This window comes from Oncorhynchus gorbuscha, linkage group LG01 (assembly GCF_021184085.1).
Source record: "Oncorhynchus gorbuscha isolate QuinsamMale2020 ecotype Even-year linkage group LG01, OgorEven_v1.0, whole genome shotgun sequence".
Classification (NCBI taxonomy): Eukaryota; Metazoa; Chordata; class Actinopteri; order Salmoniformes; family Salmonidae; genus Oncorhynchus; species Oncorhynchus gorbuscha.
Window position 1 is genome coordinate 66,346,096 of NC_060173.1, and position 144,179 is coordinate 66,490,274.

General features: G+C 43.7%; 1 protein-coding gene across 11 annotated transcripts; it reads right to left on the minus strand.

Moving 5' to 3' along the window:
* Positions 1-9,433: 9,433 nt before the first annotated feature.
* Positions 9,434-97,053, minus strand: LOC124041178 (collagen alpha-3(VI) chain-like). Of its 11 annotated transcripts, XM_046358448.1 has the most exons (62): positions 59,451-60,071; positions 58,213-58,809; positions 56,802-57,401; positions 55,991-56,590; positions 55,226-55,825; positions 54,369-54,953; positions 53,563-54,174; positions 52,812-53,399; positions 52,062-52,673; positions 51,157-51,756; positions 50,424-51,020; positions 49,705-50,316; positions 48,803-49,402; positions 48,070-48,666; positions 47,351-47,962; positions 46,449-47,048; positions 45,701-46,312; positions 44,799-45,398; positions 44,051-44,662; positions 43,149-43,748; positions 42,435-43,013; positions 41,549-42,130; positions 39,272-39,829; positions 37,716-38,327; positions 35,130-35,747; positions 33,625-34,224; positions 32,839-33,456; positions 32,164-32,498; positions 31,882-31,960; positions 31,630-31,775; positions 31,224-31,316; positions 30,770-30,823; positions 30,372-30,443; positions 30,222-30,248; positions 30,047-30,091; positions 29,690-29,743; positions 29,504-29,566; positions 29,084-29,149; positions 28,790-28,843; positions 28,580-28,615; positions 27,461-27,523; positions 27,064-27,126; positions 26,193-26,255; positions 25,789-25,851; positions 24,638-24,688; positions 24,404-24,439; positions 24,058-24,120; positions 23,695-23,757; positions 23,141-23,173; positions 22,981-23,017; positions 22,251-22,756; positions 21,873-21,981; positions 20,848-21,549; positions 20,467-20,575; positions 18,562-18,617; positions 18,114-18,374; positions 17,609-17,692; positions 15,127-15,312; positions 14,651-14,701; positions 11,105-11,290; positions 10,141-10,257; positions 9,434-9,812 (listed from the first exon to the last, which is right to left on the minus strand). In XM_046358448.1, exons 1-62 carry the CDS (start codon positions 60,055-60,057, stop codon positions 9,772-9,774), a joined length of 20,277 nt encoding a protein of 6,758 aa, XP_046214404.1. In that variant the 5' UTR covers positions 60,058-60,071; the 3' UTR covers positions 9,434-9,771. The 11 variants fall into 11 exon arrangements, with proteins under 11 accessions (XP_046214404.1, XP_046214434.1, XP_046214419.1 ...); XM_046358478.1 differs by lacking the exon at positions 39,272-39,829; XM_046358463.1 differs by lacking the exon at positions 15,127-15,312.
* Positions 97,054-144,179: the final 47,126 nt, after the last annotated feature.

Consider the following 144,179-nt stretch of genomic DNA (forward strand, 5'->3'; position numbering starts at 1 on the left):
CCACATACTTTTGTGTATATATAGTGTATATCTCATAATACACATTGTACTATGAATATCCTATGAGCTAACATGGCTGTTTTTTTGTATTGTTATACTAACAACAATTCTTCCAATATTGTACTTCTGATGAGAGGAGATAATTTCTCAGATTATCTGTGTCTGGTTATGTCTTCAATTTGATTCAAATCAGGTCTGAGGATGCTTGTAAAGCCTTGGGTGACTCAGTCTGGAAGGAATGCTAAGTAGGTCTCGTTCCCTTACAGAACCTAGGGTTTGGGGTAAAAACACAGACCTATGCTGTGGGTTTATAGCTTTGGGATGAGCCTGGATCAGCATTTCTGATTATTAGGGTCAGAACATGTACGTGGAATGGATTCAGCTGACAATAAGCATTGTATATGGGTTGAAAGGACCCGACACCCCCTTTATTAACAAATTATTCAACACCAGCCAAAATCAATTGTCATTAAATCTTCTGTCAACTAATATTCATAGGCTGTACCGTTTGTGAATCTTTTCAAAATAAACAAAGGCTCTAAAATAATTCCACGTTTTAGGTAATATTTCAGGTGGTCTGGTGATAAGAATAACATTTGAGTGGAAACATTTGAGCTTCTCTCAGAAGACACTGCAGAATGTAATGAGTAATGATTTCCTCCTATCAGAATGTGTTTTTAAACTCTTTCCCTGGCTCTAGAGATTCAGCAGGATTCTTCCCTAGATGACAAGATATGATACCTTAGTTGAGGCTCAAGGTTCTTCCATGATAAAACTTGCTATGGTTGATACAATTCCCTCTCTTTCTCTCTCTCGCTGAGCTCTACTCAACAGGTGAATGAATACGTGTAATTTAGCTCACTCCCGATTTTGGAGAAGTACACTGTTTCAAAAACCTAAGTGAATCCTTAACCTGCTATGGTGAAACTCTCAGGGTGAATAAAATGAAGAACAGACAAAACATCTGTTCTTCATTTTATTCAGCCTGAGATTAAGTTTTTGAAACAGTGTACTGCCCCAAAATCGGGGGTGAGCAAAATTACAAAAATGTTACCTTATTTTGACACAATTGCAAAAAGTGTCACGGTTGCATATCATTCCAGGTGTATGGTTGCATTGTGTTTATGCATATATTATTACTATTACAAAGTTGTACGTTCACAAAGGAATATAGCATTCATTTTCTCTGTATGAAGCTTCTAGTCAGAATCTTCTTTCACTTCACTTTTAACAGTACAGTGGCCCTCACTGCCTCGTTTGCCTCAGATCTCCAAGCCCTCCCCACATCTTACTGTTTTACTTGGCAGAGTTATGGCAGTGGCCAGTCCTGGGAGATTTGCCGACTTGCACACTCAGCATCGGGGAAGTCCAGGAGGAGAATGGCGGCCGACTGACTGTTTTTGGTTGTGCCACAGGATGCCTGCCCTCAAGGGGATCGATGAGAGAAAGAAACAGTTTGGAGTCTAGAGAGAGTTTCCACTGTGACTCAGCCCTGCAGATAAATTAAGTGTATTTACAGCTAGGCTGCTCAATGTGAAACCCATTAAGGGTCCAGGCTTTTATGGCTCCTTTGGAAAGACGGCGAGCCAGAGGAATGAATCACCACCGACCGTTGTAGCTTTGGCATGTGTGGTGCTGCTGAGCATAGTGGTGGAGAGCTATCTCCTCCTTTCTTTATTTCTCTCTTTCCCACTCCCACTCAACCACAGACATTACCACCAAGGCAGAATATCTCTTCCCACACTCTCAGTTTAACCTCGACACATTCATCATCTGGAGCACGGACTGACACTGACATACCACAAGTGCACGAGGACTTTTACCTTGATGCTGCACGGTATTGCTTAATGGCCTGACGCAATTTCCTTCAGTGCAAAGACATTGCTTCTTTCCACTTCTGCACCCTAGAGGAGTGTTATGTGGATGCTCCTGCCTCAATCAAAAAGTTGAGGAAAGACCTTAGGTTTGCACAAGACACGCAACCTTAGAGATCTGCTTCAGTACGGTAAGTTCTTGGCCTATAACTGAAATATCATTGACCCTCCCTCTAACAATGTCTACACAGTCTCATGACACTCTATGACTCATCAAGCTGAGCAGAGGGGAACAGACCACTGTGTTGGCATAGCCAGCATACTGCAAAGCCAACAGAGTCAGTTTGATGAGATCTCTCTTATACTCAGTCTAAATGGTTTCAATAAGGAACACATCTGTCACGGTGAACAAAGGGAAAACGACACATGCAGACAGAACTTGAGCACTGAGCATACTTATATTTAGGTGCCATAATTTTTCCTGGTCAGGTCACATGGTCAGGAAAAACTTGGAACCATACTTATACATAAAATAATTCCCTTGCTTCAACTGAATGACCAATGTTATTTCTTTGGTTCAGTTTGTGAGAAAGCCCTGTCCTTTCCTAATCTCAGTCATGTGACATCACACGCTGAGCCACAAGCCTTCAAACACAACATAGTAATGAGGCAAATACAAGTGGTTCACGAACCCAGAAATGTTGTTCCACTGATCAGCGCTCTCTTTACTTGACTTGAGTCTGTTCATGCCAGGTTTGTATCATTACAGGACTTGCCTAGCTACGGCCTCTGTTGATTAACCAATAGGTTGGTAACTACTTAGTAGCCTAGTGTAATTTGTCCCCTACCAACGTTAATCACAGCCTTTACCAAATTACCAAAATATGGAGCTCTGTGACAGCATGGATACACACCTACCTTTCAAAATAAGGTTAACAGTAGTATAACATGGTTTTAGACATACTTTTTTAAACTAAATGTATGGTTTTAGACAGGGTTCTTTGTGACCCCTGTCACTTGTATTGTTAAATGGAAACCAATACCATGATTTGTGTGGTAAATGGAGTTAATTAATTCGGCAGATGGTGGTATCATAGTGGCAAGGAAAGGGACGTTTTCTTTGGCCCATGCTGAATGCCCTGCAGTACGCCACTTAGTCACTCTTCCTGCCCAAAGGAAACTCTGACACAGTTGGTGCCAGTCTGGCCTGGCCCTCGTTTCTGTTGTACATGGATGGCTGACAACTTGGAAGTTTGCACTGCCAGAGTTCTTCTCTCCCAGGATGAACCACACCTCTTGGAGAATCATGGAGAAGCTACCTAACTCGGCTGTGGCAGCAGAAGAGAAGGTGTTAAAATCCACATGCCGCTTATCAAGTTCACATAACCGCACTGGGAGCAATGTTAATGTTAAGCTGTGTGAGCCCCTCTGAGATATGTGATACGAGGTGACACTTGGAATGTGTGCTGGTTATTTATCACAGCTTAAAGTGTTAATCAATGCAAACAGTGGATTGCAGGTTAATGGGTTGTAATTGTGACGGGGATGGATATGTTGTGATCGTTTTACAAACAAAGAGCATGCCGAGCAAGCACGAAAAACAGAATGGAGCTTGTATCCAGTATGTGTATATGTGTCAGAGTGCATAACGGTTTTTGTGAGTGTTTGTGTATTTGTGCAAGTCTGATTCCATGCCATTAGAATTACACACGTACAGCCAAATACATTTAAACTCAGTTTTTCACAATTCCTGACATTTAATCCAAGTAAATATTCCCTGTCTTAAGTCAGTTAGGATCGCTACTTTATTTTAAGAATTGGAAATGTCAGAATAATAGTAGATAGAATGATTTATTTCAGCTTTAATTTCAATTAGTATTTGGTAGCATTACCTTTAAATTACCTTTAAATTGTTTAACTTGGGTCAAATGTTTTGGGTAGCCTTCCACAAGCTTCCCACAATAAGTTTGGTTGAATTTTGGCCCATTCCTCCTGAGCCGGTGTAACTGTGTCAGGATTGTGGGACTCCTTGCTCACACAAGCTTTTTCAGTTCTGCCCACAAATTGTCTATGGGATTGAGGTCAGGGCTTTGTGATGGCCACTCCAAAACTTTGACTTTGTTGTCCTTAAGCCATTTTGCCACAACTTTGGAAGTATGTGAGAGGTCATTGTCCATTTGGAAGACCCATTTGCGAACAATCTTTAACTCCCTGACTACTGTCTTGAGATGTTGCTTCAATATATCCACATACTTTTCCTCCTCATGATGCTATCTATTTTTTAAAGTCCACCAGTCCCTCCTTCAGCAAAGCACCCCCACAACATGATGCTGCCACCCCCGTGCTTCACGGTTGGGATGGTGTTCTTCGGCTTGCAAGCATCCCCGTTTTTCCTCCAAACAAAAATAATTGTCATTATGGCCCAACAGTTCTATTTTACTTGTGTCGTGCACAAAGTAGAAGTCATAACCGACTTGCAAAACTATAGCTTGTTAACAAACAATCTGTGGAGTGGTTGAAAAACAAGTTTTAATGACTCAGGGCACCGGCGCAGAGGAAGGCTCCGGCCTTGGAGCTGGACTGGACGCCTGGAAGCTCCGGACCGCTGACCCTCGCTGGAGGTTCCAGACCGTGATCCGTCGCTGGAGGTTCAGGACCGAGGATGGTCGCTGAAGGTTCCGAACCGTGGAACGTCGCAGGAGTTTCCGGACTGTGAACCGTCATAGGAGGTTCCGGACTGTGAACCGTCGCCGGAAGCTCTGGACTGCGGACCATCGCTGGAAGCGCTGGACTGGGAACCGTCGCCGGAAGCTCTGGGCTGGGGACCGTCGCCAGAAGCTCTGGACTGGGGACCGTCACCGGAAGCTCTGGGCTGGGGACCGTCACCGGAAGCTCTGAACTGTGAATCGTCGCTGGAAGCCTGGTGCGTGGAACCGGCACAGTTGGCACCGGACTGATGACACGCACTTCAGGTCGAGTGCGAGGAGCAGGCACAGGATGTACAGGACTGGGAAGGTGCACTGGAGGCCTGGTGCTTGGAACCGGCACAGGTGGCACCGGACTGGTGATACGCACTTCAGGGCGGGTGCGAGGAGCAGGCACAGGACGTACCAGGCTGGGGAGGTGCACTGGAGGCCTAGTGCGTGGAGCCGGCACAGGTGGTGCCAGACTGGTGACACACACTTCAGGGCAAGTGCGTGGAGCTGGCACAGGTGGAACTGGACTGGTGAAACACACCTCAAGGCGAGTGCGCAGAGCTGGCCCAGGACACACAGGGCTGGGGAAGCTTACTGGAGACCTGGTGTGGAGCCGGCACAGATTTTACCAGACTGAGAGCTCGCTCCTCAGGATGAGTACAGAGAGCTGACCATCAGACTGATAACACGCTCCTTATTGCGAATGTCGTGCCTCAGACACCAACACAACAACTCTCTCATTTCTCTCCCCCCCCAATTTCTCCATCAACGCACTGACGGTCTCTGACTCTCTCCGTTCACTCTCCTCCAATTTCTCCATCTTCTCCCAGATTGGCTCCGGTTCACTCCTCGTCTCCTCCGACCACCCCGTATGCCCCCTCCAAAAACCTTTTGGGCTTTCGTTGTGGCCGCGAACCACGGTGTCGTCGGTGTCCTCCCTTCTCTCCTTGCGTCTGCTGCCAGGATTTCCTCCCAAGTCCAGGATCCCTTCCCATCCAAGATCTCATCCCAAGTCCAGGATACCTTCTCCTCCTGGGCATGCAGGTTGGTCCTGGTGTGGTGGGATCTTCTGTCACGATCGTCGTAAGAACATTCGAACCAAAGCACAGCGTGAAATCGGTTCAACATTTTTTATTAGAAGTGAACCGCACAACAAAACAATAAAGAGCAATGGACACGTGAAGCTATGGAGTGCTCACAGGCAACTACACATAAACAAGATCCCAAAAAAACACAGTGGGCTGCCTAAATATGATCCCCAATCAGAGACAACGATAAACAGCTGCCTCTGATTGGGAACCATACCTGGCCAACATAGAAATAAAACAACCTAGATTACCCACCCTAGCCACACCCCGACCTAACCAAAATAGAGAATAAAAAGACTCTATATGTTCAGGGCGTGACAATATCTCTCGGGGATGTGCTTATTGGGGCAGTATAGTTAGGCCCTGTCCAGAAGAAACCCTAACCCCTCATCCCTCATCACTTATGTATGTATAACTACGTGAGAGGTGTAAGGAGTAGAGTGAATGCACTTTGAAGTAAATCTCTGCTCTGATAAAAGTACACTGAAGAAAAGCTATTTTATTGATCATAGTGAATTAGGAGTATAATTAAAACAGGTTACAATTTCCCACCAACATTAGACAACTATACAGACAGCCCTTAAATTGCTGAAATAAATAAATCAAATCAATTATGAGAATAATCAGATGAACCAATACCTGACACAGACATTGTGGTGTAGTGGGAAGATCGGAATACCTTGAACCGGGTGGTTTTGATGTTCAAATCCCAGGTGAGGATGTTGAATAATAATACTGTATAAATGCACAATGTAAACATGTACATCAAAGTGTGTCAAATATATAGTGTGTGAGGGCATCCCTAACCTTGTCAACAGACAAAGAGATGTCACTGGTTCACCAATCAGGGTCTTGATTGGCTTAGCAACAGTTACAATGTGTAATGAACCACTTCTTGGGGGGGGGGGGGGGGGGTCTTTGGGACCATTAGGCGATGTCCTGACAACTGATACACAGAAATGTTCCCATAAAATGTGTGAACATTTGTATTTGATCTTCTGTGTATGTTCTCCTAACCCTCAGAAGACTGGACACTTGAATGTTCTTGCAGCGTTCCCATGAAATGTGTCTAGAACATTAATATCGACAATATGTTCTGAGAACATGGCAACTATGTCCTGTGTATGTTTGGTGGGGTGTAAATGGAATATTCTCCCAACCCACAGAAAACTGGACACATGACTGTTCTTGCAACGTTCCCATTCACAATATCGTTCTAGAACATTAATATCTTAAATTCTGAGAACATGGTAACCGTGTTCTGGATAAGAAGTATTTGACATTAAGGGGATGATCTCTCCTTGCACATCTTGGAAACATTCCAAAGATAGCGTTATTAAATGACCTACTGTAAGGAAATTCGCTCTTAAGGGAATGTTCTCTAAAGTTATGGGAATGCTTCCCAAAAAATGTATTCACTCATTGTCCCACAAAATCATCCTGTTGTCCCATATTCGGGTAGTCTAAATGTGGTCATCCTAGTCAAAAATCGTAATCAAACATGGGCTTGTCTTGAGAGTCTTGCATGGCCCAATCAAAAAAGCGGTTATCTATTGATACAGCAAATACTCCCAAAGGGGGTTCAAGGAACGTTCAGTCAAAAAGTTGGGACGCTGTTGCTTGTTGATTCGAGTTAGCATGGCGATCAACATAAAAAAGATTGGGGTAGTTAAATGCTTTTCCCTCCCTCCCTGATCCAAATGTCTCATTTGCATATGACTTTAGGAACGTAGTTGTGAAGGGTACAGTCCTGTCTTGGCCATCAAAACTACTGCAGAGGCAGGACATCTGGAGATACTGTGCTGGAGTTGGAGAAGGGGGCCAGTGACCCCCTAACAGTACTAAGTGCAAATCCATAGTTCACCTCTTCCTCCACAGTCCACAGTTTGAGCTCCTTGGACGTGACTTGTGAATGTTCAGGATATTCTTTGTAGCCAGCATGAAAGTGCAAGACAAAATATGCAGACTTAGTGTTTCAAAGGTGAGAGACTCACTGTAAATTATTTGGACAAGGCCACCATTATCCCTGCCTATGACATGAAAGGGTCAGTGTCGCTTTCATACACACAAAGGGATACTTCGGGATTTTGGCAGTTTTTATCTACTTTCCAGGAGTCAGATGAAGTCGTGGATACCACATTTATGTCTCTGCGTGAGAATTACTAACTAGCATTTGCGCAGTGACTGGAAGTCTATGGGTATCTGCTCATTGCGCTAATACTAGTTAGCATTAGCTTGCGAAACTACCTCTAACTTCCTTCATACTGGACACAGAGACATAAAAAGTATGGTGTACCAGTCCTACTTGGCGAGACAGGTCAAGACAAGTTTAATGTTGTAATGAAGAACAATAATAGACCACAGATAAATACTTTCTCGTCACAATGAACGTGAACTTGATCACTTAGAAGATGAATGCATCAACTTAATGAGTACAGTAGTAAGCCAATCATACTACGGCAATTCTATTTTCAACAGTGGAATATAATACTTAAATGGTGCTAGTAGTCCCATCTCAACTTCTTTACTGGTTAGATGATCAATCCCTAAACTCAAGTGACTTCTGTAAGTGCTTTGCTGGACCTTTACCTACTCCTCTCACAAATGATACAAAATTACCCTATGTTGTGTCAGTATCAGATGCACACACACACTCTGTTAAAGATGCACTCACAAACTTTTGTATAATTTCAGACAGTCGTTTTGAAAGTGGTGCTCACGAGCCAAAACTAGCCCCCTTTATTTGTTTACTAAGTCATCCAATTGTGTACTACACCATTCATTTGGTGTGATGTGAATGTAACAATTTGTATGATATCATACACATTTTGCAATTTGTGTGATATGTTACAAATCCAATTCATGCAATATGGTAGAATTTGTTGTGCTTAAGATCTTCCTTTTTCCCTTTTGGCCTTTGTCTCTTTCTTGGTCACTCTGACATTTCACAGGCCCCAAGGAACAGTCAGTACTTTACAAGGGCTTTGCTCTCAAACTGAGTCATGTACCAGATTTCCTTCAGCCTTACAGCCCAGACCCTGAACTTCCTCTTTTACACAGTCCTGTCCATTTGATTCCCATGTTCAAAAATAGAGTTTCATTGGTTTAATTCCTTCCCTCTGCATTTTCTCCAGTCTTTTGCTCTTTGATTCTATGTTTTGATGTTAGATACACAGCGTGTTGCATAGTTGGTGATTCAAGAGATCAAAAAGAAGAAATTCAATGCTCGAGTTTATTAGAAAGTCTAATTCATTTTTATTTCCCCCGTTCCCAGATGAAACACAAAGTTTAGTAAAACAAAACAAAAAACAGCTTGACAATTACATTCCATATTCAAAAACCGAAACATGTGTTTGAGGCAGTGGTTCCAGAAGTGCATTGACGTTACATGATGAATTCCTTTAGACGCTGAGAAATTGGTTTAACTCATTATATACACACTGCCAGGTAGGACTTGTGTTAGCATCAGCGTGAACTCTGCAACTAGGAGAGTATTTGGCATGGTGAGGGAAAGTAAATTGGGGGATATATCAAATCAAATGTTATTCATCACATGCTTTGTAAACAACATGTGTAGATTAACAGTGAAATGCTTACTTACTTATATAGTGAAGTAAAATAAACCTATGATGACCCTTTCAAAGTCATTGTGGACCTGTGTGTGTGTGTGTGTGTGTGTGTGTGTGTGTGTGTGTGTGTGTGTGTGTGTGTGTGTGTGTGTGTGTGTGTGTGTGTGTGTGTGTGTGTGTGTGTGTGTGTGTGTGTGTGTGTGTGTGTGTGTGTGTAAATAACGATTTATTGATCATCTCTGTCCCAAGATGGTCATACACATACATTTTAATTATAAAACCTTATTCTCATGAGTTTATTATTTTATGTTAAACATATGGTGTAACTGTTGCAGAATGTTTTACATTACAAACACTGGATGTACTCTGCAACTCCATCAGAGAACTAAAAAACACTATGTAGCACCAGTAGGAGAAATCATGCAGCAAATTGTGTTGCTTTCATTTTGTGAAAAAGACTACTTCAAGATTGTTTTTGATCAAATCCTGTTCATGGAATCCAGTGCAGCCACCTTTCCTTTGGTATAGCTTTTCTTTTGCCATTTGAATTGGTTTTCTTCCGAATCTCAGAAGAGGAATATGTTGACAATGAATCAATGTCCTCCTATGTTCGTATTGCGGCAATGACTCCTTGGTTGACAGGTGCTGTCGGTGAAAAGCAGGAAAGAAGACAAACATGATTTTAACACAACACCAATTCTCCCTGCATTTTGGAGTTTCCCTGATCTGGTCTTGTTCTGAGGGCAGGTCTACCTCAAGGGCAGAATCAAATGTGATTGGTTAACGTTAGTCATGAAATGTGACTGGTTAAGTTTAGACCCGTAATCCCAATTGGCTAAGGTTAGGGTTAGGTGTTGGGTTAAGTTTATAAAATAAATGTTATTGGTAAAGGTTAGGGGTTGTGGTAAGATTCGAAAGAGTAACTTTGCATATAGAAACCTTTGTTTACGCCCCCATTCTACCCCCAACCTACCACCTAGCGAGCCTTTTCTTCTCTTTCCTTTCATTCTCACTCGTCGCTGTGAGTGCCGCTCGGGGTTTGCGCGGCTTTCATCCAACCAATCCCATGCCTTTTGCCCTCCAGGCAGAGCTGCCCTCAGGACAAGATTGAAGGAAAACTCCACTGAGCATTTATTTACACATACAAAATATTTGCAATAGCATGTCTGTCCCTGAGAAATTAATTTTAGGTGGATTGACAGATGGAACATGGAACAGGTTTTCAGTAAGGCTATTCAACTGCCAATGTTTGTCTATGGAGATTACATGGCTATGTGCTCGATTTTATACACCTGTCAGCAACGGATATGGCTGAAATAGCCAAATCTACTCATTTGAAGTGGTGTCCACATATTTTTTTATATATATAGTGTATATCTAACTACAAGGAGGTGAGTTGACAGCCGACGGTTAAATTACTAGATAAATACACAGAGTATACGAAACATTACGAACACTTTCCAAAAAAATGAAGTTGCATTTTGGGTGGTGGAACAGTCTTGATACACACGTGAAACTGTTGAGTGTAAAAAACCCAGCAGCGTTGCAGTTCTTGACACAAACAGTTGCACCTGGCACCTACTACCACACCCGGTTCAACGGGACTTATAAATATTTTGTCTTGCCCATTCACCCTCTGAATGGCACACACACACAATCCATTTCTCACTTGTTTCAAGGCTTAAAAATCCTTTTTTAACCTGTCTCCTTCCCTTCATCCATACTGATTGAAGTGGATTTAACAAGTTCTTAATGTTTTTTATACTCAGTGTATACAGACCGATGACTAAATAGATGGACATCTCGACAGTTCGACAGACACCAGCAACTAAATATAATTATTGTACAAATAGATGAATGAATGGAAAAATAGATGGACAGGCAATAGCAGAGACAGACAAAGACACACACAGATATATAAGACTAGCTAGACCCACCTGCTTTTCCACAGGCCTTCTCACACTCCTCTTGAGTTTCGAAGCGATTCTGGTTGCCGCCACAGCCTCCGTACCAGAAGCGTGTGCAGCTCTTGCTGAGTGCTTCGTAGTGCCACTTGAGAACAAACTTTGCGCATGCGCCTTCCTCTTTGGGGAGCTGACAGATTTCCACTCCTGTCAAGGCCGCTGTGAGGGAGGTGAGAATAGGCAGGCCAATGAATATGTGTCTGACATGGTTCGAAAACCAGGGTTAAGCCGTTTAGCCAAAGCCTATGCATTGTGCACGTAGGCAAGCAAGGACACCGCAGAACACTCTGCTCTGAAAAGGTACACTGTTAGGATATAATACAATGGTGTAGCTCAGGACATGTTTTTGCAGGTGTAGTGTGTACAGAACATGCTTCATGCAGTGGGAATGAACATCGAATGACATCCAACGTCAATAAACATGTTGTCAGTTTTTTGTTTGTGGAGACATGTTGTAATTCATTTCCGGATAACACAAAACAGGGACATCTGTTATCCATTGACATGACATCTGTTTATGTTGAATATTTGTCCACGTGTTTTTGGGGATGCCTGTATGATCCAATAGTTGGTCCAAATCGATATTAATTGTAACATAATAGAGGTGAAAAATGATATACAACTTGAGAGAAAGCACTCCCCACCACAAGCCATTCCTTCTTCAAACTCAAGATCTCAAATATAGTTTACAGTACTACAGATCATAATAAGAACTCTCTGCTGCCCATTTAGGCCAAGACCTCGGAAAACTAAATCTGACAGTGAACCACTTAATCAGGCTCATTTTTGCAAAGTTCACTAGTCCAAAACACAATCTACCATGCAAAGAATAGCCCTCTTCATTAATTTGCTCCACACTTATGACTTGGCCCGGTCTCAGCGAAGACTAAAGTATAACTTTCCCTTTCTCCATGATTGGCTTTTCACTCATTCCATACTTCATTCAGAGGCATTGGAGGGTTTATAGCCAGACACAAAGGGAATCTTTGTTTCCAAAGTGAACACAGACCGAGGAAATTGTGTTACGTAATGTATATAACCTGCTACAGTAGAGATTATATATCACTGTTTTCAACGGATCTGGGCAAGAGGACTGAATTTAAATCATGTTTCAGTTGAGAGTCAGAGTTGCCTGCCTGAAACCTAGACATGTTGGTTAGGAGGAAATGCTTTCATGTTTATGTCAGCTGAACCGCAAAGCATTTGGATGACGCACTCAACAGCGATCAAAGCCGGTCATATGTTCTACAGAGGTAGTTGGAATGGATCCGGCTGTAATGTATTAAGATGAGAGACCACAACTAAATGTGAGGCATGTTTTTTCCACCATAGTCTGAGAATAGTGGTCGTTTGTAGCTCAGTTGGTAGAGCACGGTGCTTGTAATGCCAGGGTAGTGGGTTTGATTCCTGGGACTACCCATGTGTAAATTGTATGCCATAACGACTAAGTTGCATTTGATAAAAGTATCTACTAAATGGCATATATGTACAACACATTAGGAATATTTAGTTGTACCCACTTTTGGGCTCAGAACAGCCTCAATTCATCGGGGCATGGACTCTACAAGGTGTCAAAAGCATTCCAAAGGGATGCTGCCCCATGTTGACTCCAATGCTTCCCACAGTTGTGTCAAGTTGGCTGGTTGTGGATCTCTACTCCGAATAGCTCGTTCCATCTGATTCCACAGATGCTCAATTGGATTGAGATCTGGTGACTGGGAAGGCCACTGCAGTAATCTGAAGTCACTGTCATTTTCGTGGACACATTCCTAGACAATCCTAGCGTTGTGGAATGGGGCATTATCCTGCAAAAAAAAAAATCTATTTGTAGATGGATACACTGCTGCCATGAAAGGATGCACCTGGCAATGATGTTCAGATATCCTATGGTATTCAACCGTTGCTCCACTTTTATCAAGGGGCCCAATGTGTGCCATGGAAACATACCCAACACCCTCACACCACCAGCCTGCAATGTTGACATGCGGAATGATGGATGCATGTACTCATGTGGTTTTCTCCATAGCCTAGTCCTCCCATCAGCATGAAACAGCAGGAACTGGGATTCTTCAGACCAGGCAATGTTTTTACAAACCTCCATGTCCAGTGTTTTCGATCCACTGCAACTGCAATTCCTTGTTTTTTGCTGAAAAAAGTGGAACTTATGTAAGGTCGTGGGCTGCCATACCGCTTTTGTGTAAAGATATTATTTTATGGGTCTTTGGGCACCAATGTTGTACTGGACTGTCAGTTGACTGACTGTAGCCGGTCTGTTGCTTTGTCAGCCTATTTTTTCCTCTTTCATCAATGACCCTCTTTGACTACTGGCCTGCCATTAGCTGGGTGTCCTTTGGGTGGAGGACCATTCTTGATAGCAGATGGGAAACTGTTGAGCGTGAAAATTGGCAACTCAAAAATGTCCACCAGAGCTGTTGCCAGGTAATGTGTATTTTTAATTTCTCTACTATAAGCCACCTCCAACATCATTTTAGAGAATTTGGCAGTACGTCCAACTGGCCTCACAACCGCAGACCATGTGTAACCACGCCAGTCCAGGACCTCCACATCCAGCTTTTTCACCTGTAGAATGTTTGAGACCAGCCACCTGGACAGCTGATGAAACTGTGGCTTTGCACAGCCAAAGAATCTCTGCACAAATTGTCAGAAACCATCATCTGCATGCTCATAGTCCTCACTAGGGTCTTGACCTGACTGCAGTTCGGCGTTGTAACCATCTTCAGTGGGCATATGCTCATCTTCGATGGCTACTGGCATGCTGGAGAAGTGTGCTCTTCACAGATGAATCCCGGTTTCAACTGTACCGAGCAGATGGCAGATGTGGGCGAGTGATGTGGGCGAGTGATTTGTGCCCCATGGTGGTGATGGCGTTATGGTAATGGCAGTCATAAGCTACGGACAATGAACACAATTGCATTTTTTTTCAATTGCAATTTGAATGCACAGAGATACCGTGACGAGATCCTGAGAACCATTGTCGTACCATTCATCCACTGCCATCGCATTATGTTTCAGCATGATAATGCACAGCCCCATGTCGCAAGGATCTGTACATAAGTCCTGGAAGCTGAAAATCTCCCAGTTCTTCCATGGCCTACATACTCACCAGACATGTCACCCATTGAGCATGTGTGGGATGCTCTGGATCGACGTTTATGACAGTGTGTTCCAGTTCCCGCCATTATCCAGTTCGCACAGCCATTTAATAGGAGTGGGACAACATTCCACAGACCACACTTAACAGCTTGATCAACTTTATGCAAAGAAGATGTGTTGTGTGCTGCATGTTTTTCTGATCCAAGCCCCTACCTGTTTTTTTAAGGTATCTGTGACCAACAGAAGCACATCTGTATTCCCAGTCATGTGAAATCCATAGATTAGGGCCTAATTCATTTTTTTTTAATTGACTGATTTCCATATATGACCTCTAACTCAGTCAAATCTATGGAATTGTTGCATTTATATATATTGTTTTCAGTGTATATCAATGGCTTTACTTACCGGGAGCTGAAAGGATCTCAGTCTGAAGCTGTTCCACTTGTTGCTCAGGTTCTGGTGATGTAGAATAAGAAAAAAAAAGAGTTTCTGAAGTCAACCTTTTACCAACTGATCTACAACAACCCATAACACTTTAATTGAACTATATGTCATAGAGCTGTTTTTACAGTGTGATAGCATGATATAATAGATGTTGTGTACAGTCATGATAGGTGACTTTGGTGTATGTCACATGAAATAACACTCAAGTAACAATATACAAAAGTACCATGGTTAGTTTATCAGCTAGCTAACCAGGTAACATAATATGCATTTGCTTTCAAAAGCATGACATGAGCTATCAGGACTGCTTAAAACAGCTGTTATTAAGCAAAAGACAGTCAACAATTGGCTACTTAGTTAGTTTTGTCAAAGTAGACCAGTCAGGTGCAAAGAGCCTCTATAAGCTTTCAGAAAACCTGGCAACAAGGACCACTCACCTGACCTCATGCAGCGTTTCAAGCACTGGGCTTCAGTCTCGAACCTATTGCCATTGCCTTCACAACCACCATACCAGAACTGGGTACAGATCCCATTCTTTCTGTCAAAGAACCACTTAGCCTGATGGTTTTTGCACGCCAATCCAGGGTCAAAGTCAAGAGAGCATGGGTCTGTGAGCTCGTTAGCTAGAACATGCAAAAACAAGACCAGTCACAAGAGGGGTAAGAGAGAGGAGAGAGGTATTAGTATGGTTATGATGAACATCACCCATCTAAAAGCATATTTGAGTTACTGTGAGCCAGTTGTCAGCCATCACAAAACAGTAAGTCATTAATATGTAATGAAATTGTTAATGGCTAGAAGTGTTTGAAAAGTGAAAGCAGAACATTTGTTAGGAAATTAAATTTATCTCATTGCTGGTAAATGAAACTCGTGAAAATCAATTAGTAGGACTATTGCACATTATAGTGGTTAATCTGTAATCTCTAATCTGCAATTAATATTGTGAGTAGTTTTGAACAGTAAATTGTTAATTGTGAGTCGAGTGGAAAAGGTAGAAGTTGTACAGGAGCATAGGTTTCTATTAATGAATTGTTGAGATGAAGGAATAATAGCCATATTCAATAAACTGCTCTTCCATTAACGATGTTGCTATCAGAGTTAATACATATTAATGTTAGTACATTTTAGTAATGTATTAGGTCTGTGGCTGTGTGATCTCTGTGATATGCAGCGAAACCACCATCTGTACCTAATCCTGTTGAGCCAAATCCACAAGTACCTCTCGGGTAATGCTGAGAAAGTACATGAATTGATCCACAGTCTTGGACTCAAGCGAACCTGTCAAAACCACGCTACGATAAAGTCCTTTCTGCTTTGCACGTTACATAGTGCTAGTATAGCATGTTCCTATTGTCAATCAACACAACAGTTTTCAGCTGTGCTAACATAATTGCAAAGGGGTTTTCTAATGATCAATTAGCCTTTTAAAATTATAAACTTGGATTAGCTAACATAACGTGCCATTGGAACACAGGAGTGATGGTTGCTGATAATGGGTCTCCCTACCCCAATGTAGATATTACATAAATAATCATCAGTTTCCAGCTACAATAGTCATTTACAACATTAACAATGTCTACACTGTATTTCTGATCAGTTTGATGTTATTTTAATGGACAATTTATTTTCTTTCAAAAACAAGGACATTTCTAAGTGACCCCAAACTTTTGAATGGTAGTGTATTTATATAATATATACAGTATATATCATATGACATGTACATAGATCATGAATATATACAGTATGTCTATAAATAAAACATCAGCAGTCACTATGACAACTATTGTAGATGACCTCACCTCTTAACTATTACTACCTTATATTTCTACCATAAGGGAGCGCTTGCAGTGGCCTCACTCCAAGGCTCAACATGTGAGCAATAAATCTTCATCAATGAAGTTATTTTCCACAAGACATGTTAGACTTTGTAAGTTTTGCACTGACAAATAGACTGCAGATATTGCAAGTTTACAGCTCTGATGGTCCTGCAACCTACTTATTTTAAGACCATTTTCGGTCTCTCACTATAAAAGTTAAAGGCACTAAAATAATACTGAAGATATTGTCTGTGAACAGTTCTGTTGTTTATTAAGTAATATTCTCCTCTGGACTTCTTGGCTCCACACTGAGTATACAAAATATAAGGAAAGGAACACCTGCTCTTTCCATGATATAGACTGACCAGGTGAAATCTATGATCCCTTATCGATGTCACCTGTCAAGACCTACAACGCTCCTAGGTTTTTCATGCTCAACAGTTTTCCATGTGTATCGAGAATGGTCCACTACCCAAAGGACATCCAACCAACTTGGCATAACTGTGGAAAACATTGGAATCAACATGGGCCAGCATCCCTGTGGAATGCTTTCGACACCTTGTAGAGTCCATGCCCCGACGAATGGAGGCTGTTCGGAAGGCAAAGGGGGGTGCAACTCAATATTAGGAATGTGTTCCTAATGTTTTGTACATTCCGTGTATATTAAAAACCCATTTGTTATTTTCTTTAAGGCCCACTCTGTGATATTTACAGACATATTTCATATTTTAAACTAATTATATATGAGTGGGCTTTTAACTTGAAAATAATGGAGCATCATGTGTGATAAAGCTTAATGAAGAGTGATGCTGCTCCATACATTTGGATTCATTGTAGTAACAACAATGCTGCCAATGAAAATCCAAACACAATGAATTCTCATTTAGAGACCATTTGATAGAAACAAAGGGGAAAGCTTCTCAAATGTAGAGGCTGGCTATTTTAGAGTTTGAATTGCAAGTTCCCATGGGACAAATCAATTATCCTCAATGCCTCATAAATCAGCTAACTGTTTAAAGAAATCCTGGTTTAAATTACGCCAACCATCTTTCTCGCTCGCTCGCTCACACACACAAATACACACACGACAAGTGTCACTCACCAATCTCTGGTTTGTCCAGTGGTGTAGTGGCTATGATACCAGTCACCTCCATGGGAGCAGCGATCTTATGCTCTGCTGCTGCTTCTGTCCAATCAGGCATTACATAATAATGGTCAGTGGATTCAGTTAAAACAATATTTATGGATGTTGTGTGGCTTTGTCTGCCAACAGGTGACTTGTTTTGTCTTACATTACAAAAAGGTACAAATTCTAATGAAATATATGAACGCCAAAAAGATATTGACGAAACAGGAAAAGTCCCTTTAACCATTTCTTGGATGTTCCACAACAATAAACCAATAGTCATTTAATTATCATAACAATCATTTTGAAATCTTACTTTTCAGAATAATAAAGGCCTACTGAAAAGTATACACATAACAATCAATCGCTCTGGCGAAACTGTGATCATTGACTATGGATTTCAGGTTGACATCACCATTGCAGAGTAAAACAGGTAACCTAAGCACACCAGACAATCACTGTGGTGTGTTCATGGACTTACTGGTGGTAATAATGCCTTTGTGTGTGGCCGCAACGTGGCCCTGGGCGGTGCGTGTGGTCACCACGGCGTGGTAGGTCTGGGCGCTCTCCAGGCCGCCTACAGTGAGCTCCGTGCCTGTCACATTCCTCCTCAGCACCAGTGTGTGGTCGCGCAGGCGCGTCACCACCACCTCGAAGTAGGCTATGAGCTTGGGGTCTGGGCTGGCCCAGTGCAGGGTCAGGCCACTGGAAGTGGTGTTGGTTACGTGCAACTCCTCTTGGTCTAGTGGTCAAACCGTGTGGTATTAACACACACGCAAAAATAACACACAAGCAGACAATAAAATCACAGTCAATAAACAAAAGAGACATTGACAATTGATTAGTCTTTGAACCACCACAGGAAATGGGTATTGATTTATTGAACTGGATGTAAACCCTGTTATTTCATTTTATATTTCATGTCTTACCTTTGTGCTTTCTTGGATGGACTGCCTGGTGATTTTCATGGTGTTTTTGATGTTTCCTACACAGAGAGTGGATAATTGACACAGAATATATAGCATTCTACCAGTGGAGGCTCCTCAGAGGAGGAAGGGGAGGACCATCCTACTCAGTGAATTTCTGAAAAATTTAATATAATGAAACCTTAAAAAAGTTATCCTTTTAAGATAAAACTATATGAAATATATGTTGCCAAATACCTGATTAAAAGACACTGTTTTGAAATGAATGTCTACAGTAGTCCTCTAGGTTTCTTCCGAGGTTTTGGCCTTTCTAGGGAGTTTTTCCTAGCCACCGTGCTTCTACACCTGCATTGCTTGCTGTTTGGGGTTTTAGGCTGGGTTTCTGCACAGCACTTTGAGATATCAGCTGATGTACAAAGGGCTATATAAATACATTTGATTTGCTTTGATTTGAGTAGTCTCAACAGCACCCTCTAGGGTAGCACCATGTTGTACCCGGAGGACAGCTATTTTCCATCCTCTTCTGGCTACATTGACTTCAATACAAAACATATATTGCTCATGCTGCTCACCCCCTTCCACAGACCTATGGTAATTAGGACGACTTCCAGACGACGTCCTCCAACCAATCAAAGCCTTTGCAGTATGAACTGACATGTTGTCCATCAAAGAGTGAACTTAGTACTATGTATGTGTGGTTTAGAAGCTTGGTGAGCTGGTGACATTGTTGGACAGATTGAGATTGAGAGTTGACTTTTGGGGGGATATTATTCAATTCAAATTAGGAGATGGAGGAGGTAGATTATATATTGTTTTCTTGGTTTTAAAACTTAATTTTTTAAAACTTTAGTAGCAAGCAGGTAGTTAGCTAGCTAGCTACCAGAGTGCAGGTTTCTCTGCCAGAATGGCTAGCTAACACTAATGACAATGAAGTGGATTTCTTATTGAAGAACCCCTTTCGTGCCCAGATCAGTTTCAAGCTTCTAGAATAAACCTGCATCGATCATGTAATGGATGGTTTGCAATTAATCTTCTATTTGTATTTACTTCTAAGTTCCTCCTGTTCCCTGGTTAAGAGGGCATGACCACTCCACTACCAGTGTCAACTCTTTGTTATGAACAGAAGTCATGTCTCATATTCCCTCTCATCCACTAGCACATTGAATGTGTCCTTTCCAAGCCCTGTGAGTAGCCCTGTCATTTTTCTCTCATTACTGTACGTAGAGTCAATCACATAGACAAACACATTCACATTATTACACATCAATGCGAGACACTTCGGAGGATCATGTCTGTCTCTTGGTGCACCTGTCTGTCTGTATGTTTGTCTAATAAACATTTTAAAATATAGAATTTGTTCACCTAAACCTTGTAACCAGCATTTCCACACCTTGGGCAAATTCATGATTCCTGACATCATACACATCAATGATTTTACTCCTTGCTTGGGCAAACTCATTCTTAGCTCTTTTGTCTAACTGTGTTGTGTTGTTGTTTTGTCTTCTCAGTCAAATCCTGTCCTGCCCTCAGTGGAAGAGTTGAGCTCTTCTCCAACACCATCCATCCATGATGAGCCTGTCCTGCACTGAAGCCTCAACACCTCAACCCCTGTACTGCACTGACGTCATGCCTCTGAACACCAACTCATGCCTCATACCCTCATTAAATCACCTCTGTGATCCCTTCCCAACACTGTAAGGAGCCTTCTCATTCCCTTTCCCCATTATATTTTACTTAAAAATGTCTTTATTAAATTAGAGGATTTTTGAAACACGCTTCGTTGTCTCCGTGGGTCTCCAGCCTCTGAATTCTACCAATACATAAACTATAGTGATTTACATGACAATCATGATGAGCAATGTCATAATATGATACAAATGTATTATGTAACATGATCTGAATACTCACTCTTGGCTGTGGTGTGATTTGGGGAAGGGGAACTTGGGGAATGGCTGGTCACTCTGGTACCAATGACAGTTTTTGGAGACTTCGGGGGACATGTAGAAAGCGTTCTCAACTGCAGACACAAGAGGAAAAGGACAATCTTCACCTACAGTGTCAACCTGACTCAAAGGCCCTCACAACGCGTTTGTAAGTGGTTTCCACAATGTCAACCTGAACGACTGTCAATGTGTTAACAAGTATGTGCATTCAAACTAATTATTGAATTCGTCAGTGAATAAAAGGTGGACATAAAAGGTGAATAAAAGGTGGACATATAAGGTGAATAAAAGGTGGACATCTAACAGGTACTCAAAATACGGCAACAGTGTGAAATAAAGCACTTACTGCTGAGATACTTGGGCAGCAGTCGGCCAAAGTTCTGAATGTGCTTGTCGTAGAAGTGTGAGGTGCTGGTCAGCCTCTTGAAGAAGACGTCGGAGGGCTCACTGGCCATGCGCATCATCACGCGGGCGTCCCCAGCACTAAGTTTCTCGCCAACGCCCAGGATGACCAAGAAATAGCCCTTGCACTTGGCATCGGTGGCCACGGCAACCAGCCGCTCCTCATCCTCCTCCACTGGGCCTGTCACGAACAATGTCAGCATCTTGAGGTCACGCTGGTGGGGCGCCCTTTCAAACACCTGCTCCACCGTGTGCTCGATGGCTGCCGCCAGCGCCCGCCCACCCTCCAGTTGGGGCGTTTTGTCCAGGAGGAAGTTGCGGATGTCTTGGGCCGAGCGGTGGTCGGTCAGACCCACGTCCACGCGGATCGGCGAGCCGCTGCTGTTGCGCAGGAACTCGTAGGGTGCCTGCTGGATCACAGCCACACGGGCGTGGTGGATGGATGCCATAGGGTCTGACGAGACTTCAAGTTGCTCTACAATGTGAGCAACATAGCGTTTAATCTCGGTGAAGACAGTGGGGTAGGTGGTCTCGGAGCTGTCCATGACGAAGGCCATGTCAATGTCCACGTCGGTGGTGGAGGACCTCCTGTCTCTCGACTGCTGAGGGGGGACGTAGTCACACATTTGGTCTGGAGCACAGGAGTCTGGAGAATAAATGAACACAGAAATTGTCTCAAGCATTTTGGCTTGTTATGGTTTTCATTATGTCTTACTGCATTTGTTTGGAAAGCTATTTTCGTTTCGTATGTAACTGTCAATGGCACCAAGAGGCAATGTGCATCCAATAAGCTTACAATAGAATAACTATGATCAGAAAGAAAGTTTGGACTAATCAGTTCCACCATCATAAATAAATAAAAAATGTAGAACATAAGAACGCACAATGTCTTGGGTGTTGAATATAAATAACAATTCAATGCAGCATTTGTGTGAAGTCAATCTCTGAAGATATGAGAAAAGCTCTTACCTAGGCAGATGTGGCAGCTCATGACCTTTTGGATAGCCGAGTTGTACTGTGCACTTCCGGGATTAGGCAGTACGATCACCTGACCCAGTGCTGACCCCGTGTTGTTCATCTGACACACAGGGAGGAAGCAATGACAATTCAAAAACATGGCCAGGTCAGCTGACAATAAGACAGCTCTGTAAATTCATTTTTAAGTGTTGTACAATAGCTACATTCCAATATCTATACTTCCACATTGCATGCCAACACTTTCTTCTAAATACTATGGTAGTGTAGATAATGGAGCAAAGCCAAAATTATTCCCTACTTTGTGTTATGGTATCAGAGCAAAACTTTACCCTATGGAAGAGGGGTCTATTTCGGCATCCTTTACATTACCTTCAGGGCTCTGGTAAGCTGGCCATCCTCTTTGTTGACCAGAAACACTGAGGCGATGCCAGAGTCATAGAGACGGAGGGCCGCGGCGCTGACTGCCCGCTGATCCTTCACTGGCCCGTTGACAAAGAATATGGCGACCTTCCTCATGAGGAAGCCGCTGCGCACCCTCTTGAAGGTGTTCTGTGCCAGGAAGTTCATGGCTGTCTCCAGGCTGCGCTGTTTGCGCGTCTGTAATGCCTGCAAGCCTTCCACACGCTGCACCAGGGAGCGGCGCTTCAGTGCATCGGCAAAGCGGATCTCGGTGGTCACCTCGTTGTTGTAGAGGGTGAGGGCCACGCGGGCACCGCGTGGGCAATTGCTCTCGGAGATGGTGATGTTGCCGACCAGGCGGAGCACAGCGTCACGCATGTTGTTGAAGGCGGGCCGACCCACTCCGTCTGAGGCGTCCAGGGCGAAGGCTAGCTCAGTGGGGTAGAGAGGGCACTCCTGTTGACCATAGCAGCAAGCTGAGGATAAAATGAAAAAGAAAAACAAGTTTAGGGGTATTCGTACTCATGTCAATAAATATTGACATTTTGGGGCTAGGGAGGGAGGTCGGTTATGCAGTGTGTATCTGAGGTGGTTTTACACGACATACGGTTGTGGGTGCCCCTACCGCCCCTTCTAGTGCCAATTAATACGTTAAATATGGTATATTACATGGTGATCAGTGTAAGCATTTTGTACTTACGACAGTTGTCTCTGATTTTCTTCACAAGGTCACATTGCTAAGGAGAAAACAGACAATTTCAAACCGATGTTAAGACATTGTACAGTACATATTCCACACATGTAAACTTTGGTCAATTTTCCTATACAAAATGACTTCTGTATGATAAATGGATTCCTACCACAACGCCAGGTCCTCTCGGTCCTTTCTGGCCCTGTGGGAAGACAAACAGCAGAGTTGAACAGATGGACACAGCTGGAAGGAGACAAAGCACTAGGCTACTTTCTCAGGCCTGGCACCACTCCAGATAACAACATCATTATTTGTGTCCATTATATAAACAGTGAACAGTTTGTAATGACGTTATATACAATACATATACTACTTCGCAAACCTCCAAAGACTGTGAATGTTACAAAAGGTCAAGATATTTCATTTTATGAGTAAATATTGATAGCCTCTTCCTAGAGCTGAATTAAACTGCTAACAATGTCTTAGACTATAAAGTCATGACTATGAATATCTATACAGTTATGGATTATTATGCAGGGCCAAGGAGAGAATATAAGGTTTATAAAGTGTTGTGAACACATGCGGCTGGTTTCCTGTATCCAGATTAAGCTGGGACTAAAACGCATTATAAGTGGAGAATCTCAATTGGACGTGCTTTTTAGTCCAGGACCATGATTAAATATGGGTCTGAGAAAGGGACCCACTGTAAAAGTCAGTACTTACATAAGGCCCGGGGTATCCAACCTCTCCCTTTTGACCCGGAGTACCGATTTCACCTGAAACACCCTAGAAAAAGCAATACAACAGCATTACAAGTCAGATTTAAAAAGTCGTATGATTTCATTCCAAATGTATGCATCAATTTACCCATACTGTATGGTACACTCTACCTTGATATTTTTACATTTCTATTTGGCAATTTAGCAGACACTCTTAGCCAGAGTTACTTACAGTCAGTGCAGTCAACTCAGTTAGGTAAAACAAACACATACCACAGTGCTTGTTTTAGTTATATTATCAGTTAAGAAACACCCATTGCACACAGCACCCCTCATCCCAGTCTCCCACCCCAGCTAAAGCACTCACCCTCTGGCCACGGTTTCCTATGGGTCCTGGTCCGCCATTGTTTCCTCCATCACCTGCCGCCCCCTGCATGGTGACAGAAACATCAGTGTGGGAACTGTCACGTGGAACAATAAGACAGACACCTGTCTGAATTTGACCAATATGAAATTGGTGATTTTGAAAATTGGTGATTTTGAAAATGACAAATTTTTCATTTTTGTTGCAAAACAAATTGGAGAGGCTACTCTCTACAGACATTACATTTCCATCTGAGATCCTTTGAATGAAACAGTGCGCTTTTCTTCATTTCAGCAATCCTTGAATTGAACTGAGTAAGCTGTGACGGTGATGATGTACTTGACATTACCTTTGGTCCTGGGAATCCCGGGAAGCCCTCATCACCCTGTAAAGGAAGACATTTGTCAGTTCATTTGAGCATGGGTTGATAATGGCAATTTAACATCATGCAAGCTCATTATAACATCAGACATTGATGTATTGGTTGAATTTGTTGGATATTAGTGATTGCATTAATTATGTAGGTGCAGATTGGACTAGTACATATGAATATGAGGGACAAACAGACATATTGATTATTTACCTTTCTTCCTTTGGGCCCTGCGATACCAAATCCATCTCGACCATCTTCGCCCTGTAAGAAGAGAATACTGAGCTTAGCGCAAAGCGAATGACCCAATCTTAGTTAACAGTACCATGTGTGATAAACAATGAACAATATCACTATGTACAGCTGACCGGGGTTCAAATAGTATTAAAAATCGTTCAAATACTTTAGCTGTGCTTGATTGAGCTTGCCTGGCACAAAGGAACGGTCCAATTGTATGGTTCCAAACCCCACCCATCTGGCACTCCAGGCAGACACAAGCAAACACTCAATCTATTTGAACGCTGTGAAATACTATTTGAACCCAAGTCTAATGTACAGACTGAGATAATAGTTGAGTAGTACTGTATGCACTGATCTAAACTGATCATTCCAGTACCAGGACACTATGCACTAGTACCGTGTACGAAGTCACTGCATTGGGACAGATCATGTATGAGGCTAATGAAATGAGACAGAACGTACGAGCACTTCAGCAAAATTATACCAGTTAAGAGATTAAAGACACATGCTCCAGGTTCTAAGAAGTGAGAGGAGTTCAGAGACAGACATAAATCTTGCTGCTCTTTGAACTGGCCGTGATGATGATGTCCAGATTGCCATCAGAAAGCCCAAGAGACTGGAGCATGTCTAAAGTTGACTACTTGCACATTCCCTTTCATGGATTTAACACTGGACCGTGACCAGGTTAACAAAACCAAAGCATGGATTTCTGTCCATAGACTGCTTACAGGGTAAATAAACCAATATATACATTTGTCATTTGGGTGAACTATCCCTTGAACATTGATGGACACTCCCTACAACCAATGTTTATTCCTTACTTACACTATGCTCAAATCTGTAGTGGGGAGTGTGCAAGTGCACACTTCAGGAGAAGAGCAGAGAATCTGTGTCTCACACTGTCACAAGCCTGGGCTCATATGAGCAGAATGTCATAGGGCTACAATAGAAACAATTAATGTCAGAAATGTATCCACTAAATAGGATAAGAATGGGAAAAGATGATTCGAACTCCAATAACATACTGTAGATTATGATGTATTGCACGTGTGTAGTCTACGATCTGTTAATCTTCCCTAGGTGTCAATTGCGTTTAGCTGACAGAATGTGATGTAATGACTTACAGGCTCACCACGAGGTCCCAGAGGTCCCACGATGCCTTTTGGTCCGGGCTCTCCTGGCTCACCCTATAATGCAGATATACAAGGAATGAGAAGCAGAGAGAGGGAAAGAGAGAGAAAGAGAGAGAGAGCACACTTCGAAAAAAACATTCCTTCTGAGTCGCGCAGACATTTCCTCCAGATTTAATTGCATTCACCCCCGTTACTTGAAGTAAATGTGACACAGGGCCTGGAAGTTTTGTTAGGGATCATTCTGTGTTGACTCTAATAGGCCGTGTATGTGTGTCCAGTAACGGGAGAGTGGGAGGCTTAAGGCCATTGTGAATATACTGTAACCTAAACAAGGCTGGGATGACTGTGAGGCATAGGCTAGACTAGAGCGTTGCCAATGATGATCAGTTCTGTACCTTGCGACCCAGAGCTCCTCTCCTGCCCTTGTCTCCGGGGGTTCCCTGGGCTCCTCCTGGACCCTGGAATAAAACAAACAAATCAGAGAAAACCTTCTCACCATTGACACCATGGCACTGTCAGGTTACAGAGATGCTGAAGCAACGCGTGTTGTCGTATGTCATGATTACAAAGCAGATTCACTCCTACAGACCCTACATGTGAAATGTGCTCTTATAACAGTGTCAGCATTTTTTTCCTGTATGTCAGCTGGGAGGCACATGCATTCATTTTGTCTGCGTTTCCGACAGAACATGTGTTACTTCTTTCCAACCGCACATTGCTTGTGTTTACTGTGATTCCCAATTAGATGCCTTTTCATCAAGTTATATGGCGCCGTGCAGTACATCTCAAAGTCCAAACTCAAATGTCAACAAACAAAAAAAAACATCTAATATCAAAGAGGACACGAAAACCCTTTTGTAATTCATCACTCTGTGGCACAAACAATTAGGTTAAAATCAATGATTAGATAGATCTACTATAACTAGGAACAACGTTTTTAGGGGTTAATATTGGCACTGTTCCTTTGAGAAGCCTACATATGTCCAATCTTTTGTTGTTGAGAATTTTAACATTCGTAATTTCCACTTTAAAATGTCAGACTTAATTTGTCCTAACGACAACCCCCTACAAAAAATGTCCATTAATTATAATCCACATAATAATTCACATTTCCTGTTGCAAAAGGATTTTTTTTCTGACTCAACTTAAGATCCTACATCTATCTGTATGTCTTGATACAAAGAAGAGACTGAGGTCTTAACATGCTGCAGAAGCTTCAATATCAGAAGTGTGCCACATTTAAAATGGAGCTGGTAGTTCACTTACCCTTGGTCCAGGGTTTCCGTCCTCACCTCTGGTTCCAGGTGCACCGATTGGTCCAGCTTGGCCCTGAATAGGACAAAAAGCATCACAAACACACGTCTACATCAGAGACGGGTCTCCTGTAGAATCAAAGTGTCCAATAGATTTGGTGGATAAAAAATTGTGTTTAGTTACAGAGTGAGTGTGATTTGAATCTGAAGTTGAACTGCCTGTTGGACTTAGTTCAGCCCCTTAGCTTCAGTATAAACATGGCTACTATGAAAGCCCATGTAATGACTGATACCAATAAAAGTGTAATGACAGTAATGGATTTTTTGGCAAGGGACGATAAACATGCACACCGCAAACTACACAATGTTCTGTCAACAAGTCTAGAAACACAGTGTATGGAGGCACTTACTCTGGATCCTCCAATACCAGGCTCTCCCTGCACACCATCGCCTCCGGGTTTGCCAGGGGTTCCCTATCACACAGGAGAAACCCATGTCTCGGTTAAATACGACATGTGATTAGACCTCAGTAAACATGATCAGTTTATTGAGATTAGATGAAGTGAGTTTACTGTAGATAATTGAGTAGCGTATTTAAAGGACAGTCGCTAGCTAGATATGCTAAGTTTGATCACAGAAAGTAAGGGGGATGCTATGTCTGCTAATTATGGTGGCCCCACACTATAGTACATGTATGTGTATTAGGGTGGTGTCGGGTTCACCTAGGGGTCATGATAAGGGTTGTACCAAAATGTTTGATGTATTAGAATAATTGATTATACTTATGTTGTATTAAGGGTTATAAAACCCCTCTCTCCTTACATTTATAGGGTCCTAGACAGATTAACAATACATATACATTGAGGGTTTTAATATTTTTCCACAGTTGGTTTCTAATTCTCTCTCTCTGCCTCATTATAAAGAGGTCCCTCTGAGAAATGTGTGACTGTGAAGAAGGAGCTCTGCAGGGGAGTGAAGGAGATAAGTCCAGTCAAACATTTCACAATAAATCAACTTTGGGGAGTGGATGTTTACTGCTAAGTTTTTAGATGGCACTAAAAGCCATTGTTTATATAGCCTGGTAGGCAGGGTTTTGTTCTTAGGAGTAAAAAGGTAGTGACCACCAGGCTAGACTGAGGGTTTAATAAAACAACTGGAGACCTTATGTTTGATGCAGCACTTACTCTTAAACATGCGTGCTATGTTCCTTATTGTCCATTTCTGTCCGCAATTGCATTAATAAAGGTTTTTGAATGATTTAATTAAAGCTCTTGTCATGATGCTAATTTCACCAATGAGCCAATAATGATTGACAAGAACGAAAGGAACGAACCCTAACAGTGGCCATGATTTAAGTCTCGATGACTGCATGGGAAGTGCTGTCAATGTGCAGATGGCAATGGGTAATTGGGTGTGGAAGGACTGGTTACCCTGATATCAGGCACAGTAATGGTTATGCAACATTTGGCCTGCTAATGTAAGGCATCAAGACTGGGTATGTTCAGAGGTAAGGTTCAGGGTTCACTTACAGCTTGTCCAGGTGGGCCTCTTCTACCATCAGAACCCTAATACAACCCAAACAGGGAATAAATACATTATACAGACACAGTTATTACTGAGTTACCTCGTAATGTGGTGGTGCATAGATAAGTGAACTATTCGGTATAAAGAAATATTCAGCCAAATATCAGATAACACCGTTTTTAGCAATAGAGAAGAAGAGAGAGAGGAATCATTACCGTCCTGCCTGGTTCACCGGGGCCTCCCTTCTTACCATCCTCCCCTGGCTCTCCCTAGGATTCAAGACAAAGTACATCAATGACAATAACAGGAAGTGACACCAGTGAAAGAAACAGAGTGACGGCTTAAACAGGAAAGGAGGTGTGAAGATGCTCACTCCTACTCACTGTGCAATTGCAAATCAGCACACAAAACATTAAGAATAGAAGGATAGTTTATGGTTCATTTCCTATACAAACACTGTAATCCCCACAGACAGTTAACACACTAGCTTGGTGAGAGGAAGACATTACCACTGGGCCGACATCGCCTGGGTCTCCTTTAGGTCCAGCCACATTGTTATCTTGACCTGTGGTTCCCTAGCAAACAGAAAGCAAATGGAATCAGATTCAGAATCAGTATGGCTGTTAATGATGTAGTACAAAATACTTTGTCGACAAATTTGGTTGGTTTCTCTGTTATATCTACCATATGAATCCCAATGATTGGGATTCCTGCTATCATTATAATATAAACACCAACTGAAGACTGAACCAGTATCAGTTTTCCCATCCCTGGCCCTGAACTAAATCATTCTGTAATGAAAACAAGCACTGATCTGTTGAGCAAGGCACTTAAACCTAATTGCTCCTGTAAATCGCTTAAATGACTGAAATGTAAAATGTAATCTGGAATAAGGCTGTACTGTATTTCAGATGTTAATATATACTTACAGGATCTCCTCTGATTCCTGTATCCCCGATGTCTCCTGCATGTCCTTTAGTTCCTTTGGGTCCCTGAACACAGAAACAAACATTTGTGAGTGGTAAGCACATCAGAATAATTCAAATGAATGAATGCATGGACAATTAGCCAGAATTTGATGTTTATGAGGTTGCAATGACCACATGAGGACTCACCCTTCTCCCAGAGTGCCCTCTGTCTCCTGGGGGTCCAGCGACTCCACTCTTGCCCTGGTGGAAAGCAATACATCAGTCAGCCACACATTCAAAAGTGGTCTAAAAGTCAATCATAAGTCATTATATTCACCTTTACTACTGTCTTGTAAGCGTAAGCATAGATTTACTGTACATTTTGCTTTGTAAAGTCGTGGATTAAAGGGAGGGTTTCAAAATAACTTCTGACATGAGGCCAATATGTCAAAAGCTGTAACTGTTCACGTAAAGTTCTGTATGACCTTCTAACTTTAGGATACATTTTCAGCAAATGCCATAGAAAAACAAATCTTATTGTAAAATAAATTGTGTTTTTCTTACCTCTTCTCCGTTTATGCCATCCAGGCCGATCTCTCCATATTCCCCCTGACAGAAGACAAGGGTTATTGAGGGTATTGCTCATCACTAACATTTAAACAAGCTATTATGTGATCAATATATTATCTATTATCAGGTGAAGTAAAGTATTGATTTTTATATTTGTTTTGAAACTCACCTTTTCTCCAGAGTATCCACGACCACCCTGATCAATTGAGAAAAAGGAGATACATTCTTACATATTTTATGCAAAAAAATATTACATTCTGTTTTGATTTCACATCAGCTAACCTTTTGATTGATACAGTAGTGTTAAATGGGTACTTACCTTGATGCCCCTCTGTCCAGGACAGCCCTGGAAACCTTGCGTTCCATTGACACCAGGAGGACCTCTGTCTCCCTGTCACAGGATGAGAAGAGAGAGAGATAGATGTCCTGTTACACAACATTTACACTATATTGAATAGCATTGAGGTTGATGATGGTTGCCGTTCATCACTCTAAGGTGCTACACATTGGTGGTGCAATGTGTAGCAATGTGTTACAGCACTTTGAGCACCGGAAAGGCTCTATTTACTGTAAATCCAACTATTATTATTTTTAAACTTCAGAGCAGGTGCATAGTGTGGCATGAGGGTACAGTCTTACTAAAGAAGACAGGAAGAAAGCTGAACAGATATTTGCGAGCTTAAAGCTGTTTCAGATATGAACAGAAATCTGACTTACGGGTCCTCCCTCATCTCCGGGATGTCCTGCTCCGCCTGCTCCACCTGGGCTGCCCTGCAAGATAAGAAGCGTATTATGCATAAATCTGCACTGTATAACTAACTCATCACAATAGTCTTTCAAAAGGCATTTATATTTCCCAAGACATTTTTACACACTTAAGTACACTCTTAGAAAAAAAAGTACATTTAAAACCAATAAGGGTTCTTCTGCTGTCCCCATTGGAGAACCCTTTGAAGAACTATTTTTGGTTCCAGGTAGAACCCTTTTGGGTTGAATGTAGAACCCTTTCCACAGAGGGTTCTACATGGAACTCAAAAGAGTTCAACCTGGAACCAAAAATAGTTATCCTATGGGGTCAGCTGAAGAACCCTTTTGTAACCCTTTTTTCTAAGATTGTGTATTAGTATACCGTAGTTAAGTTCAAGTAATAATAACAAAACACATTAGTAACCTTGGATCCTCCAAGCCCGACTGCTCCTCGGTCTCCCCTTGTGCCGGTGCATTTACATGGCACTGCACAGCACTCCCTCTCAGCAATGTTGTCCTGTAAATTGGAATGAATATAAAGTTGGAATTTAAGATGGGACAAAACATTTTCTGTGTACAGCCAAAATTGGTTGATTATCCACTCAATCCAAAACTGCATATCTGTGACTTTACTACGACGTCAAGTATCTTCCTAATGTTCAACGTGGCCATACTGTACAGTAGATTAGTCCTTAGACTTTCTCCAGGTTCTTTCCGAAAAGCATGTGTGTGGCACAGTTGGGTTACATGGCTGAGTTGGACTGTATGGTACAGGTACAAGTACGAGAACATGTACCGTTTCTGTAGTGAGTGACAGTGACAGCACTCACCAGTTCCTCCAGAAGCTCGTAGTCCAGGTCCATGACATTGACTCGGAGGGGTCTGGTGTACCTGAAGCCTCGGCCAAACTCCAGCAGCACAGCCTCCTCAAACCTGGGTACCCGCTCCAGACCCACCAGGATGAAGCTGTTCACACCTAGCATGGCACAAAACACATATTTAATGATCTTTGTCCAGGATCTTTGTCAGTAGTTTCAACAGCCATAGCAATCCAATAATCCAGACATAAGACGTATCCTCACCTGAAATCTTAAGTTCTTCAACTCCTCTCTTCATTTCGTTATACTGGCCATCCAGACCGTCAGTCAGATGGATCACAACCTGTGCGTGGTTGGGGGGGGGGCAATCATGTCATTTAATTTTACTAATAATGAATGGCATTTATTTCAATAAGTTTGCTTCACTCTCAAGTCGAACTTAACCAAAAAAGATAAATTACAGACTTCAATCTACTCTACTCACACCGTTCCCTGTGTGTGAAGATATTAATTACATTTATTTAAAAAAGAGACATGCAGACACACCTTGACTGCGTCTGTGGCTCGGCTTTTGAACATCGAACCGTATGCGGAAATGGTCTTGGCATTGAGGACATAGGGGCCGCGATTGCGCAGGGCCCGGAATGCCTCAAACAGCATGTCGGCGTTGTCCGTGAACTCCAAGTGGACAGGTTCCGAGGCGCTATCCATGGCCAGGATGCCCACCTGGATCGAGGGGATCTGTCCCGATGAGCAACTGATGCCCGTCATCTTGGTGATCCTCTGGAGGATGGCACCCATCTTGGACTCCAGGATCCTCTGGGCCTGGAAGATGTTCTGCGAGGACACGTCGAAGCCCACCAACACCTCCAGACTGCAGGCTGAAAGAGAGAGAGAGAGAGAGAGAGAGAGAGAGAGAGAGAGAGAGAGAGAGAGAGAGAGAGAGAGAGAAGATACGGGGAGTTTGATTGGTGATTGGTGTTTGGAGCTTCACTGTACTATGTCTTGTAATGTAGATGTTTACCAGATGTTTACAATCCATATGCGGTCTGCTATTACCTGAGTCATTCTGAAGCATAGCCATTTTTTAAATCAATGTTCTATATGAAAGTAAAGGATGTAAGTAAAACAAGCATGAGGAATTGACATAGATCTGCCAAGATATGTCCTCCTAACACCAGCACTAGGGGAAAGATAGGGTCAAATATCTGTGATCCTCACCTTTTGAGGGTTCCTGGCTCACGCCAGTGCACAGCTTGATGCCCTTCACCTCGTCGTCCAATGTTTCCAAGATCTGCTCGTTGAGCTCAGAGAGCTCCATGAACGTGCTCGCCCTGGCCACCGTGGAGGCCTCGCTTGCCAGGTTGTTCAACTCGTCCTCAATGTCGCCCACGCCAACGGCGTAGATACGGACACCGGTGGCCTTCAACCCCAGAGCGGCAGTCTTGCCATCGTCGGATGACTTTCCGCCAGTGACGATCATCAGGATCTGGGGGATGCCCTCATCCTTCCTGCTGCCTTTATCTTTGATGAAGTGGTTCTCCTGCACGTGGCGAATGGCAGCACCCGTGTTGATCCTGCGGCCACCCTTGTACTCTGTGCGACTAAGGGCGTTGATGATGTCATCCTTGGTCTTGTAGGTGTTGAGGTAGAAGACGTCGGTGACGTCAGTGGCATAGTGGGCCAGGCCAATCTGCAGGTTGTCACGCTCGGTGAAGAAGAGGTCTACAAGGTTCAGGATAAACTCCATCACTTCCTTGAAGTTGTCCTTGCCAAGGTTGATGGAGCCATCCACCAAGAACACGATGTCAGCAGCCTTGGCTTTCGGGAGTCCTGAAGCTGAGAGAAAACAGAGAGAGAGAGAGAGAGTGACGGAGAGGGATGGAGTGAAAGAGAGGTGCCATGTTGAATCCTATTCACAGTATTTATTTGGCTATTATTCAATATTTTTCAGTACATTTCTTATACAGAATAAGGCAAGAATGCATTCTTTGTGGTTTCACTTACTTGGGTCATCAATTTCTGTAGGGGCCTCCTCTGGGATTGTCCCATTGAGCCTGGCAATGAACCTCTCCTTAATGGTAGGCAAGCCGGGGAAAGTAGGTACCTGAAGAACATCGGCAGAGCTGGTGGCAATCTGGTTGAGCTGCCTGGAGTCTGCTCCGCCAGCCCCAATGCCAATGCAGTTGACCCGAGAGCCTTTGAGCAGAGGGCCATACACAGACACGTCAGTGGGGGACCTCCCGCCGGTGAGGACCACTAGATGCTGGGAGGCCTCCGCAAGCCGGACACCCGCTGAGGATTTCAGCTCGTTCCTGATCACATACTCGATGGCTTTGGCTAGATCGGACGATCTGCCACCCTGCTGGCGTAGTCTTTTGATGGCAGAGAGCACAGCTGGCTTGTTGTTGTGGGAATTGAGAGAGAAATCCGTCTTGACCTTGTCAGAGTATTGGACAACAGCGACCCGAACCTGGTCAGGTTGCACATCCAGCTGCTGAACGATGTTGAGGATGAAGTCACGGATGTGGGCGATGCCACTGGACCCTGTGGTGTCCGAGCCGTCTATGAGGAAGATGATGTCCTTCCTCCCCATGTTGAGGTTAGCTGAGAAGTAGAACAGAAAAAAAGATCAAGCAAGTGGGGTTTTACTTTTTATGTTGGCAAAAAAGTATTTAAAAATGTAAACAAAGGGGATTGTAACAGTTGAGGCGATACCATACAAAACATAAAAAACAGGTTTCCACCCAACCTTTTTATTCAGGGAAAAGTACATGTTGGATAAAACATGTCACAATCGGCCTGATGGAAACAGCTATTTTGTCGGTAGACTTTCCAAATGTTGACAAAACAAAATACGCTAGTCAGGGTGGGATCTTTCTGTGTCTGTAAAATGAATTATTTGAGAAAAGGAGGTGGAAGTTGACCTTTACGCGCAAGTATTGATATAACCATCATACCAAAAGTAAACTTGGGAGTCACGCGATTATATGTTGTGTAGTCCTTCCACTACGACTCGGGAAAGCATGTAGTTTATTAAGCTACAGATTAAATAAATTATGATGAACTCCACATGGTGGTGAAAGTACACAGTGATGAGCTTGATGCTCCTTTCCAATAAATATTGAGAGTCTTATTCTGGTGACATGATGATCGAAGCTTTGCTGCCATTTGAAAAATATACCCGCACTGTATCTGGGAGCTGTTGGCTAGAGCGTACGTGCCAAGAACAAAGTGGGCACATTCACTATATAATGCATTTTGTTTTTTTACGAAAACATACAGCCTAGGATCGAACCAGGGTCTGTAGTGACGCCTCTAGCACTGAGATGCAGTGCCTTAGACTGCTGCGCCACACTCGGGTGTGAACATTTTCATATTGTTTTATGCAGATTTTAGAAAATTCAAATCTGTCACCAATTGGATGGAAACTTAGCTACAGTCAAAAATATATTTGATGGGTCAGCACTATTTAGAAACTGCATTGGGTTAAATAATGTAGAATCTCTTACCAATATCCAAAACAGGAGGGACAAAACTACTGGAGATGTCAGTGGTGGTCATGGTGTTGACTGAAGCAATAAGCTGCTGCTCCACTGTTGGAAGCTGGCCAAAGTTGTTAATGGAGTAGGCGAATTCTGGCTTCAGGGAGATCTGCCTCAGTTCGTTGGGGTCGGCATTCTTTGCCCCGATGGCAAGAGGGGCAACCAGGTTGGTCTTCAGCTGGTTGGCTGGTCCAGAGACGTCGTCGTTGGACTTTCCCCCCGTGACTAGAATGAGGAACTGAGGCACACCCTCCTCAATGCGGCTACCGGCTGATCTCTGATAGATGTTCTTGGAGACCCAATCGAGGGCACGGCCAGTGTTTAGACGGTTTCCACCCCTGCTCTGAATCTTCCTCGTGGCTTGTCGGACCTCGTCTTTGGTGGAGTGCTCGTTCAAGAGGAACTCCGTTCTGGCATCGTCGCTGTACTGCACCACTGACACCCTCACCCGATCCAGACCCACGTCCAGCTTTTCCACGACTCTCCCGATCATGTCACGGATGGCGGGGAACTCGCTGCGCACAGCTGTTGTGCCGTCAATGAGGAACACCACATCCCTCTTTTCTCCGCCAGTGGGTACTATGACTGTGGGAGAAGACAAGCACATCAAATGTGTTTGTTAGCAACACAAATTGAGCTGCATTAGGGCATAGATATAAACCAAATTCGTTATGATGATATTTGATGTTCTAATTGTACTTCATAATAACTATGTTTTCACCTTGCGCCTTTTGACTACTGATCTGTTTGTATGAGTCAAAAGATATAATCGAGTTTTAATCTATCATTATTGTTAATAATACATTACTAGTGGTAACATTTGAGAAACAGTTTTAATTGATATTCAACTAGACTACAGTATCACAGGTGGTGATGCCGATGACTGAAACACATTAACAGTGAATCCGAATGAAAAACAGCTAGCTCTGTAGTGCTGTTTTGACAAACTCCCCAGTAAAATAACCTGTTGTTTTCCATTTTAACCCACTGGTAGCTAACATCAATCAAAGCTGTAAACACTCTACTACATGAGCACATTTAGCAGAATTGTTGTGTTCGGTCTCTGGAGACTGTATTTCCTTCAAGAAATAGTATTGTACCAGCACTTTGTTTGGTTGAACTTGTGTGTTAGCTAAGAGATAATTATTTTTGTGCCCCTGCCGATACTTCATGAGCCCGTTCTAAACAGATAGTTATCCTGTTCAGAACAAAGTGGCGCCACGTGCAGTAATTAGTGGATTAGGGTTTCCCATGCAAAAATGTAAAATCTCCTCAGCTGACCACCTTGAAGCAATTATTCACCTATATTTGCTACACCGGGACAGAAATCAATAGGATGTATTATGAAGTTACGAGTGGTGGTAAAAAAAAAAGAATCACCAAATGATGCAATTTCTGTACTACTCCATGCATGAATTTCACAGTGGCGTTGGCCTCCTCTGTCCGACATGGATAAACAATACAGCAAAAGACATAAGTAATGCAAAAGTAATTGTAGGTTCATTTAAACCAGTTAAAATGTAGCATGGATGGTGACATCATTTTGGGGTGTAGTACCACTACTATCCCCTGGAGGGCAGCTAAATTGTATTCATTCGAAGCACAAGACCCAGGCATTTCCAATAATACCTTATACACTCAGATGTAAAGTGTTTGTTTAATTGCTAAAAAATCTAATATACAATATATATATAATTGGGCACTCGTCAATTCAGTCAAATCAAATTGTATTGGTCACATGCACCGAACACAACCCAAATACAACACCTGTGGACTTTACAGTGATATGCTTACTCATGAGGTGTTAAATAGGCCACTTCTCAAGAAAGTTTGAAAACTTGGCATAAAACATGTTTGATTATGTACAATCCATCTAGCCTATTCATAGAAGCTAACTCCCTTTAGCGATTATTCATGAAGACATCTTCTGACCGCATCGCTTCTTCTTTCATATCATTGAGAAATAATCTTTAAAAAACAAAATACTAAATTACACTTTTATAGGTTTTAGTGTTCCCACACTGCCATGGTACAGCGTTTGTTTACGGAAGGCAGATGGAAGACAGAGACAACCACCTGTGCTAATTAGTAATCTAACATTCTCAAACACCGGTGTGTAAGTCTAACTGGGGAGGAAGTGTAGCGGAAGTGTAGTTTTTCGGATGGAGAGAGACAGCCGTATGGATCTGTGCAAAGCTGCTAAAGTAAGTGTATCTTTTTATTTTAAAGATTATTTCTCACTGATGTGAATGATACATATGTTTTAAAAACTATCGCAAGTGATGATTATTGATGTTTCTAAATGAGAGTCAGGATTGTTGCTCACATGGCCGAGAACCCTTGGGATAAGGCAGATTGCTTTGAGAGCAACAATCAATCATGATGCTTTTCTGACAATTTGACACACACGCGACCTGGTAATTAGCCAACCACTGGCCACTACTGTGAAGTGTTGTCCAAATATTCCATAAAATGTGCAAAAATATTGTGAATGAAATTCAAACAGACATTAATCCTATAAAACACATTAATGACAGCAAGAGAGGGCATTACCATCCGGAGTTGGGAAAACAGGACGTAGCCTGGCAATGTCGTCATCGGACATCTCTGTGAGCGTGGAGATCAGTTTGTCCTGGACTGTGTACAGGCCAGGGAGGTCATCCACAGTGTATGCAAAGTTGGGAACATAGGAAACAACCTGAAGCTCCTGAGAGTTTACATCTCTGGTCCCGATGCTGAAGGGCAAAACGCCTGACTTCTTCAGTGAGGTCGCAGGTCGACGGATATCATCTGTGGACCTTCCACCAGAAACGACAATCAGGAACTGTGGAACACCCTCCTCCTTCCTGCCGCCACGTCGAACATTCAGCACTTCACTGCTGACAAACTCCACTGCCTGACCCAGGTTACGTTCCCGGCCGCCTCGCTGCCTCAGTCCCTTGACAGCATTCATAACACCCTCCTTGGTTGTGTGGGAGTTTAGGTAGATATCTGCATTGGGGGAGTCGCCATACTGCACCACACCAATCCTGATCTTGTTCTCTCCCACGTTGAGGTCCTTCACGATTGAGCTGATGAACTCCTGGATGATGGGGAACTCCCTTCCGACGCCATCTGAGCCATCAACAAGGAAGACGATATCCTTCTTGGGACCCTGAGACTCAGCTAAAAGGAAGGGAGAACAAACATTTTTAATAAACCACTGCTCCGTTTGTAGTAGGTGGGCTAATACATTTCAAAAGTATTTTTTTTTAAATGTTCAATATCCTTTTGCAAACAATGATTGAACACTTCAGCTGAAGGACTTTGCTTCTAAGTGTCTTACCTCCCGAGCTAATGAATATGGTAGGATCGGGATACCTGGCTTTGACAAGTCTTGACAAAGCAGAAAAGAGCTCTGTCTGGATGTTTTGGAGGTTCCGCATGTCACGGACAGAAAATGTTTCGTTAGGGGAATTTGAGATTGACTGCATCTCCCTGTAGTCAGCATTTCTAAGGCCAATACTGACAGGGACCACACCAATACGCTTTAGCGCGATCGCTGAGAGTTCAACACTATCACTAGATTTCCCACCACTAATCAAAATGAGTATTTGTGGAACACCCTCCATGTGCCTGCTGCCAGAGGAAGAGGTAAAGACATTGTCCCTGACATACTGAAGAGCTGCTCCAGTGTTAAGGGGTCTCCCTCCTTTAAGTGTGATGCCTCTGATTGCATGTATAACCTTGTTTTTGGATGCATAAGTGTTGAAATAGAAATTGACCATGGCATCCTTGCTGTACTGGACCACAGAAATTCGGTCTTTGTTCTCATTCACATTGAGCTTCTCAACAGCTCTCAGTATAAAGTCTTGTATAACTGGGAACTCATTTATAATGTCATCAGATCCATCAAACAAGAAGACAACATCCTTCTTGGTGGTTTCTTCAGGTTGAGCTAGAAATTACAATAAATATAGGCTGTGTTTTGCACAACGACTCATGTTTTATTTTCAAATTAACTCATTGACTAACTTTCGATTATTCCATAGTTCTTTGGATGTCACCAAATTGTCTTTCCAATATGAAGAGAATAGACAAGTGACACTTAGAAAAATAAGGTTACTTACCAATACGAGTGGTATGCTTTAAAGTGAACAGTACATCTAATAAGATGTCTGGAAGCTCTCCAAAGTCAGTGATTGGAAAAACAAAATTATGAGCAGTGGTGGGAAGACCAACTGAGTCTGTGCCAATACTTAAGCTCAAAATGCCAAGATCTTTAAGTGTTGAAGCCGGCTGCCTAGCACTATCACTGGAGGGTCCTCCTGTGAGCAGTATCAGTACTTGTGGAACACCTTCAAGATGTCGGCTTCCAGAGATGGTGCTAAAGACATTGTCCTTAACATACTGTAGAGCTGTCTCAGTGTTGCGTGATTTTCCTCCCTTATGTCTTAATGATCGTATCTTGCTGATGACAGTGTCCTTGGATGAAAAGGAACTCAAGTAGAAGTACACTACAGCGTCACTGCTGAACTGGCTCACTGCTACTCTGTCTCTGTCTTCGGCAACGTCAAGGTTTTCCACAACTCTTCGTACAAAGTCTCGCATAGCAGGAAACCCACTCCGACTCCTATCTGAGCCGTCGATGAGGAACACAACATCACGTCGTCCAATCCGCGATTGCACTAGGGAGAATAGTACATGTGGATTTAACAAGATGCAACTCGTCATATCAGTACTAAAGGGGGACAGGGGGTTGACATGCTATAACCATTTGGCATAGCAAAAAAAGAACCAGTGAAACAAATGAAGAAAAGTTTTTTTTTCCAGCATAGAGTGGTGAGAGTCAAGCGAGGATTGACACTTTAAAAGATGTGATGCACGAATCTTAAAATACGCAGCATTTTGTTTTAAAATGCAGCAAAAAGTCAAGCAAATAAGAAAGCAGCATAGATGTATTACCATCACATGCTATATATTGCAGGCGAACAGAGCACATTGTCCTCTGTGTTGAGGACAGTGGCAAATTAAGTCTCTAAATACACCACCAAGATTCTACAATCTTGTCTTGTCTTAGGGAAAAGTGATATCATCAAAAGAAAATAAACAATTTGAGCCTGCTTTTCCAAAGGAGAAGAAAATTACACATTGTTCTTACATTGGAGAACAATGCCAATCAACGGCGGGGCAATTACATTATTCACATGGGATTCACGAGTTTCAATAAGTTATTTTCTGAAAAGTGTTTCTGACATCCCTTACCCAAAATGCCAGAACATTTCAAAGTTGTGATTCTCATTGAGGATAAAAGCTGATTCTCCAATCTATATAGATCAAAGTATTCTGAAAATGTAAATGCCAAAAAAGGATTGAAAGAAAGAGTTTGCAGCTTTTCGATTTCTGTAGCTGTTTGAACCGATGGTGATGACCATGATACCCTGTTGTTTCAGAGCATGAGCAGCATTGCTAATTGGGTCTCTGGATCTTGCTCCACTTAAAATGAATAAAACCTGTGGAACACCAAGCAAGCGTCTAATTCCAGCTGAAGCAGTGAAAACATTGTCCTTGATGTACTGTTGTATAAGTGTTCAGATAGAAGTGGACCTCTAGATCTCTGCTGTACTGGACCACCAAAACTTGATCTTTGGTTTCCTCCACATTGAGTTTGTCCACAACTTTTTGTACAAAATCACGCATCTCTAGGAATACCCTCCTGGTGCCATCAGAACCATCCAGAAGGAATACAATGCCTCTTTTTGGTACTTTACTTCAAGTGGGGAACAGATATTCAATGAATGTAAATAGAACTTACGAAGGAATAATGATTTTATAAGATAATACATGAATATACTATATCGCTGGTAAGCAACTGCAGCTGATTGAAGCGAATGCATTCCAGAGAGTTGAAGTAAATTCAATTGCTGCAAAAAAGAGACCTTTAGTAAGACTATGCTGAAAGAATTTGAAGAGAACAATTAAATAAAGAATGAAAAAGTTTTATAGAAAAAAAGGTGGTAATAATACCAAGCATAAGCATGAATGCAAAGTGGAAGGATTCACTCTGAATATTCAAGAAAAATCTTTGAAAGAAAAATGTAGAAGCAAAAATAAATGAGAGAGCAATATGAAAGAAGGGTTAATCAAGATGTTGTAGGATTTGACAAATGAGGTGAGGATGCTATTAAACAATCCATGGTCACCCATTTTCATTGATGACACTTTAATGAATGAGCAGCTTCAATACTTCTAAAACTGTTAAAATATTTCAACACATTATTTTGTATAATGTAGCAAGCATCTTGCTAGGAAAGAGTAGATGACTATACCAGTAGATCTAACAGATTTTAACATCACAGAGCAATCAACTGCTTAAATAGACTGAGAGAACAAAAAAAAAGTTTTACCTATCAAACCAGGACTGGAAACCTGAGCAATTGATGATAAAAGCTCCAGATGCATTGCTGGCAGATCTGAAAAGTTTCGTGCCACAAGGATGAGCTGTGGATCAGACGTAATTGACTGCATTTCTCTAGTGTCGGCCTGTCTGATGGCAATGCCAACACTCTGAATTCCTTGACCTTTCATATCAAAGGCAGCTTGGCTAACAGCGTCATTTGACTGTCCACCACTCAGCAAAATCAATATCTGAGGGACACCTTCATAACGTCTGCCTCCAGAGGTGTCTTTAAAGATGTGGTCTTTAACGAACTGGAGTGCTGCCCCTGTGTTGAGGGGTCTACCACCTTTGTGCCTCAGATGTCTTATGCTGTCAATAATGTCCTCCTTTTTGGTGTATGTGTTCAGATAGAAATGTACCTCTTGATTTCTACTATACTGAACCACGGAAATGCGGTCTTTCTTTCCTCCCACATTGAGATTCTCCACTACTTTGAGTACAAAATCACGCATTGCTGGGAATCCATTCCTTGTGCCATCAGAACCATCCAGAAGAAATACAACATCTCTATGTCCCATCATAGTTTCTCCTAGTAAAACATGAATAAAGAAGTTATTTCTAAGGATTACATTTATGCCTAATGAAACAAACCTTGATATACGAGATAATAAAATATGTATGAATAGCAATTATGATCTTAAACTAAAGATTTTAAAAACAAAATAGCAGTGTAAGGTATTAATAGTTTAATATATGCAGCAAGTTAATTTGGACCATTTTAAACAGATTCCCTAGATTAATATTTCAGAAAAAGACATTTGGTATATTTTCCAGAATTATTAATATTGCAATTATGAATTTGGCTTCATGTTCATTCATTTAATGAATCTTACCCATAAGACTAATATTGAAAGTTTCAACTCTTGTGAGTAGCTGCTCTTGGATGTTTGGAAGATCACTGAACTCAGACACTGAAAGAACATAACTTGGATCAAAGGATATGCGTTGTAACTCATTAATGTCTGAGGCTCGAGATCCAACACTGAATATCATAACTCCTATTTTTTTCAGAGCAGAGGCTGGTGTATCAACATTATCATTGGACCTCCCGCCACTCAGCAGTATCAGCATTTGAGGGACACCTTCTTGGTTTCTGCTTCCTGAGGAGGCAGTAAAGACGTTGTCCCTTACATACTGGAGGGCTGCCCCAGTGTTGAGGGGTCTACCTCCTCTGTGCCTCAGACCTCTGACGATGTCAAGAATGTCACCCTTCGTGGTGTATGTGTTCAGATAGAAATGAACTTCTTGATCTCTACCGTACTGGACCACAGAAACGCGGTCTTTGTCTCCTCCCACATTAATTTTCTCTACTACTCTCTGAACAAAATCACGCATTGCTGGGAATCCATTCCTTGTGCCATCAGAACCATCCAGAAGGAATACCACATCCTTTCTGGCGGGGTCATGATCAACTGAGAAAATAAATAGATTATGTCAATCAAACTGATCAAATGTGGTGTTTTGGCCAAATTATATAGTAGATTCTAAGACTCAGTGGCCATTTTGCTAACACATCCTGAATCTTAATTCACAGTGATAACACATACCTAAAACTGTTGGTGATTCTGGAGTAACACCAATAACCACTGCCTCCACCGAGGACAGAAGTTGCTGCTGGATGCTCGGAAGGTCAGTAAAGTCTGAGACAGACAGAGCGTAACTGGGTTCATGTGATATCCTCTGCAATTCTCTGCTATCAGAGCTCCTTGTTCCAATTCCAAAGACCAAAACCCCAAGCTCCTTCAGAGCAGAGGCAGGCGTGTCAACATTGTCAACGGACCTTCCACCACTCAACAGAATCAGTAGCTGTGGAACGCCTTCCAAGCGCCTGCTTCCGGAGGAGGCAGTAAAGACATTGTCCCTCACGTACTGGAGAGCTGCTCCAGTGTTGAGAGGTCTCCCGCCTTTGTGTCTCAGACCTCTTACAGTGTTGAGAATCTCTCCCTTTGTTGTGTATGTGTTCAGATAGAATTGGGCGGCTGGATCTCTACTGTACTGGACCACCGCAACGCGATCTTTGTTCTCATCCACACTGAGAGTCTCCACCACTCTTTGAACAAAGTCACGCATGGATGGGAATCCACTCCTAGTGCCATCAGATCCATCCAGCAAGAACACAACATCCCTCCTGGGAGCCTGACTCTCAACTAGGGAATGTGAAGGTTCAGATAAAGAGTCATATTACATGTGGCATAGGTAAGGGAAAACAGGACAAAGCTGCTTCTGTCACATGAAAGTCATCCCTTTCACTTATCACAAACAACTATTCAAAGAAAGTGACCATTTGTGCATTGCCCTGAGTTATATCATAGGGAACATTGGTACAGAGGTATGAAAAGAAACCACATGAAAGGCCGCAGGGGAATCTACACAAGTGTTCTAAGCTATCGACTACTCTATCCTAATGTAAAAGAGGAGATGGAACAGATCAACACCATATTTTTCTTACCTAGTATTGTTGGTATTAGTGTTGGTGTCATGGTTGTGTCCTGTATAACGGCAGTGTTCATGGCAGAAATAAGCTGCTGTTGGATGTTGGGGAGGTCAGTGAATTCAGACACGGAGAGGTCATAACTGGGGTCATAGGATATCTTCTGTAACTCTCTGCTATCAGAGCTCCTTGTTCCAATTCCAAACACCAAGACACCAAGCTCCTTGAGAGCAGAAGCGGGTTTATCTACATTGTCAAAGGACCTTCCACCATTTAGCAGTATCAGAATCTGTGGAACACCTTCAAGGCGCCTACATCCAGAGGAGGCTGCAAAGACGTAGTCCCTGACATACTGGAGAGCTGCTCCAGTGTTGAGGGTTCTCCCTCCTTTGTGCTTCAGCCCTTTTACGGTGTCAACAACCTCTTCTTTTCTTGTGTAAGTGTTCAGATAGAAGTGGACCTCTGGTTCTCTGCTATACTGTACCACAGAGACTCGATCTCTGTTCTCCCCTACAGTGAGTTTCTCCACTACTCTTTGAACAAAGTCACGCATTTCTGGGAATCCATTCCTTGTGCCATCAGAACCATCCAGAAGGAATACCACATCCTTTCTGGCGGTGTCATGATCAACTGAGAAAATAAATAGATTATGTCAATCAAACTGATCAAATGTGGTGTTTTTGGCCAAATTATATAGTCGATTCTAAGACTCTGCGGCCATTTTGCTAACACATCCTGACTCTTAATTCACAGTGATAACACATACCTAAAACTGTTGGTGATTCTGGAGTAACATCAATAACCACTGCCTCCACCGAGGACAGAAGTTGCTGCTGGATGCTCGGAAGGTCAGTAAAGTCTGAGACAGACAGAGCGTAACTGGGATCATGTGATATCCTCTGCAATTCTCTGCTATCAGAGCTCCTTGTTCCAATTCCAAAGACCAAAACCCCAAGCTCCTTCAGAGCAGAGGCAGGCGTGTCAACATTGTCAACGGACCTTCCACCACTCAACAGAATCAGTAGCTGTGGAACGCCTTCCAATCGCCTGCTTCCGGAGGAGGCAGTAAAGACATTGTCCCTCACGTACTGGAGAGCTGCTCCAGTGTTGAGAGGTCTCCCGCCTTTGTGTCTCAGACCTCTTACAGTGTTGAGAATCTCTCCCTTTGTTGTGTATGTGTTCAGATAGAATTGGGCGGCTGGATCTCTACTGTACTGGACCACCGCAACGCGATCTTTGTTCTCATCCACACTGAGAGTCTCCACCACTCTTTGAACAAAGTCACGCATGGATGGGAATCCACGCCTAGTGCCATCAGATCCATCCAGCAAGAACACAACATCCCTCCTGGGAGCCTGACTCTCAACTAGGGAATGTGAAGGTTCAGATAAAGAGTCATATTACATGTGGCATAGGTAAGGGAAAACAGGACAAAGCTGCTTCTGTCACATGAAAGTCATCCCTTTCACTTATCACAAACAACTATTCAAAGAAAGTGACCATTTGTGCATTGCCCTGAGTTATATCATAGGGAACATTGGTACAGAGGTATGAAAAGAAACCACATGAAAGGCCGCAGGGGAATCTACACAAGTGTTCTAAGCTATCGACTACTGTATCCTAATGTAAAATAGGAGTTGGAACAGATCAACACCATATTTTTCTTACCTAGTATTGTTGGTATTAGTGTTGGTGTCATGGTTGTGTCCTGTATAACGGCAGTGTTCATGGCAGAAATAAGCTGCTGTTGGATGTTGGGGAGGTCAGTGAATTCAGACACGGAGAGGTCATAACTGGGGTCATAGGATATCTTCTGTAACTCTCTGCTATCAGAGCTCCTTGTTCCAATTCCAAACACCAAGACACCAAGCTCCTTGAGAGCAGAAGCGGGTTTATCTACATTGTCAAAGGACCTTCCACCATTTAGCAGTATCAGAATCTGTGGAACACTTTCAAGGCGCCTACTTCCAGAGGAGGCTGCAAAGACGTAGTCCCTGACATACTGGAGAGCTGCTCCAGTGTTGAGGGTTCTCCCTCCTTTGTGCTTCAGCCCTTTTACGGTGTCAACAACCTCTTCTTTTCTTGTGTAAGTGTTCAGATAGAAGTGGACCTCTGGTTCTCTGCTATACTGTACCACAGAGACTCGATCTCTGTTCTCCCCTACAGTGAGTTTCTCCACTACTCTTTGAACAAAGTCACGCATTTCTGGGAATCCATTCCTTGTGCCATCAGAACCATCCAGAAGGAATACCACATCATTTCTGGCGGTGTCATGATCAACTGAGAAAATAAATAGATTATGTCAATCAAACTGATCAAATGTGGTGTTTTTGGCCAAATTATATAGTCGTTTCTAAGACTCTGCGGCCATTTTGCTAACACATCCTGACTCTTAATTGACAGTGATAACACATACCTAAAACTGTTGGTGATTCTGGAGTAACATCAATAACCACTGCCTCCACCGAGGACAGAAGTTGCTGCTGGATGCTCGGAAGGTCAGTAAAGTCTGAGACAGACAGAGCGTAACTGGGATCATGTGATATCCTCTGCAATTCTCTGCGATCAGAGCTCCTTGTTCCAATTCCAAAGACCAAAACCCCAAGCTCCTTCAGAGCAGAGGCTGGCGTGTCAACATTGTCCACGGACCTTCCACCACTCAACAGAATCAGTAGCTGTGGAACGCCTTCCAAGCGCCTGCTTCCGGAGGAGGCAGTAAAGACATTGTCCCTCACGTACTGGAGAGCTGCTCCAGTGTTGAGAGGTCTCCCGCCTTTGTGTCTCAGACCTCTTACAGTGTTGAGAATCTCTCCCTTTGTTGTGTATGTGTTCAGATAGAATTGGGCGGCTGGATCTCTACTGTACTGGACCACCGCAACGCGATCTTTGTTCTCATCCACACTGAGAGTCTCCACCACTCTTTGAACAAAGTCACGCATGGATGGGAATCCACTCCTAGTGCCATCAGATCCATCCAGCAAGAACACAACATCCCTCCTGGGAGCCTGACTCTCAACTAGGGAATGTGAAGGTTCAGATAAAGAGTCATATTACATGTGGCATAGGTAAGGGAAAACAGGACAAAGCTGCTTCTGTCACATGAAAGTCATCCCTTTCACTTATCACAAACAACTATTCAAAGAAAGTGACCATTTGTGCATTGCCCTGAGTTATATCATAGGGAACATTGGTACAGAGGTATGAAAAGAAACCACATGAAAGGCCGCAGGGGAATCTACACAAGTGTTCTAAGCTATCGACTACTCTATCCTAATGTAAAAGAGGAAATGGAACAGATCAAAACCATATTTTTCTTACCTAGTATTGTTGGTATTAGTGTTGGTGTCATGGTTGTGTCCTGTATAACGGCAGTGTTCATGGCAGAAAGAAGCTGCTGTTGGATGTTGGGGAGGTCAGTGAATTCAGACATGGAGAGAGCATAACTGGGGTCATAGGATATCTTCTGTAACTCTCTGCTATCAGAGCTCCTTGTTCCAATTCCAAACACCAAGACACCAAGCTCCTTGAGAGCAGAAGCGGGTTTATCTACATTGTCAAAGGACCTTCCACCATTTAGCAGTATAAGAATCTGTGGAACACTTTCAAGGTGCCTACTTCCAGAGGACGCAGAAAAGACGTAGTCCCTGACATACTGGAGAGCTGCTCCAGTGTTGAGGGTTCTCCCTCCTTTGTGCTTCAGCCCTTTTACGGTGTCAACAACCTCTTCTTTTCTTGTGTAAGTGTTCAGATAGAAGTGGACCTCTGGTTCTCTGCTATACTGTACCACAGAGACTCGATCTCTGTTCTCCCCTACAGTGAGTTTCTCCACTACTCTTTGAACAAAGTCACGCATTTCTGGGAAGCCATTCCTAGTGCCATCAGAACCATCCAGCAAGAATACTACATCCTTTCTGGCGACGCTTAGGTCCACTAAGTGTATCAGAAACAAAACAGAAAACGTATGTCAACATTGCTTCATCAAACCTGAAATATGTGTTTGTTGCTTTAGTTTTCCAAGATAATGCATCCGGTCTTACCTATGACTGTTGTGGAAATGGGTGTTGCGCCAACATGTACAGTAATGAGTGAGGATAAAAACTTATCCTGGATGCTGGGGAGATTTGAGAATTCAGAAACAGACTGGGAATAACTGGGCTCAGAGGCAATCCTTTGAACCTCTTTGCTAGAATTTCTGTTTCCAATGCCAAAGATCAAGACCCCACTCTCTTTGAGGGCAGAAACTGGTATATCAACATTATCATTGGACCTCCCGCCACTCAGCAGTATCAGCATCTGAGGGACACCTTCTTGGCTTCTGCTTCCTGAGGAGGCAGTAAAGACGTTGTCCCTTACATACTGGAGGGCTGCCCCAGTGTTGAGGAGTCTACCTCCTCTGTGCCTCAGACCTCTGACGATGTCAAGAATGTCGCCCTTCGTGGTGTATGTGTTCAGATAGAAATTAACTTCTTGATCTCTACCGTACTGGACAACAGAAACGCGGTCTTTGTCTCCTCCCACATTGAGTTTCTCTACTACTCTCTGAACAAAATCACGCATTGCTGGGAATCCATTCCTTGTGCCATCAGAACCATCCAGAAGGAATACCACATCCTTTCTGGCGGGGTCATGATCAACTGAGAAAATAAATAGATTATGTCAATCAAACTGATCAAATGTGATGTTTTTGGCCAAATTATATAGTTGTTTCTAAGACTCTGCGGCCATTTTGCTAACACATCCTGACTCTTAATTCACAGTGATAACACATACCTAAAACTGTTGGTGATTCTGGAGTAACATCAATAACCACTGCCTCCACCGAGGACAGAAGTTGCTGCTGGATGCTCGGAAGGTCAGTAAAGTCTGAGACAGACAGAGCGTAACTGGGATCATGTGATATCCTCTGCAATTCTCTGCGATCAGAGCTCCTTGTTCCAATTCCAAAGACCAAAACCCCAAGCTCCTTCAGAGCAGAGGCTGGCGTGTCAACATTGTCAACGGACCTTCCACCACTCAACAGAATCAGTAGCTGTGGAACGCCTTCCAAGCGCCTGCTTCCGGAGGAGGCAGTAAAGACATTGTCCCTCACGTACTGGAGAGCTGCTCCAGTGTTGAGAGGTCTCCCGCCTTTGTGTCTCAGACCTCTTACAGTGTTGAGAATCTCTCCCTTTGTTGTGTATGTGTTCAGATAGAATTGGGCGGCTGGATCTCTACTGTACTGGACCACCGCAACGCGATCTTTGTTCTCATCCACACTGAGAGTCTCCACCACTCTTTGAACAAAGTCACGCATGGATGGGAATCCACGCCTAGTGCCATCAGATCCATCCAGCAAGAACACAACATCCCTCCTCGGAGCCTGACTCTCAACTAGGAAATGTGAAGGTTCAGATAAAGAGTCATATTACATGTGGCATAGGTAAGGGAAAACAGGACAAAGCTGCTTCTGTCACATGAAAGTCATCCCTTTCACTTATCACAAACAACTATTCAAAGAAAGTGACCATTTGTGCATTGCCCTGAGTTATATCATAGGGAACATTGGTACAGAGGTATGAAAAGAAATCACATGAAAGGCCGCAGGGGAATCTACACAAGTGTTCTAAGCTATCGGCTACTCTATCCTAATGTAAAAGAGGAGATGGAACAGATCAAAACCATATTTTTCTTACCTAGTATTGTTGGTATTAGTGTTGGTGTCATGGTTGTGTCCTGTATAACGGCAGTGTTCATGGCAGAAATAAGCTGCTGTTGGATGTTGGGGAGGTCAGTGAATTCAGACACGGAGAGGGCATAACTGGGGTCATAGGATATCTTCTGTAACTCTCTGCTATCAGAGCTCCTTGTTCCAATTCCAAACACCAAGACACCAAGCTCCTTGAGAGCAGAAGCGGGTTTATCTACATTGTCAAAGGACCTTCCACCATTTAGCAGTATCAGAATCTGTGGAACACTTTCAAGGCGCCTACTTCCAGAGGAGGCTGCAAAGACGTAGTCCCTGACATACTGGAGAGCTGCTCCAGTGTTGAGGGTTCTCCCTCCTTTGTGCTTCAGCCCTTTTACGGTGTCAACAACCTCTTCTTTTCTTGTGTAAGTGTTCAGATAGAAGTGGACCTCTGGTTCTCTGCTATACTGTACCACAGAGACTCGATCTCTGTTCTCCCCTACAGTGAGTTTCTCCACTACTCTTTGAACAAAGTCACGCATTTCTGGGAATCCATTCCTTGTGCCATCAGAACCATCCAGCAAGAATACTACATCCTTTCTGGCGACGCTTAGGTCCACTAAGAGTATCAGAAACAAAACAGAAAACGTATGTCAACATTGCTTCATCAAACCTGAAATATGTGTTTGTTGCTTTAGTTTTCCAAGATAATGCATCCGGTCTTACCTATGACTGTTGGGGAAATGGGTGTTGCGCCATCGTGTACAGTAATGAGTGAGGAGAAAAACTTATCCTGGACGCTGGGGAGATCAGAGAATTCAGAAACAGACTGGGAATAACTGGGGTCAGAGGCAATCCTTTGAACCTCTTTGCTAGAATTTCTGTTTCCAATGCCAAAGATCAAGACCCCACTCTCTTTGAGGGCAGAAACTGGTATATCAACATTATCATTGGACCTCCCGCCACTCAGCAGTATCAGCATCTGAGGGACACCTTCTTGGCTTCTGCTTCCTGAGGAAGCAGTAAAGACGTTGTCCCTTACATACTGGAGGGCTGCCCCAGTGTTGAGGAGTCTACCTCCTCTGTGCCTCAGACCTCTGACGATGTCAAGAATGTCGCCCTTCGTGGTGTATGTGTTCAGATAGAAATTAACTTCTTGATCTCTACCGTACTGGACCACAGAAACGCGGTCTTTGTCTCCTCCCACATTGAGTTTCTCTACTACTCTCTGAACAAAATCACGCATTGCTGGGAATCCATTCCTTGTGCCATCAGAACCATCCAGAAGGAATACCACATCCTTTCTGGCGGGGTCATGATCAACTGAGAAAATAAATAGATTATGTCAATCAAACTGATCAAATGTGGTGTTTTTGGCCAAATTATATAGTCGTTTCTAAGACTCTGCAGCCATTTTGCTAACACATCCTGAATCTTAATTCACAGTGATAACACATACCTAAAACTGTTGGTGATTCTGGAGTAACATCAATAACCACTGCCTCCACCGAGGACAGAAGTTGCTGCTGGATGTTCGGAAGGTCAGTAAAGTCTGAGACAGACAGAGCGTAACTGGGATCATGTGATATCCTCTGCAATTCTCTGCTATCAGAGCTCCTTGTTCCAATTCCAAAGACCAGTACCCCAAGCTCCTTCAGAGCAGAGGCTGGCGCGTCAACATTGTCAACGGACCTTCCACCACTCAACAGAATCAGTAGCTGTGGAACGCCTTCCAAGCGCCTGCTTCCGGAGGAGGCAGTAAAGACATTGTCCCTCACGTACTGGAGAGCTGCTCCAGTGTTGAGAGGTCTCCCGCCTTTGTGTCTCAGACCTCTTACAGTGTTGAGAATCTCTCCCTTTGTTGTGTATGTGTTCAGATAGAATTGGGCGGCTGGATCTCTACTGTACTGGACCACCGCAACGCGATCTTTGTTCTCATCCACACTGAGTGTCTCCACCACTCTTTGAACAAGGTCACGCATGGATGGGAATCCACTCCTAGTGCCATCAGATCCATCCAGCAAGAACACAACATCCCTCCTGGGAGCCTGACTCTCAACTAGGGAATGTGAAGGTTCAGATAAAGAGTCATATTACATGTGGCATAGGTAAGGGAAAACAGGACAAAACTGCTTCTGTCACATGAAAGTCATCCCTTTCACTTATTACAAACAACTATTCAAAGAAAGTGTCCATTTGTTCATTGCCCTGAGTTATATCATAGGGAACATTGGTACAGAGGTATGAAAAGAAACTACGTGAAAGACCTCACACAAGTGTTCTACACAAGTGTTCTAAGCTATCAACTACTCTATCCTAATGTAAAAGAGGAAATGGAACAGATCAAAACCATATTTTTCTTACCTACTATTGTCGGTATTAGTGTTGGTGTCATGGTTGTGTCCTGTATAACGGCAGTGTTCATGGCAGAAAGAAGCTGCTGTTGGATGTTGGGGAGGTCAGTAAATTCCGACACGGAGAGGGCATAACTGGGGTCATAGGATATCTTCTGTAATTCTCTGCTGTCAGAGCTCCTTGTTCCAATTACAAAAACTAACACCCCGAGCTCCTTGAGAGCAGAGGCTGGTGCATCCACATTGTCTCTTGACCGTCCACTACTGAGGAGAATGAGCATTTGTTTCACACCGTCCAATTGTCTACTCCCAGAGGATCTTGTGAATACATTTTCTTTCACAAACTTAAGAGCTGCTCCAGTATTAAGGGCTCTTCCCCCTTTGTGTGAGACGCCCCTCACAGAGTTCAACATGTCATTCTTTCTCAGAAATGAATTCAAATAAAAGTTTGCCACTGCACCGTCACTAAACTGAACCACAGCCACTCTGTCATTCTTTTGTTCCACATTGAGATTTTCAATGATTTTGTGGAGGAACTCCTGAATAGCTGGGAATCCTGTTCTGGTGTTATCTGATCCATCCAGAAGAAACACAATATCTCTCCTACTTCCATCACTTTCCACTGTCCAATACACAATAAAAAAAAAATAATATATGTGAAAACATATGACCTGTTATGTCAATAAACTAATCTGGTTCTTTATTAATAATTCTAGTCGGAAATCAACATTTCCAGTATAAAAGTTTAATATTTTCTTACCAACTCTAGGTACCTCCTGTGGTCGTACTTGAGCAAGATTTGTCTCCAAACTTTGCTGGATGTTTTGAAGGTTTGCAAAATCATGGACTGAATAAGTATAATTTGGAAGAGATGATATTGATTGCATTTCTTCCAAATCGGTCATCATTGATCCAATAGCAAATGTTACAACCCCCAAAGTCTTGAGGGCCCTGGAAGGACCTCGAGGAGAATCTCTAGATCTGCCACCAGTCAGAAGCACTAGGATCTGTTCAGCACCTTCATGACGTCGACTTGCAGCATTATTAGTAAAGACATTGTCCTTCACAAACTGGAGGGCCGTGCCAGTATATAGTGGCCTCCCACCCTTTGGCCTCAGATTTCTGACTGCTGAAAGCACATCATCTCTTGTCTTGTACGCATTCAGGTTAAAGTTCACTGCTGCACTGTTGCTGTACTGCAGAACAGCAACTTGATCTTTTCCCTTGTCGACATCAAACTTTTCCACCACTTTCGCAACAAACTCTCGTATATCTGTAAATCTACTCCTTACATCATCAGATCCATCAAGGAGGAAAACTATGTCTCTTTTCACACTGGAGCCTTGAACTAGGATGAAAATTGAACTAAATCAGCTAATTGTGCATGGTACATTATACACATTTCAAGCTACAGTATAAGCTACATATTTTGAAAATGATTGAAAAATATAACTTCTCTTTTATACACATTTTCAATTCAATTGTTTATTATTGTACTCTTTTTCACTCACCTAAGCCCGGTCTTACTGTATCTTTATGAGAGACAACTGCTGAGAGCAACTGTTGTCTAACAAGAGAAAGGTCAGAAAACTCTCTTAGCAAATATGCCTTATTAGGACTGTATGCAATGCTCTGCATCTCCGCTCCATCTGCATATTTTACCGCAACAGTCAAAAGCACTATTCCATCTGCCTTCAGACTCTCAGATGGAACCAGAACATCATCTTGTGATTTTCCCCCACTTATCAGTATCAGTATCTGAGGGATGCCCTCTTGGCGTCTACTTCCTGAGAAGGTATTAAAGACATTGTTTTTTACATAATCAAGAGCTTCCCCAGTGTTGCGGGACCTTCCTCCTTCAAGATTGATATTGCGTACTTCTGCCATGATATCAATCTTCGATGAGTACGTGTTCAATAGGAAATGAGTGGTAGGTTTGTTACTGTACTGGATCATAGCAACTTGTGCTTTGTCTGGCCCGATGTCAAGATGTTCAACAAATTGACCAAGGAAATCACAGATTGATTGGACACCTTTTTGCATCTCATCAGATCCATCAAGTAGAAATACAACATCAACCCCATCCACCCTCTGGATATCTGATGTCAACAAAGTGGAATTGTCTGAAATGAGCAAAAAAAAATTTGCACAACCAACAGGTCCATATATACTGCACATCTGTACTGAAATCACAATTTTTTTTATGACAACGCTGCCCTCTAATAGTAAGATTTGGAATAGATTCTCAGTGAATGACTGTGAATTTGTGATTTTAAAAGGCCTTAAGTGATGTAAACTTTTATCTTAATAATCTTACCAATGACAGTTGACATTTCAGGTGTTTCCCGAACACCATTTATTAAAGCTGTCACTGAAGAGTGTATGCTGTCAAGGTTGTTAAAATTGGAAACAGAAAAAGAGTCTCCTGGTTTAAAAGATATCATTTGTAACTCCAACGTATCAGCATTCCTTGTTCCAATGGTAAATGTTCTTACTCCATCCCCTCTCAATGACTGTGCTGGTCCCATTATATCATCACTAGATCTCCCTCCACTGAAGACAAATAGATATTGAGGCACACCCTCAGCACGTCTGCCTCCAGCTGAAGCTGTAAATACGGTGTCTCTCACAAACTGCAGGGCTGTGCCAGTGTTGAGAGGTCTTCCAACTGTGTGCCTCATTGATCTTATTGAATTAAGCACGTCATTTTTAGAAGAGTATGAATTCAGATAGAAATTGGGTGTGGCGTTCCCACTGTACTGAACAAGGGCCACCCGGTCGCCATTTTCCTCCACATTAAGAATCTCCACTACTTTCTCTGCAAAGCGACGAATCCCCTCAAAACCAGTGTTAGAGTTGTCAGATCCATCAATGAGAAATACAACATCCTTTTTGTCAGATTCTGAAATGAAGGTAAAGAGAAGTTGCAAAGGGAAAGAAAAGGCACTTTTTTTCAGAGAGGGCACAGAAAGCAACTGCGGTGATATCAAGGTCGTTGCTAGCATAAAACCATTGTCCAACTGAAATTTCAATAATCTTATTCTCTAAAGATGAAATATCTTGGACGCAAGTATATGGTTTCTTCAAAAGACATGCAATAACATAGATAAGATAATTTACCAAAATGCAGAAAACACGTGACACTACAACAAAATACAAATGGCCACAGCTTACCAAAATGAATGGTAGGAGCAGCTGGCTCTGGTTGATGGGATGCTTCTGTTAACAATGACAGCAATTCTTTCTGAATTGTGGGGTCTTCAAAATCAGTAATGGAAAGAGCATAATTGGGTTCATGAGATATTGTTTGCAATTCAAGTGTGTCTGCATCTCCTGTGCCAATACCGATTGAAATGACTCCCATTTCTTTGAGCTTTGTGACAGGAGTTCTGATATCATCAGTAGATCTTCCACCGCTCAGCAGTATTAGTATCTGTGGAACACCTTGCAGGCTTCTACTTCCACTGGATGCAGTAAAGACATTATCCCTCACATACTGGAGAGCTGCTCCAGTATTTAGAGGGCTTCCTCCTTTGTGCCTCAGACCTCGAACAGCATCAAGAACATCATCTTTTGTTGAATGCATACCCAAGTTGAAATTCATCTCTGCTGTGTCACTGTACTGAACCACAGACACATGATCTTTGTTCCCATCTACATTGAGTTTCTCCACAACTCTCTGCATAAAGTCTTGAATATCTGGGAATATTCTTCCGGAATCATCGGAACCATCAAGTAAAAATACAATGTCCCTCCTGTCGTCCGTTGTTGCATCTATAACCATTCATAAAATGGGTTAATGGTAAAGAATAACTTTTAAAATATACATATAAAGATTTCAACAAACACCTCTGTGTTTTGGGGAAATGAAATACATCAATAAAGTGCTAACTCAAATGACCAACTACAGCATAGCTGTTGCCATGATTGCATTCTTACCTATTAGTGTTGTTGGCAAGTCAGGAGTAGTTATTGCAACTCTCTGAACAGCCGAGAACACTTGCTGTTGAATGTTTGGGAGATCATTGTAATTTGGAGCATAGAAAGCATAGCTGGGTTCATCTGAAATAGTTTGAAGCTCAAGCGTATCAGCATTCCTCATCCCCACCACTATTGCCATCACATCAATTGCTTTCAAGTTTTTCACTGCATTTCTGACATCATCATTGGACCTTCCCCCACTCAATAAAACCAGAATCTGAGGGATGCCCTCTTGGCGTCTACTTCCGGAGGAGGCAGTAAAGATGTTATCCCTGACATACTGGAGAGCTACCCCAGTGTTGAGGGTGATCCCTCCTTTGTGCCTCAGTTGTCTTACAGCGTCAACAATGTCTTGCTTTGTTGTGTAAGTGTTCAGATAGAAGTGGGCCTCTGGTTCTTTGCTATACTGCACCACAGAGACTTGATCTCTAGTCTCCTGCACTGTGAGTTTCTCCACTACTCTTTGAACAAAGTCACGCATTGCCTCAAATCCATTTAGAGTTTCATCAGAGCCATCCAGTAAAAATACAACATCAAGTTGTTTGGATTCAGTGTTATCTAGAAATGCACATGAATTAAATGAAATTCTCAGGTAAAATGATCAAGAAAGATCATGTATATTTGTGACTAGCAAATGATACCAACATATTTCAAAAGGCATGCATAAAGCAGTATCATGAATGTGCTGAATTTTCAGCAAGAATGTAGTAACCTGAAATGTAACAGATTAAAGTGCATAATGAAGAGAGGTAGAAATATTACTCCTTACCTACTACAGTTGGTTGATACACTCTTGGCTGACGAGGGACCCTTTTAACAAATGACAAAAGCTGCTGTTGAACGCTTTCAAGGTCATCAAACCGAGGGACAGAAAGGGCATAGGAGGGAATATGTGCGATCATTTGGAGCTCTAGAATGTCTGAATTCCTCGTACCAATACTGAATGGTACAATTCTGCCCTGTTTCAAAGCAGCAGCAGCACTTCCAACATCATCTTGAGATTTGCCACCACTTAGTAGTATCAGTATCTGAGGGATGCCTTCTTGGCTTCTGCTTCCCGAGGAGGCAGTAAAGACATTGTCCTTTACGTACTGGAGGGCTGCCCCGGTGTTGAGGGGTCTACCCCCTTTGTGCTGTAGGCTTCGAATAGAACCTAGAACACTTTGTTTTTCTGGATATGTGTTCAGTAAGAAATGGGCCTCTGGAGTTCTGCTGTACTGAACCACAGAAACTCGATCTTTGTTCTCTCCAACATTGAGGTTCTCCACCAATCTTTGAACAAATCCGCACATGGCTGGAAATCCACTCCTACTATCATCAGACCCATCCAATAGGAACACTATGTCTCTCTGTGCAGCATCTAATTCAACTAAGAAAACATTGAAGGACCTATTTAATAATAAAACCACTAAATATATGCATTAATGCATTCACAAGGGCAGCATGTCAATAGAATGTTGTAAAGTAGACCAAAACATTGCAAAATGGTCTGAAATATTCTCCATAATATATTTTAACTACGATGACTATCACGTCATAACATAGCTCTATGCAACATGCAAAGAAATAGTAAGTGAAAGTAAAGTGAGTTCAAATGGTCTCAAATGTCAAAACATTTAAGAAAGTTTGTAGATAAAGAGCTTGAGTTTTAAGAAAAAAAATGTAGATGTGAAATCAAACACTCGTTCCATGAAGAAAGGGGAAGATTGTATGCTGAGATGAGAATCTAAACTAGCTTAAAATAACTAGACAATGATGTACTGTATCATTGGCTCAAAAAAGAGCTTAAGCTGAAAGGACCAGAAAAGCATAGTTTCCTGATTTTAAACAATCAAGAATATAATTACTTTTCTGGAATGTGGAACAAGAAAGAGAAGATTTGGCATTGTTATGCCAATAGAAATGTATTTGATGCAAGTAGAACAGTAACCATTCCAGCACCAGCTCTGGTGTTTTGTTCATAAAAGTAGGATTATATAGCGTAACCATTCAAAGATGCTGGCCTCTATTCAAAGCAGGAAATTTGAGGGAATGTAAAACTGATCCATATACTTTCTTCAAAGAATGGCGCAGTTACATAAGTAATCAAACCAGTCAAGACCAATATTTGATAGAAGAAAAATGAATGACATCTGGGAAAGTCAACTTAATTGTTGATGCAGAGTCATGGTGGTTCTTACCGACAATAGTGGGGGGCTCAATTCCCATTTTTGACTGGACAAAGGCAAGGATCTCTGGCTGTATGGACAAAAGTTCACCAAAGACTGGTAGGTTGAAAATAAATCTGGAAGAGTAGGCAATGCTCTGCAGCTCCTCTTGCCTGACATTTTTCATCCCAATGGCAAACGAAAGAACCCCAAGGCGTTTGAGATCAGATGCAGCAGCTGTGACGTCATCACTGGACTCTCCACCAATTAACAAAAACAAAATCTGAGGAACCCCTTCCAGATGTCGACTCCCGGACGAAGCAGTGAAAACATTGTCCCTAACATACTGAAGAGCTGCCCCGGTGTTGCGGGGTCTTCCTCCTTTATGCCTTAGGCTTCTAACAGCGTAGATGACAGCCCTTTTTGTTTTGTGAGCTTTCAGGTGGAAGTACTCCGCAGCGTCGTCACTGTATTGCACAACAGCAACTCGAACATTGTCCCCATCGATGTCAAGTTCATTTGCCATTCTTCGTATAAACTCTCTGATGGCAGGCAATCCATTTCTGGAGTCGTCTGAACCATCAAGGAGAAACACTATGTCCCTTTTGCTGCTCACTGTATCCGTATCCACTAGGTGATGAAGATAGATAAAAATGGGATACATTGACTAACAATTATATAATAGAAAATGAATGTAAGATGTAAAAAACAACCAAACATTGTTAAGAATGTTTGAAGCTGAATATTTACACAAGACAGTGAAAAAATATCAATGACAGAATAAATTAATCCAAGATTATGGTTGGTTGTCTGTATTAATACATATTTGCATGCATATCTGCAAGGGTGAATGAGAAGCTGGAACACTGTAGGCAGGTTTTGGGAGTGCCGTTCTGAGATAGTATCATCACAAGCAGAACAACATGGAACCATCTTTTCAACACAAATATGTGAAGTTTAGTTTATCCATACATGGTTGAGGTAAGAAAGGAATAGAGTGAATAGAGTGAAATAGGGGGAAATTATTTTGTTTTAAGAGAATAAAAAGCCAATAAATGCTCTGAATCAAAGGTTTTCTCAACCATGCAACTAAAGACGAGAACGTTTCTATCAAAATGCACAATGTATCGACATTGTAGGAAATACTATGTTGACCAAAGTCTTAGGCATCCATGTATTTATCATGCTTCAATTTCAGCATTGTTCCAAAGAAAAAGAATACGGTATGTTTCTTGTATTTAGCATACTCATATCCAAGTTGGAGTTCTTACCTACTAAATCAGGAATTCCATGAGTCACAGGAGCCACAGCTTCTTCTGTGTCTTTTGACATTCTTTTAAGAAGAGCAACAAACTGTGGATGGATTGAGGGCAACTCAGACAACTCAGAGACCTGGAATGTGAAACCGGGTTGGAAGGAAATTATTTCCAACTCACGGAAATTGGCGTCCCCAACTCCGACCCCTATTGACACAATTTCCAGATCTTTAAGAGCTACAGCAGGGCCCGTAACATCATCTCTGGATTTCTTGCTAGTCAAAAGGATCAGGACCTGGGGTACACCTTCCAGTCGTCTACTGCCAGAGGAGGCAGTAAAGATGTTATGTCTCACAAACTGGAGAGCTGCCCCAGTGTTTAGGCTCCTTCCACCCTTGTGCCTCATATTACTTATGGCGTGAATAACGGCATCCTTTGTTTTGTGCGAGTTCAGATAGAAATGGGCCTCTGGTTTGTCAGAGTACTGAACCAGAGAAACTCTTTCTCTGTTTTCCTCCACAGAGAGTTTATCCACTACACTTTGAACAAAGTCTCGCAATGCTGGGAATCCACTCCTTGTGCCATCAGAACCATCCAGCAGGAATACAATATCTCTTTTCATAGCATCAGCATGAACTGAGGCTGAGACACAACAATAAGGCACATTTAGAAGAAACAAACAGCACAGCACAAAGAGCATCATCAAGAGCAAAGACAATGACAGGCGTGTCACACAACATAGAATATGAGAAAAGCTTTTGCTTACCTTCCTCCAAGACGACCTTCAGATTTTCCTTGGAAAGGCTCACATAGCTATTGAGCTTTTGTTGGACCGTACTGAGCTGGCTGAATTCCTTCACGTTGAAAGCAAAGGATGGGTTGTGAGAAATAGCCTCAATTTGCTTAGGGTCTGCATCCTTGACACCAACGCCAAATGGTACCACTCCATCGGTCTTTAAAGCACCAGCAGACTCCTTCACGCTATCCTTAGACTTGCCTCCGGTCAAAACAATCAAAAACTGGGGTACATTTTGAGCCGCCCGACTACCATGAACTGGGGACAGGATGGTGTCCTTCATGAATTTCAAAGCCATTCCGGTGTTCAGACTCCGTCCACCAGACAGTCTTAGATCATTAACAGCCCTTAAAACTTCAGCCTTATCCTTATATGTATTCAGGTAGAAATTGGGAGCTGGCCTCTCACTATGCTGGACAACTGAAATCCGCACTCTATCTTGTCCAATATCAAGAGGCTCAATGACTTTGATGATAAAGTCCCGGATGTAGGGGAAATCTGCTCGGACATTATCAGAGCCGTCAATCAGGAACGCAACATCCCTCTCGCCTCCAACGACTGCTGCAGGAAAAGAGGAAAGGTAACACCACCTTCAGTTCTCTCAGTCAATAGCATTATAATGCAGTTTGTTCTATTTAATATGCACTGTTTAACCCAACATGTAGCAAGAAAGCTAAAATACAACATAAAGCTCACCAGGTTCCTCGGTTATTTCTGTTTCTGTGATATCTGTATCTCCAACCACAGTAGTCAAAGGAGTCATGATCTGTTCAACAACACTTGGCAGGTCAGCAAATCGGCTTTCATGGTAAGCCAAGTTTGGAACAAAAGCGACCGTCTTCAAGTAGTCCTCATCTGCCTGGCCAGCACTGACTGTGAAGGTCAGTACACCCGCCACGGCCACTTTGTCTGCTATCCTTTTAACCTCATCCTGGGATGGGCCTCCAGTGATCAGGAGAAGCACCTGTTGGACACCTTGCCTCTTACGTGACCCAGTCGAGGCCTGGAACATGTTGGTAAGTGCGTAATCCATTGCCGCTCCCGTGTTCAAAGCAGACCCTCCCATTAGCCTGAGCTCACCCAGGCTAGCCAGCACATCTTGCTTTGTGTTGTACGTGTTCAGATAGAATTCAATTTTTGGGTTCTCTGCGAATTGCATGAGACCGATGCGCACCCTGTCGGGCCGCACGTCCAGCTGGTTTACCACACTGGCAATGAAATCCCGCACGTACGGAAGGTTGGCACCCCCAATGTAGCTAGAGCCATCCACCATAAAGATGATGTCTCTGACTACTCGCTGGGTCTGCACTGTTGTGATTTCAACCACTGAGGAAAACAGGGGAGGGAAAAAACATCATTACATCTATTCTAATGTTCAAGTCACAAATATTAGATGTCAATGATTTTTAAATGCCTTATGGAGTCTTGGGATAAGAAAATATCACCTTACATGTTAGGGGTAAATTACATTTAAGTAGCTAGTATCAAGCATAGTGACGATAGGATAGGAGCATTACCTGGCTCTGTCGGTCCCTCAATCACCACAACCCCCGATAGAGTGGAGAGGGGAGAGACAATCAACTTGGGGTTGCGGATCAATGCGCGGAAGTCCTTCAGCATGAACACCAAGCTCTCATCAAAGGCAATCTGCTTCAGCTCCTGCTCATCGGCCGTCTTAGAGCCGGCAGCCAGGGTCAGAACCCCCATGCGCTGCAGTGCCTCTGCAGCCTGCCCCACACTGTCGCTGGACTTCTTACTGGTCAACAACAGAACCAGCTGGGGCACGCCCTGCTTAATACGACTCCCCTTGTCAGCCCTCAGCGTACTGGTCCTCACAAAGTCCAGGGCCGCCCCGATGTTCACCACTTGTCCTGGTCTTGGCTTGAGTCTGCCCAGGGCTGCACTCAGGTCTTCCTTGGATCCATATGCGTTCAGCTCAATCTCATCCCTGGCAGTGTTGCTGAACTGGGTCACACCCACTTGCACTTGATCCGGTCCGATCGGCATGGTGTCAACAAACCTTTTGATAAACTCACGAAGAGAGTTGATCAATGTGGCACCCATAGTGCTGTCAACGAGAAAAATGATATCCCTTTTTCCCACTTCCAAGGCTGAAAGAGAAAATACAGTAACGTGTTAGAATAATCTATGTAAAAGCTAGCTATTATTAGCTAAATAAAGCTACTAAAGCTGTGATACTCTCTTGATGATCGGATTAATTGCATCTGTGCTTAGCCTCTTACAAATGTACTTAATTAATAATTAATGCCCTATTTAACATGACTGAATGCATTCACAAAGCATTCCATGTTTAATAAAGGCACTAACAAATTACTTCTTTTTCAGACATTTATTCATATTAGTAAAGTTGTAACATCTGAAGAAGTATGAAATGGCATCTGAATTGCTGCAAATTATACAAATACAACTGTGTGACATTCTGGGAATTAGAGAATGGTGCCAATTTGGAGGTGTTGAAGATTAATTGCATTTTATAATACTTGTTTAGGAGAAGGGGGTAACTGTAATTTACTTAAAAAAATGAATAGCTTCTACTTTACAATAGGGCCCACCAATGAAATGAAAACCTGATGCAATAAAATTACGTTCCTGCTTCACAGGAAGAGATGAAAAGATTAATAGGAAATCTAGAAAACCGTATACACAGATATCTACATATAAGTAAGACAGCAAGATAACAAAACTATACCAAACCTACTATATCAGGTTGCTTTTTTGTATGTCAGCAAATTTCATTTCAGCAAATTTAATAAACTATTTTCAGTATTCAGTTCATTTTGTTAGTTTTGTAATGCTTGTGCATTTGTTAGGTATGTTAACAAGCTGGTTAATGTTAGAAATCAGGTCAAGATGCTATCTTGTCTTTCTATTGTTATAACTGTCCTCACAATGCATAGTCCTCACAACATATTTGTGAAATGTTAACCATTTCAATACTAATACAGTATTATATTGAACTATTAGATTGAGATCAACACTCAACCCCCAAATTTCAAGCATGTGCTGTCTTACAATTAGATTAAGTACAATGATTTATTAACGCCTTACTTGAAGAGGGTATACACCTGTATTCATAACGACCAAAACATTCATAACACATCTATGCAAGATGTGTTTTTGAAAGAAAAGTCCATTTCCATTACAGTACAAAAATATTTTTCCATCTAAATAGATAAATATATAATGAGAACCAAAGTGTGTCAGGTAGCCTAAAACCAGTAAGTAGAATGTTGATGGTTCAAATACAATGGCTAATAGGTGATCTTGTGGAAGTGAGCCAGATGTGTGTAGATGTTCTATGTGTGCCTCATTTGGGACTATTCTCTTGGTTCCATTTTGCCAGGATACATTTAAAGATCCATTATTCAACTTTATGTAGGACCTGACAGACTTCAGATAGAAATGTGAGTTAATCTGTCATTCTCATTGAAAGCAAGTCTAATAAGCAGTAGATCCGTTCCATGTGCAATATTTTAAACTATTTTTGTCTTTTTACTGTCGGTTTTATACACCAGCTTCAAACAGCTGAAAATATATTTCACAGCGGTTAAGATATGACAATGATTCCCTACACTATATACACTATACTATATTGCTTGTTTTGGCACAAACTGAAATCAAGCTAATTTTAGCAACTAGGAAATGACAGGGCTATGTCTACATATTACACCTTTAAATTACTATTTGTTGTGTTGCCATTTGTGGCCTTGAGCAAAGCAATATCAATGGGCAGCCTAATGCTCTGAGGCTGACACTGTGCTGCTCTCAGCCTGTTGTGTGTGTTTTGCCAGGGGGTTGGGCACTGCGTCGGTCATTTTGAAAATGTCTCTTGAACAATGATGAATGTGTAATTAAGGTGTTATAAAAGTATCACATATACCCGCTTCAAATTAGGTGTCAGCGATGTATTATTCTTACCTCGAGCATGAAATCAGCTAGAAGACACACTTAATCATTTTTTTTCATGAATCCCCCACCCAATCCTACCTTGCATTGAAGTTACCTACCTTCTGTGAATTCATTCTGAATGACAATGGTGCGCTGGGCCACTGCATTAACATATGGTAGCAACTGGTCACCCAAGCTTGCCACTGCCCTGAAATCGGGGGCTGACAGAACAAAGCTCTTGTCTGTGGCGATAGTCTCCAGCTCGGCTGTAGCCTCGCCGCCGACCACCACGCCAAACGTGATAATGCTCGCTGCCTTAAGAGCCCTGTCACCCGCACTGAAATCGTCATTGGACGGCCCGGCACTGATCACCACCAGAGCTTGGGGCACCCCCTCCTCTGCCCTGCCCCCTGATGCCGGAGTCAACAGGCTCCCAGCGACATTCTCCAAGGCGGCTCCAAGGTTAGCCTCATCGCCGCCTGTGAACTGAAGGGCCTTCACAGCGTCCAGGACAGCGGCTTTGGTGTCATAGCTATTTAGAAAGAACTGAATCTCTAGGTCCGCGCTGTACAGAGCCACAGCCACCCGAATTGTGTCCCTGCCCACATCGAGGCCCTCAATGACTTTCATAGCCAAATCGCGCACGCGGGGGAAGTTGGCCGCTCCAACGTTCTCAGATCCGTCAATTAAGAGTACAAGGTCAGCTGACTCTTGTGCTTAAAAGGGAGAGAGAGAGAGAGAGAGAGAGAGAGAAACAAAACAGAAACAAAATGCAACGTGAAAGCGTTAAAACAGAGAAAGAGAGAGAAAGAGAAAGTGCTGGCGCATCATTGCATGTGACATTCATGATGAACACAATCAATCATTAAAAAAACATCACAAAAGCACATTATACTGCATGTAGGCTGAACCAAGGAGTGATTAGATCTGGAGCTCAAAGGATGATGTGTGCAAATTAATCTGAGCATGACCCTGTAGCTTGCTAAAATACCCCACAAATGTATTATTCTGCTAAATGTGTTATTTATGATTATCTAAAAAAAAACTGAAGAGCGGTGTGAAAATGAACTACACCAACAGAACATTACCAATTTAGCACTGTACTCATAATATACTCATAGTGTTTTTTTAACATATGTATAAGACAATGTATAATGTGTATTGTAAAAATGTTTCTCCTTTTATCTGTCTTATATCAGTTTGGGTTCTATGATAATGCACCTAAACATAACCTCCTGCCAACTCCATTGAGTTCAGCCACCCCATGCAGACTCATGTTACAGACCTCAGAGATAATAAGTACCAGTCATGACCCTGTGGCCCATCCTTGATGCTTAAGAGCCCTTACCACTAATCAAGAGAATAAATAACTATTCTATAACATTTGTTTCATACATTGTGCTAAGCTGTTATCTTTTAAATCTCTCGATCTAGGCTCTGCTGCAAGTCAAGGATGAGTCCAGGGCAGGTTCATCACTGTTTCAGTTGTAGAATAGTAAGCACATATTTGAGTTACTGATAAAACATAGCCTAAACACAAACAAACATTAACAAGACACACAAGCAGTGGGTGGGTGGTTAGCCATTGTTAAAAGTTGCGCCGTGTTTCGGGAGGCCGTAATGGAACAGCTTGTCACCGCTATTGATTCACTGCTGATACTTGGAGATTTGTTTAAAATCAGACAAAAGCATTTGTGATTTTTGTAGGGCAAATATAATGGACTGAAGGTGTTTTGCATATCTGTCTTTATTTTATTATAGAGAATAAAAGAGATTATATAATTGAATATCCTGTTACTGTGTCATGTAAATAGATGATAATCCTTCTGTAGCAGTCTGTCACAAACGTTAAATTGTTTGAATATCCTGCTTGTAACGGTTACATAGTCAATGTTGGTTGTAACAAACTAAACTGGCAAATGAAGAGCGATATGTCTTTACCATATCAAATAAGCAATGGATATTCCCATTGACTGAGATGGCATGTTCTCAGTTCATGCGCAAGCTTTATAAATTTGGTCAATCTGGCTTGGAAGAGACATAGCAGCCATCAGAAGCCCTCTTCTGAGAAGCATTTAGTGTCAATCACATGCAAACCTGGGTGGTGTTCTGAAAGTGTTACGGGCAAATAAAATATGATGAGAAACAGTGATGTTAATGGGTGCCGGACAGTGGATGATAAATGAGGGTTATCGTGTAAAATACCCCTTAATTGTGTTAATAGAGGACTCGATCCAGACATGGCCACACATGTGTAGCTACTTTCTTCTCTTATGATGATGTGGTCATTAGTATGGTAGTGACTCAGGCCCCCTGTTATTACCTGTCACGTCTCGAGGCACTTCTTTGGCTTCGACAGCCATCGGGGTGCCCCCGGCCTGAGTGACTGCGCCGCACAAGCCCACCACTAAGTCCTGGATAATACCCTTCAGGGCCTGGAAAGAGTCTACACTGAATATGTGTATGTCCTGTGGCACACTAGCCATCTCCCTGAGCTCCCAGTCCACGGCGTCCTGCACCCCCACCGCAAACATGCTCACCCCTGCTAGCCGCAGCACCTGCGCCGGCTCAGCCACGTCATCCTGGGAGCGCCCATCTGTCAGGATCACCACCGCCTGCGCCACACCCACACCAGCGCGGCTACCAGCCGCTGCGTTCAGGTGGGCCCGGATGAGAAAGTCCAAGCCCAGACCCGTCCGGGTGCCACCCCCCCGGTATGCCATGGCCCGGATATGGGCCAGGGCCCCCAGCGGAGATGGGTATGTGTTCAATTGGAACTCAGTTTTGGGCGAGCCGCTGTACTGGACGAGGGCGAACTGAAATCTGCCACCGCCACCCTCATGCAGTGCTTTAACCACGCTGTACAGAAACTGTCGGACATGCTCAAAGTTCTCTTGTCCCATGCTCCAGGACGAATCCACAAGAAAGTATATATCGGCAGCCAGGCCTTGTGCGCAATCTTCAAAAGAAGAAACTTGGTTTTGAGGACTCTCACCGTGCCGAGACAGAGGCAAGTCCAGTGGTATGGCTGTAACCTGTTAATGTACCGAACAACAGTACCGCTGGAAACTAGGCCAATTAACTTGTGCTAAAATATTACACCTTAGTTCACCTCACCTGCCAAAATGCTACCATAAACTAGGCAGAACTGTGAGGCCAGGGTACCAACATGACACTGGACTTGCATTCTAAGGCAACAGTGATTCCTGAGTAGACCCCTTTTTTCATTCATGCCATGACAATCCCTCTGAGTTCCTGCAGGGAACTAGACACTTTGACTTGTTCCCAAACGTTTATTGTTTCAAGGAAGGCGGAAACTCAACCCATAAATATCAATACAACTCCACCTTAACAGCAATATTAGCATTGTCATTCCTACTTTTCGTTAAATGTCTGAAATGTTTTGATCATTTAATTATTTGTGCTGAAACCAACAAGGATGATCCGGTAAAAAGTACCCCCCCAAAATACAAAAAATAAGTAGGCCTTCCAGGTGCTACTAAGATTAATGGATATCTGAAGTGTGAAACGATACTGAGCATGGCTAAGAAAACTTCATTTTTGAATAGGGCTTAAGAGAGGGCACCACATGGGCCTGCAAGTTGAATTGAAGACAAAAACAGTGAGTCAAGCTTACCTTCCTGACCCTGGGCATCAAGTTTGGGCAGAAGTCCTGCGAACAGGACACCCAGAAGAGCGCACAGCGGTAACAGCCGGTGTTTCCTCATCTTCTACCTAGCACCAAAAAGAACACCTGCAAATGAAATAGAACAGAAAATGTTTATGCTCTTTTCAGCATTACAACAGGTAACAGTATCTATGGCAGGTATAATTCTGAAAATAATTTATATGACATCACAGTAGGGAAAGCAATGAAAGACTTGAATGTTGCAATTTTGCGAAGTAGTGCTAAATGTGTCCATTTCCCTTTAACATTTCCATCATCAAAACTTTATAACATCAGTATTAATTCATGAAATACAATGCAACATAATAATCCATCATAATTTTGAAATGGGCATATATTTCAAAATGAAAGGACTTATAAAGGCAAATGACTGAGTTATTTTAATTCTGACAGGGACATTATAAAGCTCCTTGAATACTCTAAATTAAGTTGTGACCTTTAGGTCTGGCATAGACCACTAACTCACACACAAACTCTGACACGCACATACCATCCCAAATCAGTTTGAGCAAAGAATTAAGGCTTGTCTGCACTGTCCTTGCCATATTAACTTTTGGAAGAAGAACTCAGGGCAATTGAAGCAAACTAAGTGTAAAGTAGTATTTCAGTTGAAATCCATTTCACCAGCAAATCCAATCTTCCAGAATTCTGGAGCTGCTCCAAATATCCATTTTCCTTCTTGTTTTCGTTCTCCACCCTTTCCCACTGTCATCACATGGTTTGAAGTTAAATTCCTAATGTCAACAGCATGTTTAGAGTTATTTTTACTCTTTAACACACCATTGGAGAAAAAAATACCTCATACTACCATCACATGGAGCTATATGCAGAAATATGTGATCCACTGCTACCACAATGTCAGCTAGGGCTTGCCAAGACTCTAACATTGGCGTTTTCAATGGCTTTTTCCCTTAACCACATCAACAACAGGCACTTGCCAGCAAATACCTCCAGTTCAGGGTTCAAATCAACAGCCACAGCTTTATGTCTCTGTCAGAGTGCTGTCATTGGTGTTTAATTTCTCCACCTGTTCAAAAAGCCAATCCACATTAGTATTGATCTACTGTTGTGTTCATAGGAGAGTTGTTGGACTGGAAAGACCAGTTTCACTTAGGGGTTTGTGTTTTATATTTAGTCAGCTTTCCCCCTTATTGTGATGTTAACGGAATTGGTGTCCCTAAACCTGGACGTTTTTTGCTAACCTGAGCTAATGTGACTAGAATGACGTTTTAAACAACAGCCAACTTTCTGAGACAGACATTTCTTATACAGGCAGAAATCTTACATTCTTGTTAATCTAACTGCAGTGTCCAATTTACAGTAGGTATTACAGTGAAAAATATCACGCTATTGTTTGAGGAGAGTGCACAACAACAAAACACTTTAATCATGGAAACTGGTTTGATACATTCACCTCTGAAATTAAATAATGTACTAACATTCAGTAATCTTGCTCTGATTTGTCAACCTAAGGCTCCCAGAGATAAAATATAGCATAGCTACATAAAACCAATTTTATATTCAAATGTAGGAACTGGGTTCTACAGTTTGAACCCCTGCTGTCTCTGGCCACACACCCACCCTGCCCGGCCAATAAGACATGTGAAGGTCAGTGTCTTTTCTGTAGGGAAGCTAATTATCCATCATGTATGACATTCCTGTGAGTGTGTAAACTTAACATTTTATTACCATAGCATTTTTGCATGTTCTCTATAGTTATGTACTTGCAAATGTATCAATTGACTGATCAGAGATGCAGCCAAGAGGCCCATGATCACTCTGGATGAACTGCAGAGATCTACAGCTGAGGTGGGAGACTCTGTCCATAGGACAACAATCAGTCATATATTGCACAAATCTGGCCTTTATGGAAGAGTGGCAAGAAGAAAGATAAAAGATATCCATAAAAAGTGTTGTTTAAAGTTTGCCACAGGCCACCTGGGAGACACACCAAACATGTGGAAGAAGGTGCTCTGGTCAGATGAAACCAAAATTGAACTTTTTGGCAACAATGCAAAACGTTATGTTTGGCGTAAAAGCAACACAGCTCATCACCCTGAACACACCATCCCCACTGTCAAACATGGTGGTGGCAGCATCATGGTTTGGGCCTGCTTTTCTTCAGCTGGGACAGGGAAGATGGTTAAAATTGATGGGAAGGTGGATGGAGCCAAATACAGGACCATTCTGGAAGAAAACCTGATGGAGTCTGCAAAAGACCTGAGACTGGGACGGGGATTTGTCTTCCAACAAGACAATGATCCAAAACATAAAGCAAAATCTACAATGGAATGGTTCAAAAATAAACATATCCAGGTGTTAGAATGGCCAAGTCAAAGTCCAGACCTGAATCCAATCGAGAATCTGTGGAAAGAACTGAAAACTGCTGTTCACAAATGCTCTCCATCCAACCTCACTGAGCTCGAGCTGTTTTGCAAGGAGGAATGGGAAAAAAATTCAGTCTCTCGATGTGCAAAACTGATAGAGACATACCCCAAGCGACTTACAGCTGTAATCGCAACAAAAGGTGGCACTACAAAGTATTAACTTAAGGGGGCTGAATAATTTTGCACGCCCAATTTTTCAGTTTTTGATTTGTTAAAAAAGTTTGAAATATCCAATAAATGTCGTTCCACTTCATGATTGTGTCCCACTTGTTGTTGATTCTTCACAAAAAAAATCAGTTTTATATCTTTATGTTTGAAGCCTGAAATGTGGCAAAAGGTCGCAAAGTTCAAGGGGGCCGAATACTTTCACAAGGCACTGTATGCTGCTGCCAAAATCTAAATCACACCAAGACTCATGTCTGAATGTATTGTGAGCCATAACCAATCAGATCTGCAATAGGCCTATATGCAAATAGAACATTTCCATATATGGATCTGTGCCGTTCACGTTGAATTTGACTGTGTTTACAGCATGAGCGGTCGTGAGTAGATACACATATTTTGAGATCAAAGCGAGAGCTACATGTAGCGACGTGTGCACATTTGTTCATATCCTTTGCTACAGTGCCTTGCAAAAGTATTCATCCCCCTTGGAGTTCCTATTTTGTTACATTACAACCTGTAATTTAAATGTATTTTTATTTAGATTTCATGTAATGGACATATACAAAATAGTCCAAATCGGTGAAGTGAAATGATTTTTTTTATTGTTTCAAGAAATTCTACAAAATTAAAAACGGAAAAGTGGTGCGTGCATATGAATTCACCCACTTTGCTATGAAGCCCCTAAATAAGATCTGGTGCAACCAATTATCTTCAGAAGTCATATAATTTGCCAATGTCCAGCTGTGTGCAATCCAAGTGTCACATTTAAAAACCTGTTCTTAAAGACCCCAGAGTCTGCAACACCACTAAGCAAGGGGCACCACTAAGAAAGCCGCACCATGAAGACCAAGGAGCTCTCCAAACAGATCAGGGACAAAGTTGTGGAGAGTAAAGATCAGGGTTGGGTTATAAAAAAATATCCAAAACTTTCTACATCCCACGGAGCACCATTAAAAAGACCAAAGATGAACCTGAAGGAGCTCAAAGTTCCACAAGTTTAAGCAGTACACTTCTCAGAGCTAGGATTTACCGGAAGAGTGGCCAGAAAAAAAGTCATTGCCTAAAGAAAGAAATTAGCAAACACATTTGGTGTTTGCTAAAAGGCATGTGGGAGACTCCCCAAACATATGGAAGAAGGTACTCAGGTCAGATGACACTAAAATTAAGCGTTTTGGCATGGTGGTGGCAGCATCATGCTGTGGGGATGTTTTTCCATCGGCAGGGACTGGGAAACTGATCAGAATTTAAGAAATGATGGATGACGCTAAATACAGGGAAATTCTTGAGGGAAACCTGTTTCAGTCTTCAAAGAGATTTTAGACTGGGACAAAGGTTCACCTTCCAGCAGGACAATAAGCATACTGCTAAAGCAACACTTGAGTGGTTAAGGGGTCAAATCCCAGGCCTCAATCCAATTATTTATATATTGCTGTACACAAGAGGAACCCATCCAACTTGAAAGAGTTGGAGCAGTTTTGCCTTGAAGATTGGGCAAAAATCCCAGTGGCTAGATGTGCCAAGCTTATAGAGACATAACCCAAGATACTAGCAGCTGTAATTGCTGCAATAGGTGGCTCTACGACATATTGACTTTGGGGGGGAGGTGAATAGTTATGCAGGTTTTGTTGTCTTATTTCTTGTTTGTTTCACCCCAAAAATATATTTTGCATCTTCAAAGTGGTAGGTATGTTAAGCAACTCAAATTATACAAAACCCCCAAAAATCTATTTTAATTCAGGGTTGCAAGGCAACAAAATAGGAAAATTCCAAGGGGGGTGAATACTTTCGCAAGCCACTGTAGTTAGTGAGTTATTAGCCCTGTTATAGATCATTTGTAGTTAGCAATGGGGGAGTGATTATTTCCTGCAACAGCACAGGTAAAGAGTTTTTTGTCTTAAAGGGGCAGTGTGGTATTTTGAGACTGGCAGTGAATAAGCTAAGTAGCCAATATACAGAGGGTAGCATCATTTGTCTGGCTTTCTGTAATAATGACATGGTAATAATGATGCCTTTTATTTAGAAAAGTACTTTCTTTTATCAAACAACATATTCATTCACCTCCTGGGTGGATAAACAGGCTAACAGGACTTTCGAAAGTATCATGGAATGTAGGCCAACATTGAACATTGGCTGCTACTGTAGGCTGAATGATAGAACAGCTATTCCATTGTTAAAACATTATGGGATGACCCTCCTGAGTGGCGCAGTGGTCAAGGCATTGCTACTAGAGATTCTGGGTTTGAGTCCAGGTTATGTCGCAGCCAGCCGTGACAGGGAGGCCCATGGGGCAGTGCACAATTGGCCCAGCATCGTCCGGGTTAGGGAGGGTTTGGTCGGCAGGGATATCCTTGTCTCATCGTGCACTAGCGACTCCTGTGGCGGGCCGGGCGCAGTGCACGCTGACACGGTCGCCAGGTGTATGGTGTTTCCTCCCACACATTGGTATGGCTGGCTTCCGGGTTGGATGGGCATTGTGTCAAGAAGTAGTGTGGCTTGGTTGGGTTGTGTTTCGGAGGACGCATGCCTCTCGACCTTCGCCTCTCCCGAGTCCGTACGGGAGTTGCAGCGAAGAGACAAGACTGTAACTACTACCAATTGGATACCATGAAATTGGGGAGAAAAAAGGGGTAAAAAATAAATAAAATCATGGGATGAACTTTCTCCATTGTTTTTGATGCTACGCCACTCTGGTAGGCTTACTGTACATTATGATCACATAGCCACAGTAGCCTACTTGACCCCTGTTAAAACTGCAACTTTAACTGGTACAGCCTCAGTGTTCACAGTAAGACTAGCCTAGTTAAGTAAAGGATAAATATAAAATAAATAAAATAAAGAAATTTGGTTCCAGGTAGAACTCTTTTGGGTTCCATGTCGAACCCTCTATGAAAAGGGTTCTACATGGAACTCAACAGGGTTCTACCTGGAACCAAAAATGGTAATCAAAGGTTATTCTATGGGGACAGCAGAAGAACGCTTTAAGGTTCTAGATAGCACCTTTTTTCTGAGTGTATGCGTCTCTAGGCTAGGTCATTATGAAGAGAAGCTGTGACTACTGTTGTCTCTGTATCGCAGGGCTTAGAAGATTCATGCACACTTGGCTTTTCCTTGTGTTTGCCAGTGATAAGTCATCCAGTCACCATTCTGGCAGACCTGGGTTGAAATACTATTTGACATCTTTCAAATACTTTGAGCATTTGCTCTAGCCTGTCTACAGTGCCAGATGGGCGGTGTTTACCATTTTGTAACTATTATATTGGTCCCTTAAGCCAAACAAGTTCAATCAAGCACAGACAGAGTATCTGAAATGATTTCAAACAGTATTTGAACTCAGTTCTGCATTCTAGTAGCCCATCATGGAAATGCCATGGCTGAAGGACATATGCCAAATTGGCTGAGCTCAGGAATTTATTGGATCTCTGAGAATGTGTTTACAAACACAGTAATCTTATGCCTTGTAGGCTGCTGACCAACCCGAGATTCACACACACGCACACATCCCCCAAGCAGTGGATAACTTGTCAGAGCACAACCATTCACACCAAGGGTCTCATTTTTGCACCATTCACACAGAGCTGGTGTTGTCGACCCATTACTGTCCATTACTGGCGGCAGGGTAGCCTAGTGCTTAGAGTGTTGGAGTAGTAACCGGAAGGTTGCAAGTTCAAATCCCCTGAGCTGACAAGGTACAAATCTGTCGTTCTGCCCCTGAACAAGCAGTTAACCCACTGTTCCTAGGCTGTCATGCTGCGGCTATTTAGGGACAGAAAGAGCTATATAAAAGGTTGTCACCAAAAAAAAGGGCCCCAAAAAAGCTATCGCTTCGGGCTGGCATAGATGGCCCATGATTGGAAAGGTATCCAACATTAACATAATGATGAAGGTGAATGCAGTCATATGCCCTTAGTTGAGTTCTTTTTACAGTCCTAAGTGCCCTCAGACAGTGCACTGGCAGCAACTGCAGCCAATTCACATCGGACGGCAGCTGAATGATCCACAGATTACAGATTACAGAAGGAAAAGTGTGCGTGAGGATATTAAGAACAATTGAAATGTATTGGTATATAGGGTGGTTACACAATAATGGGGCAAAATTCAGGAGTTGGGGAATTCATACTTTTCTTGAAGTGTAAAAATTAAGACATTTAAGGAAATAATCATATATTTTAGAAGGTCAAACACTCTCACCCCAATCAGATGTGATTTCTGTTTAAGTCTGAGCAAGTCATTACAATTCCCACTAATCATGGACTGACGCCATCCTGACCAGCTGCCATTTTCCCCCTTTTCTTTTTTGGTGTGGTCAGAAACAGCTTTGATTTCAATGTCCACAGACGTTGATATTTGGTCCTGACCTAATCAAATCTGAACCAATCATAGATTACATTTGACGTATTATGGACGGTTAATTTTTGACGCCATTAATTCTGCGTGGTTAGAGGGTTAAAAAAGAAATGACACAAAGGGTTACGCTTAGGTATTAATTCCAAGTGGTTAAGTCCAAACTACCATCAGGTATTGTCAGTATTCTCGCAGGTTACTAGAGCATCGAGGACTACTGTAGCACAGCGGTCTCAGCAGTGCTCTCTGGCTCTGAGCATCACAAGTTCACTCCCAGTGATGGACAGTTGCTTTTCCTTTTTGTGGTGAGCGCAGAGAAAGGCATATCACAGTTCTCGGGACCACAGAGTACATCACAGTACTGTACATTACGGTGATGAAAAATGTATTGCATTACAATACAATAGAATAATATACTGTATTGATCCCTACTTTACTCTACTCCAGGCTTTCTCAAACTTGTTTTGTGCCAGGGACCAGCAAGGCATGACCTTCATCCTCTATGGACCGCTTTGGTAAAAAATAACTGACAATCAGGTTTTCTTAAAAAATACAAATAAATTTACTCCGACATTCTACTTTATGTATTAGACTGTCTATCTATCTGTCGGTCTGTCTGTTGAACTCATGGTCGGTCTGTCAGTGTAACAAAAACTATAACAACAACTGAATCTTTATGAACAAATAATCTTTAATTCTTTCAATATATATATTATTTAAAAAAATGGAATAGTACATGATTGACTCACACAATCAATGAGATGGGTGTGCCTGTCTCTTGGACACCATCAGGTCAAATCTCGGAGAGGAGGAGAGAGACACTCTCAAGGTGTTTTCAGCAGCCAGTCTGCTGCAATATTTAGATTATGTTGCAGCAAGAAAGGAGAAGCTGGTCTCACATAGAGTAAGTAGGTAGATTGAAAAGATATTAACAATATCTCCGATGCTGAACAGCCAGAATGTGGAAAGCTTGTCTCATTAAAACATGGTCACAGACCATGGTCATAGTTCATTCTCAAGAACCAGCCTGGTCTCATAGACTAAACGTAACATAGTAAATATAAATCGGCATCACTCAAATTAGTATGATACAGTATGTTACATTTGGTATGGTTACATAAGACAGATGGTTACTTAAGGCAAAAACAAAAGTAGGGTGGTTGGTCAAAGTGGAGGGGTTGGATTAAAACAAACGTCTAGCAACCCAAAGGTTGCAAATTTGAATCTCATCACCGACATCTTTATCATATTAGCTAATTAGCAACCTTAACTACTTTGTAGCTATTTTGCAACAACTAAGAATGTTAGCTAACCCTCCCCATAACCATAACCATTTCAGCAAACCTTTCCTCTAACCCTAACACTTTTAGATAACCCTTATCTTAACCCTTTAACCTAAATTCTAAACTAAACCCTAACCCCTAGTCTAGCTTATATTAGCCAACTAGCTGACGTTCACTACCTAGCTAGAATTCGTAACATATCATACATTTTGTAATTATGGAAAGTATTTTATGTTTTTCAAATCCGTAACACATAATATGAATTGTAATTTATAACATATCACACGGAATGGGTAATCCACAAATTAAATTAATACATTTACATTACATTTAAGTCATTTAGCAGACGCTCTTATCCAGAGCGACTTACAAATTGGTGCATTCATATCATATGAAACATAACATATCACACTAAATGGTTGTCTCAGATTAACATACAAAATAATGAAAAATGCACTGAGACCAGGTTGCAAGAACAAGATGAAAGTCTCTTCTGTGCTAGTTAATTACAGTTGAAGTCGGAAGTTTACATACACTTAGGTTGGAGTCATTGAAACTTGATTGTCAATAACTCCACAAATTTCTTGTCAACAAACAAAGTTCGGCAAATCGGATAGGACATCTACTTTGTGCATGACACAAGTCATTTTTTCCAACAATTGTTTACAGACAGATTATTTCACTTAATTCACTGTATCACAATTCCAGTGGATCAGAAGTTTACATACACTAAGTTGACTGTGCCTTTAAACAGCTTGGAAGATTCCAGAAAATTATGTCATGGCTTTAGAAACTTCTGATAGGCTAATTGACATAATTCAAGTCATTTGTAGGTTTACCTGTGGATGTATTTCAAGACCTACCTTCAAACTCAGTGCATCTTTGCTTGACATCACAGGAAAATCTAAAGAAATCAGCCAAGACCTCAGAGAAATAGGTAGCAATTTCCAAACACCTGAAGGTACCACGTTCATCAGTACAAACAATAGTCCACAAGTAGAGACACCATGGGACCACACATCCGTCATACCGCTCAGGAAGGAGACTACGGTTTGCAACTGCACATGGGTACAAAGACTGTACTTTTTGGAGGAATTTCCTCTGGTCTGTTGAAACAAAAATAGAACTGTTTGTCCATAATGACCATCATTATGTTTGGAGGAAAAAGGGGGAGGCTTGCAAGCCGAAGAACACCATCCCAACTGTGAAGCACGGGGATGGCAGCATCATGTTGTGAGGGTGCTTTGCTGCAGGTGCACTTCACAAAATAGATTGCATCATGACAAAGGAAAATTACATGGATATATTGAAGCAACATCTCAACACATCAGTTAAAGCTTGGTTGCAAATGGGTCTTCCAAATGGACAATGACCCCAAGCATATTTCCAAAGTTGTGGGAAAATGGCTTAAGGACAAGACAGTCAAGGTATTGTGGGAGGAACTGAAAAAGTGTATGTGAACAAGGAGGCCTACAAACCTGACTCAGTTACACCAGCTCTGTCAGGAGGAATGGGCCAAAATCCACCCAATTTATTGTGGGAAGCTTGTGGAAGGCTACCCAAAATGTTTGACCCAAATTAAACAATTTAAAGGCAATGCTACCAAATACTAATTGAGTATATGTAAACTTCTGACCCATTGGGAATACGATGAAAAAAATAAAACCTGAAATAAATCCTTCTCTCTACTATTATTCTGACATGTCACATTCTTAAAATAAAGTGGTGATCCTAACTGACTTAAGACAGGGAATTTTTACTAGGATTAGGAATTGTGTCAGGAATTGTGAAACTGAGTTTAAATGTATTTGGCGAAGGTGTATGTAATCTTCCGACTTCAACTGTACACATCCACTGCTTTCCTCAGGTGTGGGGCAGATTGTGATAGAAAGTAATCCTCAAATTTGAGGAAAAGTTTGTCTCAGATGTGACCCAATCAATTTACGCATGTGATCCATGTCCACATCACCCTCGTCAGCCAGAGTTGAGAATAGGGGGAACATGCCTCTATCTACTAGGTCTCTCCAGGCGCCACAATTTATGCTTGAAATTGCCAATTTGATAGTTTTTGGGGAAAATGTCATTTGCATGTCCCTGCATAGTTAGGTTGAGTTGGTTGAAATGGTCGAAATTTTCAAGTATATCAGAGAAGTATGCCAGTTTCAGAAATCATTCATCATCTTGCATGCAGGTGCAGAGCTAGATCTTATTTCTTTTGGGTTAGAAATGCCTGGATTTCACGCCTCAGTACATAAACCCTGTTGATCAATTTCCACCTGGAAAACCTGTGCACATCTGCATGTAAAAGCAGGTGACAGTGGTCTAATCAAATGTATTAGTCACATGCGCCCGAATACAACAGGTGGAATGTGGACTGCTTACTTACGATGCAGTCAACAGTCAACAATGCAGTTTAAAAAAATACAGATAAAAATAAGAAATAAAGCAACAAGTAATTAAAGAGTAGAAGTAAAATAACAGCGAGACTATATACAGGGGGGTACCGGTACAGAGTCAATGTGTGGGGACACCAGAAACTAGTGTCATGCCTACTCCAATTCCCTTTCTCCAGCTTTCGAGGCAGCTGGTCTACTAACCTCCGGTCCTGGCAAGCCACATAACAATACACCTGGCAACCATCATTACGCACACCTGCTACCCATTGTTATGCACACCTGGACTTCATCATTACCTTGATTACTCTCCCTTTATTGAGAAATCAGTAGCCTCTGTTTTCAGGCAGTATTGGTTTTGTTCACATTCAGTACTCTTCTCCTGTTTTGTTTAGCTGCTTATTTTCTGTATTAAACAGCATGCTACCAGGAACAAAAGCGCGTCCATCAGATAATGTGTGTGCAGAACCTGAATGACTAAATAGAACGCCATACTAAATCAGAGGGATTAATATAAATGGTGCAATATCAGCTGATGCCAATACTCAGGTTTCCTGTCTTGATTTAATTAAGCATTTCATTGCTGAAGCATGGAAGAATTTATACCTACAAGCATGAAGCTAAAGAGGAGGAAATTCTGAAGAGAGAAAATAAAGTACCTGAAACTCAAAGTAGGTAATGTGAAGACATACTTACAGTGGAGTTTCTTTTGTTACACAGGAATTTTTATCCTCTAGTTTAGCACGTATCTCTTTCAAAAGGTTAAAATCAGGGTGAGCTAAAGGCTGAAATGCACTTTAAAGAAACACAAAGTAAATCTGGGCCAAAGTCCTGGAAAACACAGTTTCCATTCTGGCTCTCACTGTTCATGGAAAAAAGTTGCCGTCTTAATTTCTGGACCCAGTTTCCATCCAATCCCACAAAATCTGATCCACAATTCCATTTAAATGAATTGTAATTGTAAAATAGGCTAAAAGACTCCCTTTCACAGAGACCTAAAACCTAGGTCAGCAGAGTTTTGAATCTAAGCCATCCACAATACCCGGCAATAAGGAAAGCATAAACACTACCTCTCTTTAAAAAATGCAACACTGAGCGTTGAGGGCAGTATCTGGACGACTTGTTTACACTCAACTTTGCATACTGTTTATCCAGACCCCACTGCATAGTTGACAGTGTTGTCTAACACTCAGTGTTGATCATGTCAATGCTGGTGAACTGGTCAGGTCCTCAAATTAAATCCCATTTTGTGGTTGCATAAACATATTTAGCAGATGTTATTGTGGGTGTAGTGAAAAACTTGTGTTCCTAGCTCCGACAGTGCAGTAATATCTAACAATGCACAATAAATATGAATCTAAAAAAGTAAACAAATGGAATTAAGAAATATTAGGATGACCAATGTCGGAGTCCGGAGTATGTGTGTGTGTATATATATATACACTGCTCAAAAAAAATTAAGGGAACACTTAAACAACACAATGTAACTCCAAGTCAATCACACTTCTGTGAAATCAAACTGTCCACTTAGGAAGCAACACTGATTGACAATAAATTTCACATGCTGTTGTGCAAATGGAATAGACAACAGGTGGAAATTATAGGCAGTTAGCAAGACACCCCAATAAAGGAGTGGTTATGCAGGTGGTGACCAGACCACTTCTCAGTTCCTATGCTTCCTGGCTGATGCTTTGGTCACTTTTGAATGCTGGCGGTGCTTTCACTCTAGTTGTAGCATGAGACGAAGTCTACAACACAAACAAGTGGCTCAGGTAGTGCAGCTCATCCAGGATGGCACATCAATGCGAGCTGTGGCAAGAAGGTTTGCTCTGTCTGTCAGCATAGTGTCCAGAGCATGGAGGCGCTACCGAGAGACAGGCCAGTACATCAGGAGACGTGGATGAGGCCGTAGGAGGGCAACAACCCAGCAGCAGGACCGCTACCTCCACCTTTGTGCAAGGAGGATCAGGAGGAGCACTGCCAGAGCCCTGCAAAATGACCTCCAGCAGCCCACAAATGTACATGTGTCTGCTCAAACGGTCAGAAACAGACTCCATGAGGGTGGTATGAGGGCCTGACGTCCACAGGTGGGGATTGTACTTACAGAGAACACCAAGATTGGACAATTCGCCACTGGCGCCCTGTGCTCTTCACAGAGGAAAGCAGGTTCACACTGAGCACGTGACAGACGTGACAGAGTCTGGAGACGCCGTGGAGAACATTCTGCTGCCTGCAACATCCTCCAGCTTGACTGGTTTGGCGGTGGGTCAGTCATGGTGTGGGGTGGCATTTCTTTGGGGGGCCGCACAGCCCTCCATGTGCTCGCCAGATGTAGCCTGACTGCAATTAGGTACCGGGATGAGATCCTCAGACCCCTTGTGAGACCAAATGCTGGTGCGGTTGGCCCTGGGTTCCTCCTAATGCAAGACAATGCTAGACCTCATGTGGCTGGATTGTGTCAGCAGTTCCTGCAAGAGGAAGGCATTGATGCTATGGACTGGCTCGCCCGTTCCCCAGACCTGAATCCAATTGAGCACATCTGGGACATCATGTCTTGCTCCATCCACCAACATCACGTTGCACCACAGACTGTCCAGGAGTGATTTCCATTGATAATTTTTGTGTGATTTTGTTGTCAGCACATTGAACTATGTAAAGAAAAGTATTTAATAAGAATATTTCATTCATTCAGATCTAGGATGTGTTATTTTAGTGTTCCCTTTATTTTCTTGGAGCAGTGTATATATATATATATATATATATATATATATATATATATATATATATATATATATATATATATATATATACAGTACCAGTAAAAAACTTGGACACACCTACTCATTCAAGGGTTTTTAAAGAATAATCAAAACTATGAAATAACACATAGAATCATCTAGTAAACAAAAAAGTGTAAAACAAATAAAAAAATATTTAATATTTTAGATATTTCAAAGTAGTGTCATGACGTGGCCCTTTTTGGGTATAGCTCGTGGCTTCCCCCCCTCTCTCTCTCTCCTACACCCAGGTTCTGTTATCTCAGGTCATACATTTATTTCTGGAGAAGACTCTCTCCCCCTGGCCATGCAGAAAGAGACACATAGAGAGAACAAAGGATTTGACATGGTGAACTCCTAAATCCACAAAATAGGGATTTGATACAAAATGACCACTTGTGAGAAGGTGGGAACCTTCTCTAACCACCCAAGACTTCAGGGAAGCAGAGAGAGAGACGCAATGAAGAACGGACTCTCCGCAGACTGACGATTCCAACAGAGATCACAACGACACACTGGGCGTAAATATATATTGATAGCAAATATTCCAGAATGAGTGAGCGTTCATGTGCAAAGGATTAGCATTTCAATTAATATACAGTTGAAGTCGGAAAATTACATACACCTTACCCAAATACATTTAAATCCGTTTTTCACATTCCCAGTGGGTCAGAAGTTTACATACACTCAATTAGTATTTGGTAGCATTGCCTTTAAATTGTTTAACTTGGGTCAAACGTTTCGGGTAGCATTCCACAAGCTTACCACAAGTTGGGTGAATTTTGGCCCATTCCTCCTGACAGAGCTGGTGTAACTGAATCATGTCTGTAGGCCTACTTGCTCACACACACTTCTTCAGTTCTGCCCACAAATGTTCTATAGGATAGAGGTCAGGGCTTTGTGATGACCACTCCAATACCTTGACTTTGTTGTCCTTAAGCCATTTTGCCAAAACTTTGGAAGTATGCTTGGGGTCATTGACCATTTGGAAGACCCATTTGCGACCAAGCTTTAACTTCCTGACTGAATTCTTGAGATGTTGAATCAATATATCCACGTAATTTTACTTCCTCGTCTATTTTGTGAAGTGCAGCAAAGAACCCCCACAACATGATGCTGCCATCCCCGTGCTTCATGGTTGGGATGGTGTTCTTCGGCTTGCAAGCCTCCCCCTTTTCCTCCAAACATAACGATGGTCATCATGGCCTAACAGTTATATTTTTGTTTCATCAGACCAGAGAACATTTCTACAAAAAGCACGATCTTTGTCCCCATTGTGCAGTTGCAAACCATAGACTGGCTTTTTATACCGGTTTTGGAGCAGTGGCTTCTTCCTTGCTGAGCGGACTTTCAGGTTATGTAGATATAGGACTTGTTTTACTCTGAATATAGATACTTTTGTACCTGTTTCCTCCAGCATCTTCACAAGGTCCTTTATGGTTGTTCTGGGATTGATTTGCAATTTTCGCACCAAAGTACATTCATCTCTAGGAGACTGAATCAAATCAAATCAAATGTATTTATATAGCCCTTCTTATTTTACGGCTTGCGTCAGTTATTTGATGTGGAATAGTGTCATGTTTTGTCATTGGTTATCATGTCTTGTCTCTGTGCTTCCCTTCTATTTGTTTCCCTCTGCTGGTCGTATTAGGTTCTTTCCCTCTTTCTATCCCTCTCTTCCCCTCCCTCTCTCCCTCTCTCGCTCTCTCTCCCTATCGTTCCGTTCCTGCTCCCAGCTGTTCCTCATTCTCCTAACTACCTCATTTACTCTTTTCACACCTGTCCCCTATTTTGCCCTCTGATTAGAGCCCCTATTTCTCCCTCTGTTTTCCGCTTCTGTCCTTGTCGGATCCTTGTATGATGTTCGCTGTTCTGTGTCCTTGTCTCGCCCTGTCGTGTTTTACCTTCTTCAGATGCTGCGTGTGAGCAGGTGTCTAGGTCTGCTACGGCCGGTGCCTTCCCGAAGCAACCTGCAGTCTATGGTCGAGTCTCCAGTCTGTCCTCTCTACTGACGAGTGGATTTCAGTTTTCCTGTTTTGTTTTCACCTTGATATTATCCAGGATTATCACTTTTGTCAAATACTGGAATAAAGACTCAGTTTTCGTTAAGTCGCTTTTGGGTCCTCATTCACCAGCATAACAGAAGGATCCGACCAAGAATGGACCCAGCGACTACGGATTCTCGCAACACTGCCGTCGAGATCCAGGGAGCAATGCTCGGCAGACACGAGCAGGAATTGTCTGCTGCTCGTCATGCCGTTGAGACCCTGGCCGCTCAGGTTTCCGACCTCTCAGGACAGTTTCAGAGTCTTCGTCTCGTGCCACCAGCTACTTCCTGGTCTTCCGAGTCTCCGGAACCTAGGGTTAATAACCCACCATGTTACTCTGGGCAGCCCACTGAGTGCCGCTCCTTTCTCACCCAGTGTGATATTGTGTTCTCTCTCCAACCCAACACATACTCAAGAGAGAGAGCTCGGATTGCTTACGTCATTTCACTCCTTACTGGTCGGGCTCGAGAGTGGGGCACAGCTATCTGGGAGGCAAGGGCTGAGTGTTCTAACAATTATCTGAACTTTAAAGAGGAGATGATACGGGTTTTTGATCGTTCAGTTTTTGGTAGGGAGGCTTCTAGGGCCCTGGCTTCCCTATGTCAAGGTGATCGATCCATAACGGATTACTCTATAGAGTTTCGCACTCTTGCTGCCTCTAGTGACTGGAACGAGCCGGCGTTGCTCGCTCGTTTTCTGGAGGGACTCCACGCTGAGGTTAAGGATGAGATTCTCTCCCGGGAGGTTCCTTCCTGCGTGGACTCTTTGATTGCACTCGCCATCCGCATAGAACGACGGGTAGATCTTCATCACCGAGCTCGTGGAAGAGAGCTCGCGTTAACGGTGTTCCCCCTCTCCGCATCTCAACCATCGCCTCCCTCCGGCTCAGAGACTGAGCCCATGCAGCTGGGAGGTATTCGCATCTCGACTAAGGAGAGGGAACGGAGGATCACCAACCGCCTTTGCCTCTATTGCGGTTCTGCTGGACATTTTGTCATTTCATGTCCAGTAAAAGCCAGAGCTCATCAGTAAGCGGAGGGCTACTGGTGAGTGCTACTACTCAGGTCTCTCCATCAAGATCCTGTACTACCTTGTCGGTCCATCTACGCTGGACCGGTTCGGCTGCTTCCTGCAGTGCCTTGATAGACTCTGGGGCTGAGGGTTGTTTTATGGACGAAGCATGGGCTCGGAAACATGACATTCCTCTCAGACAGTTAGGGAAGCCCACGCCCATGTTCGCCTTAGATGGTAGTCTTCTCCCCAGTATCAGATGTGAGACACTACCTTTAACCCTCACAGTATCTGGTAACCACAGTGAGACCATTTCTTTTTTGATTTTTCGTTCACCTTTTACACCTGTTGTTTTGGGTCATCCCTGGCTAGTATGTCATAATCCTTCTATTAATTGGTCTAGTAATTCTATCCTATCCTGGAACGTTTCTTGTCATGTGAAATGTTTAATGTCTGCTATCCCTCCTGTTTCTTCTGTCCCCTCTTCTCAGGAGGAACCTGGTGATTTGACAGGAGTGCCGGAGGAATATCATGATCTGCGCACGGTCTTCAGTCGGTCCAGAGCCAACTCCCTTCCTCCTCACCGGTCGTATGATTGTTGTATTGATCTCCTTCCGGGGACCACTCCCCCTCGGGGTAGACTATACTCTCTGTCGGCTCCCGAACTTAAGGCTCTCGAGGATTATTTGTCTGTTTCTCTCGACACCGGTACCGTGGTGCCTTCTTCCTCTCCCGCCGGAGCGGGGTTTTTTTTTGTTAAGAAGAAGGACGGTACTCTGCGCCCCTGCGTGGATTATCGAGGGCTGAATGACATAACGGTTAAGAATCGTTATCCGCTTCCCCTTATGCCGTCAGCCTTCGAGATTCTGCAGGGAGCCAGGTTCTTTACTAAGTTGGACCTTCGTAACGCTTACCATCTCGTGCGCATCAGAGAGGGGGACGAGTGGAAAACGGCGTTTAACACTCCGTTAGGGCATTTTGAATACCGGGTTCTGCCGTTCCGTCTCGCTAATGCTCCAGCTGTCTTTCAGGCATTAGTTAATGATGTACTGAGAGACATGCTGAACATCTTTGTTTTCGTCTACCTTGACGATATCCTGATTTTTTCACCGTCACTCGAGATTCATGTTCAGCACATTCGACGTGTACTCCAGCGCCTTTTAGAGAATTGTCTCTACGTGAAGGCTGAGAAGTGCGCCTTTCATGTCACCTCTGTCACATTTCTCGGTTCTGTTATTTCCGCTGAAGGCATTCAGATGGATCCCGCTAAGGTCCAGGCTGTCAGTGATTGGCCCGTTCCTAAGTCACGTGTCGAGTTGCAGCGCTTTCTAGGTTTCGCTAATTTCTATCGGCGTTTCATTCGTAATTTCGGTCAAGTTGCTGCCCCTCTCACAGCTCTTACTTCTGTCAAGACGTGCTTTAAGTGGTCCGGTTCCGCCCAGGGAGCTTTTGATCTCCTCAAGAAGCGTTTTACATCCGCTCCTATCCTTGTTACTCCTGACGTCACTAAACAATTCATTGTCGAGGTTGACGCTTCAGAGGTGGGCGTGGGAGCCATTCTATCCCAGCACTTCCATTCTGACGATAAGGTCCATCCTTGCGCTTATTTTTCTCATCGCCTGTCGCCATCGGAACGCAACTATGATGTGGGTTTTTGCGAACTGCTCGCCATCCGCTTAGCCCTAGGCGAATGGCGACAGTCGGGTTGGAGGGGGCGACCGTTCCTTTTGTCGTTTGGACTGACCATAAGAACCTTGAGTACATCCGTTCTGCCAAACGACTTAATGCACGTCAAGCTCGTTGGGCGTTGTTTTTCGCTCGTTTCGAGTTCGTGATTTCTTATCGCCCGGGTAATAAGAACACCAAGCCTGATGCCTTATCCCGTCTCTTTAGTTCTTCTGTGGCTTCTACCGACCCCGAGGGGATTCTCCCTGAAGGACGTGTTGTCGGGTTGACTGTCTGGGGAATTGAGAGACAGGTAAAGCAAGCACTCACTCACACTGCGTCGCCGCGCGCTTGTCCTAGTAACCTTCTTTTCGTTCCTGTCTCTACTCGTCTGGCTGTTCTTCAGTGGGCTCACTCTGCCAAGTTAGCTGGCCACCCCGGCGTTCGGGGTACGCTTGCTTCTATTCGCCAGCGGTTTTGGTGGCCTACTCAGGAGCGTGACACGCGCCGTTTCGTGGCTGCTTGTTCGGACTGCGCGCAGACTAAGTCAGGTAACTCTCCTCCTGCCGGTCGTCTCAGACCGCTTCCCATTCCTTCTCGACCATGGTCTCACATCGCCTTAGACTTTATTACCGGTCTGCCTTCGTCTGCGGGGAAGACTGTGATTCTTACGGTTGTCGATAGGTACTCTAAGGCGGCACATTTCATTCCCCTCGCTAAGCTTCCTTCCGCTAAGGAGACGGCACAAATCATCATTGAGAATGTATTCAGAATTCATGGCCTCCCGTTAGACGCCGTTTCAGACAGAGGTCCGCAATTCACGTCACAGTTTTGGAGGGAGTTCTGTCGTTTGATTGGTGCTTCCGTCAGTCTCTCTTCCGGTTTTCATCCCCAGTCTAACGGTCAAGCAGAAAGGGCCAATCAGACGATTGGTCGCATATTACGCAGTCTTTCTTTTCGAAACCCTGCGTCTTGGGCAGAACAGCTCCCCTGGGCAGAATACGCTCACAACTCGCTTCCTTCGTCTGCTACCGGGCTATCTCCGTTTCAGAGTAGTCTGGGGTACCAGCCTCCTCTGTTCTCATCCCAGCTCGCCGAGTCCAGCGTTCCCTCCGCTCAGGCTTTTGTCCAACGTTGTGAGCGCACCTGGAGGAGGGTCAGGTCTGCACTTTGCCGTTACAGGGCGCAGACTGTGAGAGCCACCAATAAACGTAGGATTAAGAGTCCTAGGTATTGTCGCGGTCAGAGAGTGTGGCTTTCCACTCGTAACCTTCCCCTTACGACAGCTTCTCGCAAGTTGACTCCGCGGTTCATTGGTCCGTTCCGTGTCTCTCAGGTCGTCAATCCTGTCGCTGTGCGACTGCTTCTTCCGCGACATCTTCATCGCGTCCACCCTGTCTTCCATGTCTCCTGTGTCAAACCTTTTCTTCGCGCCCCCGTTCGTCCCCCCGTCCTTGTCGAGGGCGCACCTATTTACAAGGTACGGAGGATCATGGACATGCGTTCTCGGGGACGTGGTCACCAGTACTTAGTGGATTGGGAGGGTTACGGTCCTGAGGAGAGGAGTTGGGTTCCATCTCGGGACGTGCTGGACCGTTCGTTGATACTGTCATGTTTTGTCATTTATTATCATGTCTTGTCTCTGTGCTTCCCTTCTATTCGTTTCCCTCTGCTGGTCTTATTAGTTTCTTTCCCTCTTTCTATCCCTCTCTCTCCCCCTCCCTCTCTCCCTCTCTCGCTCTCTCTCTCTATCGTTCCGTTCCTGCTCCCAGCTGTTCCTCATTTTCCTAACTACCTCATTTACTCTTTTCACACCTGTCCCCTATTTTGCCCTCTGATTAGAGTCCCTATTTCTCCCTCTGTTTTCCACTTCTGTCCTTGTCGGATCCTTGTATGATGTTCGCTGTTCTGTGTCCTTGTTCCGCCCTGTCGTGTTTTGCCTTCTTCAGATGCTGCGTGTGAGCAGGTGTCATTGTCAGCTACGGCCGATGCCTTCCCGAGGCGACCTGCAGTCTGTGGTCGCGTCTCCAGTCATTCCTCTCTACTGACGAGTGGATTTCAGTTTTCCTGTGTTTGCTTTCACCTAGATAATATCCAGGATTATTGCTTTTGTCTATACTGGAATAAAGACTCTGTTTTCGTTAAGTCGCTTTTGGGTCCTCATTCATCTGCATAACAATTATATTCTAAAATATATATATATTTAATCCTTCATCAGCCTACACACAATACCCAGTAATGAAAAAGTGAAAACAGGTTTAGACATTTTTGTTAATTTATTACAATAAAAAAAACTGAAATTTCACATTTACATAAGTATTCAGAGCCTTTATGCAGTACTTTATTGAAGCACCTACTTAATACATTTTAGTATAAGGCTGTAAAGTAACAAAGAATGGAATTAAGGGTTAAGGGGTCTCAATACTTTCCGAATGCACTGTACATAGTCAGCAGCCTCTAAGGTGCAAGGTTGAGTACCGGGTAGTAGCCAGTGAGTAACAGTGAGTAAATTTTAGGGCTGGGTACTGTGCGGAGGCCGGTTAGTGGTGAGTATTTAACAGTCTGATGGCCTTGAGATAGAGGCTTTTTCATTTCGATCTAAACAGGATCTAGGAATTCACTGTACTGATGGGTAACAGAAAAGATGAGTGCTTTGTGATTGATGCCTTTTGCTATACATGCGATCTCACAGAAGTCTAATTTGTTATTGTCCGGTACTAGTGATCAGTCAGTACAGTATTCAACTACAATACATACTACAACTACAGTGTGTTCTGAGGCCTTCAGTCAAAGCAGACAAAGTTGTCTAGACAAGGTCAAACACTTCCAACTGTCTATCCTACTCATCTACTACCTATCTACTACCTATCCACTTCAAATAAAAATACTGAGAAAAAGGCTTATAAGCTGATAGATGGCTGTGCTCTCCATTCATGTGCTGAAGTCTTTTCAGGGTCACTCGAAAGCCACTTCTGTGCCGAGAAGTATCTCTGCCGAGAAGTGTCTCGGCCGAGGCAACTAAGCTGACCAACATGTCATCACTATGGCTTTCACTCTGCCTAGCTGCACAAAGAAAAACATGGAGCACACTCATTTCCATATTGCACAGGTCATCATGAGCCAGAAACACAACAAGCTAAATATAGAGATAAACAGTGTGGGATAGAGAAAAAGCAGAATTATTGCCTTCATTCACAAACCAGTTTCCAAACATGTTTCTGATTCATTCTGCCATGAAACCCATTTTTAGTTCAAAACTGATGTTTAGGGCCTCTACAACTTCTGGCTCATACTTTATCTTCATATCCACTTAACTGACATAATCAGATTGCTCAAATTAGCTTGCAATTTGAGATAAGTGCACCGTATTGTGGAGAGCAAAAAGTGATCTTTCATGTTTTTCAGGATGAGTCAAACACACCTATTTTTCAGTGGCAATTGACTAGACTATAACTGACTAAATAGAAAAAACTATAACTAAACAAAAATGGTTTTATTTCATTTTATTAAAAAAGAGTTGAGACTAAATTATCTCTGTGACTAAAATCTGACCATTATATGAACTGGACAGTAATTTTTGGAGAGATTGAGAGCTTTACAGTGATAAGCACAATTAATATTAGCAGCTCAGATGCGCTGTGCAGTTCTGTTCAACAGAGGGAAGGATCCGACACAGCCTAGCCTACATCAGCTGGTGAACTGTAGGGGAGCAAGCGATGAGTGTGGGCAGACAGGCTCCGTTTCAGCTCTGCCTCTGATTATACACATCGTGCACGCAACTCTCTTGCTTCCCCATAGCTATCCAGTCACCACCAGTCTTCTAGTAAGATTTGCCTGCTTATTAAGAAACACAAGCTGCTTTACAAAATAAAAAAACATTAAAGATGCACCATGCAGAAATCACTCCAACATTTCCTTGTTGATAAAATTCTAATAGTTTGCCTAATTTCAGTTTATGTGACAAAACAAGCAGTCATTGTACCATCTAATCCGCTGTGGAATATATTTACCACAAGCACAAATATTGTCTATTCAACCGTTTGAAGCTGGTGTACAAAATCGAAAGTAAAAGACGCAAAAACTAAACTTCTGATCGGGAAGAATAAAAATCGCACACACAGATCTACTGCTTCATAGACTTGCTTTCAACATGAATGAAAGATCAATAACTCACATCTCTATGGGAATCTGGCCTGGTCACCCAAAAAGTTACATACAGTAATGTAGCTTTAATTTTAATAGTAAAACAACCGTCTAGCTATGTTTTTCTCCCCTTTTTGAATTTGTAATCTCGCTCAACCCTCGCACTTTCCCCATTGTATTTTGTAGCCAGGTTCTGTAGCCAACGTACTAGCCTAGTCTCAATCTTTCCTCTAACTATTACCATAAAAAACAAGTTATTACATTTACATTTACATTACCCATAATACCAGCAATAGATTTTTGGTCGCATTTTACATTGGCTGGTCGCATTTTACATTCATAAAGCATATCGCGGGCCATACTAAAACTAGGCTAATTGCGGACCAGCCCATTAGGCTACACCTTTTTCAGTCATGTTACCTCATTAGCTTGCTATAGCTAACAACCTGGGGCTCGTTCAGCAGGATAGAAATATGTAGAACAAACATGCCTTTCTGACATGTTGAATAAGGAATAGTGTCGGCTCTATTCATGGCATTTCTAAAATTAAAGGCCATTTAGTTGACTAAAAGGGCAACACTATTGTGGAATTCAAAAGGACCATTTCCCATTTTGACAGTCTTTGGTATGATTCCGCTGTGGATCGAACTCCCAAACTTACAATCTCAGGGCAGACACACCACAATGCCACTGAGTTGGTTCTATACTAAACTGTGACATGTCCTTTAATTGGTTCCAATTACAGGATTATAAGTTCTCATACCTTTGTTCATGAAACAGGTTGAAAGTAAAACATTCTGTCTGCTAGGCACAGTTCTAACTGAAGCACAGCTTGAGAGGATTTTCCACAGCAATTGTGAACTATTCCACCCTAATGGCTGCTATATTCTCCCAGTTACAGCTGTAGTTAGTCCGAATTTGCTCCTTATATGGGCATTGCAAAGTAGCTTTTGTAGCCATTTGTTTACATGCTCATGTAACTGGTAGGATGTGAACCTCCCAGTCTCCTGCTCCATAACCAAACGTCTTAACAATTAGAGCCCAAAAGTATTCCGCCTTTGGCCGAGGGTGGTTTAAATCGCAGGCAGGGATACCTCATCAATAGAACATTTAAACTCCCCTCCGCTACACTCATCCCAGAAATGTTACATTTCACTCTGTACTAATTTTAATATACTCTGTGATTCATGGCAAGAAGTACTGTATATGGCAGAAATATATTACTTTTAAAATGAAACAATTATAGGAATGACTTTTTGTAGATTAAAGGTTTACAAAATAGTGGCTCAGGTTGCAGCATTTCAGTAAAATAGCTGATAAGGCCCTCACGGGCCAATCTGTGGTGGCTCCACATATCTGCCTCTGTGCCAAATATGGTGTGTTAATCTGAAAATATGTCTTCTGAACTGCAAATGATAACACCGTCTGTGGCCATTTCATAAGATGACTGCCAAGACCCCCATGGGCCAAATCTCTGGGGGCTCCATATGTCATTTTTTTCAGGCTATATAAATCTACCTATGTGACAAATGTAGTGTGTTAATCTCAAAAAAAGCCTTCAGAACTCTAAAATTGTATTACCAACCGCGGCCGTCTATGGTGTATTCATCTCAAAATATTCCTTCTGAACTGCAAATTATAACACCGTCTGTGGCCATTTCATAAGATGACTGCCAAGGCCCCCATGGGCCAAATCTCTGGGGGCTCCATGTCTAAATCTTTTCAGGGTCCATAAATCTACCTAATGGTCAAATTTGGAGCCTTTATCTTAAACAATACATCTGAATACCAAAATATAGTAGCTGTGTCCGAATACCCATACTAATATACTGTATACTAAATACTAAATGAGTATACACCACATACTATCATTTTAGTATAATGTAAACAAACAGTATCCTTTCAGTTGAGTGTACTAGCGCTTCGCCTGTCTACCGGAAGTAGAGAATGTTGCTAGGCAAAATCTTGCTAGCTTGTTAGCATAGCTAATAAATGACCAACTAGACATCTTACAACTTCATTAACAATGTCCATTGAGAACACACAATGAATATACAACTTGGCTATGCTAAGAATGACGTGAATAATCAAGTCAATAAACGTTGGGTAGTTAGTTAGATAGCATATACAGTAGTTACAATACTGTCAAGTTTTATATATTAATAGCCAACTAACGTTAGGTATCTAGCTATATTACCGGACCATACCAGAAATTGCTGTAATGGATATGCTATGTAGCCAGCGTAGCTAAAAATTGTCAGCCAACACAACATGTAACGTAACTTATTTGAAGTCATTACTTTATTATATTGCTCAACATTTACTTTACATTTGCCATAATTAGTTAAAGCAATGAATTTGTATCCTCTCTCATTGGACTTCGGCTGCATGTTTCCCACCATTTGCTTCAATCTGAAAATGTTGTGTAGTCATTTTCTGAGGATATGCATTAGCGGCCCTAAAAGCACAGCAATAGGGTCCACTGCTTGTTTACTTTGGTGAATGTAGTACGACATCCGGGATCTTTTGGCATACTAACTATATCCATACTATGACCAACAAGCATACCACATACTCAATATACAGCATAAATAGTGCAGTTAGTATGGGTATTTGAACACAGCTCTAGTTACAATTTTGAAAAATTGCGGCCACACCCCCTCTGGGGCCAAATCTGGGTTGGCTCCATATCTAAATCTTTTCAGGGTCCATACATCTACATTTACAAGTTTGCACTTTTCACAAAAAAATATGATTGTTTCAGATTTTTGGAGCTAAGCGGCCCACTGGGCTCTATTACACAAAATGGCCATGATCTGTGCAATACAGGGCCTTGCTCCCACATGCTGCTTGTCTCCCAAAAATCATGATGCAAGGTCAATGTACGTGGGGTTCATACATTAACACTACACCAGCAGCTATCCAAATGTGATCTTACTGTATAGAACCTATAACTCTAGGACAGAGCCCCATGCTTAATTAGGCCTCTTGGCTACAATGAGTTCTGAGATGTACTCTGCTGGCACAATAGAAAATAAAAACAAGAAAAGTTTCAGGTAGAAATTGAGGGTCTAGAATGGACATTGCTACTTTCCAAATTAAATGTCTTCTCTGCATTCTATTTCTCAACATTAACCTCAAACTGTGCCAACTAAGAACACCTGAAGTCTGTCCCCTGTGAATGAGCCAATCAAAGGGGCACACTGGCCAAAAGGCCTCTCCAACCATCTGGCAGGATATGACATACAGTATGTGCTGCAGATGAAGTATCAATTAAAGTTAAAAGAGGACAGGCGCCAGGCATGCAGGCAGGCGAGTTTTACACAGATGGTCCCTGTTAGCCTGTCTGACACCTAGCAGATGTGTATCCTAATGCTTCAGGCTTGCTGACTTTGACCCCTTACACCAGCCACTGCTATTGAACAAACTAAGTTTGTACGAGTAATCGAACAAAGTATGATAGAAAGAAACAGTCCCAGTAGGTGATAATCACCAAGAAACTCCATGTTCTTTGCACATTGTCAAAATCTGGGCTCGTATTCCCAAACATGTGAGTAGGAAAGCTAATCTAGAACAAGTTATGTTTTATAGAGATCATAATAGATTAACACACCTACTCAGAGATTCTTTGTGAATACAGGCATTGGCAAATGGTTTCTCAAGACTTTGTGATAACTGCAAAGTTTACATTACAATGACACAAAAGCACAGCACATGATCTAGAAACTAAGTATAGTTTCAAGGAGTTCCAAAGCATTGACAGAACAACTAATTAGCCACACATGGATCTAGACATTAACCATTCAGATGAGTAATGGCATCAGTTGTAGTAATTCATGAAGTCATGAAACTTGGAGAAAATGTTCACTCTGAAAGAAATGACCCTTGAGGACAAACTCTTTCATATGTGCCTTAAAAATGGCTCCACCCCCCCCCCCCCCAAATGTCTGTGCTGCAGCATGGAAAAAAACTAAGACCTTGTTGGAGAGCACAGAGGAGCAATAAAGTACAGCTAGCCTGATTTACAAAGCAACTCCTTCAAAAATATTTTCCTATTGCTGCTCTGCCAGTGTTTAATGATAAGAGCTTCTCCAAAAGCCTAACTGTGGGAGTACAACTGTGTAGGGAGTACATTTTCGGGAGTGAAATGGAAAAGATTAAGCACTTACAAAAACATACTCATGACTAACTTCACTGACTTCACTTTTGAAATACAGCAATACGCTTTTTCTTCGTGCCTCTGCTGAAATACATTTTGAACAATATCTTGCTTTTTAAATCATAGAAATTGTCATATCAAACAATCCTGGTGCAGTAGTGCAAAACACAACTATTTATGACTATTTTCAGTGTAACTCAATTCTGCATTCACTTGGGGGAAGGAATAAAATGTATTTTTTGACCATATCCCTCAGCAAGTCATAAAACACTGTGATGAAGGCAGAGCTGAATGCCAGTGTCTACACATGGACAGCCATGGATGTGAGGGTAAAGATTAATGATGTACACCTGGTTTTCCCCGACTCTAGATTTCATATGGAAGGACCAAACTCCCCCAGGTTTCTCAGTCCATCTGGCTGGTAGTGTGGAAAATGCTCTTTCTTCCCACTTTCCACTATCCCATTCGTTACAGAGGGTGTGGTTTGGAGCTGGAGCTGAAAACATCTCTACACTCAACCGCCACAGATCGGTGGTGTTGAATCGCCAGTGTTAGGGACACAATCTATTCCAGTAATAGATTGTGAAATGTATTCCAGAAGTTTCCATGTCAAGCTAGTTCTATCAGTCTGGAATACAGTGTATTTATTTATACTAACAGCTGTTAGAGGACACTTATGTTACACTAAATGGACAAATGCTAAAATAATATGCATATTAAAACTTGTAAACAATGAACAAGTGACTCTGGGACACTTTGACATGAGCTTCTTGGAGAACACATTTCATTCAGTGCTGCTATTGTGATATGCCTGTTTACACAGGGCTCCAATAAAGCCTTAAATGAACACTACATTGGAATTAGGTCAAACACTTCTCAAATACACCACACGTCCGTGGAGGAAAGCGTGACTGCCCAACTTTGTGGAATGCAGTCCCTTATATGTTCACAACTCTGGTCTGGTAAATGATCTGCACTTGGATTTCATCTTGATGCAGGTATTTCAGGGTTTTTCCCCAAAGTGAGCAACAACAAAAAACAAGTTTGAAACAAGCACTCAATGTCGAGTTGCAGAGATTATGCATTTTAGCGGTTCTGGACCGGTCCCGACTGACATTTTGGTGAACAAAGCAATCTGTGAACGTTGTAGGGTCCTGAGCCTTATAGTGCCAGAAAGATCCATCTGGCTGCTCTCCACTACTACTCTCTCTGCGGAGCAGACTTGAAGTGTCAGGTTTTAGACCACACATTTGCATTGGGAGTGCCATATTTTCTGGCCTATCCAGACAAATAATTGTTTTGCTCTTCCTGTGAGTGATGGAGCCCAGCTTGGGAGACAGCATATGAAAGGTGTCAGTCTAGCAAATCCTGGGATATTCACATCTGGTTCTAGAGCTCTCAACATGAAAAAAATACTCAAAAATACTAATTTCATAGAATTTAAACATGTTAACTTTCCCATGGTCACAGATGGACAAAGCTTCAGCTTAAAGCTGAAGTTCTAACGAGTCTGCACACATTTGAAATGTGTCTCTGCTCCACTCAGTGGGCGTTTGGAAGAAAAATATCTGTCAGTTATATGAAATGGTGCCAATATTGTACTGTCACAAAGTATGATCATATTTATTTTTACAGCTATAAGAAAGGTGAAATCTTATAGTAAATTGTTTATAATTGGAATGGTACTATATTTAGAAAGCATTTCAGTCATTTCGAGACCAATTGCTCCACTTTTGATGAATAGAAAAAAAAATCTAATGATTTTTACATTTTCATAATATTTTGTACTATAAACTTGAGCTTGTGTACTCAAAAGTGACTACACCTCTAATTTAAATATCTTTTTTTAAATACCAGAAAGGTGAATTCCAGACTTTTCTAAAACTATTCAACACTACCAGTTATTGCAGTTATTGTTTATGGCCAGCTCATGAAGAATAATTTGTTTGGAATGCTTTCTAAATATAGTAACATTCCAATTATATTTAGACAGAAATCTACATTTTGCCCTATCATTAAAGGGAAACTCCACAACTGTTCAACCTCATTTTCATTATATATAGCACAACACCAATGTCAACATATGTGAAAATGGAGAATTTCAAAGTTTTGTAGAGAAAATATATAAAGTTAAAAAGTTCTACCCAATGAGATTCACGGTGATGTGGAGAACAAGAAAATACCCCCTCTTGGGCTGTAAAGATTGAAAATTCACAGTTTTTACTTTTAATTCTACCCTGTGATGTCTCAAAAAAATGTATGACCTTATCTTTTTGACTATAGATCATAGAAAAGCTCTGTTTCCGCATATGCAGACACTGGTGTGGTGCAGGAGATGATGAATATGAGGTTGAAAAGTGACGTAATTGCCCTTTAAGCACTCCTCATTTGCCCCACTGTAACTGCAGCAAGTGTAGCTATAACTTTGCTTTCAAACACATGGTGTCTGATATTTATGAGAGATAAACTCAACATGTCAGACAAAACCTATTATTATGCAAGATGTGCTTGCATGCTCACATGTTATAATGAGGCAACCTACCATGGCCAGTTTCAGGCAAACACAAGTTCAAAATTATCACTTACCCTGAGCTGAAATAGCTGTATTCCACAGCCTTTGGTAAAAACAAAAATCTGCAAAATGACAAAGGCCTTTAGGTCATTATCCTCCTGGTATTTCCTCTCTGTGCAGCTGGCTTGTCCAGCTCCCCCGAAGGAAGGCGGATGAGCGTGGTGGAGATGGGCTGATAGACCACAGAGGAGCCTTGGTTATCGGCACACACTGAAACTCAGCACTTCAGAAACAGACTGACACCCTCCCGATCACTCTGCAGAGGAACTGTGGCACTGACTCTAAGGTTGAGATGGAACAAACTCCCAACTTCCTGGAGCACTGCCACCCCTCTTTTCCTCCTCCCACTTTCTCCAAAGAGGGAAAAAATGAAAAGAGTGAGGAGGGGTAGGGGAGAAAAAAAGGAGTCTTAAACAAGAACCAGATGCACAGCCCTGTTTGATCTAAATGTGATGTCACAAACCTAGAGCATGATTCTCCCCTCCCCTCCTTCCTTTCTTTTCTTCCTCCAACGCTGCAGGGCCCTTTTGGTTAACCTGGCAACCTGGAGATCTGGATATTTGTTTCAAAAGGAAAAAACAACAACACAAAAACAGCATCATTAAGTTATCACTCTACTCCTTTGTTTTTTCTCTTGATGTCAAAGTTGAGTCAAGTTTGCAAGCAGTTTAAGTAACTGGCATGTGATTTTAATGTGACGTACCCCTAGCGATTCCCTCTCATTTAGCCATGCTAAATGGAATGACAAGGCTCTTTGAAACTTGGGACAGAGTCTTACCTCTGGGACTTGGTTCAGCTGGTTCTCGCTCTGTAACAGAGAGAGGGTGAGAGGGATAGGGAGAGAAGAAGAGAGAATAAACAGGTCCCGTGCTGTGAAAATAATTCCAGGGCCATTGACTGTGCACAACATCTCAGAATGTGGATGGATGATTTGTTGGTCTGCCAAGACCTTGGTTTGGAGCCCCCACAAATTAGATGATTACACTTGCTTAGTGTCAAGATGTTCTTCAGGAATGTGAAAGACAGTGTTGAGCACTAATGAAATAGTTTGGCACCAGATGGAAATGCAATACTGCTGCTAGTGAAAGTCTGCTAAATGAACCATACAATGCCATGGAACTAATTAAAATACAAAGTCCCTGATAAATGCTTTGTAAAGTTTTTGTTGCAACTTTTTGAAATGACAGTGCAGAACCTCCAGGGCCTAATTTTGACAATTAAAAAAAAGACTGCAATACTCCAAATACTATTTTATAATTTATTCCAACCTCTAATTCTGGGAAGTTTATGCAGGCTGCCAATAATTCATGCAAGGTAAAAGTGCATATACAAAATACATGATATAATGTAACTGCTTTAATTTCACTCTGAACTTGCATTATGGGAATTTAAGCAATTCACAACATCCCAAAAATGTACGAAATGTTAAAATCTAAGCCAATGAGAAGAAGAAAGCCTAAAAGAGTAGCTGTAAGTAGAGGCCGCAGCTGTCACAACGCCTGGAGTGGTGGGTGCGGATTCAAACGCAGAGAGCAGAGGATACTGGGAAACCAGACTTTGTTTCGGTTTCCAATGCCAACGCCCAAAACAACAGGCGAAATAATCACCAAAATGTCCAAGCCAACACAGGGCACAAACAGACAGGAACACTACACGCACAACCTGACTAACAGAAAACAAGCCCACACAAAAACAGGCAGGCCAAACAGGCTTGAATAGTACTGAATCAAAAACCAAATAAGAGACAGGTGCAACCAATAAGACAAAACAAACAGAAAAGGAAAAGGGCAGCTAGTAGACCGGCGACGACGACCCCCGAGCGCCGCCTGAACCGGCAGGGGAGCCACCTTCGGTGGGAGTCGTGACAGCAGCATGTTTCCGAATATGAGCAAACCCAGGCGTTCTCCCAGTTGTCACTGCACTGTTAAATTAACATTTGTTCTTCACATTCATTTTAACATTGCTGAAAAGTTCTACAAGCTATAAACTAAGAAAAATAAGAAATTCCCTACTCCAGCAGGCAAAATCAGGCACATATCGTGATGTAACTTTCTGGTTGTTAACTGGTTTTCTGGTTGAGAGGACGTCACCAAATTACCAACCCGATAAAGACATAATTTTCTGGTTGCTTAAAAGACATTTACAAAACATAGATTTACAACCAGTTTTGCCTGCTGGGACAATGCTAACTGCCTGGAAACCTTCACAGTCTGTCTACTCTAGAGTGCTCCATTATGTGTTTGGGTCCCTGTGCTGTGCTGCAGCCTGTCTGTAAGGTTTTACTAGCACCCCCCAATATGTCCTGCATTGCGTTACACTGTTATGATGGTGCTAGGCAACAGCTTCCCAGAAATGTTGTCGTATCCCACTGAGTTACAAGCTGTGTTAAATACAGACACAACATGCATATTTGAGTGTGCTGTCCAGCTAGCTAAACTGAAAATGTTACAGTAATGAGGGGTGGCTACATTCTTATAAATTATTTAAATTATTTTGTTGATTATAAATTGTTAAAGTGCAGTTCAATGTATTAACTGCCCGTGACTTTCCATGTATGCTGTAAAATAGGCCTAGTTGAAAGTTGGTGTTTAATTCAATTCTTCCTGGTTCATCATCTATCACAGCCAATGTTGTCACCATATATTTCATTACCGACAACCAACCCCCCCCATATTAAGATAGAAAATACTAATGTGAAGTTCGTGGCCTAATTGGTGCCCCATGTCTCTCTACATAAAGACCAAAAGGTCTCAGAGCAAAAGGAAACATGTCTTACATATTTCACGGTTCCGATGTGGCAAGCACTAATGATTGTTGCACACTATTAATGTCTCTCTCACAACTTTAAGCAACTGACCAACATGTCAAGGCAGAGCTCAGCTGACATCTGTGCTAAGAATCTCATTCAACGCATGCCACCTAAGTGACATAATTTGGGTGGATAAAAGCATTCTGAGGGTATTCTCACGGTGCTTTTCAGCTCGTTGGGTTCTATAATGAGAGCCAGCTTTCAGATGTAATACTAACAAGCAGGTTGCTGACAAAATGCAGACTATGGGACTGATTATTTTCAACTCTACAATGGACGAGGATGCCATTTTCTTTAGCATCCAGAGGATTCTCATCCTGATGATTCTATGGGTGTGGTTCAAATGGTGTTCATTGCCTATATGGAAATTACGAAATGGAAATGTTGTTCTTATTCCTAGTCAAGCCGCAAAGATATGCTCAGTGTGCTAGTTTATTTTTTCTATTCATAAGCAACAGCATACTGTCTCTGTCATAACCAAAGTATTCACGTTAGTCTTCCTGTTGGTGCCTCTCCTTGCCTTCCCCCATAAACACATTATCAAAAGGAAAAAACCTGACCACCTTTTGGCTTTCAACGGGAAATGTATGTGTCAGTTAAATCAAATCAACTCAAATCAAATTTTATTTGTCACATACACATGGTTAGCAGATGTTAATGTGAGTGTAGCGAAATGCTTGTGCTTCTAGTTCCGACAATGCAGTAATAACCAACAAGTAATCTAACTAACAATTCCAAAACTACTGTCTTATACACAGTGTAAGGGGATAAATAATATGTACATAAGGATATATGAATGAGTGATGGTACAGAGCAGCATAGGCAAGATACAGTAGATGGTATCGAGTACAGTATATACATATGAAATGAGTATGTAAACAAAGTGGCATAGTTAAAGTGGCTAGTGATACATGTATTACATAAGGATGCAGTCGATGATATAGAGTACAGTATATACGTATGCATATTAGATGAATAATGTAGGGTAAGTAACATTATATAAGGTAGCATTGTTTAAAGTGGCTAGTGATATATTTACATCATTTCCCAACAATTCCCATTATTAAAGTGGCTGGAGTTGAGTCAGTGTCAGTGTCAGTGTGTTGGCAGCAGCCACTCAATGTTAGTGGTGGCTGTTTAACAGTCTGATGGCCTTGAGATAGAAGCTGTTTTTCAGTCTCACGGTCCCAGCTTTGATGCACCTGTACTGACCTCGCCTTCTGGATGATAATGGGGTGAACAGGCAGTGGCTCGGGTGGTTGATGTCCTATGGCCTTCCTGTAACATCGGGTGGTGTAGGTGTCCTAGAGGGCAGGTAGTTTGCCCCCGGTGATGCGTTGTGCAGACCTCACTACCCTCTGGAGAGCCTTACGGTTGTGTGGGCGGAGCAGTTGCCGTACCAGGCGGTGATACAGCCCGCCAGGATGCTCTCGATTGTGCATCTGTAGAAGTGCGTGAGTGCTTTTGGTGACAAGCCAAATTTCTTCAGCCTCCTGAGGTTGAAGAGGCGCTGCTGCGCCTTCTTCACGATACTGTCTGTGTGAGTGGACCAATTCAGCTTGTCTGTGATGTGTATGCCGAGGAACTTAAAACTTGCTACCCTCTCCACTACTGTTCCATCGATGTGGATAGGGGGGTGTTCCCTCTGCTGTTTCCTGAAGTCCACAATCATCTCCTTAATTTTGTTGAAGTTGAGTGTGAGGTTATTTTCCTGACACCACGCTCCGAGGGCCCTCACCTCCTCCCTGTAGGCCGTCTCGTCGTTGTTGGTAAGCTTGATGACGAGCTTGGAGGGCACTATGGTGTTAAATGCCGAGCTGTAGTAGGATGAACAGCATTCTCACATAGGTATTCCTCTTGTCCAGATGGGTTAGGGCAGTGTGCAGTGTGGTTGAGATTGCATCGTCTGTGGACCTATTTGGGCGGTAAGCAAATTGGAGTGGGTCTAGGTAGGGTGGAGGTGATATGGTCCTTGACTAGTCTCTCAAAGCACTTCATGATGACAGAAGTGAGTGCAATGGGGCGATAGTCATTTAGTTCAGTTACCTTAGCTTTCTTGAGAACAGGAATAATGGTGGCCATCTTGAAGCATGTGGAGACAACAGACTGGGATAGGGATTGGTTGAATATGTCCGTAAACATACCAGCCAGCCAGTCTGTGCTTTCTCTGAGGACGCAGCTAGGAATTCTGTCTGGGCCGGCAGCCTTGCGAGGGTTAACACATTTAAATGTTTTACTCATGTTGGCCACGGAGGAGGAGAGTCCACAGGCTTTGGTAGCGGGCCGTTTTAGTGGCACTGTATTGTCCTCAAAGCGAGCAAAGTAGTTGTTTAATTTGTCTGGGAGCAAGATGTCAGTGTCTGCAATGGGGCTGGTTATCTTTTTGTAGTCCGTGATTGACTGTAGACCCTGCCACATAGGTCTTGTGTGAGCGTTTGAATTGTGACTCTACTGACGCTTTGCTTGTTTGATTGACTTGCGGAGGGAATAGCTGCACTGTTCATATTCGGTCGTGTTTCCGGTCACCTTGCCATGATTTAAAGCAATGGTTTGCGTTTTCAGTTTTGTGCGAATACTGTCATCAATCCACGGTTTCTGGTTTGGGAAGTTTTTAATGATTACAGCGGGAACAACTCCTGTCTATAGGCTTGGAGCAACAAAATGGAGGCATGGTCAGATTTGGCAAAGGCAATCACGGAAGTTCGAGTAGCAATGATCCAGAAAGTTAGCAGCAGCTTTGGGGTTTTAGGCTGGGTTTCTGTATAGCACTTTGTGACCTCTGCTTATGTAAAAAGGGCTTTATAAATACATTTTATTTAAATTAGTCGTGAATAAGGATGAGTGAGAATGTTACAGAAGCACATATATCACACACCCCAAAAATGTAAACATTCCCAGTTATTGTAATGGTGAGAGTTTAGCATGTCTTGGGGTATGATATTTGTATCTTTATTTTTCACAATTTATTCAGGATTATCTGTAATCATAGTATCATCCCCATTACTGTAGAAGTGTTAAGAAACATATTATATTCTTATTTTTAACAAGTGACTTTATTTACCATTACTTTCTATTGGGCACAAAATCATCTTTGAACAACCAAAACAAAGATCACATGTATTCAACAAATGTGTAGAATCAAAAGCTTGATGTAGTCATTGCGTGCTATGAATATGGGACCAAATGCTTAACTTGTTACTACTTTAATACATATAAGTGAATTTTGGTCCCCTAAAGGGGGTGGGGCTATTTAACCTCATAGTCATTATTTGATTTCAAATTCAAACTTCTGAAGTATAGAGCCAAAAAATAAAAAATGCTTCACTGTCCCAATAATTATGGAGGGCACTGCATTTAGATGAAGTGGGCCTAAATTTCAGGTTCTGTTTCTCTCTTGTTTATCTCATGCTCTGCTTATCATAATGTGTTATATTGTGTGATCCTAAAGAACAAAACTCTATAAACCAGAGTAAAAAGTGAATGCACTCTTCTACACTGTGTTAGCCTATCCACATCACTCAGCTACTTAGAGGAAGTGTGCCTACATTCCAGCTGCAGTGCAAGGTTTTTACATCATATTTTATAGTTGTTATTACTAAACATGCATCCTTTGCTTTGTGGTCAAATACCACAGTTTCTCCGCAACAAGCAACATTGCCATACTCACACAAGGTCATACGAATCTGACAGGGCTAGTGCATTAAAGGTGGTTCTGGCACCACATCACACCAATGTATGTGATGTCACAGGCAATTATGGTCTTTTATTCGATTGATGAGTGTTGATTTTGTGCCTTCTTGCAGTGTCGACTTACATTTACATTACATTTAAGTCATTTAGCAGACGCTCTTATCCAGAGCGACTTACAAATTGGTGCATTCACCTTATGACATCCAGTGGAACAACCACTTTACAATAGTGCATCTAAATATTTTAAGGGGGGGGGGGGTGAGAAGGATTACTTTATCCTATCCTAGGTATTCCTTAAAGAGGTGGGGTTTCAGGTGTCTCCGGAAGGTGGTGATTGACTCCGCTGTCCTGGCGTCGTGAGGGAGTTTGTTCCACCATTGGGGAGCCAGAGCAGCGAACAGTTTTGACTGGGCTGAGCGGGAACTGTACTTCCTCAGTGGTAGGGAGGCGAGCAGGCCAGAGGTGGATGAACGCAGTGCCCTTATTTGGGTAAATCTATCCCCTTTCAAATTCAGTGCTCTAGATGCAGGGACTGACAATCCATTACATCCAAATGATAGTTTTAACCATGTTTTGAAGCTAGACATGTTTTACAAACAATGGAGTAAAACAAGCTTATATTTGGGATTCGGATGGAATAACAGTTGTACTTTGCTCATGAGGTATTTATATGTTATATTCTTTAAGAATCAGTAGTTATATATCATTAATTCGATTTTTTGATGTACCAATTCAAGACTGTAGCTTTAAAGTAGAGGCCATTATGAAAGTATCTCTCCGCGGATCCAAGCTGCAACCACTCATGAAATAACAACATTTACCGTTCATTTGTTTGAACTGTTCTGATATCTTCTTTGGATCTTGGGGCAAATGTAAGACATTCCCATGGTCTTCCTCACATTTGGCCTCACCTGAGGCCATTTGATCAAGCTGGAAAGACTAAAAGTCAGTGTGCACTAAAGTAGGGGCAATCTCTGTCAGTTCAGATGTCACATATTGCATTTTAGCTTGCCCTGTTGTTCAAAGACATGAACCCTGTACAACCCTTTAGGGCTCTCCTGAACTTTGAGGCCCCAACTGGGGAAAGGAGTGATGAGGCCCACTGCAGTAGAGGTGGATTCTCACGGGACACATTAACAGCTGACTCTCAACACGCTGCTCAATGCCACATTTTGAAAAGATGGCTTCCCCCGCCCCCCTCTGAAAAACAGATGAACTCATACAATTATTTTCCCACTCATTTTTTTTGCCCATTCCTAATGTTTCTGTCTTCCTGCCTCTAAACCTCAGTCTCTCAGTTCTGAGGAGAGAACGATCAGCTCTCAGGAAAAGGAAAGATACACAGAAATCAATGTTTTGGATTAATGAAGTGAGAGAGAGAGCGAGAGAGACAAACATAGAGAGATCGCATTTTGTAAGGAAAGTCGTACACTAACTCTGACCAAATGACGAGGTCTCTATGGTGGTAAAACATAGAGGGCTAATCAGCACAGCATAGGGAAAACTTTGCTTGTTGTGGAGAGACCAGCAATGTGGAACGCTCCACATGCGTTCCACATGCACAGCCAGTAAAATGGTCCATTAATTTATGTGGTTTGTATGTTGTGTTCTGTGGTTTGTATGGTATGTTCCTGTAGGTTTCAACACATTAAAAAGGCTCATGTGCTGTTGTTTCCATAACCACCAACTGAAGAAATGCCTATGAGTCAGAGGTACCTGGGGGGAGGGGGTTCCATCAAGTTGGAAAATTCCAACAATATGTAAGAGGGTATGACATGATAGACACTACCTTTCAAAAGTTTTGGGTCACTTAGAAATGTCCTTGTTTTTGAAAGAAAAGCACATTTTTTGGTCCATTAAAATAATATCAAATTGATCAGAAATACAGTGTAGACATTGTTAATGTTGTAAATAACTATTGTAGCTGGAAACGGCAGATTTTAAATGGAATATCTAAATAGGCGTACAGAGGTCAATTATCAGCAAACATCACTCCTGTGTTCCAATGGCATGTTGTGTGTTTTTTTTAAAGGGTGGATCAGCTTAATATTGCGGAAAGATTGTTGCTTCCATCAATTATTTTCTGCCTAATTTCCAATCCCCCATCAGTGTAGAGGCCCAAACCCTACCACCCTTCCCCCAATTGGAGTAAACTAATAATCAATAACACTTCTTCTTCTACCTACAGTATATACATCTTATACACATTTTACAGACACAATCTATTTTATAATAGTTATATTTTGTTTGTTTTTAATCCTTCCTCTATTTCCATCCAGTTCTATTTGTAATTGTGCTATTTCACAAAATGTCGGAACCTATATACATTTTACAGACCCAGTATGTTTTACATTGGTTATCTTGTTATTAGTACCACCCTTCAGGTCCATTCAACCCCTCCCATCTATCTCTCAACACCATACATTTTGCATTTCTACTTGCCATATATTTTTCACCTGTGCTGTGATGCTTGACAAAAGTACTGAACCTTTCTATTCTCATAGCTTCTAGAGATTGTAAATAAAAAATAAACATTTTTGCTAAAATAATTATTATATTATTGATTGATTGACTATGGCTTTTCAAATCACCCAGTATTGCTATCTGCATTGTTAGTTCTAGGCAAATGTTGCAATTCTTCCGCCATGGACAGTACCAAAATAAATCATCTAATGACTCTGCCTCCTCACAGCAAAATCTGCAGAGCTGGGAATATTCCCCCATATATATAACATTCTACATTTACATTACATTTAAGTCATTTAGCAGACGCTCTTATCCAGAGCGACTTACAAATTGGTGCATTCACCTTATGACATCCAGTGGAACAGTCACTTTACAATAGTGCATCTAAATCTTTAAAGGGGGGGTGAGAGGGATTACTTATCCTATCCTAGGTATTCCTTAAAGAGGTGGGGTTTCAGGTGTCTCCGGAAGGTGGTGATTGACTCCGCTGTCCTGGCGTCGTGAGGGAGTTTGTTCCACCATTGGGGGGCCAGAGCAGCGAACAGTTTTGACTGGGCTGAGCGGGAGCTGTACTTCCTCAGTGGTAGGGAGGCGAGCAGGCCAGAGGTGGATGAACGCAGTGCCCTTGTTTGGGTGTAGGGCCTGATCAGAGACTGGAGGTACTGAGGTGTCGTTCCCCTCACAGCACCGTAGGCAAGCACCATGGTCTTGTAGCGGATGCGAGCTTCAACTGGAAGCAAGTGGAGAGAACGGAGGAGCGGGGTGACGTGAGACAACTTGGGAAGGTTGAACACCAGACGGGCTGCGGCGTTCTGGATGAGTTGAAGGGGTTTAATGGCACAGGCAGGGAGCCCAGCCAACAGCGAGTTGCAGTAATCCAGATGGGAGATGACAAGTGCCTGGATTAGGACCTGCGCCGCTTCCTGTGTGAGGCAGGGTCGTACTCTGCGGATGTTGTAGAGCATGAACCTACAGGAACGGGCCACCGCCTTGATGTTGGTTGAGAGCGACAGGGTGTTGTCCAGGATCACGCCAAGGTTCTTAGCGCTTTGGGGGGAGGAAACAATGGAGTTGTCAACCGTGATGGCGAGATCATGGAACGGGCAGTCCTTCCCCGGGAGGAAGAGCAGCTCCGTCTTGCCGAGGTTCAGCTTGAGGTGGTGATCCGTCATCCACACTGATATGTCTGCCAGGCATGCAGAGATGCGATTCGCCACCTGGTCATCAGAAGGGGGAAAGGAGAAGATTAATTGTGTGTCGTCTGCATAGCAATGATAGGAGAGACCATGTGAGGTTATGACAGAGCCAAGTGACTTGGTGTATAGCGAGAATAGGAGAGGGCCTAGAACAGAGCCCTGGGGGACACCAGTGGTGAGAGCGCGTGGTGAGGAGACAGATTCTCGCCACGCCACCTGGTAGGAGCGACCTGTCAGATAGGACGCAATCCAAGCGTGGGCCGCGCCGGAGATGCCCAACTCGGAGAGGGTGGAGAGGAGGATCTGATGGTTCACAGTATCGAAGGCAGCCGATAGATCTAGAAGGATGAGAGCAGAGGAGAGAGAGTTAGCTTTAGCAGTGCGGAGCGCCTCCGTGATACAGAGGAGAGCAGTCTCAGTTGAATGACTAGTCTTGAAACCTGACTGATTTGGATCAAGAAGGTCATTCAGAGAGAGATAGCGGGAGAGCTGGCCAAGGACGGCACGTTCAAGAGTTTTGGAGAGAAAAGAAAGAAGGGATACTGGTCTGTAATTGTTGACATCGGAGGGATCGAGTGTAGGTTTTTTCAGAAGGGGTGCAACTCCCGCTCTCTTGAAGACGGAAGGGACGTAGCCAGCGGTCAGGGATGAGTTGATGGGCGAGGTGAGGTAAGGGAGAAGGTCTCCGGAAATGGTCTGGAGAAGAGAGGAGGGGATAGGGTCAAGCGGGCAGGTTGTTGGGCGGCCGGCCGTCACAAGACGCGAGATTTCATCTTGTGACGACCCTCCCACTCTGTCTGCCGTATTCTGTCTTTGTTCTTGTTTCCTTATTAGGATGCCGGTGGGCGGAGTTGAGAGGGTCGTCAGCTACATGGGAAACACCTGGGCCAGGTGTCTCCCAGGATAAATAGACCTCTTCCACATTCATGGAGGAGACTCTCTCCATGCAGACACCCGTTGTAGATTGTGTTGTGGTTCTTGGTGGCCTTTTGTTTGTTTGCTTTGGCACCTTTCATCACCCTGCATTATCACATTCATGCATGCAAAACACTCACGTACACTACTGATTACTGATTACACACACCATTGTATATTATACTTAGTTGCTTTAGTTAATAAATACATATTTTGGTACTCCTTATCTCCACGTTGTCTCCCTTTGTTACGGGCTTTGAGCCGGTTCGTGACAAGTGGGGGCTCGTCCGGGATCTTTGAACTATTGGTTTGGGAGACCGTGGAGGTACGTGTTTGGTTTGAATATGGTGTTTGAGTGTGATCGGCCCAGTATTGGTTGCCTTTGTTGTTTGGTTTGTGTGCTATGTTGGAGAGAGTATAATGGTTAGTTTCCAGGCCCTGCCTAGCCTGAACTCTTGTTCTACTTTCTGTTGGGACGTCAGTCTGAAGTGAGTAATCTGCTGTGTACCTCGGTGGGAGATTTGGGTAGGGTAGTGGAACTTGCTACCCGGAGCTATAGCCTTTTTCCCCTGATAGGTTTAGCGACGTGTTTCATTTTTTGGAATATGTTGGGCATGGTTAATGTTTGTTATTTTTGTGTGGTGTCTGTGGACTGAGCAGTTGTCTCGGGGGCACATCCGTGGCTTGGTGGAATTTGCCAGCATGCTGGGGAGTTCTATTTCCTTGCCAGCGGGCTACAGTGCGTAAATTCCCACCGCAAATCTGCACGAAGACTAGGGTTGAGTTATTGTAGGTTTTGGGGAAGCTCCATATCTCATCTCTCTTCTGTGGTGCTCAGGGTGATTGTCAATTCTCGGGTTGTGTTCTGGTGTGCTCAGCAGAAGGGAAAAGCGATAATTTTTTTTGTGTGATTATGGCGTCTTATGTAGATAAGTTCTTTCGCTCTCCATCAGAGGAATTGTTAGATTTAGGTACTAAAGAACAGCTGTTGAAGGTCGCGGAACACTACAAGGTTGAGATTAGTGATAAACGTCTAAAGAATTCTATTAGGTTGATATTGAAAGCCAATCTGATGGAGAGTGGTATTCTTGAAGTTACCACCGGGCCAGCCTCTGCTGAGGATTTGTTGTCTCCCCATAACGTTACAATGGCCATTCCATCGGTTAGTCCTAGTAGCCTTCTTTTTGAACAGCAGAAAGAACTACTTTTGTTACAGCTAGAGCATGATCGTGAGAAGCTAGAGCATGATCGTGTGAAATATGAAAAGGAATTGGCATTTAAACAAGATATGGAGCGTGCTAAAATCAAGTTGCAACAAGAACGTATAGAGTTGGTTAGGGAAGGAAAGATCTCAGGGGAGAGTTTGTTTTGGGAAGGTGACCCAGATTTACCTAGGGGTAGTTCCGCTTTTGGTCATGCCCCAGAGACATTTGATATTGTTGGGAACTTGCGGTTATTGCCTCGGTTTAATGAAAGGGACCCCGAGACATTCTTTTCGTTGTTTGAGCGGGTTGCTGACGCTAGGAGTTGGCCTGATTCTGACCGCACTTTAATGTTGCAGTGTGTGCTGACTGGTAAAGCGCAGGAAGCATATTCAGCTCTTAGTGTACACGACAGTGCCAGTTATGATAAAGTTAAAACAGCTGTGTTACAGATTTATGAATTGGTCCCTGAGGCTTACCGCCAACGATTTAGAACTTTAAAAAGGGACGATAACCAGACTCATGTTGAGTTTGCGCGACAGTTATCTTTACAGTTTAATCGCTGGTGTTCCGCCTCTGCAATTGTGACTTTCCAAGGGCTGTGTGATCTGATTATGTTAGAGCAATTTACGGACACAATTCCTGATCGTATTGCCACTTATATTAATGAACAGAAAGTAAAGAATGTTGCTGAAGCTGCGGTTTTGGCGGACGAGTATGTGTTGACTCACAAAAGTGTCTTTGCAAAACCCCGTATTCTGAAAGAGTGGGGGCATTTGGATAGATTTGGGCTTCGCTCACCGAGATACTTTGGTTCTCGGGCAGAGTTCTATTCAACTAGGGTTGAACCTGACTCCCATGGTAAGGCTGACTTTGGGCAGGAGTGTCACTACTGTCAAGGTTCAGGTCATTGGAAAAACGAATGTCCACTTCTCAGGTCAAAGGGTGCTTACGCTAAATCTAAGCCTGCTGCGTTAGCTGCACCTGTTCCACATCAGTTCATTCTTGACTCATTTCCTCAGGCCCAGGAGAATGTGAAAGTCCATATTGATCCAGACTATTTACCTTTCATTACAGAAGGTTTTGTGTCTATGTTAGGAAGTAAAGACCTAGTGCCAGTGAAGATCCTGAGAGACACAGGTGCCTCTGAATCATTTGTGTTGGAGTCTGTGTTACCCTTTTCTGCTGAGACTGATTCGGGGAATAGTGTTCTAATTAGGGGAATAGGTTTGAACACTCTGTCAGTTCCATTGCATAAACTGATGTTGGATTGTGGGCTGGTGAAGGGTGAAGTTGTTGTGGGGGTGCGTCCTTCGTTGCCTATTGAGGGTATCGACGTTATCCTTGGGAATAACTTGGCAGGTGAGCGTGTATGGCCAGTCGTGTTTCCATCTCTAGTGGTTTCCACTAAGCCGTCATTTGTTGGGATTCCTGATGAGAGTGTACAGAGTTTCCCAGAGGTGTTCTCTGCGTGTGCAGTGACACGTTCTATGAGCCGTGGCGAACTAGTCACTGCGCCGACTAATGATAATAATACAAAGTATGTCACTGTCTTCCCTGTTATCCCGTTATCTGTAACCCGCTCAGATCTAATCAATGCTCAACGGGATGACCCCACGTTGGAAGAGTTGCGTGATCAAATTGTGCCTATAGAACAGTTGGGAGATGTCGCCCGTGGCTATTTTCTCCAAGAGGATGTCCTGATGAGAAAGTGGGTGTCTCATGATAGTGTTTTTCTGGGGAAGGCAATTAGTCAAGTTGTTGTACCAGTTAAGCTTCGTGAGTTGGTGTTGGAAACTTCTCACAGCGACGTTGCTGGACATATGGGGGTGAGGAAAACCTACAATCGCATATTAAGACATTTCTTTTGGCCTAGATTAAAGAGGGATGTTTCTGATTTTATCAAAACTTGTCACACCTGTCAATTAACTGGTAAGCCTAATCAAGCTATTAAACCAGTACCATTGTTTCCTATTCCTGTACTCAGCCAACCTTTTGAGTATCTGATTATTGACTGTGTGGGTCCTCTGCCTCGTTCTAAAAAGGGTAGCAGTTACCTGTTCACTGTGATATGTCAGACCACTAGGTTTCCTGCTGCCTATCCTCTCCGATCTATCACGACTAAATCGGTGTTAAAAGCTTTGACTCAGTTTCTCTCATTGTTTGGAATCCCTAAGGTCATTCAGAGTGATCAAGGATCTAATTTTACCTCTAATCTGTTTGGTCAGGTTCTTCAACAGCTCCATATTAAACACAATGTGTCTAGCGCCTATCACGCGCAAAGTCAAGGAGCACTGGAACGTTTCCATCAAACACTTAAGTCTTTGTTGAGAGCTTATTGTACTGAGATGGATAAGGATTGGGAGGAGGGGTTGCCTTGGTTACTGTTAGCCGCTAGGGAAGTTTCACAGGAGAGCACAGGTTTCAGTCCAAATGACCTTGTGTTTGGACATAGGGTGCGTGGACTTTTATCTGTTCTCCAGGATGACTGGAAGTCTCCCGAGCCTCCTCAGTCCCTGTGTTCGTATGTGTGTGATTTCCGGCGACGGCTGTATGCCGCTGGTGAAATGGCTAAAGAGAAGTTATCATCTTCACAGGAGAGGATGAAGGGCATATTTGATCGCCGAACTGAGCCTCGTCACTTTAGTCCAGGTGACCAGGTTCTTGCTCTGCTGCCAATTGTTGGTTCTCCTTTTCAAGCCAAATTTCAAGGTCCATATACAGTGGTGCACCAGTACACTGAGCAAAATTATCTAGTTGCCACTCCAGAACGGAGGAAAGCACACCAGCTGTGCCATGTAAATCTGTTAAAACCCTATTATGCACGTTCCTCTGAGACTGAACAGTGGGATTCTACAGAGGACGGTAAACCTGTTCTTTTGGCTGATACCGTTGTTTCCTTGGGTTCTTGTCGTGCTAGACCTGTGCATGAGGAGGAAGATGTTCCTGGTCCTGACGATTGTATATTGCAGGGTAGATTGAAAAATTCAGAAACACTGGATATTTTAGACAGTCTTCTCACTCACCTACCTGTTGATGAGCGGAAAGAGATGGTTGGTCTGATTCAGAGATTTCCAGGTTTATTTTCTGATACACCTACACGTACAAACTTAATAGAACATGATATTGACATTGGAGGTGCTGACCCCATTCGTCAGCGGTTCTATAGAGTTTCTTCAGAGAAACTACGTTGTCTGGATGCTGAGGTCAAGTACATGCTGGAGAGTAAGATAGCAGAGCCTTCTTTCTCCAGTTGGGCTTCTCCCTGTATCTTTGTCAGTAAACCGGATGGAACAAACCGTTTTTGTACGGACTACCGTAAGGTAAACAGTGTCACAAAGCCAGATTCATTTCCTCTTCCTCGGATGGAGGACTGTGTTGATCAAGTCGGTGCAGCTAAGTTTGTGAGCAAATTTGACCTGTTAAAAGGCTATTGGCAGGTGCCACTGACGAGTAGGGCACGTGAAATCTCTGCCTTTATTACACCCTTTGGTCTGTACTCGTATTCAGTTATGAGTTTCGGTCTGCGCAATGCACCTGCCACTTTTCAGCGACTTATGAACAGGGTTGTCGCCGGTCTGACCGGGTGCGCTGTTTATTTGGACGATGTAGTGATCTATGCAGATACTTGGGAAGAACATCTGTCCCGTATTCAAGCCTTGTTCGAACGTCTGGCTGCGGGTCGCCTCACAATCAATCTGGCAAAATGTGAGTTTGCTCAGGCGACCGTTACATACCTTGGAAAAGTGGTTGGGCAGGGTGAAGTGCGTCCTGTTCGGGCTAAAGTGGTGGCTATTGATGCTTTTCCACCACCAACTACTAAAAAGGAACTGATGCGTTTCTTGGGCATGATTGGTTATTACCATAGTTTTTGTAATAACTTCTCTACTGTGGTCGCTCCCTTGACAGATATGCTGAAAGCTAAGGCTGTTTACGTTTGGTCTACTCGTTGTCAACACGCTTTTGAAGATTCAAAGAGGTTGCTTACCTCAACTCCAGTGCTGGCTGCTCCTCGCATGGATTTGTCATTTACCTTGCAAGTGGATGCTAGTCATGTGGGGGCAGGTGCAGTTTTGCTGCAAGCAGATGTGTCTGGGATTGAGAGGCCTGTTAGTTTCTTTTCTAAAAAGTTTAACGATTATCAGTTGAACTATTCGGTTATTGAAAAGGAAGCGCTAGCACTCATTTGGGCGCTACAACACTTCGAAGTGTATGTCGGGTCGGGGGTAGTACCTATTGTGGTCTACACCGACCATAACCCCTCACTTTTTTGAGGTCCATGATGTGTCCAAACCAGAGGATAATGCGATGGTGTTTATTTTTACAATCATTCCATCTCGATGTGAGGCACATCCGGGGACTGAAAACGTGATTGCTGATGCGCTCTCTCGTGCGCCCTGTTCCTAATGTTTACGTGACTGACCATTGTTTCGTATTGTCATGTTCTCTCTGTCCTGTCTGCTCCCTCCTGGTCTTGTTTTCTTTCCTCTTAAATGTTGCTTCCTGTGCGAAGGTTGCTGAGGTCTGGGGAGGAGGTTGGCTGGGGCAAATTGTAAGTGTGAACACGTAAACCCTCATCAATTTGGGGCACAGAGGCTGTGTCAATTTGGGACGCAGAGGCCTGTGTCAATTTGGGACGCAGAGGCCTGTGTCAATTTGGGACGCAGAGGCCTGTGTCAATTTGGGACGCAGAGGCCTGTGTCAATTTGGGACGCAGTGGCCTGTGTCAATTTGGGACGCAGAGGCCTGTGTCAATTTGGGACGCAGAGGCCTGTGTCAATTTGGGACGCGGGAGGCTGGTATGTTGTTCCGGGGTCCTTGTTGGTCCCCGGTTTTATGGAGGGGAATGTGACGACCCTCCCACTCTGTCTGCCGTATTCTGTCTTTGTTCTTGTTTCCTTATTAGGATGCCGGTGGGCGGAGTTGAGAGGGTCGTCAGCTACATGGGAAACACCTGGGCCAGGTGTCTCCCAGGATAAATAGACCTCTTCCACATTCATGGAGGAGACTCTCTCCATGCAGACACCCGTTGTAGATTGTGTTGTGGTTCTTGGTGGCCTTTTGTTTGTTTGCTTTGGCACCTTTCATCACCCTGCATTATCACATTCATGCATGCAAAACACTCACTTACACTACTGATTACTGATTACACACACCATTGTATATTATACTTAGTTGCTTTAGTTAATAAATACATATTTTGCTACTCCTTATCTCCACGTTGTCTCCCTTTGTTACGGGCTTTGAGCCGGTTCGTGACAATCTGGAGAGAGAGGGGAGAAAGAGGTCAGAGCACAGGATAGGGCAGTGTGAGCAGAACCAGTGGTGTCGTTTGACTTAGCAAACGAGGATCGGATGTCGTCGACCTTCTTTTCAAAATGGTTGACGAAGTCATCTGCAGAGAGGGAGGAGGGGGGGGGGGGGATTCAGTAGGGAGGAGAAGGTGGCAAAGAGCTTCCTAGGGTTAGAGGCAGATGCTTGGAATTTAGAGTGGTAGAAAGTGGCTTTAGCAGCAGAGACAGAGGAGGAAAATGTAGAGAGGAGGGAGTGAAAGGATGCCAGGTCCGCAGGGAGGCGAGTTTTCCTCCATTTCCGCTCGGCTGCCCGGAGCCCTGTTCTGTGAGCTCGCAATGAGTCATCGAGCCACGGAGCGGGAGGGGAGGACCGAGCCGGCCTGGAGGATAGGGGACATAGAGAGTCAAAGGATGCAGAGAGGGAGGAGAGGAGGGTTGAGGAGGCAGAATCAGGAGATAGGTTGGAGAAGGTTTGAGCAGAGGGAAGAGATGATAGGATGGAAGAGGAGAGAGTAGCGGGGGAGAGAGAGCGAAGGTTGGGACGGCGCGATACCATCCGAGTAGGGGCAGTGTGGGAGGTGTTGGATGAGAGCGAGAGGGAAAAGGATACAAGGTAGTGGTCGGAGACTTGGAGGGGAGTTGCAATGAGGTTAGTGGAAGAACAGCATCTAGTAAAGATGAGGTCGAGCGTATTGCCTGCCTTGTGAGTAGGGGGGAAGGTGAGAGGGTGAGGTCAAAAGAGGAGAGGAGTGGAAAGAAGGAGGCAGAGAGGAATGAGTCAAAGGTAGACGTGGGGAGGTTAAAGTCGCCCAGAACTGTGAGAGGTGTGCCGTCCTCAGGAAAGGAGCTTATCAAGGCATCAAGCTCATTGATGAACTCTCCGAGGGAACCTGGAGGGCGATAAATGATAAGGATGTTAAGCTTGAAAGGGCTGGTAACTGTGACAGCATGGAATTCAAAGGAGGCGATAGACAGATGGGTAAGGGGAGAAAGAGAGAATGACCACTTGGGAGAGATGAGGATCCCGGTGCCACCACCCCGCTGACCAGAAGCTCTCGGGGTGTGCGAGAACACGTGGGCGGACGAAGAGAGAGCAGTAGGAGTAGCAGTGTTGTCTGTGGTGATCCATATTTCCTTCAGTGCAAAGAAGTCGAGGGACTGGAGGGAGGCATAGGCTGAGATGAACTCTGCCTTGTTGGCCGCAGATCGGCAGTTCCAGAGGCTACCGGAGACCTGGAACTCCACGTGGGTCGTGCGCACTGGGACCACCAGATTAGGTGTGGAGCATTTGTATGGTCTGTGCAGAGAGGAGAGAACAGGGATAGACAGACACATAGTTGACAGGCTACAGAAGAGGCTATGCTAATGCAAAGGAGATTGGAATGACAAGTGGACTACACGTCTCGAATGTTCAGAAAGTTAAGCTTACATAGCAAGAATCTTATTGACTAAAATGATTAAAATTATACAGTACTGCTGAAGTAGGCTAGCTGGCAGTGGGTGTGTTGTTGACACTACACTAATCAAGTCGTTCCGTTGAGTGTAATAGTTTCGACAGTGCTGCTATTCGGGGGCTAGCTGGCTAGCTAGCAGTGTTGTTTACGTTACGTTGCGTTAAAAGAACGACAATAGCTGGCTAGCTAACCTAGAAAATCGCTCTAGACTACACAATTATCTTTGATACAAAGACGGCTATCTGTAGCTAGCTACGATCAAACAAATCAAACCGTTGTACTGTAATGAAATGAGATGAAAATGTGATACTACCTGTGAATGCGACCGGGTTGTGAGTCTATTCGGTAGACGTTGGCTAGCTGTTGGCTAGCTGTCGGCTAGCTGTTGGCTAGCTGTTGGCTAGCTAGCAGAGTCTCCTACGTTAAGGACGACAAATAGCTGGCTAGCTAACCTCGGTAAATTAAGATAATCACTCTAAGACCACACACTCTAAACTACACAATTATCTTGGATACGAAGACAGCAAAGACAGCTATGTAGCTAGCTAACACTACACTAATCAAGTCGTTCAGTTGAGTGTAATAGTTCTACAGTGCAGCTAATCGGTGGACGTTAGCTAGCTGGCTAGTGAAGACTACGTTAGGACGGCGAAATACGATAATTATGCAATTATCTTTGATACAAAGACGGCTATGTAGCTAGCTAAGAAGAAATTGCTAAGAATAGACAAAACAAACCGTTGTGCTATAATGAAATGTAATGAAATTTAATGAAAAAGTTATACTACCTGCGGAGCGAAGTGACGATGCGACCGCTCGCTACAACCCCAATAATTTTGTATAGTAATTTAAATTGAAAAATGTCAAGTTTTGAATCTGGTGTTGTTTCGCGTATCAATTCATAAACCATGTGCCATTGAATGGGTACATCGAAAATCTCTTCCCAACTATTTTGCAATTTATATGGCTCAGCTGTCAGTTTTTTGGTCCTTAAATGAAATTGGTATATGTTTTTATTCATCACACTTTTCTTTAAACCATTTATGTACTTTAATACAGGGCAGACATACAAGTTCCTTACTTTTTTCCCCTTCTACTTGCCTCTTCCATTTTTGTGGTATTGCTGCAATTAGTTGGTTGTAATTTTGGGTAGAGCAGACATTTCCATATGTGTCACGACTCCGACCGAAGGTGGCTCCCCTTCCCTTTCGGGTGGCGCTCGGCGGTTGTCGTCGCCGGCCTACTAGCTGCCACTGATTATTTTCTCTGCCTCCTTATGTGTTTATTTATTACACCTGTTTTGAGTTGGTTGTAATTAGTTAGGCTTTATTAGTCAGTGCCGTGCTATCACAGAGCTCGGGTACGCCACCAAAACTCCGCCCCTGCGCTTTCTTCTCGAGGAAGCATGATGTGGGCGACCGGGAGTTGTTAGCGGTGATCAGGGCTCTGAAGGTGTGGAGACACTGGCTTGAGGGGGCTAAGCACCCCTTTCTCATCTGGACCGACCACCAGAATCTGGAGTATATTCGGGCAGCTAGGAGACTGAACCCACGTCAGGCAAGGTGGGCAATGTTTTTCACCCGATTCCGGTTTATGTTATCTTATAGCCTGAGCTCCCAGAACGTAAAGGCGGACGCACTGTCCCGCCTTTACGACACGGAGGATCGGTCCACCGAACCTACTCCCATCCTTCCCGCCTCAAGGCTGATAGCACCAGTGGTATGGGAGGTGGACTCGGACATCGAGCGGGCGTTATGGGTGGAACCCGCGCTTCCTCAGTGTCCGGCGGGGCGGAAGTACGTGTCGCTTGGTGTTCGGGACCAACTGATTCAGGGGGCTCACGTCCTACCCTCCTCGGGTCACCCTGGGGTGGCGAGGACAGTGGGGAGCCTTCGGGGGAGGTATTGGTGGCCTACCTTGGCTAGGGACGTTAGGGTTTATGTCTACTCCTGTTCGGTATGCGTCCAGATTAAGGCTCCTAGGCACCTTCCTAGAGGGAAGTTACAACCCCTCCCCGTTCCACAACGGCCCTGGTCTCATCTATCCGTAGATTTCCTGACCGATCTTCCCCCGTCTCGGAGGAACACAACGGTTCTGGGGATTGTGGATCGGTTCTCTAAGTCCTGCCGTCTCCTCCCGTTGCCCGGTATCCCTACAGCCCTACAGACTGCAGAGGCATTATTCACCCACGTCTTCCGGCACTACGGGGTGCCGGAGGACATCGTTTCTGATCGGGGCCCCCAGTTCACGTCCCGAGCATGGAGGGAGTTCATGGAGCGTCTGGGGGTCTCGGTCAGCCTGACCTCCGGTTATCACCCGAGAGTAATGGGCAGGTGGAGAGAGTGAACCAGGAAGTGGGTAGGTTTCTGTGGTCGTATTGTCAGGACCGGCCAGGGTACTGGGTGAGATACATCCCTGGGCCGAAATGGCCCAGAACTCACTACGCCACTCCTCTACTAACGTGTCCCCCTTTCAGTGTGTGTTGGGGTACCAGCCGGTCCTGGCACCATGGCATCCGAGCCAGACCGAGGCTCCTGCGGTGGAGGAATGGGTGCAGTGCTCCAAAGAGACCTGGAGGGCCGTCCAGGAATCCCTCCAACAAGCTAGTGGACGGCAGAAAAGGAGTGCTGACTGCCACCGCAGTGAGGCCCCTGTGTTTGTACCGGGGGACAGGGTCTCGCTCTCGACCCGAAACCTGCCCCTCCGCTTGCTCTGCCGGAAGCTGGGGCCGCAGTGTGTAGGGCCCTTCAAAGTCCTGAGGAGAATAAAACAAGGTGTATTATTGATTACAACTCCCTTCCTATTATCGTATTGAGCCCTCATTTCATGTGTCTCTTCTCAGGCCGGTGGTAGCTGGTCCCCTGCAGGACAGTGAGGTGCCGGAGGTCCCTCCTCCCCCTCTGGATATCCCCGGCGTACACGATACGGGCCATTCTGGACTCAAGACGCCGGGGGAGGGGCCTGCAATACCTCGTGGACTGGGAGGGGTACGGTCCGGAGGAGAGGTGCTGGGTACGGGTAGGGGACATTTTGGATCCGTCAATGTTGAGGGATTTCCATCGCCTCCATCCGGATCGCCCTGCGCCTCGTCCTCCGGGTCGACCTTGAGGCCGGTGTCGACACGCTGCGGGAGCCGCGCGTCAGGGGGAGGGGTACTGTCAGGACTCCGACCGAAGGTGGCTCCCCTTCCCGTTTGGGTGGCACTCGGCGGTCGTCGCCGCCGGCCTACTAGCTGCCACTGATTATTTTCTCCCCCTCCTTATGTGTTTATTGATTACACCTGTTTTGAGTTGGTTGTAATTAGTTGGGCTTCATTATTCAGCCGGCCCGCCCGTTTCTTTGTGCGGGACTGATTATTGTAACCCTGGTGTTTGATACAGACGAACGTGTTGGTGTATGTTCGTATATAGTGCTGGACTGTTTTCGTTCCCTGTGTCTGGGGCATTTTTGGTTTTGAGCACACAGTGTTTAGTGGGGTGGTCGTGGTTCACCGTGTGTGCATTAAAAGAGCACTATATTGAACTCTCTGTTTCCCTGCGCCTGACTTCACACTCACGACACCCAGTACGTTACAATATATCTGTGTTAGCTGCATGTGTGACATAACTCCACCAGTCCTATTTATGATATCATTCACAAAAATACCTTTTTATAAAATTTCTTTAAAAAATACATTTTTTATCAATTAGTATATTTGACTTTAACCACAATATTTGTTGTATTATTTGTTCTGTCTTTTCAGGTGGATTAACCTGAAATTGCAACCAGATTTCTAAGGCTTGTTTAAAATGTAATCTGAATAAAGGGAAAAGGCAAAGGACGAGACATTCCTACCAATTTACTAGAGAACTAGTTTGTGTGACTGATGCGTTTAGTGAGAAGTCTAATGCTTTAATATTTAATCATTTCTGCCCTCTGAATTCATATACGTTATATAAATAGGCCCTTTTAATTTTGTCTGGCTTGCCATTCCAAATTAAATGTAATATTTTTTGTGCATATAATTTAAAAAGCAGGCCACTAGGTGTAGGCAAAATCATAAGCAAATAGGTAAACTGTGAAATGACTAATGAGTTAATCAGTATGATTTTTCCACAAATAGACAGGTATTTTCCTTTCCATGGTAGCAAGATCTTATCTATTTTTTCTAACCTATAAAAATGTATTGAAGTGAGATAATTTCTTTCTTTTGGGGTTTGTATACCGAGTATGTCCACATCTCTGTCAGACCATTTTATTGATAAACTTCACGGTAATGTTAAATTTGCGTAATATTGGTCATAATTTGATTTTAATCCAGAGAGGATAGCAAAAGTATCTAGATCCTCTATGCGGCCGTGGAGAAATTCTAATTGTGGTTTTAAAAGAAAACATGAATCTTCAGCGCGCAATGACACCTTAGTTTTTAAGCCATGAATTTCTAATCCCTTAATATTACTGTTTGATCTAATTTTAACAGCTAACATTTTGATGGCAATAATAAATAGATATTCCAATAGTGGACAACCTTGTTTTACTCTAGATAGTTTAAAACTTTCTGAGATGTAGCCATTATTTATTATTTTACACCTAGAGTTACAATACATAACTGTAACCCATTTTATTAGATATTCCCCAAACTTGAAATATTCTAGGCATTTATATATAAACTCCAGTCGTACTTTATCAAAAGCCTTTTCAAAATCAGCTATGAAAACAAGGCCTGGTGTCCCCGATATTTCATAGTATTCTATTGTTTCCAGTACTTGTCTTATATTATCTCCAATGTATCGTCCATGTAAAAAAACCTGTCTGACTAGGATGAATAATATCTGACAATACTTTTTAAATTCTATGCACCAAGCATTTTGCTCTGATTTTTTCATCATATCACTGAAGTGCAAGAGGTCTCCAATTTTTTTAATGGACTGGATCTTTATATATACCACTTGGGTCTTGTTTCAGTAATAATGATATCAGACCTTCTTGTTGCATGTCTGATAATCTATTGATAATCCAAGTTTATCATTTTAAAAGGCTAATTGATTATTAGAAAACCCTTTTGCAATTTTGTTACCACAGCTGAAAACTGTTGTCCTGATTAAAGAAGCAATAAAATTGTCCTTCTTTAGACTAGTTGAGTATCTAGCTTTTGTGGGTTCGATTACACGCTCAAAATGGCTAGAAACAAAGAACTTTCTTCTGAAACTGGTCAGTCTATTCTTGTTTTGAGAAATGAAGGCTATTCAATGCGAGAAATTGGCAAGAAACTGAAGATCTCGTACAACACTGTGTACTACTCCCTTCACAGAACAGCGCAAACTGGACCTAACCAGAATAGAAAGAGGAGTGGGAGGCCCTGGTGCACAACTGAGCAAGAGGACAAGTACATTAGAATGTCTAGTTTAATAAACAGACGCCTCACAAGTCCTCAACAGGCAGCTTCATTAAATACTACCTGCAAAACACCAGTCTCAACGTCAACAGTGAAGAGGCGACTCAAGGATTCTGGCTTTATAAGCAGAGTTCCTTTGTCCAGTGTCTGTTTTCTTGTGCCCATCTTAATCTTTTATTTTTATTGGCCAGTCTGAGATATGGCTTTTTCTTTGCAACTCTGCTAAGAAGGCCAGCATCCTGGAGTCGCCTCTTCACTGTTGAGACTGGAGTTCTTAATGTTTTGTATACTCAGTGTATGTCACATAAGGAGGGGCTGCACATCATGTTACCACATCCATTGGGTTTATGCAGAGGGCACTATTTTGAAGCCAGGTGGGAATTTAACAAACACTCCCTCACCACTGTTCATTTCCCTAAATCCACTAAACTTAAATGACCAAGATACATCTGGACAAGCTTGTGACACCCGGGCTTCAGCATGAATATGTCGCACTGTGGTATGATTCAGTTCCCTTTGAGCCTTTGCCTCTATAAACCAGTAGATTAGGAGTTTCATTTGTTGGGACTAGGAGTGTGCCAAAACAGAAGCTCACCTCACATCTTGATGGGTGCATAAGGGTAGTGCGAGCTGGGATGGGAATAGCTCCCAAGGACGTATAGTTACAAATAAACTCAGCAAAAAAATAAACGTCCTCTCACTGTCAACTGCGTTGATTTTCAGCAAACTTAACATGTGTACATATTTGCATGAACATAACAAGACTCAACAACTGAGACATAAACTGAACAAGTTCCACAGATATGTGACTAACAGAAATGGAATAATGTGTCCCTGAAAAAAGGGAGGCCACCAGCTACATTAAGTACTGCAGTGCATCTCCTTCTCATGGACTGCACCAGATTTGCCAGTTCTTGTTGTGAGATGTTACCCCACTCGTCCACCAAGTCACCCTCCGATCCAACAGGTCCAAGATGTGCTCAATGTGCTCAAGTGCTCAATGCGGCTCTTCGGTGGCCATGGCAGATCACTGACATTCCTGTCTTGCAGGAACTCACGCACAGAATGAGCAGTATGGCTGGTGGCATTGTCATGCTGGAGGGTCATGTCAGGATGAGCCTGCAGGAAGGGTACCACATGAGGGAGGAGGATGTCTTCCCTATAACGCACAGTGTTTAGATTGCCTGCAATGACACAAGTTCAGTACGATGATGCTGACACACCGCCCCAGACCACGACGTACTCTCCACCTCCAAATTGATCCCGCCCCAGAGCACAGGCCTCTGTGTAATGCTCATTGCTTCGACGATAAACACAAATCTGACCATCACCTCCGTTGAGACAAAACCGCAACTCTTCAGTGACGAGCACTTTTTGCAGTCCTGTCTGGTCCGGCGACAGTGGGTTTGTGCCCATAGGCGACTTTGTTGCCGGTGATGTCTGGTGAGGACCTGCCTTTACAACAGGCCTACAAGCCCTTAGTTCAGCCTCTCTCAGCCTATTGCGAACAGTCTGATCACTGATGGAGGGATTGTGCATTCCTGGTGTAACTTGGGCCGTTGTTGTTGCCATCCTGTACCTGTCCTGAGGTGTTATGTTCAGATGTACCGATCCTGTGCTGGTGTTGTTACACGTGGTCCCTGCGAGGATCGTCAGCTGTCCATCCTGTCTCCCTGAAGCACTGTCTTAGGCGTCTCACAGTATGGACATTGCAATTTATTTCCCCAGCCACATCTGCAGTCCTCATGCCTCCTTGCAGCATGTCTAAGGCACGTTCACGCAGATGAGCAGGGACCCTGGGCATCTTTCTTTTTGTGTTTTTCAGAGTCAGTAGAAAGGCCTCTTTAGTGTCCTATGTTTTCATAACTGTGACCTTAATTGCCTACCGTCTGTAAGCTGTTAGAGTCTTAACAACCGTTCCACAGGTGCATGTTCATTAATTGTCGATAGTTAATTGAACAAGCATGGGTTTAAACAGTGTTTATATCCTTTACACTGAATATCTGTGAAGTTATTTAGATCTTTACAAAATATCTTTGAAAACAGGGTCCTGAAAAAGGGATGTTTATTTTTTAAGTTTAGTTCAGGTAAAATGTGCAAAACATTTCCGTGGGAATATGTGTATAAACTGTGCACAATAAGTGTATATTCTGTATTTGTAAAATAGTAATATGAAAGTTTAGTTTCTGAAGTTTCCAAAACTGTATTGCACGCAATTATTTTTAACGGTCGGGATTGTTGTACCAATGGTTCGAATGAGAACGCAGTGGCTGAACGTGTTCTCCAACAAGGTTGTTTGGCTCGACTAGGTAATCCTTACAGGCCCGATTCGAGGAGAAATAGAAACAGGACGCAGCTCTTCGAGTCCTTTTCCCAGGAAAATCCTTCAGAGGGTCGGCTCAGCAGCTCCCAAGGTTTGGTGGAAAGGGTCCAGGCCAGAGGCGTGTTGCCTGGGCCAGGGGGTGACTTCAATGTCGGTTTTTGATCATCTTGGTGCTTCTGTGCAGCAGCGGTCATCTTGGCACAGATACCGTGTTGGGTCAAAGGAGAGTGGGGTGAAAACAGATAGTTCCGCGGGGTAAGAAGCAGACCTCGGCCCCTAGCTGGAGTCCTGGGGAGGGGGCGTGTTCTCTGGGCCTTCCTTTCCAATAATTTACTGTGGCAAAAGTGCTCCCAAGTGGCTTGGTCAGGGGACAAGTTACTGCTTGCCAGACCCTGAACCCATTGTGGGCCGGCTATCATAATGGCGATAACACATAAGCACATTGTTTCTACCCAATGTTCATCAGTGCTCAGGTGTATCGAGATTGCAGTATCATCCAGATGTGGACATACAGTAACTAACACAGTTCCTACCCCACATTCAGAAACACTAATTATCCCAGTCCTCAGGGTGACTCTCTGCCCCTTCAGGAGATATGAGATACTGGTTTAATTTATTAGTTTTATATAACAGAATCCCAACAAATTATATATACATTTACCCCCCCCCCCCAAAAAAAATAAAAAAAAATAAATAGGCCAACAATCAGCATTTTATAAGACACTGTAATTGTTTCTATGGTACAAGTTATTGTTGACCCTAAAAAAAATATATAAACTAAAATATATAAGATTTTTTTGGTTGGTGGCTTTGACAGTGGACATGTCTCTGAAATGTTGTTTTCATTTTTGTACTGATACTTATGTAAATAAGGTACAGTGCCTTTCAAAAGTATTCACCACCCTAGGCGTTTTTTCTATTTAGTCCAAATAGTCCAAATTCGTTGAAGTGAAATTTAAATAGTCCAAATTGGTGAAGTGAAATGTAAAAAATTACTTGTTGCAAAAAATGTAACCAAAAAAACCCGGAAAAGTGGTGTGTGTGCATATGTATTCACCCCCTTTGCTATGAAGACCCTAAATAAACTCATGGACCAGGTAAGGAGGGCAGCTAGCCCCCGAATAGCAGCACTGAAGTAACTATTACTATTACACTATTACACTCAACGGAACGACTTGATTAGTGTAGTGTCAACAACGCAGCCACTGCCAGCTAGCCTACTTCAGCAGTACTGTATCATTTTAATCATTTTAGTCAATAAGATTCTTGCTACGTAAGCTTAACTTTCTGAACATTCGAGACGTGTAGTCCACTTGTCATTCCAATCTCCTTTGCATTAGCGTAGCCTCTTCTGTAGCCTGTCAACTATGTGTCTGTCTATCCCTGTTCTCTCCTCTCTGCACAGACCATACAAACGCTCCACGCCGCGTGGCCGCGGCCACCCTAATCTGGTGGTCCCTGCGCGCACGACCCACGTGGAGTTCCAGGTCTCCGGTAGCCTCTGGAACTGCCGATCTGCGGCCAACAAGGCAGAGTTCATCTCAGCCTATGCCTCCCTCCAGTCCCTCTGACTTCTTGGCACTGACGGAAACATGGATCACCACAGACAACACTGCTACTCCTACTGCTCTCTCTTCGTCCGCCCACGTGTTCTCGCACACCCCGAGAGCTTCTGGTCAGCGGGGTGGTGGCACCGGGATCCTCATCTCTCCCAAGTGGTCATTCTCTCTTTCTCCCCTTACCCATCTGTCTATCGCCTCCTTTGAATTCCATGCTGTCACAGTTACCAGCCCTTTCAAGCTTAACATCCTTATCATTTATCGCCCTCCAGGTTCCCTCGGAGAGTTCATCAATGAGCTTGATGCCTTGATAAGCTCCTTTCCTGAGGACGGCTCACCTCTCACCGTTCTGGGCGACTTTAACCTCCCCACGTCTACCTTTGACTCATTCCTCTCTGCCTCCTTCTTTCCACTCCTCTCCTCTTTTGACCTCACCTTCTCACCCTCCCCCCTACTCACAAGGCAGGCAATACGCTCAACCTCATCTTTACTAGATGCTGTTCTTCCACTAACCTCATTGCAACTCCCCTCCAAGTCTCCGACACCTACCTTGTATCCTTTTCCCTCTCGCTCTCATCCAACACCTCCCACACTGCCCCTACTCGGATGGTATCGCGCCGTCCCAACCTTCGCTCTCTCTCCCCCGCTACACTCTCCTCTTCCATCCTATCATCTCTTCCCTCTGCTCAAACCTTCTCCAACCTATCTCCTGATTCTGCCTCCTCAACCCTCCTCTCCTCCCTTTCTGCATCCTTTGACTCTCTATGTCCCCTATCCTCCAGGCCGGCTCGGTCCTCCCCTCCCGCTCCGTGGCTCGATGACTCATTGCGAGCTCACAGAACAGGGCTCCGGGCAGCCGAGCGGAAATGGAGGAAAACTCGCCTCCCTGCAGACCTGGCATCCTTTCACTCCCTCCTCTCTACATTTTCCTCCTCTGTCTCTGCTGCTAAAGCCACTTTCTACCACTCTAAATTCCAAGCATCCGCCTCTAACCCTAGATGGCTCTTTGCCACCTTCTCCTCCCTCCTGAATCCTCCTCCCCCGCCCCCCCTCCTCCCTCTCTGCAGATGACTTCGTCAACCATTTTGAAAAGAAGGTCGACGACATCCGATCCTCGTTTGCTAAGCCAAACGACACCGCTGGTTCTGCTCACACTGCCCTACCCTGTGCTCTGACCTCTTTCTCCCCTCTCTCTCCAGATGAAATCTCGCGTCTTGTGACGGCCGGCCGCCCAACAACCTGCCCGCTTGACGCTATCCCCTCCTCTCTTCTCCAGACCATTTCCGGAGACCTTCTCCCTTACCTCACCTCGCTCATCAACTCATCCCTGACCGCTGGCTACGTCCCTTCCGTCTTCAAGAGAGCGAGAGTTGCACCCCTTCTGAAAAAACCTACACTCGATCCCTCCGAACCTACACTCGATCCCTTCTTTCTTTTCTCTCCAAAACTCTTGAACGTGCCGTCCTTAGCCAGCTCTCCCGCTATCTCTCTCTGAATGACCTTCTTGATCCAAATCAGTCAGGTTTCAAGACTAGTCATTCAACTGAGACTGCTCTTCTCTGTATCACGGAGGCGCTCCGCACTGCTAAAGCTAACTCTCTCTCCTCTGCTCTCATCCTTCTAGACCTATCGGCTGCCTTCGATACTGTGAACCATCAGATCCTCCTCTCCACCCTCTCCGGGTTGGGCATCTCCGGCGCGGCCCACGCTTGGTTTGCGTCCTACCTGACAGGTCGCTCCTACCAGGTGGCGTGGCGAGAATCTGTCTCCTCACCACGCGCTCTCACCACTGGTGTCCCCCAGGGCTCTGTTCTAGGCCCTCTCCTATTCTCGCTATACACCAAGTCACTTGGCTCTGTCATAACCTCACATGGTCTCTCCTATCATTGCTATGCAGACGACACACAATTAATCTTCTCCTTTCCCCCTTCTGATGACCAGGTGGCGAATCGCATCTCTGCATGTCTGGCAGACATATCAGTGTGGATGACGGATCACCACCTCAAGCTGAACCTCGGCAAGACGGAGCTGCTCTTCCTCCCGGGGAAGGACTGCCCGTTCCATGATCTCGCCATCACGGTTGACAACTCCATTGTGTCCTCCTCCCAGAGCGCTAAGAACCTTGGCGTGATCCTGGACAACACCCTGTCGTTCTCAACTAACATCAAGGCGGTGGCCCGTTCCTGTAGGTTCATGCTCTACAACATTCGCAGAGTACGACCCTGTCTCACACAGGAAGCGGCGCAGGTCCTAATCCAGGCACTTGTCATCTCCCGTCTGGATTACTGCAACTCGCTGTTGGCTGGGCTCCCTACCTGTGCCATTAAACCCCTACAACTCATCCAGAACGCCGCAGCCCGTCTGGTGTTCAACCTTCCCAAGTTCTCTCACGTCACCCCGCTCCTCCGCTCTCTCCACTGGCTTCCAGTTGAAGCTCGCATCCGCTACAAGACCATGGTGCTTGCCTACGGAGCTGTGAGGGGAACGGCACCTCAGTACCTCCAGGCTCTGATCAGGCCCTACACCCAAACAAGGGCACTGCGTTCATCCACCTCTGGCCTGCTCGCCTCCCTACCACTGAGGAAGTACAGTTCCCGCTCAGCCCAGTCAAAACTGTTCGCTGCTCTGGCCCCCCAATGGTGGAACAAACTCCCTCACGACGCCAGGACAGCGGAGTCAATCACCACCTTCCGGAGACACCTGAAACCCCACCTCTTTAAGGAATACCTAGGATAGGATAAGTAATCCTTCTCACCCCCCCTTTAAGATTTAGATGCACTATTGTAAAGTGACTGTTCCACTGGATGTCATAAGGTGAATGCACCAATTTGTAAGTCGCTCTGGATAAGAGCGTCTGCTAAATGACTTAAATGTAAATGTAATGTAATGTAAATGGCATTAATCAGAGAGACAACAAAGAAACCAAAGGTACTCCACAGAGCTGGGTTATACAGAAGTGTGGCCAAAAAAAGCCATTGCTTAAGGAAATAAATATGCAAACATGTTTGGTGTTTACCAAAGGGCATGTGGGAGCCTCCCCAAACACATGGAAGAAGGAACTAAAATTGAGCTTTTTGGCCATCAAGGAAAACACCATGTGCAAACCCAACACCTCTCATCATCCCGAGAACACCATCCCCACTGTGAAGCATGGTGGTTGCAGCATCATTCTGTGGGGATGTTTGTCATCGGCAGGGACTGGGAAACTTGTCAGAATTGAAGGAATGTGCTCAATCCTATTTAGCACGTCTGGGACCTGTTGGATCAGAGGGTGAGGGCTAGGGCTATTCCCCCCCAGAAATGTCCGGGAACTTGCAGGTGCCATGGTGGAAGAGTGGGGTAGCATCTCACAGCAAGAACTGGCAAATCTGGTGCAGTCCATGAGGAGGAGATGCACTGCAGTACTTAATGCAGTACTTAATGCACCAGATACTGAGTGTTACTTTGGATTTTGACCCCCCCCCCCCCCCCCCCCTTTGTTCAGGGACACATTATTCCATTTCTGTGAGTCATATGTCTGTGGAATTTGTTCAGTTTATGTCTCAGTTGTTGAATCTTGTTTTGGTCATACAAATATTTACACATGTTAAGTTTGCTGAAAATGAACAGTTGACAATGAGAGGACGATTCCTTTTTACTGAGTTTACAGCTCAAAGCTGTGTTCAACAAAAGACCTCTGTGCAAATCTGTGGTAAAACAACTAACATTTACTGTAATTTTTATGATAATTAAAGGGTGACTATAATTAAAGAAATGGGCTTATTGTTCATCAATGTGCATGAAGAAATGCTAGTGGCAATGAGTTAAGGCAAACGAAAGTTGTCTTGGGGGTGTGGTTTGATGTGGGTGTTTCTTGGGTATGTCTTTGCCATTCAGTCATAAAAACAAGGGCAGTAGGGAGGTAAGCTAAGCCAGGTTTGCTATTGAGAGAACTAGATTTTAAAGCCGTCAGCAAATGCAGTTAGAAATGTAGGCTAAGGAGACGGCTACCGTTTTAAGATCCTGTAACCAAATGTGCTATTTCGTATATATGTTTTTGCATTGTTTGAAAGTTATTTTGTACATAATGTTTCTGGCACCGTGTCTTATGACCGAAAAGAGCTTCTAGATATCAGGACAGCAATACCTCACCCCATACTGGAGGAATACTTTTTCATCAACGAGTCTGATGGGAAGGATCTACTTTAGACAACCAACAAGGCTCTCATCCCGTCATTCACAGGAGAAAGAGACAGAGGTATTGTGGATGAATATCCGGGGTCTGGTTAGGATCCGTCGCCGAGAGGGTAATCTACTGTTTTGCTAGCACAGACTGGAATATGTTTCCGGAATTCTTCTGACATTGAGGAGTACACCACATCAGTCACTGGCTTCATCAGTAAGTGCCTCAAAGACGTCGTCCCGACAGTGACCGTACGTGCATACCCCAACCAGACGCCATGGTTTACGGGCAACATCTGCACTAAGCTAAAGGGTAGAGCTGCCACTTTCAAGGAGCGTGACTCTAACCCGGAAGCTTATAAGAAATTATCCTATGCCCTCCGATGAACCATCAAACAGGCAAAGCTTCAATACAGGACAAAGATGGAATCGTACTACACTGGCTCTGATGCTCGTCGGATGTGACAGGGCTTGCAAACTATTACATTTTACAAAGGGAAGCACAGTTGCGAGCTGCCCAGTGACACGAACCAACCAGGCGAGCTAAATTACTTCTATGCTCTCATCAAGGCAAAAAAACACTGAAACATGCATGAGAGCATCAACAGCATCAACAGAGGAACACCTATGCTAGAATGGTATTCATTGACTACAACTCAGTGTTCAGCACCATAGTGCCCTCAAAGCTCTTCACTAAGCTAAGGACCCTGGGACTAAATATCTCACTCTGCAACTGGATCTTGTACTTCCTGATGGGCCGCTCCCATGTGGTAAGGGTAGGTATAACTACACATCCGTAATGCTGATCCTCAACACGGAGGCCCCTCAGGAGTGCATGCTCAGTCCCCTCCTGTTCTCCCTGTTTACTCATGACTGCATGGCCAAGCACGATTCCAACACCATCATCAAGTTTGACGATGACACAACAGTGGTAGGCTTGATCACCAACAACGATGAGACAGCCTATAGGGAGGAAGTCTGAGACCTGGCCATGTGGTGCCAGGACAACAACCTCTCCCTCAACGTGATCAAGACAAAGGAGATGATTGTGGACTACAGGAAAATGAGGACAAAGCACACCCCCGTTCTCATCGACGGGGCTACAGTGGAGCATGGTGGGAACTTCAAGTTCCTTGGTGTCCACTTCACCAACAAACGATCATGGTCCAAACACACTAAGACAGTGGTGAAGAGGGCACGACAAAGCCTATTCCCCCTCGGGAGACTGAATAGATTTGGCAAGGGTCCTCAGATCCTGAAAAGGTTTCTACATCTGCACCATCGAGAGCATCCTGACTGGTTGCATCACTCCCTAGTATGGCAACTGCTCGGGTTCTGACTGCAAGGCAGTACAGTGGGTAGTGCGTATGGCCCAGTACATCACTGGGGCCAAGCTTCTCGCCATCCAGGACCTCTATACCAGGCTGTGTCAGAGGAAGGCCCGAAAATTGTCAGACTCTAGCCACCCTAGTCATAGACCGCATGGCAAGCGGTACCGGAGTGCCAAGTCTAGGACCAAAGGGCTTCTTAACAGCTTCTACTCCCAAGCCATAAGACTCCTGAACAGCTAATCAAAGGGCTACCCAGACCCCTATTTTACGCTGCTGCTACTGTCTTTCTATTATATATGCATAGTCACTTAAACTCTACCTACATGTACATATTACCTCAATTAACTCGACTAGCTGTACTGGTACATAGTATATAGCCTCGCTATTGCTATTGTTATTTTACTGCTGCTGTTTAATTATTTTTTACTTATCTATTTTTTACTTAACACATTTTTCTTCTTAAAGCAATGTTTGTTAAGGACTTCTATGTAAGCATTTCACTGTAAGGTTGTATTCTGTTGTATTCGGCGCAGGTGACAAATAACATTTATTTGATTCGACCTTGTGTTCAGCCAAGCTGACAGCAGCTAGCTAGCATAGCTTGGTGATAGCTGCAGCTGGCTATCCTATTTAGATGATATTGCTCTGTCAAATCAGTTATCACACGATAGCAAGAGCCAATGTCTGCAATGTGTTTCATTTGACACTTGTTCGACAACACTTTGCTACGAAAGAAGCTTACAACATTTCATCACGTCATGTAAATACATGTTACTGCGTAAACGGTATCAACTGCGAGTTGAATGCCCGGTCTTGAGTCAGCTCAGCTGTCCTGCAACACAATATTCAATATCTGGCTAATTTTGTCTCATCTCTCCTTATGTCCAGTGATAGATCTTTCCCGGGGTACAAATCCCAGAACTACAAATATCCCTATAACAGGAGTATGCTACATGTGGACATAGTGTAAACATCGCCCAGCTTAAGTGTAGATACATTTATCAACAAAAAAATGGATGTGTGTCCACGTTCCAAAAACAAAACATTTTATGCTGTAAATATCATAATGATGTGCTAATAAAGAAGGTATGCCTACACTTACTTAGCAAATGAAAATCAGTTGTGTGTAGAGAACAACTTCAGCTGTCTAAGCAGAACTATAGTGGAGTGGAATTCTGTTTGTCTATTTGGTCAAATATAAGGATTTGGCAGTCTTACCAAACACTGACATGCACAGCTCTCTGGGTGAAATTCTGTCTTCAAGTCTCCAGTGGGTGGTGAAGTTCCTTCCATCGATGTAATATATTACAGGTTATGGACAGGTGCAATCAGGTGGCAGAAGGGGTGGAGTTCCTGACACTCCATCCTGGATATGACAGAGTTTGCCTCATGGGTCCAGCAGGCAGAGATCAATAACTACAGGCAGCTGTGAGGTACAGGAGGATGGCACTCTTCTCATACTGAGTAGCCTACAAAGAAATAGGAGAAGAATGCAATTGCTGAACTTTTGTAGATATTCTAAACAATGTGTTTTAATACATTTGAACTGTAACAGTTCCATGTAGAATAAACAATCCTTCACATAATAATGTAGAAGCAGTGTTCTGCTAATATAACAATTTGCAAATATTACTCTTTCATCATTTACTGTCATTCACAGCCGATACAGATACTGTACCTATCAACATTTTTTTTGGTGGTGCTGGGACTACCTTGCCAAACATATCAGTCGTGAGACCTTCTTGTATGGTGTCCAGTATCTGCCCACCATTGATAGTACCATTCGATTTAATAATTTAAAAAGTTATGTGTCTTGCATAAATATAATGCTGATTTCAAGGTCTCTCCCTATTCAGACATCAGTATCAACCTCTTTCCATCAGAGGACTCCATGAGCAAAGCTTCTCTCCTGTCCCCCATCTGTTGAAAAATTAGGTATAGTTGATGAATGACACATAAAATGGGTATTGTTATCTTGTCCAGCATGGCACTGACTGGTTGGAATTAGTCAGCCTGGCCCAGGAGTAGTCCATTGTAGCACCATGGATGGTAGGCCCCTTCTTACAACATACAAGACACAAACAGAACTGATTACATTGTCAATGGGGGTTATGTCCTCCATTAATCTAAAACATGACTGGTGTCTGGCCAATGCCTCCTTATCTGGTGATCTGTCATCATTATTGTTGCCCTAGAAAATACACTATAATGTTTGTTGGCATCTTTTGGGGGGTTAGCTACATACCTATTTAGTTTCCTTGATTATTTAGCAGGGATCTTACAGTACTTAAAACTTCTTCAGGATTGGTGGGTCCCCTGCGGGATGGTTGAGCTAACATAGGTTAATGAGATTAGCATGAGGTTGTAAGTAACAAGGACATTTGCCAGGACATAGACATATCTGATATTGGCAGAAAGCTTGAATTCCTGTTAATCTAACTGCACTGTCCAATTTACAGTAGCTATTACAGTGAAATAATACCATGCTATTGCTTGAGGAGAATGCACAATTTTGAATATGAAAATTTATTAATAAACAAATTAGGCACATTTGGGCAGTCAACATTTTGAACAGAAATGCAATGATTCATTGGATCAGAGAACGACTTTGCACATACACCATCTATTAGCCAATATCTACATTGCACCTGGGCTGGAATAATACATGATGGCCTTTCTCTTGCATTTCAAAGATGATGGTACAAGAAAATACAAAAAAATGTTGTTTTTTTCTTTGCATTATCTTTTACCAGATCTAATGTGTTATATTCTCCTACATTCCTTTCACATTTCTACGAACTTCCGTGTTTCCTTTCAAATGATACCAAGAAAATGCATATCCTTGCTGAAGGGCCTGAGCTACAGGCAGTTAGATTTGGGGATGTAATCTTAGAGGAAAATTGAAAAAAAAATGGGCCGATCCTTTTAACTTATCTCATCACACTTACTGTAAGGGATCTTGTGTTGACATTGCCAGCATACAGTTGTGAGAAGTATGTATGGAAGTGATGCAATATGTTACAAAGTAATGTGCAGTAATGTGGTATGCAGTTTAGTGAGCCCATGACTGTTATACTCTCCAGTGTTTAATCTGTCCTCCTCAATGAGACTACTTCCTGACTGGGGAGTCTGCTGTCTCCATTATACATTGGAAATGGTCTCCTTGGGCACGTTCCCCTTATAACAACATCCGGAATATGGGGTGTGTGTGTGCTTTGGTTTTCCTATCCTTGTGGGGACCAGACGTGGGGACATTTATCCGGTTCCCACAAGGAAAAAGGCTATTTTAGGTTTAAGGGTTAGGTTTAGGGTTAGAATTAGGGTTAGGGGATAAGGTCAAGTTAAGGGTTAGGGAAAATATGATGTTTAACGGGAATCAACTGTTTGGTCCCCACTGGGATAGTAAAACAAACATGTGTGTGTGTGTTTGTGTGTGCGTCTGTCTGTGTGTGTATGTGTGTTTGTGTGTGTGTTGACTGACACTGATAGCCCACAGTCCAGGGAGGAGTTCTCACAGGGACAAAGTGTGCTGAAACATAGACAAAATCATAACTGATTCAAGAACGGACCCCTGAAAGCGTGGAAATGGCAAACACAGCTGACAGGTTTTACACTGTGTGTATAAGTGTGTGTACATGTGTGAGGGGATGCTAAGTTACAAGCCACAGGGGATGGCAAAACTATACAGGCGATTTCCATCGCAGGGCCAGCCCAAACCCCCAGCACAACCTTGAAATGCCATTGGTGGAGCACTCAGCTCATCATACGGTAGATCTGTTTAACTTAACTGTAATTATATGTGGGTTTGTTATCATTTCGTTAAAGATCAGAGATTGTTGGGAAGCGAACTGCACAAGCTCTAAACCAGAGAGTCATCAAGGCAAACAAATATGCAACTAAACATGTTCCCAACTTAACTATGATATTGTATTTCCTGAGAGAGGGGAGGAATTACGTGGTCCATCAATTGAAGAGGCGGTCCACTACTGTGAACCATAAAGAGGAAAAAAATGGGGCTTTGATGCATCTAGATTGTCCTTGAACCCCCTAAAATGAAAGACAAGTTCATAAAAAAACAATTACATTGCCTTCACACACCTTGACTTTTTCCACATTTTGTTCTGTTACATTCTGAATTTAAAATGGATGAAATGGAGATTTGTTTATCACTGGCCTAAACACAATACCCCATAATGTCGAAGCGGAATTATGTTTGTAGACATTTTTACAAATTAAAAATGAAAAGCTGAAATGTCAATAAGTATTCAACCCCTTTGTTTTGGCAAGCCTAAATAAGTTCAGGAGTGAAAATCTCCTCAACAAGTCACATAATAAGTTGCATGGACTCACTCTGTGTGCAATGATAAAGCTTGTCTGTCGAAACGTTGGATATTCGATTATTCAATTATTGCATCTGAGCTCCTAGAGTGTGCCATTCTCCTTTTCTTTTTTCAATATGATTTTTGAATGACTACTTCATCTATGTAACCCACACATACAATTATCTGTAAGGTCCCTCAGTTGAGCAGTGAATTTCAAACACAGATTCAAGCACACAGACCAGGAATGAGTTCCAATGCCTCGCGAAGAAGGGTATTGGTAGATAGTTAAACACAAAAAAACAGACATTGAATCTCCCTTTGAGAGTGGTGAAGTTATTAACTACACTTTGGATGGTGTATCAATACACCTGTCATGTTTTGTCATTGATTATCATGTCTTGTCATTATGCTTTCCCTTCTGTTCGTTTCCTCCTGCTGGTCTTGTTGGGTTCGTTCCCTTTTTCTATCCCTCTCTCTCCCCCTCCCTCTCTCACTCTCTCGCTCTCTCTTCTCTCTGTCGTTCCGTTCCTGCTCCCGGCTGTTCCTATTCCCCTAATCAATCATTTAGTCTTCCCACACCTGTTCCTTATCTTTTCCCCTGATTGGAGTCCCTATTTCTTCCCTTGTTTTCCGTTCCTGTCCTGTCGGATCCTTGTCTATTATTCACCGTGCTGTGTCTATGTATTGCCCTGTCGTGTCGTGTTTCCCTCAGATGCTGCGTGGTGAGCAGGTGTCTGAGTCTGCTACGTTCAAGTGCCTTCCCGAGGCAACCTGCAGTTCTTGATCAAGTCTCCAGTCTGTTCTCGTCATTACGAGTAGTATTATGCCTTTTGTTTGTAAAGTAACTTTACTGGATTAAAAACTCTGTTTTCGCCAAGTCGCTTTTGGGTCCTCATTCACCTGCATAACAGAAGGATCCGACCTAGGAATGGACCCAGCGACTACAGATGCTCGTAACACTGCCGTCGAGATCCAAGGAGCCATGCTCGGCAGACACGAGCAGGAATTGTCTGCTGCTCGCCATGCCGTGGAGAACCTGGCCGCTCAGGTTTCCGACCTCTCTGGACAGTTCCAGAGTCTTCGTCTCGTGCCACCTGTTACTTCCTGGCCTGCCGAGCCTCCGGAACCTAGGGTTAATAACCCACCTTGCTACTCCGGGCAGCCCACGGAGTGCTGCTCCTTTCTCACCCAGTGTGATATTGTGTTCTCTCTCCAACCCAACACATACTCTAGCGAGAGAGCTCGGGTTGCTTACGTCATTTCACTCCTTACTGGCCGGGCTCGAGAGTGGGGCACAGCTATCTGGGAGGCAAGGGCTGATTGTTCTAACAATTACCAGAACTTTAAAGAGGAGATGATTCGGGTTTTTGACCGTTCAGTTTTTGGTAGGGAGGCTTCTAGGGCCCTGGCTTCCCTATGCCAAGGTGATCGATCCATAACGGATTACTCTATAGAGTTTCGCACTCTTGCTGCCTCTAGTGACTGGAACGAGCCGGCGCTGCTCGCTCGTTTTCTGGAGGGACTCCACGCAGTGGTCAAAGATGAGATTCTCTCTCGGGAGGTTCCTTCCAGTGTGGACTCTTTGATTGCTCTCGCCATCCGCATAGAACGACGGGTAGATCTTCGTCACCAAGCTCGTGGAAGAGAGCTCGCGTCAACGGTGTTTCCCTGCTCCGCATCGCAACCATCTCCCTCCTCTGGCTCAGAGACTGAGCCCATGCAGCTGGGAGGTATTCGCATCTCGACCAAGGAGAGGGAACGGAGGATCACCAACCGCCTGTGCCTCTATTGCGGATTTGATGGACATTTTGTCAATTCATGTCCAGTAAAGGCCAGAGCTCATCAGTAAGCGGAGGGCTACTGGTGAGCGCTACTACTCAGGTCTCTTCATCTAGATCCTGTACTACTATGTCGGTCCATCTACGCTGGACCGGTTCGGTGCTACATGCAGTGCCTTGATTGACTCTGGGGCTGAGGGTTGTTTCATGGACGAAGCATGGGCTCGGAAACATGACATTCCTTTCAGACAGTTAGACAAGCCTACGCCCATGTTTGCCTTAGATGGTAGTCATCTTCCCAGTATCAGATTTGAGACACTACCTTTAACTCTCACAGTATCTGGTAACCACAGTGAGACTATTTCTTTTTTGATTTTTCGTTCACCTTTTACACCTGTTGTTTTGGGTGATCCCTGGCTAGTATGTCATAATCCTTCTATTAATTGGTCTAGTAATTCTATCCTATCCTGGAACGTTTCTTGTCATGTGAAGTGTTTAATGTCTGCCATCCCTCCCATTTCTTCTGTCCCCACTTCTCAGGAGGAACCTGGCGATTTGACAGGAGTGCCGGAGGAATATCATGATCTGCGCACGGTCTTCAGTCGGTCCCGAGCCAACTCCCTTCCTCCTCACCGGTCGTATGATTGTAGTATTGATCTCCTTCCGGGGACCACTCCTCCTCGGGGTAGACTATACTCTCTGTCGGCTCCCGAACGTAAGGCTCTCGAGGATTATTTATCTGTGTCTCTTGACGCCGGTACCATAGTGCCTTCTTCCTCTCCGGCCGGGGCGGGGTTCTTTTTTGTTAAGAAGAAGGACGGTACTCTGCGCCCCTGCGTGGATTATCGAGGGCTGAATGACATAACGGTTAAGAATCGTTATCCGCTTCCCCTTGTGTCATCAGCCTTCAAGATTCTGCAGGGAGCCAGGTGCTTTACTAAGTTGGACCTTCGTAACGCTTACCATCTCGTGCGCATCAGAGAGGGGGACGAGTGGAAAACGGCGTTTAACACTCCGTTAGGGCATTTTGAGTACCGGGTTCTGCCGTTTGGTCTCGCCAATGCGCCAGCTGTTTTTCAGGCATTAGTTAATGATGTTCTGAGAGACATGCTGAACATCTTTGTTTTTGTCTATCTTGACGATATCCTGATTTTTTCACCGTCACTCGAGATTCATGTTCAGCACGTTCGACGTGTTCTACAGCGCCTTTTAGAGAATTGTCTCTACGTAAAGGCTGAGAAGTGCTCTTTTCATGTCTCCTCCGTTACTTTTCTCGGTTCCGTTATTTCCGCTGAAGGCATTCAGATGGATTCCGCTAAGGTCCAAGCTGTCAGTGATTGGCCCGTTCCAAGGTCACGTGTCGAGTTGCAGCGCTTTTGGTGGCCGACTCAGGAGCGTGACACGCGCCGTTTCGTGGCTGCTTGTTCGGACTGCGCGCAGACTAAGTCGGGTAACTCTCCTCCTGCCGGTCGTCTCAGACCGCTCCCCATTCCTTCTCGACCATGGTCTCACATCGCCCTAGACTTCATTACCGGTCTGCCTTTGTCTGCGGGGAAGACTGTGATTCTTACGGTTGTCGATAGGTTCTCTAAGGCGGCACATTTCATTCCCCTCGCTAAACTTCCTTCCGCTAAGGAGACGGCACAAATCATCATCGAGAATGTGTTCAGAATTCATGGCCTCCCGTTAGACGCCGTTTCAGACAGAGGCCCGCAATTCACGTCACAGTTTTGGAGGGAGTTCTGTCGTTTGATTGGTGCGTCCGTCAGTCTCTCTTCCGGGTTTCATCCCCAGTCTAACGGTCAAGCAGAGAGGGCCAATCAGACGATTGGTCGCATACTACGCAGCCTTTCTTTCAGAAACCCTGCGTCTTGGGCAGAACAGCTCCCTGGGCAGAATACGCTCACAACTCGCTTCCTTCGTCTGCTACCGGGTTATCTCCGTTTCAGAGTAGTCTGGGTTACCAGCCTCCTCTGTTCTCATCCCAGCTTGCCGAGTCCAGCGTTCCCTCCGCTCAAGCGTTTGTCCAATGTTGTGAGCGCACCTGGAGGAGGGTGAGGTCTGCACTTTGCCGTTACAGGGCACAGACTGTGAGAGCCGCCAATAAACGCAGGATTAAGAGTCCAAGGTATTGTTGCGGCCAGAGAGTGTGGCTTTCCACTCGCAACCTTCCTCTTACGACAGCTTCTCGTAAGTTGACTCCGCGGTTCATTGGTCCGTTCCGTGTCTCCCAGGTCGTCAATCCTGTCGCTGTGCGACTGCTTCTTCCGCGACATCTTCGTCGCGTACATCCTGTCTTCCATGTCTCCTGTGTCAAGCCCTTTCTTCGCACCCCCGTTCGTCTTCCCTCCCCCCCTCCCGTCCTTGTCGAGAGCGCACCTATTTACAAGGTACGTAAGATCATGGACATGCGTTCTCGGGGACGGGGTCACCAATACTTGGTGGATTGGGAGGGTTACGGTCCTGAGGAGAGGAGTTGGGTTCCGTCTCGGGACGTGCTGGACCGTTCACTTATTGATGATTTCCTCCGTTGCCGCCGGGATTCCTCCTCGAGTGCGCCGGGAGGCGCTCGGTGAGTGGGGGGGTACTGTCATGTTTTGTCATTGATTATCATGTCTTGTCATTATGCTTTCCCTTCTGTTCGTTTCCTCCTGCTGGTCTTGTTGGGTTCGTTCCCTTTTTCTATCCCTCTCTCTCCCCCTCCCTCTCTCACTCTCTCGCTCTCTCTTCTCTCTGTCGTTCCGTTCCTGATCCCGGCTGTTCCTATTCCCCTAATCAATCATTTAGTCTTCCCACACCTGTTCCTTATCTTTTCCCCTGATTGGAGTCCCTATTTCTTCCCTTGTTTTCCGTTCCTGTCCTGTCGGATCCTTGTCTATTATTCACCGTGCTGTGTCTATGTATTGCCCTGTCGTGTCGTGTTTCCCTCAGATGCTGCGTGGTGAGCAGGTGTCTGAGTCTGCTACGTTCAAGTGCCTTCCCGAGGCAACCTGCAGTTCTTGATCAAGTCTCCAGTCTGTTCTCGTCATTACGAGTAGTATTATGCCTTTTGTTTGTAAAGTAACTTTACTGGATTAAAAACTCTGTTTTCGCCAAGTCGCTTTTGGGTCCTCATTCACCTGCATAACAACACCCAGTCACTACAAAGATAAAGGTGTCCTTCCTAACTCAGTTGCCATAGAGGAAACTGTTCAGGGATTTCACCATGGTGACTTTAAAACAGTTACAGAGTTTAATGGCTGTGATAGGAAAATCTGAGGATGAATCATCAACACTATAGCTACTCCACAATACAAACCTAATTGGAAGAGTGTGTTATGCAGGTGAGTGAGGACCCAAAAGCGACTTAACAGAAACAGAGTTTATTCAAGTCCACAACAGAAAACGACAAATCCTGAATCCATAACAGAAATCCTCTAGTCTGTAGAGGGGAAGGACAAGAGAAACGGCCACAGACTGTAGGTCGCTTCGGGTAGGCGCAGGCCGTAGCTGACAGAGACACCTGCTCACACGCAGCATCTGATGAAGGCAAAAACACGACAGGACGGAACAAGAACACAGTACAGCAAACAAGGATCCGACAAGGACAGAAGCGGAAACAGAGGGAGAAATAGGGACTCTAATCAGAGAGCAAAATAGGGGACAGGTGTGAAAGAGTAAACGAGGTAGTTAGGAGAATGAGGAACAGCTGGGAGCAGGAACGGAACGATAGAGAGAGAGAGAGGGAGAGAGATAGAGAGAGGGAAAGAACCTAATAAGACCAGCAGGGGGAAACGAATAGAAGAGAAAGCACAGGGACAAGACATGACAATCTATGACAAAACATGACAGTACCCCCCCCACTCACCGAGCGCCTCCTGGCGCACTCGAGGAGGAACCCTGGCGGCAACGGAGGAAATCATCGATCAACGAACGGTCCAGCACGTCCCGAGATGGAACCCAACTCCTCTCCTCAGGACCGGACCCCTCCCAATCCACTAAGTACTGGTGACCACGTCCCCGAGAACGCATGTCCATGATCTTCCGTAACCTGTAAATAGGTGCGCCCTCGACAAGGACGGGGGGGGGGGGGGGAGACGAACGGGGGCGCAAAGAAAAGGCTTGACACAGGAGACATGGAAGACTGGGTGGACGCGACGAAGATGTCGCTGAAGAAGAAGTCGCACTGCGACAGGATTAACGACCTGAGAAATACGGAACGGACCAATGAACCGCGGAGTCAACTTGCGAGAAGCTGTCGTAAGGGGAAGGTTACGAGTGGAAAGCCACACTCTCTGACCGCGACAATACCTAGGACTCTTAATCCTACGTTTATTGGCGGCTTTCACAGTCTGCGCCCTATAACGGCAAAGTGCAGACCTGACCCTCCTCCAGGTGCGCTCACAACGTTGGACAAAAGCCTGAGCGGAGGGAACGCTGGACTCGGCGAGCTGGGACGAGAACAGAGGAGGCTGGTACCCAAGACTACTCTGAAAAGGAGATAGCCCGGTAGCAGACGAAGGAAGCGAGTTGTGAGCGTATTCTGCCCAGGGGAGCTGTTCTGCCCAAGACGCAGGGTTTCGAAAAGAAAGACTGCGTAATATGCGACCAATCGTCTGATTGGCCCGTTCTGCTTGACCATTAGACTGGGGATGAAAACCGGAAGAGAGACTGACGGAAGCACCAATCAAACGACAGAACTCCCTCCAAAACTGAGACGTGAATTGCGGACCTCTGTCCGAAACGGCGTCTAACGGGAGGCCATGAATTCTGAACACATTCTCAATGATGATTTGTGCCGTCTCCTTAGCGGAAGGAAGCTTAGCGAGGTGAATGAAATGAGCCGCCTTAGAGAACCTATCGACAACCGTTAGAATCACAGTCTTCCCCGCTGACGAAGGCAGACCGGTAATAAAGTCTAAGGCGATGTGAGACCATGGTCGAGAAGGAATGGGAAGCGGTCTGAGCCGACCGGCAGGAAGAGAGTTACCTGACTTAGTCTGCGCGCAGTCCGAACAAGCAGCCACGAAACGGCGCGTGTCACGCTCCTGAGTAGGCCACCAAAACCGCTGGCGAATAGAAGCAAGCGTACCCCGAACGCCGGGGTGGCCAGCTAACTTGGCAGAGTGAGCCCACTGAAGAACAGCCAGACGAGTAGAGACAGGAACGAAAAGAAGGTTACTAGGACAAGCGCGCGGCGACGGAGTGTGAGTGAGTGCTTGCTTTACCTGTCTCTCAATTCCCCAGACAGTCAACCCGACAACACGCCCTTCAGGGAGAATCCCCTCGGGGTCGGTAGAAGCTACAGAAGAACTGAAGAGACGGGATAAAGCATCAGGCTTGGTGTTCTTAGTACTCGGGCGTTAAGAAATCACGAACTCGAAACGAGCGAAAAACAACGCCCAACGAGCTTGACGCGCATTGAGTCGTTTGGCAGAACGGATGTACTCAAGGTTCTTATGGTCAGTCCAAACGACAAAGGAACGGTCGCCCCTCCAACCACTGTCGCCATTCGCCTAGGGCTAAGCGGATGGCGAGCAGTTCGCGGTTACCCACATCATAGTTGCGTTCCGACGGCGACAGGCGATGAGAAAAATACGCGCAAGGATGGACCTTATCGTCAGAATGGGAGCGCTGGGACAGAATGGCTCCCACGCCCACCTCTGAAGCGTCAACCTCGACAATGAATTGTTTAGTGACGTCAGGAGTAACAAGGATAGGAGCGGATGTAAAACGCTTCTTGAGGAGATCAAACGCTCCCTGGGCGGAACCGGACCACTTAAAGCACGTCTTGACAGAAGTAAGGGCTGTGAGAGGGGCTGCCACTTGACCGAAATTACGAATGAAACGCCGATAGAAATTCGCGAACCCGAGAAAGCGCTGCAACTCGACACGTGACTTAGGGACGGGCCAATCGCTGACAGCATGGACCTTAGCGGGATCCATCTGAATGCCTTCAGCGGAAATAACAAAACCGAGAAATGTGACGGAGGAGACATGAAAGACGCACTTCTCAGCCTTCATATAGAGACAATTCTCTAAAAGGCGCTGGAGGACACGTCGAACGTGCTGAACATGAATCTGGAGTGACGGTGAAAAAATCAGGATATCGTGAAGGTAAACGAAAACAAAGATGTTCAGCATGTCTCTCAGTACATCATTCACTAATGCCTGAAAGACAGCTGGAGCATTAGCGAGACCGAACGGCAGAACCCGGTATTCAAAATGCCCTAACGGAGTGTTAAACGCCGTTTTCCACTCGTCCCCCTCCCTGATGCGCACGAGATGGTAAGCGTTACGAAGGTCCAACTTAGTAAAGAACCTGGCTCCCTGCAGAATCTCGAAGGCTGACGACATAAGGGGAAGCGGATAACGATTCTTAACCGTTATGTCATTAAGCCCTCGATAATCCACGCAGGGGCGCAGGGTACCGTCCTTCTTCTTAACAAAAAAAAACCCCGCTCCGGCGGGAGAAGAAGAAGGGACAACGGTACCGGCGTCGAGAGAAACAGACAGATAATCTTCGAGAGCCTTACGTTCGGGAGCCGACAGAGAGTATAGTCTACCCCGGGGGGGCGTGGTCCCCGGAAGGAGATCAATACAACAATCATACGACCGGTGAGGAGGAAGGGAGGTGGCTCTGGACCGACTGAAGACCGTGCGCAGATCATGATATTCCTCCGGCACTCCTGTCAAATCACCAGGTTCCTCCTGAGAAGAGGGGACAGAAGAAACAGGAGGGATAGCAGACATTAAACATTTCACATGACAAGAAACGTTCCAGGATAGGATAGAATTACTAGACCAATTAATTGAAGGATTATGACATACTAGCCAGGGATGACCCAAAACAACAGGTGTAAACGGTGAACGAAAAATCAAAAAGGAAATGGTCTCACTGTGGTTACCAGATACTGTGAGGGTTAACGGTAGTGTTTCACATATTATACTGGGGAGGGGATTACCATCCAAGGCGAACATGGGTGTGGGCTTCCCTAACTCTCTGAGAGGAATGTCATGTTTCCGAGCCCATGCTTCGTCCATAAAACAGCCCTCAGCCCCAGAGTCTATCAAGGCACTGCAGGAAGCTGCCGAACCGGTCCAGCGTAGATGGACCGACAAGGTAGTACAGGATCTTGATGGAGAGACCTGAGTAGTAGCGCTCACCAGTAGCCCTCCGCTTACTGATGAGCTCTGGCCTTTTACTGGACATGAAAAGACAAAATGTCCAGCAGAACCGCAATAGAGACAGAGGCGGTTGGTGATTCTCCGTTCCCTCTCCTTAGTCGAGATGCGAATACCTCCCAGCTGCATGGGCTCAACACCTGAGCCAGTGGGAAGAGATGGTTGTGATGCGGAGAGGGGAAACACCGTTAACGCGAGCTCTCTTCCACGAGCTCGGTGACGAAGATATACCCGTCGTTCTATGCGGATGGCGAGTTCAATCAAAGAATCCACGCTGGAAGGAACCTCCCGGGAGAGAATCTCATCCTTAACCTCAGCGTGGAGTCCCTCCAGAAAACGAGCGAGCAACGCCGGCTCGTTCCAGTCACT

Coding starts and splice junctions, on each gene's coding strand:
- LOC124041178 (XM_046358448.1), bottom strand. CDS start 60,057: ATGAAAAGAGATATTGTATTCCTGCTGGATGGTTCTGATGGCACAAGG. Junction 51,757..52,061: donor ACTAATACCGACAATAGTAG/GTAAGAAAAATA, acceptor CACATTCCCTAG/TTGAGAGTCAGGCTCCCAGG. Junction 48,667..48,802: donor AGAATCACCAACAGTTTTAG/GTATGTGTTATC, acceptor TTATTTTCTCAG/TTGATCATGACCCCGCCAGA.